At 36.2% G+C, this 144,179-nt stretch overlaps 1 protein-coding gene across 4 annotated transcripts; it reads right to left on the bottom strand.

Moving 5' to 3' along the window:
* Nucleotides 1-60,435: 60,435 nt before the first annotated feature.
* On the bottom strand, nucleotides 60,436-130,386 carry OS9 (ER lectin-like protein). 4 transcript variants are annotated; one of them, XM_089998718.1, is made up of 8 exons: nucleotides 130,108-130,386; nucleotides 97,433-97,512; nucleotides 96,484-96,687; nucleotides 96,333-96,404; nucleotides 62,033-62,148; nucleotides 61,850-61,916; nucleotides 61,654-61,763; nucleotides 60,436-61,000 (listed from the first exon to the last, which is right to left on the bottom strand). In XM_089998718.1, exons 1-8 carry the CDS (start codon nucleotides 130,193-130,195, stop codon nucleotides 60,850-60,852), a joined length of 888 nt encoding a protein of 295 aa, XP_089854844.1. In that variant the 5' UTR covers nucleotides 130,196-130,386; the 3' UTR covers nucleotides 60,436-60,849. The 4 variants fall into 4 exon arrangements, with proteins under 4 accessions (XP_089854844.1, XP_089854835.1, XP_089854854.1 ...); XM_089998709.1 differs by having other exon boundaries at nucleotides 96,484-96,699; nucleotides 130,108-130,265; XM_089998728.1 differs by lacking the exon at nucleotides 96,333-96,404 and having other exon boundaries at nucleotides 96,484-96,699; nucleotides 130,108-130,264.
* Between the last annotated feature and the right edge of the window lie 13,793 nt (nucleotides 130,387-144,179).

Below are 144,179 nucleotides of genomic sequence, written 5' to 3'. Positions count from 1 at the left end.
AGGAGACTTTTTAGAGGCTGACAAAAATTGTTGAGGATGACCTGGAGGGCATGTTCATCAGAAATGGGATTCCTCATCTTATTGCAAATACTTCTCCACTTATGGATGAAATCCCTGGCCTTCTCATTGGGCTTCTGTTTGAGGTGGCATAAGTGGTTCAGGGTAGGCAGAGCCTCTGTGTTGAACAGGAAGCGTTCAACAAACATATTAACAACTTTGTCGAAATTCCTCAGTTCGATGGGATTGACATGTTCAGCGTACCACTTCGCTGCTATTTCGTCCAGGCTGCGGGGAAAACAAAGAAAAAGGGCGCGATTATCTTCACTGAACCGGGCACATTCTGCGAAGAACATTGCTAAATGGGCTTTTGGATCGCCGGTTCTGTCAAACTTAATGAACTTCCGGGGGAGGTTCTCCAGATCCTTGTCTCCTTCTAAACCGAGATAGAAGTTCTGCCTGGTGTATGACCTCTTTCCTTTGTCACGGATTTGCAGGTCCTTGACTATCTTGGTCAAAGCTTGAATTGAATCCTCTACGAGGGCCCCATACTTGGGCTTGTTTACTGACACTGGCTCTTCCACTGGCCTCTTGGACTGCCGCAGGTGCTTCGGAATGTAGATCAGCTGCTCTTCTTCTTCAGAGACTTCTCCTGCTGACCCGGAATCCTCAGAAGTACTGTCACGCTGCTTCTTTTGCTTGCTGATCTTGACTGGCTTTTTCATGGGCTTTTTCTTAGCTTTGCTCTTAGAAGCTGCCTTTTTTGGAGCAGCTTTGGCCTGCTCAGCCATCATCTTGGTCATCATTTTTTGAAAGATCCGATACATGGCCGGATCAACGTCGCTTTCATCCCCGGAGTTATTCTTCTTGGACAATCTAGGAGAATTCATCTCCTCTGACTCGCTGTCACTGTGTTGTTGAGCAGCCCTTTTATCAGCCCTTGTCTGAACCATTTTCAGATGCCTAATCTTTCCTGCAGAATATGGGAATGGTTAGAGTATGGAGAAGCTTTTTTAAAAATCACAATTTCTTTGAGAAGAAGCAAGAAATAAAAAGATTTGGTAGACAATTTCAAGAGATTATCCCATTACCCGGGATTGGGTCATCACACGATTTGTGATAATTGTGTTACCATTTGATGATAACAGAGAAATGTGCCTTGTTACCTAGGCGAGGTCGTCAACCATGAGAAAATATATTTGAAGAAAATGTGGAAGGAATGTCCCATTTACCCGGGATGAGGTCGTCACCCAAAATTTGTGACTATTTGTGCTATAAACAAACTACAGGAAATAAAATTTTGGCCAAAAAGTAATTTTTATTGATATTAACATTCAAAGACAAAGAGAGGGTGGGCAGACAGTTTTCCACCACTCTTGATATTCAGATGATACATTTGGTCCAGGAAATATAGACAGAGAAATAAAGGAATCCCAGGTATATTTGGCGACATGATATGCCCCAGACCACTGATCCGACTGCAGGTTGAATTCTGGCACGTTGCTTGTCAGGAAACGGGTGTTGGCACGAACCTGCCGCTGTGAAAACTGCCTCAGACATCGTTCCGGCTGATAATCAACACAAAAGAAAGGGCCCATGAACTTGTAGCGCTTGTCACGTGCATAGGTGTATCAAGGAACAGTCTCTCTTCTATCAAAGAAGTCCCAGGTAATCTTCTCCTGATGCAGCTTCTCGATCAGAGCTCGGCATTGGATGACTGTCTTTGGCTGCTTACTGTTGAACCTGAAAGAACTGGACTTCGAGGGAACGTGTCGCAGGAACCACGACTGCAGGGCGTAAGTGCACCCTTCTACCAAAATGGTCTCTTCGAGGGCAAATCGAGTCAAGCCTCTGTAAAGGAAGGCTAATGCGGCCATGGAAACTAAAAGCTGACGGGTCTGCTTGCTTCCCCATCTTTGAAAGAGCTGGGCGACTCTGATATCTATGAAATTCTGACCATCTTGGAAGAAAGCTAACCCCACTGTGCATAGGATCATGGCATGCTGAATTCTGTCTCTCGCTGCTCGAGATAGAGTGCCAACCTCTTTGTAGGCTCCGTACTTTTGATATAGTTCGAATAGATCGATGAACTGATTCCCACCAATCTCAGTGAGAGGCCAGGATCTGCTCCCCGTTGCTCTTGCTAAGGCTTCTCGAACATCTACCTGTAAACACCCCAAATTTTCACTCACCTTCTTGACATCGCCCTCAATCATCATATTTTAGTTCTTTAGATGTAATGAAGGGTAAAATGGTCATTTTCCGAGATTGAACCTTACAGAAAGTCCAAAATTTCATTCTTGAGCCTCAAAATTTCCATATTTAAGTTCAGAGACATCTTCAAATGGCAAAAAATTCAAAATCCTTTTTCTGGACAAAAAGCTAAAATTTCCAAGTCCGAGCTCAGAGTGACATTTCATAGAACATGTCTTTGCATAGCATTGCATTATTTCACTGCACAACATGTCATTTTGAGATCCAGAACTCCTGATTTTCAAAATTGTCCATCCAGATTTTATTTTTAAACTTTTTCAAATTGATTTTTAAAACCCTCGGTATTCAAAATTACCAAATTTTCCCATTTTACCCCCAGGACTTTGAATTACAAAAATTTTCTCAAGAAAAATAATCTGGATATTTGGATATTGATTTTAAAAATTTTATCTCAAAACTTTTTGCAAAAAGATTTTAAATCTCCTTACAAAATTTTTACATTTATTTTATCCATATTTTTGCCCTGAAAAACCAATTTTTTTTTTTTTTTTTTTTAAATTCTTGAAAATAAATAATGTTTTATCTCGTATTTTCAAATAAATGGAGCGGGACCCGCCTTTGAACTAGCATCATACTCAGACCCCCAGGTAAGTTTCTTATTCTCAAGCGAGACCCACCCGGAGATCGCACCAATTTGCAAATTTTTTTTTTTTTTATTTCTCAATATTATTTATTTTTAGTTAGTGGGCCCACACACATGTGGCACCCCACTTGAAAATAAAAGATTTGCAAAACAAAATAAAACTTTATTTTAAAAAAGAATTTTAAAAAAATTGGCTGAGGTGGCATCTCCCATTTAATTTTATTCTTTTTATTTTTTTTTTATTTACTATTCATTTTTTTAAAAAGAAACAACCCCAAAACGGCGCCACAGCTAAACTTTCCTTAAAAAAGTTCATTTTACCTAAAACCTTAAGTAAATGAACTGAAAACTTTTGAAAATAATAAAACCGTCCTCTTTTAAACAGCAAATTTTTCAAACTTAATGAGGCATCGGTTTCACATTGCCAAAATTTTCAAAAAAAAAAAAAAGAACGAAGGTAATGTATTTTCAAAGGGGAAAGGAAGCTGGACCTTTGGAAAAGAGAAGGAAAGTCTTTAAAAAGGGAGGTAGCCGATTGAATTGGGGGAGGATTTTACGGTTTTTCTTTTTGGATTTCTGCAGGGATTTCATCCTCAACGTTTTTTTGGCTTTCCCCATTTTTTTTATTCAGCCCAACAGCAGAGGAGAGGGAGCTTTGGCTTTCCCTTCTCAGCGTGGAGCCCCTTTCACTTGCAGCAGCCGCAGGTCTTCCAACGCCATCCTTCATCCTTCTTCATTCTATCAACAGGAGATACCCAATAGTGGTCCAACGGCTGCTGCTCAGCCCATCTTCAGCCGCACATCCACCTTCAGCAGATCTTCTTCAACACATCTTCAGCCGCAGCCCAGCCAAGTCTCCATCTTCTTCAGCCCACAAGCTGCAGGGATCTACAAGGTTTTTCTAATCTTATGATTCTGTGATATCTCACATTTTGCATCTTATGTCATTCCCCATAAGAATCAGCTAAAGCTTGTAATAATCAATAAACAAAGCTCAATCTTATTTTATCCTTATTTTGGCTGGAGACTCTTCAGAAGGTGATCGATTCTGCTTGGAAGTTGAAACTTTCATAATATCAGAAGAGAAGGGAAAATGAAGTGGATGTTTTAAATTGAATTTGTATGCGGATGTAAACTTTCAATCTGACTTGCGAAGTATCACTAATCCATGTCTAATGGCTCTTCTAGGATCCGCAGTTTCTAGCTTGTTGGGGTTACGGTCATTGTTGTGCCCATTTGGCTCTAACATTGTCATTCGAACAACTTGTTGTCCAGTCGGAGTTGCTTTGCCTGTATACTCCACATTCAAGGCCATAGCAAGGAATAATTGCAAGGAAACAAGAGAAGTGGTTGTCTTATTGGGCAGCATAGGGATCATTCAGCCTTGCAGAAATGTTTACAGATAGCATAATCTCCTGATTTCCATTGTATTATTACATTGAAGTTTGCATTTCTTGATTGGTTTCAACTACCATCCATTCATTATCTCCATCCACCACCTCTCTGCATCAAAACTGGTTATGCTCTGCTACAGCATAACGTTTTTTTTTATGTTATCCAATAGTTTCAGCCTACAAACCATCTGACGCAGAGATCCAGCAGGAGGCTCTCCTGTCTTCAGCTCCACCAGCAGAGGCTTTTACAAAGCTACTGCCTATTCCTTTCAGCCCGGCTGCTTGAAACAGGGGTTTCTACTCTATGGAAATTTTTTTTTTCGGCTTTTGCTAGCATTGAAGACATAGTGAGAAGCATTTGTTATCATCAATGGTGTAATTTGTACTAATTCGCAGCTTCAGAAGTTTCACTAGCCCATGGATACATACGCATACTAATTCTTTACATGTACCATGTATACAAATATAAATATGAATGTAAATATTATAGATAGGCATGTATGAGATTTGTAAGCAGAATTGGATTTTCTATTTGTATAGATCTGAATGTGCTGTTGTCTGAATGCTTCCTGTTCAGTTTATTTGGGAAATATATTGACAAATACTAGTTTTTTTTTTGTTTTGTATTATGTTCTCAAAGACTGAGATTACAAAATGGTCTGTGGATACATTGTTGAATGCTTTAAGTATGAAAAGTTGCCTACTACAGATTCGTTAAAAAGTCCATAGCTTTGTTTAATACTATTGTTGCCAAGGTACAGCTGAACATAAATGTCTTCATGTAGATAATGATACCCTTTGTTTGTGGAGTCATGTCTTATTTATCTCATGCTGGTTCTACATAAAAAGTTTATTTTTATTTTTATTTTCTCTGCATCTTTGGTGTCTTGTGTCTTGTATTTTAATTTTACACTTTGAGGATAGTTTGTGATAAGATAAGCACTTCAAATGGCACATGAATGGATTATGTGCTGGAAATATTATTGAAGAGCATAAAAGACCCCTGTAAACCCTATATAACATACTTGTTATTTTAGTTCACATTGCATAATGCAATTTTCAAGTATCCACAGTGCATTCCTGCACATATCCATTTTCTGCTGCAGGTGTGCAGTCTTGATAATTAGTCATCTTCATGAACGGATATATCCATATCCGTTCATGATCTATATGCCATCTTTGGCATGTTTTGTTATTGGTATATGGGGAAGCTCCATACCCAGTTTCACTGAGAAATACATTATAATTTGAGAATTACAGCTGTGTAAAATCCCCTACAGAAACTATATATACCTGTATTTTATGGTTTTACCCATTATATGGAATTTCCATTAAACATATATATTTTCTCATTATATGTATATATATATCTATATATATGTATATCTATTGTCTATTTACCTATATGTATACATGTATATGTATATATAGATATATATATGTATATATATATATGTATATATATATACTTATATATATATATGTATGTATCCCTTCATGTATGCTTATTATCACATATATTTTCTTTTCTTTTACTTCTTGTGAATATATCTTCATTATCATATATCATTCATCATAAATTCAAGTATTTCTATATTTACATGCATATCTTCATGGTATATATAGCATATATACCCATTTTCTTGGTGGTCTTGTACTAATTCTCATTTTTGCAGGAAAATCTAGAAGATGCTAATTCCTTGGCTCCATTTCAATTTTCTTTTACTTTATGTTATGCAATGTAACAATCCAATGTAAACCTTGGAATAAGATTTACTTTTACTGCTTAGATTAGGCCGCATCTCATATAGTTTGATTTCAGTAATATCCTGATTCTATGATGCATATATCTCAATTTTCCAAATTCACCGTGGATGAACACGAATGGCACGTGCACCAACTCTTAGAGAGTTGATGAACTCGGTGGAGTCCATATTTACGGCCCTAGTCGGAATATGGACGAGACCCAGATCCATCATCTCTCTACCAGTTACATTGAGCCTACACTCTTAGGCTATCTTGAAAATGCACCTCATATTTCCAATGTTTTCAAAATATTGTGAATTAATTCAAATAAACCCTGAATATATTCATGGCCACAGTCAGAATATATGAAGGATTTACTTTGGCTTAATCCACATTTTTCCAACCAATTTTTCAGAAATCTTTTCAAAGTGCATTCATTCAAATCATTTGCATCATTCGTTTTCTCATTATTTTCTCAAAAGATTTTCATTTCATGGAGTCGATTTCTCAAGAAACTATGATGATATTCGGAGTTGGATTTTCCAAATCAAAGTTTTCCTATGATTTTTCTTGAAAATGTTATTTTCTCAAGATTCTTTTCAAAAGGAATTTTTCATCTTTCTCAAGAACCCAAGTGGATTTTCCAACATTTCAAAAGACAAGATTCTCAGGAATTCAACTTCCTAAGTTTTGAAATTTTTTTTTTTTTTTCAAAGAATTTTCTATAAATTTTCTATCATTTCCTTGAGAAATTTCTCAAAGTCCGAGTTATCCCGACAAATGCTTTCCTTTTCAAATGATCATCTTTTCTCAGGAATTCTTCCCATTTTCCTGAGATACTCATTTCTTTATAGTTTTCCAAGTCTTTATAAATTTTCTTAAAACTTTCCTGAGATTCTCATTTTTGCAAGTCTTTCTAATCTTTCTCAACATTGTCCTGAGATTCTCAATTTTCTAAGTTTTTTATAAATTTTCTCAAAATTTTCCCAAGATTCTCATTTAAACTTTCTCAAGATTCTCATTTCTTCAAAATTTTCTAAGTCTTCATAAACTTTCCCGAGATTTCAAACCTTCTTCGTCTGAGTTTTTCTGAGAGATTGATTTCCATCTTTTTCCTGAGAAATGCTTTTCAACTCCAAATGTTTTCTAAGCATACATCATATTTTCCAACTTGCATTTTACAAATTTGCATAGCACATGCCTGAATTCTCTGTGCATTTAGGATAGAACACCATTTCGATGATTTTACTAAGTCAAGCACAATTTTGGTCCTTGGTTCGATTACCCCTGTTAAAGGCGGCAGGAACGGTCGAACCTCGTACCGACAGGTCGAGCTCCATCCCATGGATTTTCCCGCAATTTTCAAAACGGAGGCGAGTATTTCAAAACATTTTCCAAAATCCGGTCAAGTTTGAATCGCGAAACCATTTCCCTCTCTCTTCCGCAAGGAAGGGAAGACGGGAAAAATTTTGCGACGATAACAGGTTTGGCGACCGTGATGGGACTTGTCCTTGTCTGACCTAAATTATGCTTGACTTAGTTCAATTATCAAAATTATGTTCATAAAATGTCAGCTCTTTTACTTTCAATATCATGTGAGCCTAGGAGCTTAGATTCTGACCTAGCTGACATTGACTGCATATAGCTTAGGCATGGTTTGGTAGGACCAGATTGAGGAGAAATTTTCATGTTCACATAGACTTAGGTCTAAATACAACTCTCCTCAATTTAGGATCTGAATGCAAACAATGTAATGCTTCTTCAAAGTTTTCAAAAGTCTATCTCTCTAGGACTTAGAGCCTTCTATTTCTTGCATGTGATCATTTTTTCAAAACCTCAATTACCTATCATTACCCGGTCTTCACGTTGCTGGGCTCTCTTCCAGAACCATAGTTCGGGACAGAGCCCCACAACTGGGCCAACTATTTGGGTTAACACCCCCCTACCACGTACCGCGGGCCACAGTCCGAAGTATATCGGTAGGCGCTCAAGGATGTTGGAAAACCTTACCTTAGAACCGGAGTTGAAATTCTATGCCACGTACCTCGGATTTCGATTCGGGTATATCGGCATAACTGGATTGGACAAAGATGATCTGAACCTAGAGTTAGGATTAGGGTCCTACAGCTGTTTTCAAATTGATGCATCTAGAGTCAGCCTTTTAGGGAATGTTGTATGCGCATAAATGTTTGTGCAGGATGTGATTGTATGGGTGTTATTTCTTCAATTCTTTATATTTCCCAATATTTTTCAACTCATTAGGTCTTTTTCAAAATATCCTTATTTTCCACAAGGTCTTTTTCTCAAACCCTGGATGATTTTCTCAAATATCCCATTTCTTTCAAAACTCCAGGTGATTTTACATTCTACCTTTCCACTGGATCTCAAATTTCTAGCTGCATTTTATCCTGCCTGCAAAATTTTTTTCAAAATTTCTCATATTTTCCTAAGTCTCATTCTGAGTCTTTCTCTGTTTTCAGTTCGATGGCATCCAGTCAAGTCGATCCTATCTTTCCTGAAGGTCACATCTCCTTTGAGGTGCGACAAGGTCGTCCTGAACATCGAGCCCTTAGCACCGGAACTTTCATTCCCCGGTGGTACTATTCCTGGTTAAAGAGCTTTTCCCGAATGTTCCCGGACCATTTGAGCGAGTGCGGATTAGAACTGGCGTCAGCAGTCGGAAAGCAGACCATCAATGGCAACTTGATCCATGCAATGGCAGAACGATGGAATCCTCGAACATGTACCTTCTGGTTCCCATGGGGAGAGATGACCGTTTTAATGGATGAATTTTCAGAAATCATGGGATTACCAGAACCAGCCGGTCAGCCAAGTGATCCATTAGAACATCAATTCCTGATCAATGTCAAGGGTTTGGACCCCCGAGACTCCTTAGCTCGTATGACAGGCCGCCGATCCTGGCCTTTGATCCAGTTGGAAGGGAATGAATATGTCGATTTGCTCGAGTTGTACCGCCAGTACGGGACCTTCGTCGAAGTCAGCTCGCTATCAAGAACAGCCAAAGAAAGGATTCAGAATGCAATGGTTTTGTGCACCGTAGGATTATCCCTCTTCCCAGATGGACAGAATTACATGGACATCAGAATAATCCAGCTTATGAGAAGATGGGGAAGTCGGCAAACCAATCGTCTTTCTATAGCCATGGCAGCGCTCGCCTTCCTATATCGAGGTCTGACTCGATTCTCACTTGGAGAATCTATCTTAGTTGAAGGATGCATCTACGCGCTTCAATCCTGGTTCTTTCAGCATGTCCCAGCCCGAGCAAGCTCTTTCAGATATAATGGTCAAGAACTTCTTCCAGTGGCACAGTACCGGTCTATGATCAACAACATTCAAGAAGATGATGTAGTCTGGGACTATTTTGATCGGCAATTATCTCCTCCCAGATACACCTATGCTTATGGCAAGAGGTTCAAGTTACTGGGCCCATTCTTCTGCACTTACTACCAACCAGAGAGGTGTGTCCGGCAGTTCTCCCAGAGACAACAGTACATCGAAGCCCGATTGTTATCAGGTGTTATGGCAGAGTTTGATCTCACTTCCGCGCAATGGTCCGGGGCATATCATTCTGCCCGCTACGGCTGGGATTCCTTTGTCTCTCTTAAAATTTTCCCTGGTCCTAGAGTGTCTGCCGATTATCGTAAATGGTGGCAAATTGTCTGTCCTCCACCTCTTTGTCAAGATCAATAAAATCATGTTTTCTCATTTTAATAAGATTCTCTCTTTTTCTATTATGGCTTGATGACCTCGCCTAGGTAACAAGGCATATTTTCGTTGTTTGTTTCTCGTGCCAAGAATTGACAACACAATTGTCGTGATTCTCGCGACGACTCTGTCCCTAGTAATGGGATATCTTCTTCAAATTGTCTACCATATTTTTTAAATATTTCTTCCAAAAGCCAATTCCTTCATAATCTAATCAGGTCTTTGCCCTGCAGAGAGCATCCGCCGCAAAATCTGAGAGCATCCATATCATTTGATGGTTGAGACAAGATCAGGCAAAAGAACAACGGTATCGCAGTTCTCGTCAGCCTCAGAAGAAGAGATGGGCTCCCCCCGATCCGAGAAGAGCCAAGAGCAGCAACAAGAGGATGACGGCATAGACCCTCAAATGTATGCCATGTTCCGAAAGATGATGAATAAAATGATGAGTGAACAGGCTGGGACTAGTGCAGAAAAAAATCAATTCAGAGAAAAGTTCCACGGGCACAAGAATAAGAAAGCTCCCAAAAAGCAGATTCAGTCAGAAGAAATCTCAGATGAATCCGAATCAACTGAAGACACTGAGGAAGAATATGAGGTGCCTCCGGCATTTCAGAAACGTGGCCGAGAACAAAGGAGGAGCCGCAAAGCAAAGAATCAAGTCACAGAAGAACCTCTGCAGTCACAATTCAGGGAAATGGCCCGAGTTGTTAAGGATCTCCAAGCCCGTGACAAGGGCAAGAAAGTCTTTACCAGTGAGGACTTCTATGACGGCCTCGAAGGGGATGATGATCTCGAAAACCTTCCCCGAAAATTTATCAAGTTCGATGGTTCTGGCGATCCGAAAGCCCATCTCGCCACTTTCTTCGCAGAGTGCTCAAGATTCAAGAGAAATAACAGAGCACTGTTCCTATGTTTCCCTCGCAGCTTGGAAGGAGTTGCAGCTAAATGGTATGCTGAGCATATCAATCCCATCGAGCTCAAGGAGTTCGATAAAGTGGTGAATTTATTTATTGAACGCTTTTTGTTCAATACAGAAGCGCTCCCGACATTAAGTCATCTCTGCAGTCTGAGGCAGAATGAGAATGAAAAAGCACGGGACTTCATTCACAGGTGGAGGTCAGCCTGTAATAAAATGAGAGATCCCATTTCAGAAAGGCACGCCCTGTCCCTAATCCTCAATAACTTTTCGCAGCCGTTAAGAGGATTAATCTCTACCGCACCGTCCAGGACCTTCATTGAATTAACTGAGCGAGCAGAATGGCTCGAGCTGAGCGTAGAAAATGGAGTCTATGAAGGCTTCACTTTTTCCAAAAATAACCCCCAAGGTGAGCAGAAGAAAAAAGCTCACTTCACCTTCTCTGCCAACAACAACAACAACAACAATAGCCGAAATCAGTACAAAGGGCAGAAGAAAGATTACTGTTACGGCGCAGGCAATCCCAACAATAAAGGAGATCAGAAAATGAAGCCTGTTCCTCAGTTCAGCAAGCCTTCTCAGCAAGACCAAGGGCCTAAATTGCGTGAAAAAGTTAAACATGAAGGATGGAGTTATGATCGAAAATTCACTCCTCTCGATCAATCACTCGAAGATGTGCTCGAGTATATGTTGTCGAAGGAAATGGTCAAATTACCGAGGTTGGCTGATCCCCCTGTGCCTATGGGGAAATGGAAGGATCAATTCTGCAAGTTCCACAGAACAGTGGGACACAACACTGAGAATTGTTTCGTTCTCAAGAACATTGTGCAGGATCTTATCGATAAAAATCTATTGGTAGAAGGAGAAGAAGAAGAAAAAATGGACATTCTTAAGCAGCCTTTTCCTTCACACACCACAGCAGTAGTATCTGCCCAACCATTTCTGCCACATGAGCGCATCAAGCCATGTTCTGCACAAGATCTTCAAGTTCAACATCAGGTATCAGTACTTCGACAAGCAACTCCTGATTCTAAGAAAATGGATCTAATCTCAGCATTGGGTAAGATGAAAGTCTCCGAAGCATCGGTAAAGTCAGTCCCCAAGTCAAAGGGACTTCCTGATTTTCTCAATCAAATCATCAAGCCCAAGCCGGGGAATTCAAGCCAGAAGCCTCTGACCGCTTTGTCCAATATTTCCATTTTTGACTTGGCCAAAAGTTCCTGCAAGCATCAGCAAGTACTGGACGATCTGCTCAGAAAAATCAAAGTTAAGCCCAGTACCACTCCTGAAGACATGGCACAAATTGTGAATTCAGCTATGACTAATGCGCCAATCACTTTCTCGGATGAGGACCTTCCAAAGCCTCATTCCTTTCACAATAATGCTCTTTACATCGTCGTTCGGGTAAGGGGAATGACAGTACCCCATGTACTAGTTGATGGAGGCAGCAGCCTCAACATATGTCCCGAAATGACCGCAAAGGCGCTAGGCATTAAGGAAGAAGAATACATTCCAGATCCTATCACCATCTATGGGTTTGACAACCATGGTCAAACAGCTAAAGGCAAGATATTCCTGGAAGTGTTTATCAATTATTCTGTGCATTCAGTGCTTTTTCATGTGGTCAATGTGCCACCCACCTACAATTTGCTGCTCGGAAGGACATGGATTCATAATGCAAATGCAGTACCTTCCACCTTACATCAATGCGTAAAATGGTCAAAAGGTGGAATGATTACAACTGTGCTCGGAGAGGACCCAGAAGAAAGGCTACCACAGCCTATGATACCTCGACCATCATTTACTGCAGATATTCCTAGCATCAGAGAGAATGAAGAAATCAGTCTCAAAGAAAGTCAGGAGATATTCCAGGCAACATCAGAATTATCTTTGCACACTGTAGCCATGACCCGATGGAAAGGTCCCAAGTTCTTCAAAGTTGGAGGTCGTGTCAGCTACGACACTGTCAAAGATCATCCATTGTTTCCACAATTCATGAAAGCAAGAAAGGGATTTGACTTACTTCTGAAGCATGGTTATCAACCGTTTAAAGGACTGGGCAAAAATGAAGATGGTCGTGTCGAGCCACTAATCCAAAAGCATCGTCCCCACAGAGCAGGATTAGGGTTTTTCGGCGGAAACTCACCAAAGAAGACTGTTTTTGTCAGAGGGGCACATTGAGAATCGTTGTTGCATTTCCTTCTATTCCTTTCAAAATAAATGTCTCCATGTCTTTTATCAATTCAAATCAATAAAATGTCAATTTTCTCTGTTTATCTGGGTGCCATCTGCCTCTTTTGTCTCTACATTCTCATTTTATAACTCAATGTCATTTTATGCATAATTCTTTTTGAGGGTTTGTCGTATGATGGACGATTTTTCCTGAATCCCATTTCTTATCCAAAATTTCAGAAATGTCTTCCCGAGCAATCAAGAAACTCGTTATCAATCCAAAGGTTTTCCAGAAATCGGCAGCAATTCACCGAGTCAAAGCAAGCACAGGAGACAGCAAGGTTGCAAAGCAGTTAGATGATTATGCAGAATTTGACCCGTCTCTTCAGGAATTACCAGAATTCACCTCAGTTCAGAAGCAAGATGAACCATCTGCTCTAGTACAAGATCCTACTGAAGATGTCAATATCGGCTCAGAGGAATATCCCAAGATTCTCAAGATCGGTATCAGTCTAAGTCCGGAAGAGAAAGAAAGACTTACAAATTTTCTCAAGCAGCATGAAGAAGTGTTTGCATGGACATATGAAGATATGCCGGGTTTAGATCCCAAATTGGTCGAACATCGACTCGTTTTGAAGCCGGATGCTAAGCCAGTTAAGCAAAAGCTGAGAAAAATGGATCCTAGAATAGAGCAACAAGTCAAAGAAGGACTTGAAGATCTGCTCAAAGCAGGATTTATCCGACCTATTGACTATCCAGATTGGTTAGCCAATATCGTCGTTGTCCCAAAGAAAAGCGGCAAAGTCAGGATTTGTATAGACTTCAGAGATCTCAATAAGGCAACTCCGAAAGATGACTATCCACTGCCAAGCATTGATCTTTTGATTGACAGCACAGCAGGACACGCCATGTTCTCCTTCATGGATGGATATTCCGGCTACAACCAGATTAAGTTGGCCGCCCGCGACCAATCTAAAACTTCCTTTACTACGCCTTGGGGCACTTTCTGCTATACGGTTATGCCTTTTGGGCTCAAGAATGCTGGAGCAACATATCAACGGGCAATGGCTGTTATATTTCATGATCAAATGCGCAAAATCATGGATGCGTATGTTGATGATATTCTCGTGAAATCTAAAGAGGGAGAAGATCACCTCGAAGCCCTTGATCAAGTCTTTAAGAGACTCATTCTTTACAAGTTAAGGCTTAACCCGCAAAAATGTGTCTTTGGAGTCGAATCAGGCAAACTGTTGGGTTTTCTGGTCAGTAAAAAGGGAATTGAAGTTGACCCGGCCAAAGCCAAGGCTATCATTGATATGCCACCCCCGAAAAATCTCAAAGAGTTGCGTAGCCTTTAGGGACGCATGCAATCAATCCGGCGATTTATTTCCAACTTGGCGATGAGATGTGAACCTTTCAACCACTTGCTCAGAAAAGGAGTGAAATTCGAATGGGGACCAGAATGTCAGCAATCGTTCGATAGAATCAAGAAGTATCTTCTCAATCCTCCAATCCTGAAGCCGCCAGAATTGGGAAAACCTCTTCTGTTATACATCTCAGTCAATCAAGTCGCATGTGGCGGATTCTTGGCACAATACAAAGAAGGCAGCCTGATAGAGCACGCCATTTATTATGTGAGCAAGACTTTCATAGATTATGAAAAGAGATACTCTCAAATAGAGAAGACCTGCCTAGCTCTGGTATGGATGTGTCAGAAGCTAAGACACTACCTGTTGGCATCAGAGGTCAAAATCTTGTCTAAACTCAATCCTCTCAAGTATATCTTAGAGCAACCTTTCCTCAGCGGACGAGTCGCAAAATGGCAAGTCTTACTGATGCAGTATGACCTAGAATATGTCTCGCAGCAATCAATCAAAGGCCAAGCAATTGCAGATCAATTGGCGGATTTTCCCCTGGCCGAAGAAGTGAAAGCCGAAGATGACTTCCCTGATGAGCAAATTTGCAATACCCAGCAATTTCCAGTCTGGAATTTATTTTTCGATGGTTCTAAGAATATAGCGGGAATAGGCATCGGGATCCTATTAATCACTCCAGAAAAGGAGATGATTCCATTTTCTCTCAAGCTAGACTTTCAATGCACTCACAATATGGCTGAATATGAAGCCCTGATTCAAGGTCTAAAGATTCTACTAGACTTCAATGTTAAGAGAGTGCATGCCTATGGCGACTCATTACTCGTGGTTAATCAAGTTCGAGCCGAATGGCAGGTCAAAGATCAGAAGTTGTTTACCTATCAAAAGATTGTTTCAGCTCTTGTCAGCAAGTTTGAAGAATTTCAGTTATTCCACATCAAGAGAGATTTTAATCAAGTAGCCGATAGTCTCGCCAGTTTAGGCTCCATTATAGCATTCAAAAATGGAGAATCTTGTCGCTCTTTTGAAATTGGCAGACTTGACCAACCTGCTTTCATTCCAGCGGAACAAGTAAACCAAGCTGAGCAAAGGAAAAAGCCTTGGTATTACAACATCAAAACTTTCATAGAAACTGGCGAATTTCCTCCAGAACTCTCAAAGAAAGAGCAACGAGCAATCCAGCGTATGTCTACTCGATATTTTATTTTGGCCAATGTCCTCTATCGTCGTGGATTCAGTTCAGAGTATTCCAGATGTTTAGACGAAGATGAAGCCAAAGAAGTCGTGCGAGAAGCACACGAAGGCATTTGTGGTGGCCACGTCGGTTACCAAACCCTTGTCAAGCAAATCATCAGAGCAGGTTACTACTGGAAGACTATGCAACAAGACTGTTATCATTATGTGAAGAAGTGTGTGCAATGCCAGATACACGCACCTTCCATCCATGCTCCGGCAACTTACTTACAGTCTGTTGTCTCTCCATGGCCATTTTCTATGTGGGCCTTCGATGTCGTAGGTCCCATCACTCCTTCAGCTTCAAATGGCCATAAATATTTCCTTGCTGCAACAGAATATTTCACCAAGTGGGTAGAAGCTATCACTCTTCGCACAGTAGAAGGCCGACACGTGGTCTCTTTTATTCACAAGAACATCCTTTGCCGTTTTGGCATCCCACATGACATTGTGTCAGACAATGGCAGTCATTTCAAGAATGAAAAGATGAAAACATTCTGCTCAAAATTCAAGATCTATCACCATTTTTCCGCTCCATATTATCCTCAAGGGAATGGTCAGGCAGAGGCCACCAACAAGATTTTAATTCGTATTCTGGAGCGAACTGTGGAAACAGGCCGTGACTGGCATGAGAAAATCCATGACGCACTATGGGCCTATCGGACCACCATTCGTACACCAACGAATGCTACCCCATCAGAGCTGGTCTATGGAACAGAAGTAGTGTTGCCGCTACACGTTCAAAAGCCCGCTTTGAAATTTGCATCGCTTCTGCAATTACCCCTTGATCAATACCAGCAGCAGCGACTGGTACAGTTAGACTTACTCGACGAGAGAAGGTTAAAAGCAGCAGAGCATGCTCAATCTTATCGCCAGAGAGTAGCCAGGCAATATGCGAAGTCGGTCATCGAAAGAAGATTCAAAGTCAATGAGTTAGTGCTTCGATCCACAGCTTATCTCAAGCATCATCCTGGCGGTAAATGGTCGCCAAATTGGGAAGGCCCATATGTCGTCAAAGAAGCATTACCCCGCAACTCATATCGGCTCATCAACGCCGATGGAGTAGAATTGCCAGATCCTATTAATGCTCGACACTTGAAAAAGTTTTATACTTGAAACATTTATTCTCCTCTTGTAATCCTTCCTGTTTCCTTCAAATAATGATCCAACTTTCTTTCCCAGTTACACTGGGGCATTTTAAAATTTTGTTCTATATGCAGGCAGGATAAACAAATTCCTCATTTCATGCACATGTGCATTCATATGCACCAACCCATATTCATTTGCATTCAATTGCATTAATAACAATCCGGTCAGTATTGGGATTTTAACAAACAGTCCCATCACAATTCCTAATGATTCAAAGATCATCGCCAATACTGAACCCAAAACCCAGCGCTCGTACTAGTATTATTCCAAAATCCAGTACTCAAACTAGCACATTTTCAAAATTCCAATTTTCCAGAAAATCGAGTTCCGACTCGGGTTTTTATTCAAATCATTTTCCTTTGTTGATCCGGGTTCCGACTCGGGATCTCTCTAACTTATTCGAGCCTTGACTCGAATTCTTCATTTTAATTTGTTGATCCGGGTTCCGACTCAAGATCTTTTTATTCATTCGAGCTCAGATGCGAGCTCTTCATTTTCTTTATTGATCCGGGTTCCGACTCGAGATCTCCCTATTCATTCGAGCTTTGATTCGAGCTCTTCATTTTCTTTGTTGATCCGGGTTCCGACTCGGGATCTCATTATCTTACTCGAGCCTTGACTCAAGCTCTTCATTTTCTTTATTGATCCGAGTTCCGACTCGTGATCTCTTTATCTTCATTCGAGCTCAGATTCGAGCTCTTCATTTTTCTCTGTTGATTCGAGTTCCGACTCGTGATCTCATTATCTTATTTGAGCTCTGATTCGAGCCTTCCGTTTTCCTTTTGTTGATCCGAGTTCCGACTCACGATCTCTATACCTTACTCGAGCCCTTCATTTTTCTCATTGATCCGGGTTCCGACTCGTGATCTCTGTTATTTATTCGAGCTTTGACTCGAACTCATCATTCTCCTTTATTGATCCAAGTCATTTCGATCATCAGGGTCTGTCAATTGCTCAAATTTGATATTTTGTCCTCCAAATTTCAATTTAAATCCTCAAATCAGGCAATTCTCCAATTTCGACCTCTGGGTCACCTGATTTCCAATTCTCAATTTCAATTACCAATCTCAATTTCGACCTTCGGGTCTATCAATTTCCAATTTTCGACCTTTGGGTCAATCAATTTCCAATTTTCGACCTTCGGGTCAATCAATTTCCAAATTTCGACCTTCGGGTCAATCAATTTCCAATCTTTGACCTTCATTTCCAAATTTCGACCTTCGGGTCACACAATTTCGACTTTTAGGTCACTCAATTCTCAATTTCGACCTTCAGGTCACACAATTTTGACCTTTCGGTCAACCAATTCTCAATTTCGACCTTTGTGGTCAAATCAATTCTCAATTTCGACCGTCAGGTCATCCAATTTCGACCTTCGGGTCATTCAATTTTCAACAACCAATTTTCCAATTTCCAATTTCGACCTTTGGGTCAATCAATCTCAATATCCAATTTCAATCATTTTCTCTTGCGAGAGACCCTTTTTAGGGAGAGTTCGAGGGAGCTCGTTCTTTTCGCATGCTATCCAATTCGTTCACTTAGCCCCTTTTCAGGGAGAGTTTGAAGGGACTCGCGTCTTTGTGAACCGTTTGCAAAACAATTTCCAATTTCACACGAGAAACCCTTTTTAAGGGAGAGGCTCGACGGAGACTCGCTTTTCTTGTGACCCCCCAATTTCATACTAGGCCATTTTCGTCATGAAAGACCCTCTTTGCAGGGAGAGTATGATGGACTCATTTCTTTCATGACCCAATTTTCAGACCTCACTATTATCGGCCCCCTTTCCATAAGAGAAGCCTAATATTAGGGAGCTTTGACGAAAGCTCAATTTCTCTTCGAAAGTTCGTTTTGCAAACACCTCCTCTTCAGGGAAGAGAGGAGTATTTCCCATTTCCCATTCAGGTAAGGGCTAAGCCTGAGTCTCTCTTTTTGGGGAAAAAAGGGAGGAGAATTTTCGTCACGGATGTGTTAAACCGGATTTCAAATACTCACTTTCACCAAGGATTTCAAGAAAATTTTGTCAATTTGTCAATCAATTGTTGATCTCGGAATCTTTATTGCACAAATCTTTATTTCAGTTTACCTTCAGCATCATTTCCAAAAGAGTGAAGCTTTCGCGAAAAGAGATTCAAAACTCGAATTCTTTCTATCGGCCAGCCAAAAGGATGAAGGATAAATCCTCGATATGGCCAGCAAAGAAAATTCAATGTTTTGCAAAGCCATGGATGATCGATATTGATCGCAGTCAATGGCGCATCTTTAAAGGCTATTCTCGTAAAGACGAGGCAGTTGAAATATCCTGAGTGCTAGAAAAGAGAGCATTTACCCAAGCCTTGTCTCCTCAGAATCATCTAAGCTGCAATTAAGTATCCGCAAAAGGGATCTCTCACCTGTCGTCAAGATGAAGGCGAATTAGGCGAGTAGACCCCCGGGGCCAAAGAAGATTCGAAACATCTCCAAGATGACGGAGTTTGTGACGGATCCTTCCAGGGAAGGTCCAAAGCACTGTCAAGATGAAGGCAGATGCGATGAACCTCTCGACAATCCCTAAAAGATATTTAATTTCAGCTATCATCCAAAGATCTCTAGCCAAGAAGCCAATATCGTCAAGGAAGGATCGAAACATCTCCAAGTTGAAGGAGTTTGTGACGTACCCTTCCCAAAAGAGAGCAAGAAAGGAAAAAGAGACAGAGAGAAAGTCAGAACATCTCCAAAATGAAGGAGAATATAGCCAAAACACCAAAGAGGCCCAAAAGAGTGCAGAAAGATTATCAAGAGAGAAACTCTCAGGATATCAAACTGCCAAATCTATCAAGAATCCTCTTTAATCTTGTGAAATTCTATTATCAATACTCTTTCATCAACTGCTTTCACAATATCAAATTCTCTTTCTTGTTCATATCAAGGAAATTGATAGCTTCCTTGAAGAAGGTCAATTGCAAGCAATTTGGATTTCAAGTCTCGATTCTACGAAGTGAACCTTGTTTGGAGGTAATACTTTGGGTAGAAAAGAAAGAATATCTTTGCAACAATGTGCAACATTTTCAAAAATTTCGAATCAACAGCAAAATTTCCAACATTTTGACAATATTTTCTAGCTATCCTGACGTGAAGTGAGAGCTTGATGTCCGTTTTTGATGCATCCTGACACCAATTTTAATCCCTCTGAAGGACTTGATTCCTTCCCTTCTTTGAGAGCATGAACTCTCAGATTGCACACTTCCCTGTGTCCCCACTGTCCCATCATAGACAGTCCCATTTCGGTTCGAGGTCGAACCAACAATCATTTGTCGCAAAAGATAATTTCAAAAGCTATTTAGTCTCAGCAATGAGACACCCAAAATCAACCCCTTTTCAAGCTTTAAGGACCCCATTTTCCTTCCTTTTGCAAAAACCCTGTTGGATTTATTGTGCAAAATCCGAAGGTTCCATCATACCAATTCATCTTCCGCCCGATCAGGATAAGGGTACAAACCTGAGCCTCAATCAATGAGGTATTCCATTTTTCCGCCCGATCAGGATAAGGGTATAAACCTGAACCTCCTTCAAGGAGGTATTCCATTTTCCACCCGATCAGGATAAGGGTATAAACCTGAGCCTCATTCAAGGAGGTATTCCATTTTCCACCCGATCAGGATAAGGGTATAAACCTGAGCCTCATTCAAAGAGGTATTCCATTTTTCCGCCCGATCAGGTTAAGGGTATAAACCTGAGCCTCATTCAAAGAGGTATTTCATTTTTCGCCCAATCAGGTTAAGGGTGCGAACCTGAGTCTCACTTCGATGAGATATTCCATTCCCCAATTAGGTCAAGGGTTAAAACTTGAGCTTCGTTCCATACGAAGCATTTTCTGTCCCATCCAGGTTAAGGGCTAAAACCTCAAATTCGCTCTCATAGAGCAAATCTATTTTCTCTTTGTTCTCCATTTCATATCTACCATCTTCCTTGGGCTAATTTCTTCATACCCAGTCAGATCCTTCTAACTGGGGCATTTTTTTTTATATAGCCCAAATTTGGTGTGTTTTCTTTGCCACTAAGCTCGGCCATAAGCCCGCTTAGTAGCAAAGAGGGGCATCTGTAAACACCCCAAATTTTCACTCACCTTCTTGACATCGCCCTCAATCATCATATTTTAGTTCTTTAGATGTAATGAAGGGTAAAATGGTCATTTTCCGAGATTGAACCTTACAGAAAGTCCAAAATTTCATTCTTGAGCCTCAAAATTTCCATATTTAAGTTCAGAGACATCTTCAAATGGCAAAAAATTCAAAATCCTTTTTCTGGACAAAAAGCTAAAATTTCCAAGTCCGAGCTCAGAGTGACATTTCATAGAACATGTCTTTGCATAGCATTGCATTATTTCACTGCACAACATGTCATTTTGAGATCCAGAACTCCTGATTTTCAAAATTGTCAATCCAGATTTTATTTTTAAACTTTTTCAAATTGATTTTTAAAACCCTCGGTATTCAAAATTACCAAATTTTCCCATTTTACCCCCAGGACTTTGAATTACAAAAATTTTCTCAAGAAAAATAATCTGGATATTTGGATATTGATTTTAAAAATTTTATCTCAAAACTTTTTGCAAAAAGATTTTAAATCTCCTTACAAAATTTTTACATTTATTTTATCCATATTTTTGCCCTGAAAAACCAATTTTTTTTTTTTTTTTTAAATTCTTGAAAATAAATAATGTTTTATCTCGTATTTTCAAATAAATGGAGCGGGACCCGCCTTTGAACTAGCATCATACTCAGACCCCCAGGTAAGTTTCTTATTCTCAAGCGAGACCCACCCGGAGATCGCACCAATTTGCAATTTTTTTTTTTTATTTCTCAATATTATTTATTTTTAGTTAGTGGGCCCACACACATGTGGCACCCCACTTGAAAATAAAAGATTTGCAAAACAAAATAAAACTTTATTTTCAAAAAGAATTTTAAAAAAATTGGCTGAGGTGGCATCTCCCATTTAATTTTATTCTTTTTATTTTTTTTTTTATTTACTATTCATTTTTTTAAAAAGAAACAACCCCAAAACGGCGCCACAGCTAAACTTTCCTTAAAAAAGTTCATTTTACCTAAAACCTTAAGTAAATGAACTGAAAACTTTTGAAAATAATAAAACCGTCCTCTTTTAAACAGCAAATTTTTCAAACTTAATGAGGCATCGGTTTCACATTGCCAAAATTTTCAAAAAAAAAAAAAAGAACGAAGGTAACGTATTTTCAAAGGGGAAAGGAAGCTGGACCTTTGGAAAAGAGAAGGAAAGTCTTTAAAAAGGGAGGTAGCCGATTGAATTGGGGGAGGATTTTACGGTTTTTCTTTTTGGATTTCTGCAGGGATTTCATCCTCAACGTTTTTTTGGCTTTCCCCATTTTTTTGATTCAGCCCAACAGCAGAGGAGAGGGAGCTTTGGCTTTCCCTTCTCAGCGTGGAGCCCCTTTCACTTGCAGCAGCCGCAGGTCTTCCAACGCCATCCTTCATCCTTCTTCATTCTATCAACAGGAGATACCCAATAGTGGTCCAACGGCTGCTGCTCAGCCCATCTTCAGCCGCACATCCACCTTCAGCAGATCTTCTTCAACACATCTTCAGCCGCAGCCCAGCCAAGTCTCCATCTTCTTCAGCCCACAAGCTGCAGGGATCTACAAGGTTTTTCTAATCTTATGATTCTGTGATATCTCACATTTTGCATCTTATGTCATTCCCCATAAGAATCAGCTAAAGCTTGTAATAATCAATAAACAAAGCTCAATCTTATTTTATCCTTATTTTGGCTGGAGACTCTTCAGAAGGTGATCGATTCTGCTTGGAAGTTGAAACTTTCATAATATCAGAAGAGAAGGGAAAATGAAGTGGATGTTTTAAATTGAATTTGTATGCGGATGTAAACTTTCAATCTGACTTGCGAAGTATCACTAATCCATGTCTAATGGCTCTTCTAGGATCCGCAGTTTCTAGCTTGTTGGGGTTACGGTCATTGTTGTGCCCATTTGGCTCTAACATTGTCATTCGAACAACTTGTTGTCCAGTCGGAGTTGCTTTGCCTGTATACTCCACATTCAAGGCCATAGCAAGGAATAATTGCAAGGAAACAAGAGAAGTGGTTGTCTTATTGGGCAGCATAGGGATCATTCAGCCTTGCAGAAATGTTTACAGATAGCATAATCTCCTGATTTCCATTGTATTATTACATTGAAGTTTGCATTTCTTGATTGGTTTCAACTACCATCCATTCATTATCTCCATCCACCACCTCTCTGCATCAAAACTGGTTATGCTCTGCTACAGCATAACGTTTTTTTTTATGTTATCCAATAGTTTCAGCCTACAAACCATCTGACGCAGAGATCCAGCAGGAGGCTCTCCTGTCTTCAGCTCCACCAGCAGAGGCTTTTACAAAGCTACTGCCTATTCCTTTCAGCCCGGCTGCTTGAAACAGGGGTTTCTACTCTATGGAAATTTTTTTTTTCGGCTTTTGCTAGCATTGAAGACATAGTGAGAAGCATTTGTTATCATCAATGGTGTAATTTGTACTAATTCGCAGCTTCAGAAGTTTCACTAGCCCATGGATACATACGCATACTAATTCTTTACATGTACCATGTATACAAATATAAATATGAATGTAAATATTATAGATAGGCATGTATGAGATTTGTAAGCAGAATTGGATTTTCTATTTGTATAGATCTAAATGTGCTGTTGTCTGAATGCTTCCTGTTCAGTTTATTTGGGAAATATATTGACAAATACTAGTTTTTTTTTTTGTTTTGTATTATGTTCTCAAAGACTGAGATTACAAAATGGTCTGTGGATACATTGTTGAATGCTTTAAGTATGAAAAGTTGCCTACTACAGATTCGTTAAAAAGTCCATAGCTTTGTTTAATACTATTGTTGCCAAGGTACAGCTGAACATAAATGTCTTCATGTAGATAATGATACCCTTTGTTTGTGGAGTCATGTCTTATTTATCTCATGCTGGTTCTACATAAAAAGTTTATTTTTATTTTTATTTTCTCTGCATCTTTGGTGTCTTGTGTCTTGTATTTTAATTTTACACTTTGAGGATAGTTTGTGATAAGATAAGCACTTCAAATGGCACATGAATGGATTATGTGCTGGAAATATTATTGAAGAGCATAAAAGACCCCTGTAAACCCTATATAACATACTTGTTATTTTAGTTCACATTGCATAATGCAATTTTCAAGTATCCACAGTGCATTCCTGCACATATCCATTTTCTGCTGCAGGTGTGCAGTCTTGATAATTAGTCATCTTCATGAACGGATATATCCATATCCGTTCATGATCTATATGCCATCTTTGGCATGTTTTGTTATTGGTATATGGGGAAGCTCCATACCCAGTTTCACTGAGAAATACATTATAATTTGAGAATTACAGCTGTGTAAAATCCCCTACAGAAACTATATATACCTGTATTTTATGGTTTTACCCATTATATGGAATTTCCATTAAACATATATATTTTCTCATTATATGTATATATATATCTATATATATGTATATCTATTGTCTATTTACCTATATGTATACATGTATATGTATATATAGATATATATATGTATATATATATATGTATATATATATACTTATATATATATATGTATGTATCCCTTCATGTATGCTTATTATCACATATATTTTCTTTTCTTTTACTTCTTGTGAATATATCTTCATTATCATATATCATTCATCATAAATTCAAGTATTTCTATATTTACATGCATATCTTCATGGTATATATAGCATATATACCCATTTTCTTGGTGGTCTTGTACTAATTCTCATTTTTGCAGGAAAATCTAGAAGATGCTAATTCCTTGGCTCCATTTCAATTTTCTTTTACTTTATGTTATGCAATGTAACAATCCAATGTAAACCTTGGAATAAGATTTACTTTTACTGCTTAGATTAGGCCGCATCTCATATAGTTTGATTTCAGTAATATCCTGATTCTATGATGCATATATCTCAATTTTCCAAATTCACCGTGGATGAACACGAATGGCACGTGCACCAACTCTTAGAGAGTTGATGAACTCGGTGGAGTCCATATTTACGGCCCTAGTCGGAATATGGACGAGACCCAGATCCATCATCTCTCTACCAGTTACATTGAGCCTACACTCTTAGGCTATCTTGAAAATGCACCTCATATTTCCAATGTTTTCAAAATATTGTGAATTAATTCAAATAAACCCTGAATATATTCATGGCCACAGTCAGAATATATGAAGGATTTACTTTGGCTTAATCCACATTTTTCCAACCAATTTTTCAGAAATCTTTTCAAAGTGCATTCATTCAAATCATTTGCATCATTCGTTTTCTCATTATTTTCTCAAAAGATTTTCATTTCATGGAGTCGATTTCTCAAGAAACTATGATGATATTCGGAGTTGGATTTTCCAAATCAAAGTTTTCCTATGATTTTTCTTGAAAATGTTATTTTCTCAAGATTCTTTTCAAAAGGAATTTTTCATCTTTCTCAAGAACCCAAGTGGATTTTCCAACATTTCAAAAGACAAGATTCTCAGGAATTCAACTTCCTAAGTTTTGAAAAATTTTTTTTTTTTCAAAGAATTTTCTATAAATTTTCTATCATTTCCTTGAGAAATTTCTCAAAGTCCGAGTTATCCCGACAAATGCTTTCCTTTTCAAATGATCATCTTTTCTCAGGAATTCTTCCCATTTTCCTGAGATACTCATTTCTTTATAGTTTTCCAAGTCTTTATAAATTTTCTTAAAACTTTCCTGAGATTCTCATTTTTGCAAGTCTTTCTAATCTTTCTCAACATTGTCCTGAGATTCTCAATTTTCTAAGTTTTTTATAAATTTTCTCAAAATTTTCCCAAGATTCTCATTTAAACTTTCTCAAGATTCTCATTTCTTCAAAATTTTCTAAGTCTTCATAAACTTTCCCGAGATTTCAAACCTTCTTCGTCTGAGTTTTTCTGAGAGATTGATTTCCATCTTTTTCCTGAGAAATGCTTTTCAACTCCAAATGTTTTCTAAGCATACATCATATTTTCCAACTTGCATTTTACAAATTTGCATAGCACATGCCTGAATTCTCTGTGCATTTAGGATAGAACACCATTTCGATGATTTTACTAAGTCAAGCACAATTTTGGTCCTTGGTTCGATTACCCCTGTTAAAGGCGGCAGGAACGGTCGAACCTCGTACCGACAGGTCGAGCTCCATCCCATGGATTTTCCCGCAATTTTCAAAACGGAGGCGAGTATTTCAAAACATTTTCCAAAATCCGGTCAAGTTTGAATCGCGAAACCATTTCCCTCTCTCTTCCGCAAGGAAGGGAAGACGGGAAAAATTTTGCGACGATAACACTACCCCTTTGATGTTGATCAAAAACTGCTGCTCGACAGGATCATCTGGCTGACCAGCTGATTCGGGCAATCCCATAATGTCATTGAACTCATCCATCAGTAGAGTCATTTCCCCCCAAGGAAACCAGAATGTGCAGGTATGTGGATTCCACCGTTCCGCCATAGCCTGAATCAGGGCTCCATTGATGGTTCGCTTGCCTACTGCTGATGCCATCTCCAACCCACAGTCATCCAAGTGGTCTGGGAACATACGTGAGAAGGTGGCGAACCAAGAATAATACCACCGAGGGAAGAAAGGTCGAGACTGGATGACCCGCAGATCCGGGGGTCCATCCTGAATCTGATAGAAGACATGATCTCGGGGAAAGACAGTATCGAGGGAATTTGACGCCATTGAAATGATACTGGGGAAAAAGAAGAAAATAAGGAGAATTAGATAAAATGCAAGACTTATGGATAGACTCTTTAAAGAACCAAATCCTGGAATATTTCGAAAAGGTTGAGGAAATTTTAAAGAAATTTTCCAGGATTTTTGAAGAAAATTTGTTCTAAAAGAGAAAAAGAAATGTAGGTAGATAGAAATATACACCTGGGGTTTTTTAAAATAAGGGTAAGTTTTGAATAATACACCCAGGGTTTTGAAAAAGGGTTTGATACGTATATATGAGAGAATAAGAGAATTATCATACAACTAAAGCTGCACAAACAAGGATGCGCATTCAGCACTCCCTAAAGGCTGACTCTAAATGCAATATTTGAAATGGCTTGTAGGACCTTAATCCTAACTCTAGGGTTCAGATCATCTGATTCCAATCAAGATCTGCCGATATACCCAAGTTGACGCTCGAAGTACGTGGCATAGAAATATTTCTCCGGTTCTAAGGTAATGGTTTCCCCAACATCCTTGAGCACCTACCGATATACCTCGGACTATGGCCCTTAGGTAAGTGGTAGGGGGGGCGAACCCAAATAAGTGGTCCAGTTGTGAGGCTGTCTCCCGAACTATGGTTCAGTGAGACAACCCAGCAACGTGAAGACCGGGACAATATAGGTAAGGAGGTTTTCAAAATATGTGTAACATGAAAGAAATCAGATGGCTCTAATGCAAGTCCTAAAGAGATAGATTTAAAATGAAGAGAAGCATACACTTGCATACATTGTTTGCATTCAATCCCTAAAATTGAGGAGAGTTGTATTTCAGACCTAAGTCTAATGTGAGCATGGAATAATCTCCTCAATATGGTCCTACCAAACCATACTTAAATCCTATATGCAATGATGTCAGCTTAGGACAGAGTCTAGGCTCCTGAGGTTTGCATGGAAATGAAGCTGACATTTGAAGAATAAAGACTTAGATAATATCAAAGCAAAAGAAAAGGCATAATTCGACCGGACGGAGACGAGTCCCATCACAATCGCCAAAACTGTGATCATCGCAAAAATTTTCCTCTCGTAATATTCTCTCTCTTCCTTTCCAACCTCTCATTTTCCTCCTTTTTCAAGGGAGAAAGATAAAAGACGGAAAGAAAGAGAGAAGAGAGAAGAAAGAAGAGAAGAGAAGAGGAACTCTTTTGCAGGTCTCACTTGACCTTAATTTTGAAGAATTTTGAAATAACTCGCCTCCGTTTTTTAAATATTTGCGGGAAAACTGAGAGACGGGATCCGCTCATCGGTACGAGGTTCGACCGTTTCTAGCGTCTTTACCAGAGGTAATCAAACCAAGGGTCGAATTAATGCCTTTTGCTTCACTAAGAAATTATCTAAGTATTTATCCTAAGTCTAGATGCACAAAGAATCATGCTTGTGCAAATGCAAAGATGTATGCTCTTTTTTAAAGTGTTTTTGAAGAATTCTCAAGTGTTTCTGATAAAGTGAACAAATGATTCCTAACTTAGAACTTAAGATTAAAGTTCTAAGTTTTTAGAATAATCAAGAGCTTGGGAAAATAAATCTGGAATTTGGAAATTGATTTTGAAGTTTTGAGATAAAAGAAGAAGAAAAGAAAAATTCGAAGTCATAAATGGACTTTGAATTTGGAAATTTGAATTTGGATGAATATTTGGAATGGAATGGAATTCTGACTTTGAAGTTTTGAAAATAGAAGGAAATGTGGGAAATCTAAAGGAATTGAGAAATGAAATTGATTTAAAAGTTGGAATTTCAAGATGAAATCCGAATCCAAGATCTGAATTCTGAATATAATTCAAAGTTGAAGTTTGAATTTAGGATGGGAACTTGATTTGAAATCTAGAATGAAATGGAATTGGTTTTTTAAGGATTGAAATTAAAGTGGAATTTGGATTTGGAATTTTGAATGGAATTGGATTCAAGATTTGGAATCCAAGATGGTATTTGGATCTGAAATCTGAGATCCGAGATAGGGTTGGACTCTGGATCCTAAGATGGAATTGGATCTGAAGTCTGAGATCCAAAGTAGAATTGGATTCTAGATCCTAAAATGGAATTTGGATCTGAAGTCTGAGATCCAAAGTAGAAATGGGTTCTGGGTTCTAGAATGGATTTGGATCTGAAGTCTGAGATCCAAAGTAGAAGTTCGGATTTTGGACCTAAATGGATTTGGATCTGTGATCTGAGATCCAAAGTAGAATGAGGATCTGGATCTTAGAGTGGAATTTGGATCTGTAATCCGAGATCCAAAGATAGATTTGGATTCTGAATCCTAAGAATTTGAATTTGGATCTGAATCTGAGATCCAATATAGAATTGGGTTTTGGAACCTAAAATGTATTTGGATCCGAAGTCTAAGATCCAATGTAGAATGGGGATCTAGATCCTAAGTGGAATTGGATCTGAAGTCTGAGATCTAATATGAATATTGAATCCTGGATCCTAAGATGGATTTGGCTCTAAGGTCTGGAATTCATGATACAATTTGGATCTGAAGTCTAAGATCCAAAAGTAGAATTGTATTTAGAAAACTGGATCCAAGTTGATCTAACTTTGGATTTGGGTTTTGAAAGTCTAAATGGGACTTTTGAAGATGGATCTGGGTTTTGAAAACCCAGATTGAATTTAAAATTTAAGAAGAGTCAAGATTCAAAATCAATCTCAAACTTGTGATTTTTGAATTTCGAAGATAAGAAAACTTGATTTTTGAATTTGAAGATGAATCAGAGACTTCAAAGTTGAATTGAACTTTGAATTTAAATTTTGATTTGAGTTGGAAATTTGAAGTTTGAATATAAAATGATTTTGGAATTTCAAAGTCAAATTGGACTTTAAAATTGAAATCTTGAAATGAGATAGAATTGGATTTAAATAAGATTTGATCTGAGAAATGAAGAAGAAGAATCCCTTGGAATTTTGAAAAGGAAATTTTGAAAATATGATGCAATTTTATCCTATATGATGAATGAATTTGAATAAGTTTGAAATTGGATTTAAAAATCATATTTCATTCTTCAAATGAATTTAAACAAGACTAATGATATAATACACTCCTGACTATGGTCATTGAATGTATTATATAATAGTCATATCTAAATTCAACTGAAGGATAAAATACCATTTTGGTGCTTTTATAGAATTTAAAATGAAATTAACTCTCAATATACCCTGACTATGGCCATTGGCATATATATTGAGTTAATTTGAGGTTAAATTCTGATAAAAGAAGAAAATACTTAGGAAAATATGATGAATTTTGAAAAATGGATCCAGTGCGGATCCAGTGTTATTTCATAAAAGATAAAAATACTAAGTCTTGTTTACACCCCGACTATGGCCGTTGGTGTAAATCATCAACTTAGAATTAACTTATCTCTTATGAAAAGGTGCACGTGCCATTCGTGTTTCACCATTGTGAGAATTTGAGAAAATAAAGGAAGAAATGCATGAGAACACACAATTTATGATGTCTATAATGCTCATCCATTCTACCTAAAGCAGGAAATATAAACTTTCATTCCAATCTAGCTATTACAACATGTACAATATTTATAATCTCAAGTACTGATATCTTTCACATGTTTCCTGCAAAACCGATTTAGTAAGATACAAGTATAAAGAAAAAAAATGCTATATTAAAAATGTAAGCACATATATAATATCCTTAAACTATTTAGAGAGATGACAAACTATAATGTGCATGAATTTACCATGTAAGAAAGTGATGTATAATATCATGAACGAAATGTGAAACCGGATGAGCTCATTTAAGATATTATGCTTTATGCAGGGAAATAGTTGGGCAATGAAGGCTGGTTCATCTGTGTATCGGCTCCCGGTTATGGGAGATGACGATGGTTTGTAGCGGTGAAGACAACAAAGGTTTGCTGGAGCTGTAATGTACAGCCAGCAAGTGAGCGTTATTTTGCTACAGTGGGTGCTCATTGTGAGTTGCAATAAAGCAATAGAAGGAAATGCAAAATCAAACAAGGATTGTGCAGTGAATGCTGTAAAAAAAAAGTGTATGAAATGGTATGACATATCAGGAAATGAATGAGGTTATAACATGTAATGGAAAGAAAGAGAACAAAGTGAATGCAGTGAGGGATGAACATGCAGTAAGTGCAGGAAATATGCAGTGAACAGTGGTTTTAAGTGAGTGGTAAGTGAATGTGAATGGCTGTGACAGTGCTGGAGAACTGTTACTGTGAAGACAAGAGGTACAATAAATGGAGGATGTTAAGGGATGGTTATGTTGCTGTGATGGCGAGGGATGGATGTTTGTGAGCTAAAGCCATTGTGAGCCACCATGAAGAGCTCAAAGTAAGGTAAAGGTTGGTATGTAAGAGAAGGCAAACACTAATAAAATGATTTTTTTTTTACAGACAGGATCAAACTTCAGGCCATGCCAATGTGGCAACCTGTCGATGGACCATGTATTTAACATGGGTACAGTCAATAGCATGCGATATTGTATGAGTTTTCACCAATTTCTAGAAACCAAGGCCCTACCGAGCTTTCATCTGTTGGTTGGATGATATTCATAAACTGAAGAGGCACTTGCAGCAGATTCTGCATCAATGACTCCCCATCCTCTGTGGTTTGAGACCGGTTTGATGTTCTCAGTTCTTAGATAGACTAAAGTGATTTTGCTGGGGTTCTAAGTCTTAAATCAGTGTTGAAAGCACCCTTGGGTCAGGCTACTCAGATCGACCCAGCCAGGGAGAAGTGGCCTCAGATAAAAAAAAAAATTGTGCAAGGTTCAATCCTCATATCCTGCTGTCACTATGGTCCAGTTTCAGCAGCAACAAGGGTTGTTGGCCACGATGAATTTCAACTCCACGCCTTTCCTTGGGATAATCCACATAGGAATTGCAAATTGATAAGTATGGAACCATCAACAAATTGCGTCATGCACCATATTAGTAATATTAATGAACCCTGTCAGTACAGAAGACTAAAATCACCTTGTTCTTAAGGTAGCAATTGAGATCAATGATCAAATGAGTATCTCCTAGCTTTATATGATTTTTTTTTGTGGGAGTTACTTATGACTAGCAACTGATTGACCTTCATTGTTTCAAATGCTGGGGAATAGATGTCCATGGCCTTCCATTCAAAATAATATATTTATATAAGAGAAAAGGATGATCTAAAGAATGAAACACAGAACATGCTTTAAGACCCAAAAATATGAACAGAAAGAAAAGGAACAAAGACAGAGAGAATGAAACATGTAAGGGATAGGAGAATCAAGTATGATGTGAAAACAACATAAGCATAAAATAAAAAAAAAATGATGCTGAAAAATGAATGAGATGCATGGTATATTCGAAGGTGTGACCAAGATGCAGGGATTTGGCCATAATGGGAACAGGAAATCCATTGTGGAACGTGGATGGGATGACATTAAAATGAAAGGGAAACTAAACAATCAAACTGTGAAATATACTAAGCATAACAAGCAGAAAGAAAAAAAAAAGAGAAAGAAGGAAAAAAAGAAAAGAAAAGAAAGTGGGAGTAGTGAAAGTAATGCATAATGGCATAGAGGATAGCCCTGTAGCCTTTGATGTGGCATTGGTGTGCTGCAGAGATATAGCCCTGCCATAGGTAATTTGAAGGCGTATGCATGCCAAGAGGAGATAGCAGGTAGTGATATAAGCATAATAAATAATAAAAAAAAAATCTTTAAAACAAAAGGGATAGAATCACCTGATATCCAAAAGAGAAAAAGAAATATTATTCTCTGCGATAAGTCTGGCCAGTAACATTCAACTGGAATGGAAGTTTCAGTAAATCTCAAACATCCACACCACGATGAGTTTACCTAAAACTCGAACAGCCAACCGAGGTTCAAACCCACGCTGGAACAAAACACAACTAAAATTAACAATAAATTGATCCTGTAAATCGTGGGATGTGCTTCACGATAGCTTAAGAACAGAGCCACCAGATTCTTTCTGAGAGGTGCGAGTCTTATTCGGACCGAAGCAGAAGACGCCATAAGACTTACTAGATGGGTAGATAGGCCAGAGACTCTCGGATCTCACCCAATGATCAGCATCACCATCACCCATTTGCAGACAAACAATACAGGGTATGCAATTGGGAAAGAGGAGAGCAGTGTTTCTAAATGTGCCATGAGGGGACATGGAACAGACGGGTAAATCTTGGGGGTGAGGGGATATATGCCTCGACCCTAGCTACAGGAATATGCCTGTTCATGAACAGGGACTGGTACACAAGTGGAGCCTCAGAAAATTCAAGTAAGTCACAACACATGGTTAGAAGGACAAACGAAAAAAAAAAAAAAACCAAAACAAGGATTCAAATATGAAAATAAAAGAAAAGAAGAATGCAGAGCAAAAATCATAATGAAAATATGAAGTTGAAATGATATATGAGATGAGAAAGGGAAAAAAAATGAAACTCCAAAGATGTCGACAAGGGATGGAAACTGAAACAGAAATGGTATCTAAAAAAATGTGTGAATTAGAGATTAAAGCATGGACTCAAACTAGAATAGACAGGAAATTAGAAGAGTTCAAATCAAATAAGATCATCCATAAACCAGAATCGTAAAAAAAAAAAAAAAGAAAGAAAGACATATCGGAATCACTTGATTCCAATAGTTGTAGCATTTGGTGGGTTGATATAGCGATAAGCAGATCAACACCATCAATAATGCGTCAATGGCAACCTCGCAACAGGTAAACAAGGGAGAAAAAAAATCAGAAAAGGGAGGAGAAGACTTACCCGATTTGCAGAGGTTTTGAAGAAAAGAAAGCGATGCTCCTTTGGTGCGATCAAAAAGGGGGTGCTCTCTAATTATTCTGGCTTGCAAGGACTTCCCGATCTGGAAGAGAGTAGGAAAAAGTGGTTGATAATGGATGAAATCGGCCAACGAATGGATTGATAATTGCTCGCCGGGTCTGCAATGGATGCTAATAGGGAGGTAGAAGAAGGATGGCAGCGGAGTGGCAGGAGACCGATCTTAATGAAAGATAATGGATGGATGGGCGCTCTTGCAGAAAGATCAATCTCCAGGAAAATAAGGGGATCCCCAATAGAAGACGGAGTCCTCTTTTTAAGGAGGGCGTGGAAGGCTCCCGAAGGTGGTTCGTTGGAGATGGAGGATGGAGGAACAAGCCGACTATTGCAAATCGGACGGTGGAGAGGAGAAGGAAGAAGGCGCGGGAAGAGTTTGTTGGATCTTTTGTGATATTTCCTAAAAGAGGCTCCCTTAAAAAGAATTTTTTGTAAAATAGTTGAAATTTGAGGTTTTCAGCAAGAAGCTTTTTTTTAAAACCTTGAGAATCTTTTGCTTTTCTTGTAATTTTTCCAATTTTTTTTTTGATTTTTTTTATGTTGTTTTTCTATTTTTTTTTTGTATTTTTAGAATAGAATCCTAAAGCTTTACAAGAAATCAAAGATTTAAAACTAATTTTTTTGGTGTTTTTGTAAAATATTTACAAAAGAGAATTTTTCTGAGAATTTTAAAGCCATTTTGAGAAAAAATTTTCAGAAATGGGTTTGGATCCGGTTTTTGGGGAAATATAGATTTAAAGTCCTGGATTCGGATCCGAAGTTAACTTTGAATATACCAATATGGAATTTAATTCAGAAAATCTGAAGAATTTTGCTTTGATTTCTCAGAAGATGGAGTCAGGGGCAAAAGGGTCATTTTGTAAATCTTTGAAAAATTTGGGGTGTTCACAGAAGCTCAATAGCTTTTAATGAAAAGAAGGAAAAACGGCTGGATGGTTTTAGAAAATAAGAGTTTTTCAAATGAGCAATTAAGGCAAGAATTTAATGTTATAGCCTCTTTCATATCCAGCCAAATTCGTGGAGTGTGATTTTGGGAAAGAATTCAAAAGGTTTTAATGCTTTTAATGCAAATATGGAAAAGCGTGTGGGTTTTAATAGCTGGACGGTTTTTGAAATCAAACCTTTCCCAATGTGCAATGAAGGCTAGAAGATGAGGAGTTGGTTTCATACCAAATTCGTGGATTGCTATTTTTAAAGCCCTATTTAGTATTGCTTAGATTGACTTAGTCTTAATTAGGTGTTAATTAAATTAGTAATGTAGCATTAGAATTAGATTTTAGAAAATCATGTGTATTTAATTAGGGTAAGCTATTGAATTAAATTAGGTTTGTAAACTCGTGTAGGTCTAATTAGGTAGATTCTAATTGTAGTGTATATTTAATGTAGTAATTAATTTAGATTGAATTTAGTGTTTTTAGGAACTAACCATTAATTATTATAGCATTTACCCTTAGTCTAATCCTAGTCAAACATCAATTAGAACCTAACTCCCTTAGTTAGAACCTAAATACCCTAGCCGAACCCTAGTTACACCCTCTTAACCCTAACCGACCTTAGTTATCCTAACCGACCCATTAACTAGCTTAATCAAAACCCTAGTTAGTCTTAACCGACCCCCTAGTCTAACTATAGTTTACCCTCAACTAACCTTAGTTAGTAGTTAGTTCTAATTAGTTAACTCTAGCTAATCATAGTTAAGTCGTTAACTCTAGTTAAATACCTAACCCTAGCTAGTTACTAGCCTTAAGTAGTTAGTCAACCATAGCAAACCCTAATCGACCCTAGCTAACTCTAGTTAGTGCTTGACCCTAGGTACCTACCCATAGTTAGTTACCCCTACCTTAGTTAGTTAGGAAGTAAACCTAAGGTGGCGTGGACCCTATTCAAGCATATCCAAAACCGCCACCTAGCTCCTCCCTTAACTCTAATTAATTAGCCTAACCCTAAGTAGTTAATTGCCTTAGTTAATGCTACTAACCCTAACCACCCTTATCTAACCATAGTCAACTTTAGTAGACCAAAATTAGTTAGCCTACCCTTAGTCAACTAACCCTCGTTAGTTAGATTAACCCTAGGTATTTAGTTAACCTAATTAACCCTAGTCGAATTTCCAACTAAACCCTAGTTGACCATAGTTAGTGCCTAACCGTAGTTAATTAATTAACCCTAGATAGTTAGTTAACATAGTGTTTAATTTAGTTATTAAGTAATCTTAGATAGTTAGACTAACCATAGGTTAGTAGTTGTTTTAGTAGGTTAGAATTAATCTTAGAGTAGATAGTTAATTTAGTTAGTGATATTAGATGTCATATAGTATGTCTAGTTAGAGTTTATAGTTATTTAGATATCTTATTTAGAGTATTAGGGAGTTTAGGTTAGGTTATTTCTTAGATTTTATATCTTAGTTTAATTGTTATTGTTTGTTGTAGTTTAACAGTAGGTTAGGTTCAGTTAGGACTGTTTTTGTACGTGGTTCAATGTCCAAATGTCAATTGTGGATTCAAATGGATGAATAGTGCACTGAACCAAAACCCTAATTTTTACCATTTCGTGCACGCATTATTTTATGTGTATTTTTATTGAGTTTTCCAAAAATTATTTTTCTATTCTTCACATCGGTGTGTTAACTGTCTGCAGACCAAATTTCAGCTCGATCCGAGTTGATTTGGTCTGGTTTTTAAGCGTATTATGAAAACAGCTTTTTCGGATTTTGAAATTTCGGGTCCTGCGATTTCCCAAATTATCCTGATTTTGAAACGCTTCGTTCTGGAGATCCAAAACGTATTTTTCACTTCTGTAAAATGTGTCAGTTTCTTGGATCTGTCTTTTACAGAATAGAAGTTATTTTTTGAATTTTTTAATTCGTTTGTCCCCTCAAACAGTCATTTTGCGAAAAGCTGTCAGGATCCATTTTTGCCTTCCTTAGGGACAAAACAATCTTTTACTTATTTGTCTGATTTCGTGTAGTTTTACTGTTTTCTAACATTGTAGTTAGTACCTTAACAGTATTTAGAGTAATTAGAGTTACTTAGCTTAGTTAGTTCACTTAGTTAGTATAATTTTAGTTTTAGATATTTAAATTAACTGTAGTTTAATGTAGAAATAGTTTAGAATTAGTATTAGATGTAATTTAGATGATTTCTTGATTTAGTTACTGACTTTTTGTTCTTATTATGTAGGTTGTTAAGTTAGAACAGGTTAACAGATGCAATTCAATTGTGATGTGCGACTGCACTTGATGTGAAAAGACAGAAATGCCCCTGGAGACCTGCTGAAGACTTAGCCGCCTATTGTAGTTTATTTTCATAGTTAGAATGTTATTTAATGTAACTTGCAAACATTGACATAGATTGTAAACGTTTTATGTTAATAAAGTGTTATTTTAGAATTAATTCAGAAATATCTCGTTCCCTGTGGATTCGACCCGTACTTGCCACTTCGGTGGAAAGTCGGTTTTATATCTTTGGTTGATGATTTTCCCATGTATTTCATTGAAAAATGTTGTTTAAAAATATCATCTACAAAAGTGCAACCAAATTTTGGCGCCGTTGCCGGGGAACGGCGATATATTATGAATATTTCTGAGATATCATTTTATTAATATATGTGTTTAGTTTTGCTTAGTTTATTTAATTGTTTTAGTTTGTAGAATTAACATTGTTAGAAAAATATAGGGTTCATTTGCTGTTTTTTTAAAGATTCACAGAATTCCATGCTTTAATGATTTATTAAACAAGTGAGTCTTAGATAAAATAGTTGTGAATTCCTGTATTTACTGATATTGTGTTTTAGATTAGATTGTCTTTTATTTTATAGAGTAATTAGCTTAGTTTAACATTGTTAACATAGATTGCATAAACTAATTAGATAGTGTTAACATAGTTTAAAATAGTTTAGTGTTTAACTCTCTGATTTAGAGTAGATGCTTTTATTTCATAGATTAATTAGATTAGTTTAACATAGTTTAAAGTAGAGTAATTACTAATTTTCTGACTTAGATTATATTGATTATCTTAATTTAATTCTAACATAGGTTAGCTGCTATTTTGTTTAGTGTCTTACTGATTTAGATCTAGATTTAGGTTATTAATTGCATTGATAGAATAAGTCTAACATAGTCTAGTTGTTTTATGTATTAGTGTTCTTAGATTATTAACTGTAGTATTGAATTTATCATATGTATATTAAAATAAAGTAGTTAGTATTCATGTATTTTATTCTGAATTTTATTTTGATTTCATTTGAATTTCATGGTTGACATGTATGAACATCTGATCCATCAATGTATGAGTTCAAGTAAACGGATATGAAGAAGTCTTCAAGAGTAGAGCATTGACCAGATGAGTAGAAAGCTATGCATTTGTACATGCATAGTGGTGGTGCAGAGTCCAGTCAATCGACAACTTCAGAAGTTTGAGTATGCCAGGTTGTATCAATCCTTCCTCCTTATTCATTTTATTGTTCTGTAGGGTGCATCTGCATTGCATGATTGCATTATTCTGTATGCCACTAGGGACAGTGTCATTCAAGCATGGGGGGATGGTTTAGATGCACAAATTTTTAAAAATTTTCTTTATGTCTGATAGCTTGAAAACTCATAAAAGTAGGTTGTTTAAGAATAATTTGTAGCATTTATGATTGTTTATCTGCATGATCTGACAATTTAGAAAATTGTAAGCCCCATGTAAAATTTTTTTCTTATCTGATTTAAATTGAGTAGTTGTTTATGAAATAGTTTAAAGAAAAGATAGTATTTACATGTTATAAAGTTTTGATTCACTTAAGTATAAGTATGCACAGTGTGTTTTATGAGAAAAATGAGCAATTGAATAATGTTTTTGAAAAATGAGTTTAATAGAATAGAGCGACGTTTAGTTGTTGATTTCTTCGCGAATCCAAGTAGTAGAACTCAGACACGAGTTGAAATGTTTGAGTCTCTTACGAAATGGATAACAAAGGAGATCATTCTCTTATCTAGTCGATATCTGTGGCCTTTGTAGTTCGAGTAAGTAGAATCTGAAGGGTGTTTTACACCTGGTGCCCCAAAGCCAGCTGGTTTGGGAGCCACCGATTTGAAAGCTTGTTACATGGACTGCATAGAAAGCCTTAGGGATAGAGACATTGCACATGACAAGAGGAAGACTATACGTAAACTATTAGAATAGAAGGTCTAGTGACTCGAGCAATTAATTCTAAGGGATACTTCGTATCTAGTGCCCTAAGGCCGGCCAGCTTGGGAGTCACTGACCTAAAGCTCGCTACACGGGTCACGAAAGTTGGATATTCGAAATTGTGCTCAATTTAGAAGAATGAAAAAGAGTGAAAAATAGAATATCAAAAGAAAAAGAATGAACTGAATGAGTAGAAATTCATTGCTTATGAATAATTATTGAAATACTGTGCAGAAAATATACAGGTGAGGATAAATGAGTAAAACATGATAGTACTTGATTTTCTGAGAAAAGTCATAAATAATTACAAGTTTAGAGAAGTGAAAGAAAAATAATTTTTACTGTGGTGGCATTGAAATTTCTGAATTTGTTTTGAAAATGTAGATTACATGAAATATTTGTTTACAATGAGTTCTTAATTGCCTATTATTTCTGAAAAATTATTCATACATGATTTTGATGTTTGTGGGTAGCATCTCTGCAAACCCTCACGAGACCTTACTCGTCCACTGGGGTAACCCAAGGGTTTAAAGGGCTTGTTGCATAAGCTAAATGCAACCGTGATTCCTACGAAAGTGAGTTAGTTTTTTTTTATTATTTATTTTATTTTATTTAATAAGAGCTTTCATGTTAAATGGGTAGTCCATATTTTCATTGCATGGTAGAATGTATTGCTAGGGACTAACAATTATTCTAGCATGGGGGTATTTGATGATGCATAAATATCACATTTTATTAATACATTTTCACTGCATAAATGCATTATCTATAGGTTTAAAGCATACACTTAGGTGCATAATGATGTTAGGGAGCTCTGGTTTGAATTTCATCAAAATTAGAGTTAATTTGAAGGAATTGTGACATTTACAGTGTAACGGGTCAAATATCGGATCCAATTTGAGAGATTTGGATCCAGACACCCATTTGGACTTTGGATCTGGACCAAATTACATGGATTTAACCCTTCTCCAGCCCACTTAAGTTTTGTAAAAACATTTTCTAAAAACCCTCTGCAGAAAGAGGCGCCCAGGAATTATTTTTATTTTAATCCTGTTTTTGTAAAATAGCCAAAAGTAGTCAAATCGTCTAAAAGGAGAGGGGTGCTCATTGATGCTCTTATCTTTGCTTTGGATTTCGTGCCCTATGGACACAATTCTAGCTCCAGCCCCCTTCTCATCTTCCACCTCCTTCCATCTCCATTGAAGACATGGAGAAAAACTTGAAATCCAAGCCTTCTATGTTGTCTCCCTTTCAAACCTTCTCAGTTCTTTAATCTCCATTGTTGGCTAATCTCCATTGTTGTTGTGTTTTGCAGGTGCAGCAGAGGTGGGAAACACTTTTCTCGGGTGGAAGTGCGAAACACTCCAACGAGAAGGGTCGGCTCTACCTCCATCCGGTCTTCTACGCCCCCCGATCGAGAATCGGTTCACATTTCATCTTTGGTGGATTTCCAACGTGTTGCAGCTGTAGGACATGGTACCATGGTGTATTTCCAGCATCAACGAGGTTCCGAACGGTGCGAAGCCAAGCAGAGTCCGCTCTTCTTTTTCCCCTCAGTCTTCGGATCGCCCAAGAGGTAGGTCTTCTTCTCCCTTCTCTTCTAGCTAAAACCTATCATGTGTGTGTGTAATGTGTTGTGTTTTTCTGTATTTTCGTCAGCCTTAGAATAGCGTTTTTGTCGTGCAAAAGCCAGCATGTAGTGTGTTTAGGTGGGTTGCTTTGTTCAAAATAAATTTCCATTCCATCGATGGCTTTTTGGGTGTGTGCGTGTAATTCAATAGTTGTTGTTGTAGTATGTATGCGTCTTCCTCTTGTTATCCCAGTTATAGATAAGTCTTAATATGTTTTGTTAGCAGTAGATGTTATGTATCTTTTCCCATTTGATATTGTTAGTGATTTCTTAGTTGATTGATTGATTTTTGTACATAGCGTGTCATGTAGGTTGTCCTAATTCATTAGTTAAAATTAGTTAGAATATTTTCTGTAGATCAGTAATGTAGATAGATTAAATTGATTTAAGTTGGTTGATTTGTAGTTTTAAATTCGTTTCTTATAATGTTTTAGGTTTAGGTTTAGATTAAATTATATTTCATTTTAGAATGGCCGATTGTAGTGATTGTCTAGAAGTCATTTCCGGTTTTTTATTTTCTGTACAGCATAGTAGATTCGTTTCATATGTTTTAGATTTTAGTTTATTGTAGCTTTCATATAGTGTTTGTTCAAGTCGTTTTTTATTTAATTTTCTGTAGGTAGTTTCTTTTTAGATTCATTGTTAACGTATTTGATATTAAATTAGTCATAGTATAGACGCAATTCATTTTTCAGTTTACTTAGCTTGTAAATGCATATAGTATCTTGTTAATTTTTAATTTCGTTCAATATTTATCTTGTGTTAGACTTAGGCATAGGTTACTTAGCATGATTATTTTCTTGAATTTTGTTTGGTTAAACTAGTATTTTTAATTTTTGTATAGAACCTAAATTAGATAGCTATGTTCTCGATTTTTAGTAAGTCTTCTCTACCCTTGTAGTGATTAATATATAGTGTAACTTAGCTAGGATAACTTTAGGATATATTAAGTGTTCATTCAATTTGAGTTATAGATAGGAGGGCAATATGGTCTTTCAAATGGAAATCCGTTTTTGGTAGAAGGCTATTCCATTCAATTCGTGAAGTGTAATTAAGGAAAGCTTCATTTCCCAATCCAGTCATTAATGCATTCTCCTTTCCAATGGGGAACCCTTTGGAATTCCAAAGACCCTTTAAAGAGGTTTACACGTTTTTTGGAAAACCTTTGGAATTCCAAAGGATCTTCTAAAAGTATCTACACGACTTTTGGAGCAAGTTTTGAAATCCCAATTTTCATTTAAAGAAACCCCAAATTCGTGGAATGTGCTTTGGGAAGGATTCTCAAAAAGGAAGCTCAATAGCTTTTAATGAAAAGAAGGAAAAACGGCTGGATGGTTTTAGAAAATAAGAGTTTTTCAAATGAGCAAGTAAGGCAAGAATTTAATGTTATAGCCTCTTTCATATCCAGCCAAATTCGTGGAGTGTGATTTTGGAAAAGAATTCAAAAGGTTTTAATGCTTTTAATGCAAATATGGAAAAGCGTGTGGGTTTTAATAGCTGGACGGTTTTTGAAATCAAACCTTTTCCAATGTGCAATGAAGGCTAGAAGATGAGGAGTTGGTTTCATACCAAATTCGTGGATTGCTATTTTTAAAGCCCTATTTAGTATTGCTTAGATTGACTTAGTCTTAATTAGGTGTTAATTAAATTAGTAATGTAGCATTTGAATTAGATTTTAGAAAATCATGTGTATTTAATTAGGGTAAGCTATTGAATTAAATTAGGTTTGTAAACTCGTGTAGGTCTAATTAGGTAGATTCTAATTGTAGTGTATATTTAATGTAGTAATTAATTTAGATTGAATTTAGTGTTTTTAGGAACTAACCATTAATTATTATAGCATTTACCCTTAGTCTAATCCTAGTCAAACTTCAATTAGAACCTAACTCCCTTAGTTAGAACCTAAATACCCTAGCCGAACCCTAGTTACACCCTCTTAACCCTAACCGACCTTAGTTATCTTAACCGACCCATTAACTAGCTTAATCAAAACCCTAGTTAGTCTTAACCGACCCCCTAGTCTAACTATAGTTTACCCTCAACTAACCTTAGTTAGTAGTTAGTTCTAATTAGTTAACTCTAGCTAATCATAGTTAAGTCGTTAACTCTAGTTAAATACCTAACCCTAGCTAGTTACTAGCCTTAAGTAGTTAGTCAACCATAGCAAACCCTAATCGACCCTAGCTAACTCTAGTTAGTGCTTGACCCTAGGTACCTACCCATAGTTAGTTACCCCTACCTTAGTTAGTTAGGAAGTAAACCTAAGGTGGCGTGGACCCTATTCAAGCATATCCAAAACCGCCACCTAGCTCCTCCCTTAACTCTAATTAATTAGCCTAACCCTAAGTAGTTAATTACCTTAGTTAATGCTACTAACCCTAACCACCCTTATCTAACCATAGTCAACTTTAGTAGACCAAAATTAGTTAGCCTACCCTTAGTCAACTAACCCTCGTTAGTTAGATTAACCCTAGGTATTTAGTTAACCTAATTAACCCTAGTCGAATTTCCAACTAAACCCTAGTTGACCATAGTTAGTGCCTAACCGTAGTTAATTAATTAACCCTAGATAGTTAGTTAACATAGTGTTTAATTTAGTTATTAAGTAATCTTAGATAGTTAGACTAACCATAGGTTAGTAGTTGTTTTAGTAGGTTAGAATTAATCTTAGAGTAGATAGTTAATTTAGTTAGTGATATTAGATGTCATATAGTATGTCTAGTTAGAGTTTATAGTTATTTAGATATCTTATTTAGAGTATTAGGGAGTTTAGGTTAGGTTATTTCTTAGATTTTATATCTTAGTTTAATTGTTATTGTTTGTTGTAGTTTAACAGTAGGTTAGGTTCAGTTAGGACTGTTTTTGTACGTGGTTCAATGTCCAAATGTCAATTGTGGATTCAAATGGATGAATAGTGCACTGAACCAAAACCCTAATTTTTACCATTTCGTGCACGCATTATTTTATGTGTATTTTTATTGAGTTTTCCAAAAATTATTTTTCTATTCTTCACATCGGTGTGTTAGCTGTCTGCAGACCAAATTTCAGCTCGATCCGAGTTGATTTGGTCTGGTTTTTAAGCGTATTATGAAAACAGCTTTTTCGGATTTTGAAATTTCGGGTCCTGCGATTTCCCAAATTATCCTGATTTTGAAACGCTTCGTTCTGGAGATCCAAAACGTATTTTTCACTTCTGTAAAATGTGTCAGTTTCTTGGATCTGTCTTTTACAGAATAGAAGTTATTTTTTGAATTTTTTAATTCGTTTGTCCCCTCAAACAGTCATTTTGCGAAAAGCTGTCAGGATCCATTTTTGCCTTCCTTAGGGACAAAACAATCTTTTACTTATTTGTCTGATTTCGTGTAGTTTTACTGTTTTCTAACATTGTAGTTAGTACCTTAATAGTATTTAGAGTAATTAGAGTTACTTAGCTTAGTTAGTTCACTTAGTTAGTATAATTTTAGTTTTAGATATTTAAATTAACTGTAGTTTAATGTAGAAATAGTTTAGAATTAGTATTAGATGTAATTTAGATGATTTCTTGATTTAGTTACTGACTTTTTGTTCTTATTATGTAGGTTGTTAAGTTAGAACAGGTTAACAGATGCAATTCAATTGTGATGTGCGACTGCACTTGATGTGAAAAGACAGAAATGCCCCTGGAGACCTGCTGAAGACTTAGCCGCCTATTGTAGTTTATTTTCATAGTTAGAATGTTATTTAATGTAACTTGCAAACATTGACATAGATTGTAAACGTTTTATGTTAATAAAGTGTTATTTTAGAATTAATTCAGAAATATCTCGTTCCCTGTGGATTCGACCCGTACTTGCCACTTCGGTGGAAAGTCGGTTTTATATCTTTGGTTGATGATTTTCCCATGTATTTCATTGAAAAATGTTGTTTAAAAATATCATCTACAAAAGTGCAACCAGACTCGCTCCTCTATGATATCATTTCCAACCTTTGTTAGCGGACCCCTTTCCATAAGAGAAGTCTAGAAATATTGAGTTTTGACGAAAACTTTATTTCTCTTTGAAAGTTCATTTTGCAAACACCTCCTCTTCAGGGAAGAGAGAAGTATTTTTTTATTACCCGTTCAGATAAGGGTCAAGCCTGAGTCTCTCCTTTGGGGAAAGGAGAGAAGAATATGGCCACGGATGTGTCATTTAGACCTCAAGCGATTTTTTTCACCAAGGATTCCAAGAAATATTTTGCCAATTTGTCATGAAAAATAGTTGTTGATCTCAAAAATCTTTTATTGCACAAAAGAATTACCTTCAATATTACTTTCAAAAAGAGTGAAGCTTTTGTGAAGGAGGATTCAAAATCCAAATTCTTTCTATTGGCCAACCAAAGGGATGAAGAATAAATCCTTGATATGGCCAGCAAAGAAAATTCAATGTTGTCGCAAAGCCATAAGTAATTTATATTAATCGAAGCTATGGCACATTTTTAAAGATCATGCTTGTAAAGACAAGGCAGTCAAAATATCCTGGATGATAAAGAAGAATCCACTGAATTCCCATATCCCCTCAATCATTTAAGCTGCAATTAAATATCTGCAAAAGGGATCTTTTAATCATCATCAAGTTGAAGGCCGGTGGATGAGTTAGACCCCCGGGGCCAAAGAAGATTTGGATCATCTCTAAGATGAAAGAGTTTGTGATGGATCCTTCCAAGGAAAGTTCATATCACTGCCAAGTTAAAGGCGAATGCGATGAACCTCCCGATAAACCCTAAAAGATATTTAATTTTCGTTGTCATCAAGAGACCATCAACCAATTAGTCAATACCGTCAATATAATCCCTGAGGTAAAGAAGGATCGGAACATCTCCAAGTTGAAGGAGTTTGTGACATACCCTTTCAAAAAAGAGAAAAGCTAGGACATCTCTAAAATGAAGGATGATGTAATAAACTCCCCAGAAACCCAAGAGAGCTCCAAAAAGTGCAGAAAGACTCTCAGGACAAAAGAATCTCAGTATATCAAATTGTCGAATCTACCAAGAATCTTCTTTAATTTTGTGAAATTATTTTATCATTATCCTTTCATCAATTGCTTTTACAATGATAATTCTTTCTTTTTCGTTCATATTAAGAAAATTGATAGCCTTTTTAAAAGAAAGTCAATTGCAAGTAATTTGAATTCGAATCTTAATTCTACAAAGTTAAGTCCAGATGGAGGTAATACTCTAGGCAGAAAGAGGGAATATTTTTCATATATATGTACTTATTTTCAATCATTCTTGAATTAACTATAATTTTTATCTTATTGGCAATCTTTTCAAGTTATGATATATCTTGGCTTTGTTTTTATCCCTTCTTAGAATCGGATGACGAGAGTTGTTCAAGATCCTTCCCTTCTTGTTTTGATCTGAGTGTCTAGGCTCTCAGATTTGCACACTTTTCTATGTTCTCCACTGTCTCACCATAGACAGTTTTTGTTCAGGGTAAGGGTTAAACCTGAATTGTTCCTGCAAAAGGTCATTTATTTTAAAAGTCATTCAGTCTTAGTAATAAGACATCCAAGATCAATCCATTTTCAAGCTTTAGGGAACCCCTTTTGTTTCTTTTGCAAACCCCTCTCGGATTTGTTGTGCAAAATTTGAAGGTCCCATCATGGTTTTTTCATTTGAGGTTTCTGTTTATCGTCCCCTTTTAGGTTAAGGGTCAAGCCTGAACCTCATTTTTTTTACGAGGTAGCGTCCCCTTTCAGGTTAAGGGTTAATCCTGAGCCTCTTTTTTTTGCGAGGTATCGTCTCTTTCAGGTTAAGGGTTAAGCCTGAACCTCATTTTTTCATAAGGTATCGTCCCCTTCAGGTTAAGGATTAAGCCTGAACCTCATTTTTCCATGACGTATCGTCCCTTTCATGTTAAGGGTTAAGCCTGAACCTCGTTTTTCCATGAGGTATTGTCCCTTTCAGGTTAAAGGTTAAGCCTGAACTTCATTTTTCTATGAGGTATCATTCCCTTTAGGTTAAGGGTTAAGCCTGAATCTCGTTCTTCCATGAGGTATTTTTTGTCCCATCTAGGTTAAGGGCTAAGCCTAAGCCTCGTCTCGATGAGGTGAATCTTCTTCTTTATTATCCATTCCATATCTACCACTATCATTCGAGTCTATTCTTTCATACCCAGTCAAATTTTTCTAACTAGGGCATTTTTATAGCCCAAATTTGGTGTATTTTCTTTGTCACTTAGCTCGGCTTTCAACCGGATTAGTAGCAAAGAGGGGCATCTGTAAACACCCCAAATTTTCACCCTTATTCAATGTTTGCATTTCATGTGTCATTGCATATCACTGCATGCATTTGGCATATCATTTTATTGCATTTCATAGCATTGCATTTCATTATCAAGATCCAGCACTCTAGTTTTAAAAATATTAAATCCAGATTCGAGTTTTAAAACAATTCTTTCAAAAGCAATTTTAAATACCTAGGTTTTGAATCTATATTTTACCATTTGCCAACCCCCAGGGCTTTGTATTTCTTATTTCAAAAACATTTTCTTCAGAAAAACAATCTGGATTTGTTTTAAACTCAATTTCAATTGATTTCAATTCTCAGATGAGACCCATTTAGGTGGTGTCACTTATGGATTCCTTTATTCATCAAAATTTCTCAAAAATTCCAGAGTCCTAGTTGGATCAGGACTCTTTTTCCAGAGTCCTAATCGGATCAGAACTCTACCTTTTACTACCATTTTACCTATTTTTGAGAAAGTCTTTCAAAATCCTTCATTTTGGGCAAAATTCTAGAGTCTCAGTCGAATTAGGACTCTTTCTCAGAGTCCTAATTGAATCAGAACTCTATCCCGATTTCACCATTTACTCTTGTTTTTCACTTGTTTTCAAAACCTTCTCATCTGATTTTCAAAATCTTTCATTTTAGCCAAAATTCTAGAGTTCTAACCATATCAGGACACTTTTTTCAGAGCTTCAGTCAGATTAGGATTCTATCTTTCATCGCTATTCTGCCTCCTTTTTTAACCAAATATTTCAAAATCTTTCAAAGAGAAGTCAAAAACTCAGAGATTTAGTTGAACTAGGACTCTGTTCAAAGAGTCCCAGTTGGATCAGGACTCTGACCTTGATTTCAATTTCAAGAGAATCCTTCTAAAATCTCTTCATTTATCTTTCCAAATTTCAAAATTATTGCATTTCTATCACAGAGTTTAAAAATTCTGGGATTTTATCCTAGACTCCTGATCGAATCAGGACTCTATCCTGAGTTCATTTTCTCACTTCATTTTCACTAGTTTTCAAAAGTTCCTTTTAAAGTCTCATCATTTGTTTTCCAGAAAACCAAAAATTCTCAGAGTTCTAGTCGAATTAGGACTCTTCCTCAGAGTCCTAGTCAGATCAGGACTCTGAACCGAACTTCAATTTTATCTTATTTTCACCCATTTTTCAAGACCCTCTCGTTTGTTTTCTTAAAAATCTAAATTTTTAAGAGTCTTGGTCGAATTAGGACTCTGTTCTCAGAATCCTAGTTGGATCAGAACTTTGTTCTAATTTCAATACTTGTTGCTATTTTCATTGTTTTCACAAATTCTTTCATCTATTTTTCAGAAAATACCAAAAAATCTAGAGTTTTAGTCCGATCAGGACTCTATCCTAGAGTTCTAATCCAGTTAGGAGTTCATTCTGAAGTTTGTTTTTACTTCTATTTTTATCTTTTTTACTTGTTTTTCAAAAGAATTAGGTCATTTTGCAAAGTTCCAGTTGATTCAGGACTCTATTTCAGAGTTTTGATTGAGTTAGGATTCTAACCCTGACTGTATTTTCTGATTTATTTTAACAATTTTGATAAAAATTTTCAAAAAACTTCATCATTTGGCTTTCAAAAATCTAAAATCTCATAGTCCTAATTGGTTTAGGACTCTGGTCCAGAGTTTTAGTTCGCTCAAAACTCTATTTTCAAAACCTTTGAATTTCATTTGTTGATTTTAACCCCTTTTAAAGTCATTTTCAGTCTTTATTTCAACAAAAAAAAATAAAACTCTATGTGGGACCCACTCAGTTGGCGCTATATCTAGAGGAGTTCTGACCCAGTCAGGACTCCGTGCCATTTTAAAATTTTCAAATTCCAAGTGTGCTTTTGAATATCTTTTGAAAAAACTCTCATTTTCAAGTTTTAAAATCATTTTCGAAAACTCAAGTGGGCCCACTCGGGGTGGCACCACTTTGGCAGAAGTCAGGGTTAGTCAGTGTCCTACTTAGATTAGATGTCTAGGAGAGTCAAAGTTTGTTTTTAAAACTTCCATTTTTACTTTTGTTTTTAACTTTGATTTTAAAGCTTTAAAAATTAGGGTTTTCAAAACCCAAATTAGGTCCACAAGGGGTGGCACCACATTTGAAGCATTTTAAGGTTTAATTAGGACTCCTAATATGTAGTTAAGATTAGGGGTAGTTAGGTAAACTCTCACAAAAATTGCCCCCCTAACCAACTCAATTAGGAAAGAGTCTAGTTTTTTTTTAGAACTCTTTAGAAAACCTAAAAAAAAAATCTATTTAAGGAGCCCATAGGGGGGGTCGACCCCTATTCCTTCTCATTCTCAAATCTTGGAGTTTCTCTCTCCTCTTCAGCACTTCCTCCTTCCTCCATTGCAGGTGCAGCCTCAAGGTGAGTTTCTTAACACTATTTCATTATTTTTTATTAGTCTTTTATGTTTTTCAATGGATTTCACCATGGAAACCTTCTTGTTCATGGATTTCAACCATGATTTTCAATCAAAAACACCAAAACCGATCCAAGAAGATGATCTAATCTCGTTTAGTACTGTTTTTTGAGATTCCAATCCAAGAGAATCATTTATATTGTTGTTTTTCATATTCTTAACCTATGAAATATGTGATTTACCCGTTAAATGGGTTAAATCCATAGTTTCCAAGGAAAAATTAATTTCAGCCATGGATTCCCTGTATTTTTTTATTTTTCTTATTATAATAATATTTATTTCATATATTCCAACATTAAATTGAATTTTGTTATACTATTTATGTGTTTTTTTGTTATTTTCTATGTTTAAATCATAGTTTTTTAGTGTTTTCTTAGATTTTCATGTGATTTAATTCTAGGTCTGTAGAAAGCATGTTGTTTCACATTTAAATATTTCGTAAAAATTTCTGCGCAGTGATTCACATCTGACCACCAACTCATCTTAAAAGTTGTTTAAGCATCTTATGCGGCACACTTATTGTTTCAAAACATATTCACAACACACATTCAAACACACAAAATGAATGCATATGAAGCCAAATACATACACATACAAATAGATGCTTGCAGAACACATATCTTGATCAATTCCATGCATAAATAACAAAACATGCATACAATCACAATTATGCAAATATCGAATAGATTTCAGATTCATGCATATGATATGCATAACTGCAAGTCATTCAAATCAAAGTCATGTTTATGTATCATTTCAGAAATAACACATACATCAATCTTAAATATGTACATGATCAAATTCATGTACTTAATCAACTATGCATAAATTCCTATCGAGCCAACAACTGAGGTTGATCCATGTACATGATTTAAATTCATGTACATGGGTCAACCAATACTGAAAATACGTGTTTTCAATATACTGGTTGATCCATGTACATGATCATAATCATGTATATGGGCCGGCCAGACCACCAGAAACTATGTATATAACATATACCACATGCTAGCTGCACAAAAGATAAAGCTAAAACATATAGTTATTTACAAATGCATGAACATGTATTTCAGCTAACATAAAACGAAACAATGCATTCAGATGCATAAGCATTTTATTGGGCAGATCGGAATCAGAAATCACATATTCAATAAATCTGGACCAGATCTACCTAATGCGTACACTCCTTAGATCTGATCCACATTAGTGCACCTAAGCTTGGCGAATCTGACTAGATCTGCATGTATGTAAACTCAGTAGGTCTGATCAAATTTTGCGTGCTTATGGAACTCAGCAAGTTTGATCAGATTTGCATACACATGTGAAACTCGACAAGTATGATCAAATTTGCACACATGTGAAACTCGACAAGTCTTATTAGATTTGCACATAAATGAAATTCAACAAATCTAGTTAGATTTGCATACCAATGAAACTCGATAAATTTGGTCAGATTTCCATACAAATGCAACTCAACAAATCTGGTTAGATTTGCACATAAATGAAACTCGATAAATCTGGTCAGATTTCCATACAAATGCAACTCGATAAATCTGGTCAGATTTGCATACAAATGAAACTCAACAAATTTAGTTAAAAATCAGTGTGCCCAAAACTTGATAGATCTGGTCAAATCTACATGTATGTAACTCAGTAGATCTGATCACATTTGCATGCACAAATTCAGTAGGTTTAGACCAGATCTGCATAGTTATGAAACTTGACAGATCTGTCAACCTGTGCTCTTGGCAGATCTGTCCAAATCTATCGATATATGCAAACATGGTAGATCTAAACCAGATCTGCCAGCATGTGCACTCGGCAGATCTGTCGACATGCAAACATAGCAGATCGGTAAGCACGAGATTTTCAATAAATTTGGAATGCATTAAATTTTTTAGAAACAATGCTAAAAAAAATCAGCACGTGTTCAACTATATGATAAAAAAGAGGAGGCAAGACTATATATATATATATATATATACATATATATATTGTTTTGAAATCGGATTTTCTTTTTTCCCTCTAATACCTATACATAAATCAATTTAAACATATTTTCTACCGTAAGAATTTAGAGAGAAACTTGTACCTTGATCAAAGTGCAGAAAAGATCAGAAATCGATGGATATTTTAGAAAAAAAATGTTTTTTCTTCTACTCCTTCATTTCTTTCTTCCTTCTCTTTTCCCTCTTTCTTTCTTTTCTCTTTTTCTTTTTTTTCTCTCTCTCTCTCTCCTCTCACAATTTTGGGGTTTTCTCTTTTTTTCTCTCTCTCACTCTATCTAGAACACAAGTTCTAGAGAGAGGGAGAGACCAACCCCCTTATATAATATTATTTTTTTAATATTTTATTTTCTTTATTTTTTTGACTTAATCTAGAAGGGAGGGGGGTGACGTCCTCTCTAGATGACTTTAATTAAGTAGACTTCTATTTCATGTAGAACTCTACATTATCTTCTAAATATTATCTTTTTACTTAATTATTTTATTTAATATAATATTCTAAAGAATATTATAGAGGGTGTCACCTCCCTTTGGAAGACTCTATGGAGTTTAGAACTCTACCTTACCCTCTTTTAATTTAAAGTTGATTATAAAGTTTTAAATTGATCGTGGATGGATTTTGGATCCAAATCTGGATCTAAGATCCAAATCCATATGGATCTTACCTAAACTAGATCCTAGTCAATATGGATCCTGGACTGGATTCAGATCCATATTAACTTGGATAAAACAAAACGGATTTAGTCCGATCCAATCCGAAAAAAGTAAAAAAATAGCGGCCAGTCATTTTTGAAAAATGTGATTTTTCATCTTTGATGCTAAATTCTATCTTGCACTAACAACCTGTGTTTCACAGGAGGCCGTATCTCTTTGTGATCCTAAAATTATTGTGGTGATCTGATTCTCATATTAGAACTTCATGCTTCTCTGGTTGTAAATCTTAGTTCATCTTTTTTTCTATGCTAACGTTGGTGGCCTCTTCTTGTTTATCTCCTGATGATGGATAACATGTCCATACTCCAGTTAGACACAGTATGGTATTATTTCATGCTTCGGGACATCTCATGGCAGGGATTAGACTGAGCAAAGCTAGGAAGGCAATCGAGGAATCTTATGCCAAAAATCCCAACCATGCTAGACTATCCCTCGAAGATCAACATCTTCAATGCATCATGTAAGTTTTCAGATTCTTAAGTGTGTAATTTTCTGTTGGCAAACATGCTTGATTGCTTGCAGTGACTTTGTTTCAATTAAATATATAGCAGACATGTAGCCTCCAAAGATATCTAACAGTCATTCATACAAATGCATGATTGTGCACCCAAGTTGTGCATGCTTGCAAAAATCTTCCGAGACTTTGAAATCATCCTTAAAATTTAGAGTTGATGAGTCCCAATTGTGTGGCTATTCATAGGCATGTTATAGCTTTTATTTTTGCATTTGTGCTAAAGTTGGAAGTTGAACCCTTCGTCATGCCAAAGAAAACTTTTTTTGAAATGTCTGAGCAGATACTTGAGATTAGAGCTCTTGAAAGGTGTTGTTGCTTGTCATTGTGGCCATTTTGAAGAATCTCGTAGAGTTTTGGCCTCAGCCCAAGCAAAATATCTACAGGTATGCTTTATTCAATTGTTGTATTATTTTTTCATGATGCTTCATTAAATTTTTTTGTGATTCAACCTTATTGCAGAACCCCATGATTTCTGTGACATTTGAACTGGATAAAACATATTTATTCTATCAAGAGGGTGGAGGTTTGTAGATTTATAAGCCTTTTTTTTCAAATAATGAAAAACAAGATAAGAATATATATATATATATATATATATATAATGAAATTATTTTCCCTTCTGATACAAGGATTTGGTTGATTGCTTTTCTCAAAAACGAAGAATGGTCGAGTACAATGATAACAATCCACTTCACCAAATAGGTATAAAACATGCATGTCAATGAAAACTTTTGCGGGGTTAATAAAGATGCTGCTGCCGTGTCAATGAAAAATAATTGATTTCCTGAGCAGTACACCCTCTCGCACTTTTTCTCACCTAGAAATATTGTTTTGGCGCTTGCAGCATTTTCTTTATCAAAATTAATTTCTCCTTCAGATTCAAAAATTGAATTCCACATTGATTTGAATGGTTTCTGAAATTTTGCTTGTGGGCGTGCACATTGGGTCGGGTGGAGGTGGTGGTAGTTATGCTTCATTTCCATTTCACAAGTTAGTTGAGTCTTGTCTAGTTTTCCATTTCTGGTTCTTTCTACCTTATGTACATTGTTTCTTCAATTTCGAGTGTCTGATGAGGGTTAACAAAACTCATGAGCATAGGCTACAAAGCACGAGCAGCGAAAAGAGCCCTGATAATCAGTGGCCAAGATGTTGAGGATGCAGCCAACTTTTTGATTGAAGAAAAGAGAAAATCCAGTAGGATGGGGTCAGATAGACAGCGTGATCAAGACATAAGGGAATGCTTGCACTTGCTTATCCTTTCTCTTCAATTTTTCCTTGTTTGCGTTTGTGATATTAAGTTATACCATCTTCAGGGAACAAAAGAGTTATGGATTAACTCCCAACGGGAAACTAGTGAATCTGGAGTTTTTGACTGTCATCACGTCTCTTGGGTAAGCTACTTAGTTGACTTTATTGCTTTGAAGAGAAAGACTAATGAAATTTATTCACCAATACATCAACAACAAACAAGTCCTTTCAAGCACCCACGTTGATGCATATGCTTGCCATGAATGAAAATTGAAACGTTGTGGAATTTGAACAATATTTTCAATTTCTTTGAACAATATTTTCAAGTTTAAATCGGGTAAAAAAGTTGATTGTTCCTTTTTAACATGGGTGACCCTGAATGATCATATCAGTTGCTACTATAGTTTCCTTGGTTTTTGCTTTGGCGTAAATCCTAGGCACTTCTTTTTTCCATACCAACGGGGCTCCGCTTGTCTGGTAGGAGCAGCTAGGGAACGTCAACTTGTGTTGGGACGTTGCAGTTGTATAACTGGTAGGGGTCTGCTTCAAAAAAAAAAAGATGGTAGTCGTCGATTATTCTTTTCTTCATAGAGCTGTTTTCCCTATTAAAGATTATTCAGTTATTTCTGGAATTTAAGCTCCTCTTATCAAAACCTTGTCTTTATTTCTAGTAAAGCACTGTGATTTGTAACAGGGGGGCGATTTTTGGTGATTCATGTTTTGGTTTGAGTTAATCTTGGTGAATTAGGAAAAGGGAACAGGATGTTTGGACTTCCAAAAAGTGTGAATCAACTTTTCATGGTCTTGGATAAAAAATTCAGAGCTATCTGGATAGCAATATTAAAAATCTCCCTCCGGTAATTGTTGGAAGTCGATTTATCAGAACACAGTACTTGGTGAGAGTCGTTATCATTGGTCTGAAATAGAGATTCCAGATGTCAAGTTGCATGCTATGGAAAATTAAAGGCATAGTCATGTAGCAAACAAGTGAAAGAGATATGAGATGTAAACTTTGAGTATTTTACAAGTAGCTAACTAATTCTCGTAAAAATAGTGATTTTTTTTAAATAATTGCATAAACAAACCCAAGAATCTGAGGTCTCACAGATTATATATATATATATCAAATCACAACCGACAGTGCATTGAATTAAAGAAGAATAATCAACTTTATTAATCAATGAATAATATCAAATAAACTGAAATACTAAAATCGTTTGACACAAGGACCCACTCTGTCAAGAACCTAGAACTTAGTCATGCAAGGCTCGTAGTCCCCAACTAGCAAGTCAAACCCATCACTGAGTACCCGAACCTGTAAAACAGTTTTTTTGAAAACGGGTAAAAACCAAAGTCCTTTGTACAAATTCCTCTAAAAATTCAAATATCAAGAAAATAACATAAACCAAATTCATGCATAATTTTAGAGAAATATCACAATATCAATTTTCATGATCAACTTATCATTCAAGTATTTAAACAATATTATATAATAACAAATATCATGCAAAACAGAATAAGCATGAATGTATGAACTAATGCAAAACAGTAAATATACATGATTCAATGCGCATGTATGAATAACTTATTAAGTTTTTTATTATACTCGCTTTTGTATGCATGTCCATATTAAATGCACACAATTTTAGTTTTCACTTTTCCTTACACCCGCGGATACTCAAAATAAACACAAATTCTCGAAATCTAAGTTAGGTTTTTGTAGTTGTGGCTTAACACACAATTTATATTTTATTGCTGGGTTTTACACTTTTCCCTTGACCGATATCAAGAATTCTCACCTTTCATCGAAACATTAAGAATCTTTACTTAATGTCGGGACATTAATGAAAATCCTCAACCATTGACGATACTTTTTTTGGTGTACCAAAACTATAACTGAGTTAACACCGCCCCCATTAAAGTGGCTTAAATCTTCCTAAAACTGTGGCCGAGAGGTAAACCACCATATTGGGTTCAAGGGCATAATCGCAAATGGAGTTTTAGTATCCTCATGGTCCCCCATGACTCCTATCCAAGATTCTCACACTGTGAAATCAAAGAAGAGATTAATTACATTATTTGGTCTTTTTTTATATTTTCAAATAATTTTAAGTTCTTTACACAAGAACCATTTTGCAAATCCACATGCAAAACCAACTTCGGGTCCTGACCCGCACAATTTAAAATGCAATTAATTTAAGAAAATCAATAATTTTTAGAAATAAATTTTTCAATGTATAAATAAAATCAACAACGTTGAAGCAACACATGCTCCTATCCCACAAGGCCCACAATGGTTCACATCTGACCAACAAAGCATCTCAAATTGATTTATACATCTTTTTGCAAAATTTTAGTGAATATACAACAAATACTTTGTTCCAAAATATGTCCACAATGCACATTCAATCACACAACAAGAATGCACATAAAGCCAATTGCATACATATGCAAATACTTGCAATACATATTATCATGATTCATTCCATGCATAACATCCAAATATGTACATGATCATATTTATGCAAACATCAAAATAACTTTAGAATTTCTATGTGTATGATATGCATATTTGCAATATAGTATTTGAATGCATAAACATGCACAATCAAATCACATCAGATACATCACCTTGCAGTCCACATGAATGCAGGTCTGAACATAGCTAAACTGTTCAGAAATAACATGCAACACATCACCAATTTGATCAAATTGCAAACATTCAACATAATCAGCAGTCTGCTCAAATTGCACGTGCTCCAACTGTGGCCAATCTGATCGAATTTTACACGCAAATACCATGACAAATCTAACTAGATTGCACTTGAGCAACGAGTCACAAATCTAGTCCAGATTGCAAATGAGCAACAAGTGGCAAATATGGTCTAGATTTTAACTACACCATATACCATACACCATTCAGTAGGTCAGATTTCACTTCATAATTATGCCCAATGACATGTTGTCAACAGTATGTCGTTGCTACACTAAAGTGAGCAGCAACATGCTATCAGCAGCATATTGTTGTTACCCAAAAATGTGCACAACAACAAGTTGTCACTGCTCGTACAGCAACGTGTTGTCGGCAGCTTGTTGTTGCTAAAGAAATATGCACAAAAACATGTGAACAAGTTATTGATGCACAATTGTGCAGCATTGTGCTGCCTATAAGAGCTCACAAAAACCCATATCTATGCAGCCTAAACAGCCCATAACTTTAACAAATAATCAGATTTTCTAAGTCAATTAAACGGGTATATACAAGTCTGATAACAGTTAACATAACTGCATTAGTTCAAGTTTGAAAACAGTTACCAAGATAATATGAAATCAGGTCTTTTCACAACAACAAAAACTTACGTAATCTGGTTTGATAGCAGCCAACATGACAACTTAAGTCATATATGATAACAATACACAAAGTGACATTTAATCAATTCTGATCTCAATCCCCATAATGACTTAAAATCAAGTCTAATAAGCACCAAAAGACAACGTATATTCAATTCTATTCATAGTTCGCAAACTAATAGCAGAATCAGATTTAATTACAGTCCACAAAATAACATATCATCAAATCTGAAAACAATTATTAAAATCACATAATAAGATTCATTAACAGTCAACCAAAATAACTTTTAGATAAATCGACAATCAATCCTCAAGTACAACACATTCAGATATGTTATCTTACCTTAATTATATCACATGCTTGAATCTAATCAACATAATAGCATAACATAGTTTTGATGACCGTCATCAGAAATGCATAGTCAAATAGGATGACAGTCATCAAATACATAATCTGATTTATAATAGCTAACAGGATATCATAAGACCAGATTTGATAACCTCTAAAAAAAAAAAAATCTACAGCAGGTCTGATCAGCCCACACGCAGCATGTTTGATCAGACTGTACTCACACATGGGGCTAATCTGATTAGATTGCGCTTGTTCAAAAACTTCAACAATCTGATTAGATTGCACAGCCTGTGCATAACAGTAGTATGATCGGATTGCTCCTGCAATACATCGGCAATCTGACAATCTGACTAGATGATGTCAACCATAAAAAGACATATAGGTAAAACCGATCCCGCCCATGTATATCAATGTTTTTTCAGAACATGAACAAGATTCATCAAAAGTCTCAAGATCAACACACACACACACATACACACACACATATATATATATATATATATATATATATATATATATATATATATATATATATATATATATATATATATATATATATATATATATATATATTCAGCATGATTGTCTAAAAAGAAAAATCGACAGCTTAAACATGGGTTAAACACGTGCTTAAACAAGAAAAATCAATGGCATGCTTACATCAAATCAAAAATTTATGAAATCATGACTTAATACATATTCCTATATATATTTCTGAATCAGATTTTCCTTTTTCTTCTAAAATTTCACATGAACCAAATTTAAAACTACTTTCCATATGAATCTAGAGAGGAACTCGTACCTTAAATCGAATATGGAAAAAGATCGAAAAATGATGGATGTTTGATGAGGAAGACGAATTTTCTCCTCTTCTTTCTCTTCATTTTATTTCTCCTTTTCTCTCTTTCTTTTTTCTTTCTTTCTCTTTTTATCTAGAGGGTGATGTTCTCTCTAGATAACTCTCTATTAGAGAGTAGAGTTCTTGATAACACTTTTTATTAATTAATTATTTTTATTTTATTATTTATATAATATTTAATATTATATTCTAAGAATATTTCAGAGGGTGTCTCCCCCATCTGGAAGTCTTTCCATGGTAGAGTTCTACTCTAAGTAGAACTCTACCTACCCAATTTAACTTTTAAATTGACCATATTTAGATTTTGGATTCATATCCGGATTCAAGATCCATATGGATCTTACGTGAACCAAATCCTAATTAATATGGATCTCGAACTGAGTCCAGATACATATCAACTTAGATCAAATGAAGCAAATCCAGTCTGATCTAATCGAGAAAAAGGTAAAAAATAGAGGAAGGTCATTTTTGAAAAACGTGATTTTCGGGTCAACCGTAACCCGATTTCAGAAAAACAAATCATTAACATTCTCAAAATTATGAGACACATCTAATGGTACACTTACCTAATTTTTGCCTTCGAATTTTGCATGAATTTAACCAAATTTTTGCTCAAATTTAAAGGTTAAAAATGGAATTTTTCTTAAATATTAATTGGCTAATTTAGGTTTTGTCAGTGAGCTCTAGGCCATGCCCAGACCCAGCTGACATCACCTATATTTAAAATTATTTTTCATAATTTTTATCAATCTCATTAAATACTTGGTTAAAAATTCATAATTTTCAAAATTAAAAACCATGGAAAAACACACGATATTACTGCAGCAGACAAACAACTGTCAAGATTTCTTTTTCAAGGTCACCGGATCAAGATATCATTTTTGTTTTCTTGGACTCAACTTTGTTGTTGGAGGATCAAACTTTTAATAGCCTCTGCTTCCACGTTATCAGCACTACCATCTTTTTCTTAGTTCATCATAATCGTCACTCATTTACCCTCTGTTTGGATTATTTTATAAATAGCTCCTTGCTGTCTATGCTTATTTTAAAAGCAAGTTTTGTTGTTTTTTTTTTAAAAAAAAACTTTTATAACTTTAATGAAGGTTCACCCTTTTTCTCAAAACAGGGGAAGCCTATTCTTTTTTTAACTAATTTTTTCTTACATGTTTACCCCCATCACCATCACTATCACCGCTGCTACCATCACAACAACTACCACTTCTTTAGCACTATCACCATCACTGCTACCACCACCATAACTACCATCACCACTTCCATCATCACCACCACCATTTACCATCTCCACCACTAGTATTGTCTCCATCATCACCACCACCACTATTATAACCTCCATCACCATCAACATTGCCGCCACCACCACACTCACTACTTATCTCCATTTTCTTTTAGTTTAAATAGGCAGTTACATTCAGTTAAGATTCCTTTATAATAAATGTGTGTTAACTTAGACTAAGGGGTTTGGCGTAGTGCGATGGGGCCTAGACCGTTTGACGGGGACTCTAGGTTCAAATCCCATGGGCATCACCTCCCTATGTAAGCCGAAGCTTGGCAACTCTCTGGGGTTGAGGGGTAAGCCCTCTGACATGGACAAAGACCATAAGTACGGCAGGCTAGGCCAGCTCACCGCTATCACTACGGCTGGAGCGGTTTCTCCGAGTAAAAAAAATGCATGTTACCTTATGTATGTAAACAATAAATAAAACATATCCAAACAGGGTTTTATGCTCATCTTGAAGGTCATCATCTTATTTTACCTGGAACAGCAGCCTCAGCCTCAGTACCATTTGTTTGTCTTAAATCATTATCATCGTGATGTCATCAAAATTAGCATCATTGTTTTTATATTTTTACTCAGAGAACCCGCCCCAGGTGCATGGACCTAGCCACACTGGCTCAGCCTGCCGTACTACAACCTCTGTCCACGTTGGCCTAAAACTCTTAAGGGCCTACCCCTCGACCTCAGGGAGTCGCCAAGCTTCGGCTTATGCAGAGGGTGACACCCATGAGATTTGAACCTATACTGCCCGTCAAAAGGTCTAGGCCCCATCCTACTACGCCAAACCCCTGGGTCAAAATTAGCATCATTGTTCACCGATTACATCATCCTCATGATGATGCATTATCGTCATGATTGTCATCAGTCTTTTGTTCTTCACCCCTTTTAGCTTCAGTACCTTCTCACCAGTAAACCATCACCTTTATTGGGATACATTGTCTCCCTTCCTAGAGGAATAGGACATTGGTAGCCACAGGAATGCTCGAGCTTATCCATGTCGTGTCTCCTTGTAATTGTAATCTGTCATTGAAGGAAAATTACAAGAATGGTGTTCAACGTTCATTTCGGGTGTCCATGCCATAGGCTTTTTTTTATTTGTGGAGTACGTGTCATTGAAAAGAAATACCAATTAATCATTTGTTTGCTAGCAGAATAGAGAAAAGAATTGCAGCTGAAGCCTTTCGGATGAATGAGAATGACTTTAAGAGAGCTCTAGATGATGTTACAAATTCGGAGACACATTGCAACATCCAGGTTAGGTTTTTGCTTTCCTAAATTAATAGTGCTCTAGAAAAAAAAAAGTACCGATTCATGGGCAGGCAAAACTCAAGGCTTAGACATCTAGCTGTTGGTCAATTGCAGATGTCCATGATGTCGAAGGAACGGACAATAATAGACTTATTTCGATGAGTTTCCTAAGGTCAAAATGTGCACTGGTCAACTGCTCATGATTCATACATGAAGCTTATGTTTTCTTATCACAGTTATTGAAGTTCTACATCAAACAGAGTCAAGGAATGATGCATTGGCTATACTCATCTCCAAGAGCACTCCAAACCCACAAGCTGCTAGAACTGCAAGAGCTAGTGCTAGCTCTTCAAGGGACAATGGGAACAGTACCTCTGGAGCTGATAGAGGGACACTGGACACGGTTGCAGACACAGAGGTGGAAGATGAGATTACTAGAGGGGTCAGTACAGATCCTTTGTCAAAACTTGATGTTGAAGTTACGCTCGAAGGAGAGGCCATAGGCGAGTACATGGCACTAATTGATTCAATTGAGAGAAACAGTTCTTGTAAAAAGGCTTGAAAAAAAACTTGCAAAGTATTGATGAATTACATTTCATATCTCAGAGTGTACAGGGATCTCTGGAGTTATTGCAATCAATTCGTCTTTATTGCCACTCTCAGCCTGTTCATCTGCACCTTGGTTGTTTTGGGGCATTTTGTTACAGTTGATAGTGTGCCATACTGGCCTCTCTTCTTGAAACACCCTGTAAAGGACAACATATCAATCAAGATAATCTGAATCGACTTTCTATGGAACTCAGAATACTTAGTTTATTGATATTAAAGGTCCATCCCAGCCTTGTACAGAATTAGGCCAGTTTCATGTGTAACTCTGTCAAAACACAAAAGAGCAAGACAGGACATCAAAATCTGCCCATTTGTATCATGAAACAGTAAAGAATATAATTCAATCAAAGTTCTTATACAAGTCCACGTGCAAGCAACAAGAATATCTGTAACTTGTAACTGTCTGGATACGCTGGACTGATACATGATTTGGCCAGTAGATTAGATTCACAAAGGCCCTCAAACGGGGCCGATTCAAAACTGTAAAAGCCAATATATACAAGCAACGGCATTCACGGACTGATGACACACTAAAGTTGCTCAACTGATCCACTCCAAAAAGCAATGGAGAAAGATGAAAACGAAAAGTTTCTTTAGGATGTATTTTTAATTTACATGGTTTATTCCAACATATCAGCTTGGAAAAGGGTGAATAACCTAGGAAAAACTTTTTTTATTTTAATCGAATTGGAAATTAATTTAATACTAACTTATCACCATTTAAAAAAGGACGAGAACCGTACCACCAACATCCAGAACAAAGATAAGTATTACAGCACAGAGGGCTTACGGGTGTTTGCAAAGCATTGGGCACTGAACTGTGACAGCATACTTGCAAGTTGAAGTCTCTTTGATTGAACTGATCAATACTTGGGTCGAATCTGAGCATACAAACCGTACCTGCAGGCATAAGGCAAATACAAGGCAAGAATATGGTGAGAACCATAACTAGCAACCTATAAACGAGATAAGGTCGACTCTTTTACCTCTGTCTCTCGAGGCTGATTAGTGAGATCACAGATTGTTCCATTTGTGTAGAGGTGAGCATGGTACCTAGGATAAAGTCAAAATACACTTTTGTTTATGGCACCTAAGAGAAAGTCGGCATGTTTGTTTAAGTAATTAGTCTTGAAATGATACACATTCATGTAGAGACGAACGTGTTATACCTATGAGCAGCATCTTTTGAACGAGGGTCTTTTAAGATGGATGCATCTGAACTGTTTTGGTTGAAAGCAGCAGTTGCATCCGGATCATACTTGCCCAAGACAAATTCTTGTACAACCTGAAACATACACTGAAATCATCCATGTCTGCCATGTTTGCATTGGCAGCACACGAGCATCCAAACAAGAATAATTCTCCAACAAAAATTTGAAGATCTCATGAGAGAGAGATCTACTAACAACCTTCGTCAATCAACCAAATCGTTCCATTTAAAATTTATTATCATTGCCAGTTTCCAGCTTCTTATTCATTCCATATGTAGACATTGTGATTAAGGTTAAAAAAGTTGCAGCATGATCACGAAGAAAAGAATTAAGGGACAACACCAATCAAAATTAGTGGTATATCAGCAACCAACATCACGACTGCCATTGTAGAGGCCACCAGCTCATGTAGAGAAGAAAGAGATAAATAAATACTGTCATAGTGAATCATGTCTGATGAAAAGTCAAAAACAATGATTCACAGCCTACTGAAGTTCACTAACCTAAACTGCATGAGTATTATCTTTTGGTACAATAACAGGATATATGGATGCACCATTTATAAGTGGCATGAATAGGAAACGGATGACATTTCCAGGGCACATCATCATCTTTAACTGTTTTGGTTGGTGACCACAACTTTTCAAATACAAAAGAGTAGGAAATGAGGTACCACAAATTTTGTCTATTAAGGGGAACAGCTGTATGGAGAGTGGGCAACTCCAATGCCCAGAAATGGATTTTAGATTGCCTGTCGACTTGATGAAACTTGGTGGCTACAATCTGAAGAGGCCAAGGTCAAAATGCAAACTTCTGTCTCTGGGGCTCTCAATTTGAGCTCGAAGGTGCCATACCTGTGGGAGTTGAGGAAATTTGGAAAAGTGGCTTGACAGAGGTTGAATCCCTACTGACACACTAGATAGCAACACCGTTTGTTGAAACATGAAGCTAAATTTTCCCAAGAATGACAAACATGCTTACATTAAGATGGGGATGGATATCAATAATTATAGGTTGATACCAACCTATAAATATAGGTTTATCAACAATTGTAGCTGAATTTACCCTTATCCAGTGTATAACAATTATAGGTTTATGTCTCACCCAGTGTTATTAAAACCACGCCTCAAGGCGCAAAAAGCGCGCCTTGCCTCAAGGTGAAGGCCTTTCTGCCTTGAGGCGCAGGTACAATGCGTAAAGAGCCAGAGGCGTGCGCCTCATACGCCTCGAGGCATGCCTCGAGAAGAAGTTTCTCATCTTGTTAATGCTAATGTTAATTTTTATTTAATGAATGCTCATGTTTTATTTCTCAGGTACTTACATAATTTTAGAAGAAGAAGAAATTCCTCATCTTGTTAATGCTAATGTTAATTTTTTATTTAATGAATGCTCATGTTTTATTTCTTAGATACTTACATAGATCAAGTTGTTGCATTAATGTTATTTTTACATGTTAATCTCGTATTTTTTCAGTATTTGTTTGAGATTTTTTATTTTTTGTTAGTTTTTGCTTCATCAATAAAGAATTTTTTATTTATTCATAATTTTAGAAGAAGAAGAAGAAATTCTTCATCTTGTTAATGCTAATGTTAATTTTTTATTTAATGAATGCTCATGTTTTATTTCTTAGATACTTAAATAGATCAAGTTGTTGCATTAATGTTATTTTTATATGTTATTCTCGTATTTTTTCAGTATTTGTTTGAGATTTTTTATTTCTTGTTAGTTGTTGCTTCATCAATAAAGAATTTTTTATTTATTTATAATTTTAGAAGAAGAAAAAAATCATCTTTTTAATGCTAATGTTAAGTTTTTATTTAATGAATGCTCATGTTTTATTTCTTAGATACTTACATAGATCATGTTGTTGCATTAATGTTATTTTTATATGTTAATCTCGTATTTTTTCAGTATTTGTTTGAGATTTTTTATTTCTTGTTAGTTGTTGCTTCATCAATAAAGAATTTTTTATTTATTTATAATTTTACAAGAAAAAAAATCAGCTTTTTAATGCTAATGTTAATTTTTTATTTAATGAATGCTCATGTTTTATTTCTTAGATACTTACATAGATCAAGTTGTTGCATTAATGTTATTTTTACATGTTAATCTCGTATTTTGTCAGTATTTGTTTAAGATTTTTTATTTCTTGTTAGTTGTTGCTTCATCAATAAATTTTTTTTATTTATTTATAATTTTAGAAGAAGAAGAAGAAATTCCTTATCTTGTTAATGCTAATATTAATTTTTTATTTAATAAGTGCTCATGTTTTATTTCTTAGATACTTACATAAATCAAGTTGTTAATGCTAATGTTAATTATGTTGACATGTCATCTCCATTAACAGATAATGCCTTTACATAAGAAATTATACATTTGATATTGTTAATGCTAATATGCATTTCATTGTTAATGTTAATTTTTTATTTAACGAATGCTCATGTTTTAGCATACTTACATAGATCCAGTTGTTGCATTAATGTTATTTTTTTTTACATGTTAATCTCATGTTTTTTCAGTATTTATTTGAGATTTTTTATTTTTTGGTAGTTGTTGTTTCATCAATAAAGAATTTTTTATTTATTTATAATTTTAGATATTTTTGTATAGTTTTTTTTAGGCTTACGCTTTACGCCTCGAGGCTTACGCCTCGCCTCAGATTTTGGTCGAGCGCCTCGCTACGCCTCAACGCTTTTCACAACACTGGTCTCACCTGTTCGACTAAGTTACAAAAGAATTTGAACTAGAACTATATGCATTTACTAAAACTGGTCTCCAAAATGAAGAAACAAGTAGACACCATGTATTGTATTCTAGGGTCCATCTCAGGTTTATGGCGTCTTCTTATACACACACCATTCTTAATGGAAAATTACACAAGAATGGCATGTATGTGATGAGTCCTAATGACAGAAGCTAGGGCACTTGGAAGGTTAAACCAGAAGATTACACATATGGTTGTTAGAATTCTCCAAAATCGATAACCAAGAAGCTACAAAGAGGAAAGAGAAATGAGGTTGCAACTAATCATGTTTTTTCATAGAGGAAAAATCATGACCTCTTCCTTTTAATATTAAACACAAAACCTAATACACGGTTTTTTTATAAGTAACCCTAACAAGTTACAGGTATTTACAAGTATGTCCAATATAAGTTGGACATGTTATACATATGTAGATTGGATCCGGTCCAGATCCGAATCCAAACTCAAATACAAACACACAGATATCTGCCCTATCTAATAGTCCCCCTCAAGTTGTGCATGATTTTGAATCATGGACAACTTTATCTTTAAGAACCAAAAACGACATTCTGTGAGCCCCTTAGTGAACAAATCAACCACCTGGTCTTCTGTTCTAACATAATGAGGCTCAATCTCTTTATCTTCAATCTTCTGCCTGATAAAATGTTGATCAATCTCAATGTGCTTGGTCTTGCTGTGATGAATAGGATTAAGAGATATTTGAATAGCACTTTGGTTGTCACAAAGAAGAATGCAATTAGCAATCGGCTCCTTTACCTCTGTTAACAAATGTTTAGTCCATGTTACGTCTGTCGTAGCAGCAGCCATTGCCCTGTATTCGGCTTCCGTACTAGATCTAGCCACTACCTTCTGTTTTCTACTACTCCAGGAAACAAGATTGGCACCAATGAAAACACCATAACCTGAAACTGACTTTCGATCATCAAGGGCCCAGTCTGCATCTGAGTAAGCAATGATATCATGAGCAATATTTATGAATCTGCTTTTGGTGTACAAAAGTCCATCACCAACAATACTCTTCAAGTATCTCGGTATCCTTTTTAATGCATCAATGTGTCTCGTCCTTGGCTCATGCATGAATTAAGAGACTTATTGACTCAATATGTGATATCAGGCCTAGTAAATGTAAGATAATGAAGCATTTTTCAAATTCAAATTTCGAATTTTTCAAATTTCATTTCAATTTCCAAATTCGATTTAATTCTAAAATCAATTTTGAATTTTCAAATTCCAAAATGATTTCAGTTAAATTTCATTTTCCAAAATTCCATTTCATTTCTCAAATTTCAAATTTTAACTTTTAACTTTTATTCAAATCCCAATTCCAAATTCAATTTAAACTTGAATTCTTCATTCAGAATTTCAACTTCAATTTTCAGGATAAATTCAAAGTTCAAAATAACTCTCAAATTCTATTTCGATTTTCCATTTTCAAAACTCAAAGTAAATTCAATTAAAAAACTCAATTTCGATTTTCAAATTCTCAAAATTCAAAATAAATTCAGTTTGAAAGTTCAATTTTAATTTCAAATTTAAATTCTTTATTATAAATGTTAAGTTTAATTTTTGATTTCAGAAGTTCAAATTCAAGTCTTAATTAAATTTTCATTTCAACTTCTTCAATTTCAATTTCAATTTCAATTTCAAGTTCAATTTCAATTTCAATTTCAATTTCAATTTCAATTTCAATTTCAATTTCAATTTCAATTTCAATTTCAATTTACATTTCAATTTACATTTACATTTACATTTACATTTACATTTACATTTACATTTACATTTACAAGTTCATTTTTCAAACTCAATCTTTCAGAATTCCAAACTTCAATTCTAATTTCAAGTTTAAAGTTCAAATTCAAATTTCAAGTTCAATTCTGATTTCAAATCTCAAAATTCGATTTCTAATGTCAATTCTCAATTCAAATTTGATTTTCAATCAATTCAGATTTCAATGTTCTTAACCTTGAATCCAATTTAAAAAATCTTCAATTTCAAACTTTCAATTCAAGTTCATTTTAAGTTCTAACCTTTCAATTCAAAATCGATTTCTGAACTTCTTAAAAGGATATTTTCAAATCCATTTCAAAATCACTTGGAAAAAATCCAAATCTTTAAAGCATTTTCAAAAGCATACATATTTTCAAATTCAAAATTATAGCACAAGCCTGATTCTATGTGCATTTAGGACTTAGAATAATTTCTTAGATAAATTTAGGCAAAGCAAAGGCATAAATTCGATCCTTGGTTCGATTACCCCTGGTAAAGGTTCCAAGAACGGCTGAACCTCGTACTGACGAGTGAATCCCGTCTCCCCATTTTCCCGTAATTTTTCTAAAAATGGAGGCGAGTTATTTCAAAATCTATTTTCAAAAGGTCAAGTGAGACCTTGCGAGAATTTTTCTCTTTTTCCTAAAAAAGAAAAAAGAAGAAAATTTTACAACAATCACACTTCCTTCGCGAGATTATTGCTGATGGATTTCTTTTGAGAAATTCATACCCCTCTCCTCCTAGTCATACTCTTAGTCATGTACGATATGTTTAGACTACGAGGAGTAGGATGAGAGGTCTGTGGTAACCTCGAAATATGTTTTGGCACCCGATGGTAATCATGTAACCTTGATATTCGCCTAACAGACAAGAAGCTCTTGACGGTCTAAAGGACCAGAGTATGGCAAGTTTGAACTTGAATGGTTTCATCGTATACTTTGGCAAAGCAATGTTGTGGGGATTTTCTTTGAGAAATCCATACTCCTCTCATTGTAGTTGTACTTTGAACAGGTACGCTGTGTACTACGATAAGTAGGATGAGAGGTCTATGTCTACCTCGAACGTGCAATGGCACATGTTTTGAGACCACAAATTGTGACGTTTTCACCCTCACAATAAGTTGACTCTTCTCATCGTAGTTGTACTTTTGAATATGTACGTTGCGTACTACGGTGAGTAGAATGAGAGGTGTGTGGTTGCCTCGAACATGCACTGGCGCGTTTAATCACCTAATGGTGATGGTTTCGCCTTCACAGGCAAGATGCTCGAGTGGGTATAATGGACCTGAGCATGTAGAATGGGACAGTGGTTAAGAAACCCTCGTTGTGCCTGTTTGAAACGGTTCATCAAGAGAAAGGATGGATGGTACAAAACTCTGATGGACAGGCCATTAATGGCTATTACGGGCAAAAGACTCGGCTTTCTCAGTCATCAGAGTTAGGGGAAATGAACTACAAAGATAGCTTTCAGGCTACTTCTGCAGAAGTATGGATGCATCCACGGGTCACTTATGCCTTTGGGGATTTACTCTATTGGTCACTAGTCATCCCTTTAGGAGCGGACTGAGTCAGTCATTCGGGGTATCATAAAATACATAGCATAATAAACCCTCGGATCGATCTCGGTTGTTTCTCTGTTTCGTGCCTTGTGCGTACCCACAATGGCCAGCTAATAATCAGAATAAATTATAACATACTCACATTATTATGAGATATGTGTGTTGTGACATGATTTACTTGTTTGCTCAATAGTTCAGTATACTACTCGTTGAGCTATGCACGCCTATTGTAGCATTACACTAGTTCTTTGCTAGTAATAACTAGCTGCTCGTACTAGTTAAATGCTTATGATAATAGTATTATGCTAGTTGCAATATGATACATGTGACTTACTTTACTATTTTGTTGAACTATTCGTGCTTGATATAATGTAGCACTTGTTGGCTTGAGTCTCTTATGACTAGTGTGATGGCTTACAGCTTGTAATCTACGAACTGGTTGTATCTTAAGATTAATGTGATGGATTACAACTCATAATCTACGAGTTGTTTACGTCTTATGACTAATGCGACTGCTTACAACTCGTAATCTACGAATTGTTTAGCACTATGACTAATATAGTTGTTTGTCTTATAAGCTGCCTGCATTTTGTGATTAATATATAATTGTTGTCGTATGATTGCTTATCGCGTGTAGCTTATAAACTGTTTGTTGTGCAATAGCTTGCACCTTATGATTAATGTAGTTACTTGTCGGTGGACTGAAAAATTCAGTGGTAATTGCATGCATTGTGAGCTTTGTTATGAATGCTTATCTTATTCAGCTACTCTGCTTACTATACTTGACTGCTTGGTGGAGTTAGTTACTCTCTACCTGTATAATCAGTTAGAATGCTAGAGATGCTTATTTTGCTTGTTTAGCACTTTGTTCGTTACTGCTCTTGTATTTAGCCACTTGCCTTATTTTAGTTTTGCTTGCAATACTCGACAGCATGTATGGTTAGCTCTGCTAGTTTTTTTTCTCCTGTTTAGTTTAGTAATTATCTTGCTTATTGCAGTCTTTGTTTTTTGTCGTTTGCACCCCTGCTAGTTTTTCGCGAAACTGACTCATTTGATGGACAGGTGATGTTGCGATGACACGATAGCGTGATGAGATCAAAATGAGACTCTTTCCCTAATGTTTCGCTCCTGAGGACATTTTGGTAAATTTGGTATAAAGTTACTTTAAAAATCTTTCTTTGATTTAAACTCTGAATTATTAAAATTGTGTTACCAAAACTTTGTTTCTTCTTAATTCAATATATATATATGAAGTTTCAAATCTGCTTGTAAAGGAAAGTTTGTGTTGTAATGCGCCCAAGGTTCAGGGACTTGTTATTTCAAACATGATTTTCCGCTGAACCTCTATTTCAAACTCTGATAAATGGTCGATTTCAAAACTTTCAACCTTTTCATAAAAAGTTTCAAGTCTAGGAGTTTGGAGAGTTACAACTTTGGTATCAGAGTAACAGGGTCAGCTAATAATCAGAACAAAATATAACCTACTCATATTATTATGAGATATGCGTGTTGTGACATGATTTGCTTGCTTACTCAATAGTTCAGTATACTACTCGTTGAGCTATGCACGCATGTTGTAGTGTTACACTGGTTCTTTGCTAGTAATAACTAGCTGCTCGTACTAGTTAAATGCTTATGATAATAATATTGTGCTAGTTGCAATATGATACATGTGACTTACTTTACTATTTTGTTGAACTATTCGTGCTTGATGTAATGTAGCACTTGTTGGCGTGAGTCTCTTATGACTAGTGTGATGGCTTACAGCTCGTAATCTACGAATTGGTTGTATCTTAAGATTAATGTGATGGCTTACAACTCGTAATCTACGAGTTGTTTACGTCTTATGACTAATGCGACTGCTTACAGCTCGTAATCTACGAATTGTTTACCACTAGGACTAATGTAGTTGCTTGTCTTATAAGTGGCCTGCATCTTGTGATTAATATATAACTGCTGCCGTGTGATTGCTTATCGTGTATAGCTTATAAAGTGTTTGTTGTACAATAGCTTGCACCTTATGATTAATGTAGTTACTTGTCGGTGGACTGAAGAATTCAGTGGTAATTGCATGCATTGTGAGCTCTGTTATGAATGTTTATCTTATTCAGCTACTCTGCTTACTATACTTGATTGTTTGGTAAAGTTAGTTACTCTCTAACTGTAGAATCAGTTGGACTGCTAGAGTTGCTTATTTTGCTTGTTTAGCACTTTGTTTGTTACTACTCTCGTATTTAGCCACTTGTCTTATTTTAATTTTGCTTGCAATACTCGACAACATGTATGGTTAGCTCTGTTAGTTTTGCTTCTCCTGTTTAGTTTAGTTTAGTAGTTATCTTGCTTATTGCAGTTTTCACTCATTCTTATCTTTTGCACCCCTACTAGTTTTTCGCGAAACTGACCCATTTGATGGGTAGGTGGTGTTTCGGATTTGCGATAACACGATGGCGTGATGAGATCAAGATGAGACTATTTCTCTGACGCTTTGCTCCTGAGGACATTTTGATAAATTTGTATAAAGTTACTTTAAAAATTTCTCTTTGATTTAAACTCTGAATTATTAAGATTGTGTTACCAAAACTCTGTTTCTTCTTAATTCAATATATATATGGAGTTTCAAATCTGTTTGTAAAGGGAAGTTTGCGCTGTAATGCGTCAAAGGTTCAAGGACTTATTATTTCAAACATGATTTTCCGCTGAACCTCTATTTAAAACTCTGATAAATGGTCGATTTCAAAACTTTCTAACCTTTTTATAAAAAAGTTTCAAGTCTAGGATTTTGGGGTGTTACATTTGAGAGCTTAGTCCAACTTTGGGTAAGCCTAGTTGGACCAACTAAGAAATAGGTTTCTCCTCTCTAGAACTAGATTCCTCCCTTGGACTTCCTTTTTCTTTTTTTAGGGAGGAGATTTCTTCTTTTAGGGGGGAACATGACTTTCATGGGCTCTAATTGTGGTTGTGGCATCAAGGAGGTGGGTCCCACTGAAACACCTTGGCCTAATTCAGGAGGGGGCATCCCACAGGTGGGTCTCACTTGGCCTATTTCTAAAGGGGGTATTCCTAGCTTAGGCCACACCTGGTCTTGAATGCTAGAAGAATGAGGTGGCCTCCTAGGTGTGGGTCCCATAAGCTTTAGCACTTGGAGTTGGGAGCTTGGATCTGGATCTGCCTCACTAGTATCTACATCAAGTACTCGGGGCAATGGATTCGAGTCTTCATCAATTGGGTCTGCATTATTCATAATTAGGCCTAGGCCAAAGTTAGGCTCTCCGCAAATATCCGAAATCATTATGGGATTCTCTGGTCTTAGTTTGTTCCATAAATAGGGGAGGATGTCCTCCTTGGTGGGTCTCCTATGCGGGTCAGACGAGCAACAAGCTCTGGAATTCGAATCCAGATCAACCTAACTTGTTTCTTCAAAAATTATGCTTGCAGTCCTTACCATCTTTTGCCCATAGAATCAATTCGCACATAATGTATCTCAGTTTCCTTATGATCTTGAATGTCTCCCACTTCCCCCTTTGTCGATGTCTTCACCATCTACCTACAAGGTGCATAGTTCTCCCCCACCAAAGTTCACATCTGAGCCTTTTTTAAACCTCGAGATTAGTGTAATGAGATCAAGAAGTCCCCATACACCTCAAATAAAAGGCAAATAAAAACCTACAAAATGATACAAGCACAATAGATCAAGAAGTTTCCACACACCATAAACAAGAGGCAAATACAAACCCATAAAAGGGGTAAGCACAATAGCCACATAGGGACTTAAAAGGATACACATAACATAAAAATATATTCTTTATTGAATGTCAAAATGCATACTAGACAAGGGGCTCAAGGCCCACATTTATATACAAGAGGGGAGTGAGGAGCTCCCAAGATATAGCTGTTGGGAGCTCCCAATGGCTAGAAATCTAGTCGTTGGGGGCTCCCCCAACGGTTATATTTTTAAGGGCAAAAATGCCCTTGACAATATAACAAATGCCCATTATGGCCAAAATAAAGATAAAAATAAAAAAACAGTTTCCCTATTGGGTTGTTCCTATTATAAGTGTCAAAAAGACCAAAAATAGCCCTGAAGGGTAAAACATATTACATTCATAAATATATATATATTTATATATAACATTTATATTTTAACACCCCCCCCCTCAAACTCACATAATCACAATCGAGAAAAAGTAAAATCTGGGAGAGGGTTGCACCTTAGTGAAGAAATCTGCTAGTTGATACTCAAATGGTACATATGGTAGAGTGATTGCCTTCTTCGGAAATTCTTCACGGACATAATGGCAATCCATTTCGATATGCTTTGTTCGCTCATGAAATGTATGACTGCTCGCAATATAGACAACACCTTTGTATTAATTCAAAAGTCGTAGTGGTCATGGCATGCTATTCGGCTTTTGTAGAGGACAGGGACACCTTTTGTTGCCTTTTGCATCTCCAATATATCAAGGAATCGCCTACAAAAATACAAAAATGATCATTTACATCTTCGCCCCAATCAGAGTCGGTATATGCAATAACATCTAATGGAGATGAAGATGATACAAATAAATTATGATTAATAGTATTTTTATCATATCTAACTATTCTCATTACAGCACTGATATTATTGTAGTGGGAGAATGCTGAAATTGACTAGCAGTATGAATAACATGGGCAATATCAGGACAAGTGATAGAAAGGTAAGTTAGGGCACCAATCATTTGGTGATATGGAGTTGGATCTTTCAAAGGTTTTCCATCATCTTTCTTCATTTTTGCATTGATGACCTCTATCATGTCAACTCTCTTTTCATCAGTAAGACCCAACCCTTTCAACTATCTCAGTTGCATACTTGGTTTGAGATAAAAAATACCTTCAGGGTGAATAACTTTTATTCCAAGAAAATATTGAAGAAAACCAAAATCTGTTATATCAAAATTCATTTTGAGAATATCTTTGATATCACTAACTCTATGTGATAATCATATCATCCACGTAAAAGAGTAAGATAACTATACATGCATCAAAAGACTTAATAAGACAGTATCAGTATAATAAAATCTAAATCCTAGTTGAACCATCTAGACCATACAAAGTCTTGCAAACGAATAATTTTTTCATGTGCCAAACCCAACCCGAGAGGAGGTTCGATATAGACTTCTTCATTAAGGGTTCCATTTAGAAAAGCATTTTTAACATCCATTTGAAAGATTGGCAATTTTTTAATAGATGCTATGGTGATAAGAGTTCTAAATATGGTCATCCTAGCTACTGTGGCAAAGGTTTTCTCATAGTCTGTTACATATTTTTCACTATACTCTTTAGCTACTAGCCTAGCTTTGTATCTCTCTAGTGTTTCATCATTTTTTATTTTGATTTTGTATACCTATCTACACCCTATGGTTTTATTTCCCATATGTAAGGATTGAATCTCCCAAGTTTTGGCTTTTTCTAAAGTTTCTAATTCATTATTCATGGTTTCAATCCATTCATGATGATTTTTTGCCTCACTATAGGAGGATGGTTCGACATAAGAGTGAATGACCATAAGACAAGCTCTATAGTAGGGTTCAAATGACTCATAGGATACAAACGGGATATTCTCGTAGATCTTCTAACACTAGATTGACCTGTCTTGACTTTGGCAATACCTCTTTAATGCACATGATGGTTGATCTTGTGTACGATGAGAATACGTTTGAAGTTCATTATGAGGTTCAACAATAGACATATCACCTTTATGAGCATCATGAGTGTTACCATTGACACCAGTGTTATTAAAAACACACCTCAAGGCGCAAAAAGCGCGCCTCGCATCAAGGCGAGGGCCTTTCTGCCTTGAGGCGCAGGTACAAGGCGTAAAGAGCCAGAGGCGTGCGCCTCATACGCCTTGAGTCGTACGCCTCATACGCCTTGAGGCCTACGCCTTGAGGCCTACGCCTCGTGCACCTCATATGCCTCGAGGCATGCCTCGAGAAGAAGAAGAAGTTTCTCATCTTGTTAATGCTAATGTTAATTTTTATTTAATGAATGCTCATGTTTTATTTCTCAGGTACTTACATAATTTTAGAAGAAGAAATTCCTCATCTTGTTAATGCTAATGTTAATTTTTTATTTAATGAATGCTCATGTTTTATTTCTTAGATACTTACATAGATCAAGTTGTTGCATTAATGTTATTTTTACATGTTAATCTCGTATTTTTTCAGTATTTGTTTGAGATTTTTTATTTTTTGTTAGTTTTTGCTTCATCAATAAAGAATTTTTTATTTATTCATAATTTTAGAAGAAGAAGAAGAAATTCTTCATCTTGTTAATGCTAATGTTAATTTTTTATTTAATGAATGCTCATGTTTTATTTCTTAGATACTTAAATAGATCAAGTTGTTGCATTAATGTTATTTTTATATGTTATTCTCGTATTTTTTCAGTATTTGTTTGAGATTTTTTATTTCTTGTTAGTTGTTGCTTCATCAATAAAGAATTTTTTATTTATTTATAATTTTAGAAGAAGAAAAAAATCATCTTTTTAATGCTAATGTTAAGTTTTTATTTAATGAATGCTCATGTTTTATTTCTTAGATACTTACATAGATCATGTTGTTGCATTAATGTTATTTTTATATGTTAATCTCGTATTTTTTCAGTATTTGTTTGAGATTTTTTATTTCTTGTTAGTTGTTGCTTCATCAATAAAGAATTTTTTATTTATTTATAATTTTACAAGAAAAAAAATCAGCTTTTTAATGCTAATGTTAATTTTTTATTTAATGAATGCTCATGTTTTATTTCTTAGATACTTACATAGATCAAGTTGTTGCATTAATGTTATTTTTACATGTTAATCTCGTATTTTGTCAGTATTTGTTTAAGATTTTTTATTTCTTGTTAGTTGTTGCTTCATCAATAAATTTTTTTTATTTATTTATAATTTTAGAAGAAGAAGAAGAAATTCCTTATCTTGTTAATGCTAATATTAATTTTTTATTTAATAAGTGCTCATGTTTTATTTCTTAGATACTTACATAAATCAAGTTGTTAATGCTAATGTTAATTATGTTGACATGTCATCTCCATTAACAGATAATGCCTTTACATAAGAAATTATACATTTGATATTGTTAATGCTAATATGCATTTCATTGTTAATGTTAATTTTTTATTTAACGAATGCTCATGTTTTAGCATACTTACATAGATCCAGTTGTTGCATTAATGTTATTTTTTTTTACATGTTAATCTCATGTTTTTTCAGTATTTATTTGAGATTTTTTATTTTTTGGTAGTTGTTGTTTCATCAATAAAGAAATTTTTATTTATTTATAATTTTAGATATTTTTGTATAGTTTTTTTTAGGCTTACGCTTTACGCCTCGCCTCAGATTTTGGTCGAGCACCTCGCTACGCCTCAACGCTTTTCACAACACTGATTGACACTCTCATGCATATCATGAATATCATTACTTTCACTCACATGATCATTACTTTCATTCCCATCAATAATATCATTATTATGCTCATGCATTAGATCAAATAAAAATGAGTACTCGCATAGGTTTTTAGACTCAATTTTTTAAAAACAAATTTTTGTTCAAGAAAAGTTGCATTCCTTGAAACATAAAGTTTATCCTTTTCAATATCATAACACCTAAATCGTTTTTGGTTTTCGACATAGCCTAAGAAAACACAAGGAATGGCCTTAACGAAAAGTTTGTCATTTTTGTTAGAAAGAACAAAACATTTACAACCAAAGATTTTCAATCTTGTCTAATCGGGAGAGATCTTAAATAATTTTGAATAGGAAAAGTATTTTCAAGAACAGTAGAAAGCATTTTATTAATTAAATAAACCGTTGTAAGGGCGGCTTCAGCCTAAAACCTTTTAGAAACATTTTTGGATATTAGAAGAGTTCTAGTAGTTTCAATAATGTATCGATGCATTCTTTCGACCAATCCATTTTGTTATGGGGTTTAGGGACAGGTTTGTTTTATAAATAATCCCTTGTTGATCAAGAATTTTTTTTAAATCATTTGATAAAAATTCTTCTCCATAATCAGATCTAAATATTTTAACGGAGCCTTTAAATTGATTTTGACATAACTATGAAATTTTTTAAAACACTCAAATACTTCGGATTTGAATCTAAGAAAATAAATCCATGTGTACCTATTGTAATCATCCACAAATATTACATAATAAGAAACGCCTTTAAAGATAACTGGTGTCGGTTCCTGTACATCTGAATGTATTAACTCAAATGGTTATTTAGAAACAAATTGGTTAAGTTCCAAAAGGAAGGTAGAGATTTCATTTTTCTAATAATGCAATCTTCACAAATCAAATCCTTTTTATTACAACTTTCAAGAAAAGGGAATAAATACATTTTTGACATACTTGGATGTCGTAATCTCCTATGCCAATTTTCAATATCTTTCTTTTCGACAAAATTACAAAAAGCTTGATTGAATAGTTCTAAATTGTCCATGTAGTAAAGGTCGCCTCTTCTATGGCCTCGCCCAATCGGCTTCTCGGATTGGAGATCTTATACCAAGCAATCATTAAATGAAAATGTGACCTTACATCCATGGTCGGTAATTTGAGAAACAGATAAGAGATTTTAGTTAAGTTTTGGTACTACTCTAATATTTGGGACATAAAAATTTTGATAATTTTAGAAGAATTTTTCAAAGTACCAAAACTTTTGATTTTCAAAGATGTTCCATCAACGGTTAAAACATAAGAATCATTGGAGTTAATGAGACATTTCGATAGTATGGACTCATTAGGAGTCATATGGAAAGAGATATCAGAATCAAGAATCTAAGAGTTTTTACCGAGGTCCACACATGTTGAGACAACTGCATTAGAGCAGAAGATTGACCTTTGAGTAGTAGTTGAAAATTTTCTATGAGTTGGGCAAGTGAGACATTTTTGGAACTTTCATCTACACCATCCCTCTCGCTTGATGATACCATAGAGGGTAGTTTCTTTTATCTCTTCGAACTTCTTTTCTCCTTTTTGGACAAAATGGCTTGATGTGACCTGGTTAATTGCAAAAGTGGCATATTATCTTACTACTTTTCTTGTATTCATAATCACTCGAGTTCCTTCCATAGTCATTTTGGCATCTTCCAAAGTGAGGAGGCCTATATGCTCTTATGTAATTTTCGAATCTTGACATAACAAGCATTGATTCATCTTCTTTGGTAGAGGAGGGTTTATTCAATCTATTATCTTCCATAATTAGTTCTTCTACAATTTCTATTATGAAAGGAACACCTCCTCTATGAAGAAGAGATGATTTAGTCCCTTTAAATTCGGGTTTAAGCCCATTTACAAAATGATAAAAGTGCTCCGAGTTGATTTGTTTTTCTCAGAGCGCTATGTAAGTGGACAATGCCACTTAGGCTCTAGGAAAGCTAATTCATCTTAAAGGAGAGAAAGAGCATTTTAGTATTATCTTATGCTCATATCTCCTTAGGTCATTGTCCTTTCTTTCTTTTGGAGGTTACATATATGAGCTACATCCCTTAGAGAATACATATCTTGGAGATATTTCGGACCATCACTAACAAATTCAAACTTTGTTAAACTAGAACATTTTTTTATTTCAACACTATTAACAAGTCATCCCATGATTTTGGAATGACCCATCCTCTACTCTTTCCATCTCTTTTCATAGTCGGCAATGGCTTTATTCATCTATTCTCCTTGAAGTGCAACTTCTTTGTCATTTTTCATTCTTGGTAAGCATAAACTTTGGTTCTTTCTCGGATCCATCCACCAAGCCCCATAAAACCTTTTCCCAAATTTTATGCTTCACTATGGATGCCCACATCACATAGTTTGTGTCATTAAGTCTCACGGGCATGGTGACAATCACTTCTCGTTCATCCTCCATAGATACAAGAGAAAAAAAGAGAAAGATAGAGAAGGAGAAGAGAATGAAAGTGGAGTTCTTTTGGGCACTACGAGTCCACAATCACACAATCCACGACCTCACGTCTACACGAACAAGCTTTACCACGATCAAACTTGCAATGGCTCTGATACCATGTAATGAGATCAAGAAGTCTCTACACACCTCAAACGAGGCAAAAACAAATCCCACAAAAGGGTTACAAGCACAATAGATCAAGAAGTCTCCACACACCTCAAACAAGAGGCAAAATACAAACCCACAAAAGGGGTACAAGCACAATAGCCACTTAGGGACTTAAAAGAATACACAACATAAAAATATATTCTTTGTTGAATGTCAAAATGCATACTAGACAAAAGGGCTCAAGGCCCATATTTATATACAAGAAGGGAGTGAGGAGATCCTAAGATATAGTTGTTGGAAGCTCTCAATGGCTAGAAATCTAGTTGTTGGGGAGTCCTCAACGGTTATATTGGTAAAGGCAAAAATGCCCTTGACAATATAATGAATGCCCATTATGACCAAAATAAAGATAAAAATAAAGAAATAAAAAAACAGATTACAAGTGTCAAAAAAACCAAAATACCCTTGAAGGGTAAAACATGTTACATTCACAAAACATATATATATAATATATTGAACATATATATATACATATATATACATATATATATATACATATATATACATATATATATGAACATACTGCCAAAAATGTGATAATCATAGGAGATTAGTAAGGAATATCCTTTTTTCCTTCTCATTGATCGCGGGCACATTCCATAGCCTGATTTCCACAATGGTTGTATCTATAACGTGCATCCTACTTCCTTTCCTAGCTCCCACCTATCACTAGATCAAAGGAGGTTATCCCACCTCCTTGAGATCCATCATTTGTTTAATGAAGCAACAACGCATCCTCTGCCATCTATATCCCCATCAGATCTAGGGGTCCCTTGATAGAAGAGCACCAAAAACAAGGGGTAGCAAGCATTGAGCCATGAACCATGGTTGGAGGAGCGTTTACGGCCTCAACTAGTAGAATCACCAACACTATCATGTAGTTTGTCAAGGATCACCAGTCAATGAGGCCTCATCTCCTAGCAATGAAGTGGAATCTCCCCTTGTGAAAGGTAGCCAAGAGGCAACTCTTTCACATGTCTCTGCCAAGCCCGATTAAGTGATGCTACATCATCTGCAAGGAGGTAGGTGCAAGTCACATCTATCGTTGCAGTCCTCTTGATGGCATCGCCACTTCTTGTGACACAAGACTCAACTAAATTTGAAGGAGCCTGCTTTCAACCTTTGCCTCCTCAGGTTTACCCCATGCCTTAATAAGAGAAACCCCAACTTGGGTGAAACAACCAAGAAGGGAAGACCCCTAAAATGCACCAAGGACATGCTTCAAAAATTGATCCTACTCCCATCAGGCATCAATCGAGCAAAAAAGGAAAAAAATGTGAGAAAGGACCAAAATCCAAGGTCCCATATCTAGTCAAACTCAAAAGGCAAATAAGGGGCCAACCCAAAAAAGGGGTTTACCTTAAGTAGTCAGATTGAGGACCAAGACTACTCTACTTGAATCTGAAGTTCCCCATCGCTGCTCGTAAATGATTTAGGCTACTCTCCCTAATAAAGGTGTAAATTTCCAAGGCTTCTCTAAAAACATCCCTCTGCCTGCCACCACTCTCTTCTCTGATGTGCATGATCCCCTTAGTGTGGCCCTCAAGAAGCAGCTTCGATTGGAGGCACTTCCATCTTCCCCCCCAAAAAACCAGAAACCTCCATGATTGAAGAAAATCTAACAGGGTAGCTAGAGATCCCAATGTTGCAAAACATTGCTAACTTCCTCCTTCGATGGTCTACAATGTAATAGGGCTGAGAATGGAACCGAAGATAACCCATTGAAGTACCCTCACTGCTATCAGCTCTCGAACCCTCCACCTTTTCCTGATAATCCCCAACTTCCATCCCCCAAGTTATTATTTACAAACATTTTAGACCTCCCTCAACCTATGGAGACTATGCAAATGACCGAAATTGGAATCATTTTTCCATCACAACCAGCTGAACTTGTAATAGAGCTTTCTGCTTCTAAAATTAATGAACATTTACAAACCCAATCCCCTTGAGCTGGGGAATTATCGTATCTTGATAATAAGGTTTTGGTATGGATGAACCTCTAGAGGTCACCTTGTGCCATGGCTCTCACCTCCCATATGCCTCCACAACTTTGACCCTATCATTAGCAAAGAAAGGCAGCCCAAAATTTACTTTGAAGTCATGCTCAACTAGTAAACTTTTGTTGAGCTTCTTAAGAAGTTTCTTAACATCCCAAGAATTCAAGGATCCCGGCACAGAGGCAATCCCTAGGAGACTCAACTTGATGCTTCTACCCCTTTCAAAAGTCACTCCCCTTAAGCCAAGGGAAAATTCCAAGTCTGTCAAAAACAAGTTGGGTCTTCTAGTGTTTTTAGGAGATAAACCCCAAAAATCTTAGTGTTCTTTAATCTTATGGTCAACAAGCCATCTATTTATAGGCTTAATATTGAAGTCACACCTCCTGCTATGAACATGGCTCTCTCTCTCTATCGGTTAACCATGTAATGAAATGGTCTTCCACAAAAGCACGAAAACTCACAAAGGGTGTCTATTGGCTACAAGCATAACCCATAAAAGGGTATAAATGGAAGAACACACTAAAAATAATAATATTTTATTTCTCACAAGAAATGCTTAAGAAGCATTGAAATACAAAGGAGGGGGTCACCTATATATATACAAGAGAAGAGTGAAGTGGTTGGACCTAGTCCAACGACTCTATTTATAACCGTTGAACTAGGTCCAATGACTATAATGTTGGTCAAGATCTAACTAGATCTTGACTAACTAGTTCAAAATGAACTAGAAAATAAAAGAAAAGAAATAAAAAATATAAATATATATTATATTATTATTTTATTAATATATATATATATATATATTACATGTTACATTTTAACACTCCCCCTCAAACTTACGGTACAATGAGCGAAAGTTTGTTTAAGAGGAAGTGAAATCTGGAAGCAACGAGAGGTTTGGTGAAGAAGTCCACTAATTGATACTATGATGTAACATACGGCAAATCAATGATTTCATGTACATATTCCTCTCAATATGTTTTATGTGTTCATAAAATGTTCGCACTCTTGTTGTCACAGCACATTTGTAAAGCTTGTGTTGCTTCAACTCCCATGTCAGCATGCAGACGTCTGAGCCAAACTACTACCATTGTCGTAGTTGCTATGGCTCGGTATTCAGCTTCAGTGGACGAGAGAGAGAGACCTTCTGCTGCTTTTTTCACCTCTACGAAATTAAGAATTTACCTAAAAAAACACAAAAACCAATGGTTGAGTGTCGATTATTGGGATCATCTCCCCATTCAGCATCAGTATAGGCAATTAAATATAATGAAGATGAAGCAGACAATAAGAGGCCTCGTGAAAGAGAGGACTTTATGTATTTAATAATACACAAAACTACTCATATGTGAATAGAGGTAGAAGCATGCTGAAACTGCTTAGCCGTGTGTACAACATGTGCTATGTCTAGTCTAGTAATGGAAAGATAGGAAAGTGCTTCGATAAGCATTTTGTAAGGAGTGGGATCATCAAGAGGTTCTCCATTATTAATTCGTATTTTAGCGTTGACAACTTTTGGAGTGTCCACTTTCTTATCATTTGTAATTTCAGACCTAGAAACAATATCAAAAGCAAATTTATATTAAGATATCAAATACCCACGAGGAGAATAAGCAACTTCAATTCCTAAGAAATATCTCAATAAACCTAAAAATTCAAAGAAACTTTCATTTTCGAAAAAGGATACATTTCTTGATACATATAATTTTTCATTTTGAAAATCAAAACACCTATAGCCTTTTTTATTATCTGCATAACCTAAGAAGGCACAAGAAATCGCATGGGAAGAGAGTTTATCATTCTTGTTGGTGAAAACAAAACATTTGCATCCAAAGACCCTTAATCTAGAGTAATTAGGAGATAAGTTAACAAGTTTTTCAATTGGAGTTATATTTTTCAAAGAGGAAGATGGCATTCGATTAATGAGATAGGTAGCAGTTAGGGCAGTTTTTGCCCAAAAACCTTTTGGAACTTGATTTTCTATTAATAAAGTCTTAGTGGTTTCCATAATGTGTCGATGTTTACGTTCAGCTCGACCATTTTGTTGTGGTGTGTGTAGACAAAATCTTTGATGTGTGATGCCATGTAAATTGAGAGTCTTTGAATTCTTTGGACATAAATTATTCCCCTGAATAAATGCACAAAATGAAAATATCATTTTAAAATTTATTTTTAGCTATTTTATAAAATGTTTGAAAGTGTTAAAAAACCTCAAATTTATGCTTAAGTAAATCCAAGTATGCCTAGAAAAGTCATCAACAGAAATTATATAATATGCATATCCACCTTTTGAAATGACCGGTGCAGGACCCCAAACATCCGAATGTAGAAAAAACAAAAGTTCTACCATGAAACGGTAATCTTTTTATTTTGCCAAGGATACAGTCTTCACAAGTAAAACTTTCAGAATTACAAAATTATCCTAAGCATGGAAAATGTTGGATTTTAGACATATGAGGATGGCCAAGTCTTCTGTGCAATAAATCTAATTCTATTTTTCAAACATTATAACATAAAGCATTCTTAAGCAATTCCAAAAAAATCATATAATAGAGTCCTCATTTTTTATGGCATTCCCCAATCAGCTTCCTTAACTGGCGATCCTGTACCCAACAACCATGAGAAGAAAAGGAGATATTACACCCCTAATCAGATATTTGAGAAACAGATAAAAGGTTTAGATTTAGTTTAGGAATATATCTAACTTTTGGGATAAATAATTTTTTTGACTTATGCAGCTTTTCAAAATTTCCTACTTTTATTTCAAGGGATATACCATAAGCTGTAAAAACTTTTGACACACTTGAGTTATTTTTAAGACATTTTGATAAGCTATTGATATTCGAGTTCATATGAAATGAAGCACTAGAGTCAAGGAGCCAAAGAAAGTTACCTGGATCGGAAAAAGATGCAACAGCTGCTCCAGTTGATGAAGATGCTCCTTTGAGAAGAGGTTGAAGGATCTTCATTAATTGAGCCATAGATACAGGTGCATCTTGATCTTTTGATTCTGATCCAACAGATGCAACTTTCTTTTCTTCTCTTCTTTTTAACTTTGGACATTAAGGCCTATAGTGCCCCGGCTCATGACAATGATGGCAAATGACTTTTCTTTTGTCAAAGTCACCATTTTGTCTACCAAAGTGGAGTGGCCTATAACTACGCACATAATTTCCCGGTTTAGGTACAGTTAGAACGGAATCATCTTCAGATTTTGAAGTATTTTTTCTAAGTCTATTTTCCTCCATAGTTACTTCATCTATAATATCAATGATAGAAGGAACCTTTTCACGATGTAAAAGAGCCGATTTGGTTGACTCAAATTCCGGCCTTAAACCATTTATAAACTGATACAAATGTTTCATATCGAGTTGCTTTTGGCAAAGCTCGATATCTTCGGAACAATGTCATTTTGGCTCAAGAAAAGTCAATTCTTCCCAAAGTTCGGATAACTCATTGTAGTATTCTCTAATAGTTTTGTCTTTTTTAGTCATCGTCTGAACTTTGTCTTGCAAATTGCATACATGTGCAATATCTTTAAGAGAATACATATTTCTAAGATATTCCCAAGCTTTATCGACATGCTCAAATTTGACAAGACTAGAGCATTTCTTAATGTCAACGTTATTAATTAGCCATGACATAATTTTGGTGTGCCCTATCCTTCACTCTTTTCATTTTTTCTCATACGTCGCCAAGGCCTTATTCTTCTCTCCTTCCGTGAGAGGTACTTCTTTGTCATTCTCAACTTTTGTGAGAATTAGTTTCGGTTCCAAATCGAAATCATCCACTATACCCCACAACCCGTTTTCCCAAATGTGGTGCTTCATGATTGAAGCCCACATAACATAGTTGGTGTCATTTAATTTCATGGGTATGATGGTGATCTTATCATTGTCATCCATTTTTTACAAGGGTGAGAAAAAGAAAGAATAGATGAGAGAAGAAAAAAAGAGAGAAAAAGAAAGATAAGCGAGGAGAATGAGCACAATCACAAAATTTTTTAGCCAAGCTTCCTCCAAATGCTTTCCTTCTTCAAAAAAGTCACTTGAGTCACGAACTAGAGAATAAATCACCGTTTGTAAATGAGGCATGGAAAACGAGGTGGGAATTCTTCAATATCTAAAAGTATTTAAGGCTATAATACCATGTAATGAAATGGTGGTCTTCCATAAAGGCACGAAAACTCACAAAGGGTGTCTATTGGAGACACTACAAGCATAACCCATAAAAGGGTATAAATGAAAGAACACACTAAAAATAATAATATTTATTTCTCACAAGAAATGCTTAAGAAGCATTGAAATACAAATGAGGGGGTCGCCGATATATATACAAGAGAAGAGTGAAGTAGGAAGAGCTCTTCCTAAGAGTCGTTGGACCTAGTCCAACGGCTCTATTTATAGCCATTGGACTAGGTCCAACGACTATAATGTTGGTCAAGATCTAACTAGATCTTGACTAACTAGTTTAAAATGAACTAGAAAATAAAAGAAAAGAAATAAAAATATAAATATATACTATATTATTATTTTATTAATATATGTTATATATATTACATGTTACATTTTAACAAACCATAGCTCCTCCTCTCTACATGCTTGGAGAGAGAGCTTTTCTTTTCATTCTTCCTACTTGCATTTTGCCAATCTTTCTAAACAATATTATGCCCCTTTCAACATGTCCAAACCATCTAACAAGACACTTTTTTTCTATTTGCAGTAATTTTAAACATCTTTTGATGTATTCATTTCTATTTTTGTCCTTCCATGGTATTCCATACATGCAATTTATCATATGCATTTTTGCAACCTGCACTTTTTCTTCATGTCACCACCATATAAAAGGTCTTTTTTAGTTACAAAGCACTCCTTTATGAAATCACTCTATTAAGTCATCTTCGCTTCATCTAACTAGCACAAATCATATTGATATCTGTCAAACCCATCAAGTTATTGTAGATTAAGTATTAATTTTTTTGTCGTTTACTGTAAGGTTTTCTATGTCAAAATACCATCTTTTGCACTAGCCTTATCACTAAGCTTGTACTCTGTTATTATACTTTTATTCTACAAACTCCTAAGCCATTTGTCTCTAAAATATTCTTACAATGTTCTACTATCTTCTGTACATCTTCTCTAGCTTAACTAACAAGCACTATATCGTCTACAAAAACATAGGAACCTCATTAATAAAAGTTCACTGCTTATGACTAATACAAATAAGTATACACTTAAACCTAATACTTGATAGAGTAGAGTGTAGCTACTTGATGAATAGGTGCTTGAGCACCTACTTAAGCACGCAGACCGTCCATCAAGCGCGTTGATGGACAGTCACAAGCAAAGAAAATGCGTCAAAAAACGCTAAAAAGAGCTAAAACGTCAAAAAAAAGGCTTTAGCGGCACACTTGGAGCACCGCTAAAGCATCTTTTTGGTGTTTAGCCCGTTTTAGCATTTTTTTTTGCGTGCAGACCATCCATCAACGCGTGCGATGGACAGTCAGCGCGATTAAGCAGCTATGTATTAAGCATACTTGATATAGCTCACCTTTAATTGGAATGACACTTACTTTTGCATACTTACATACATACACATATGTACATATGTACATATATACATATATGTATGTATGTATGTATGTGTGTGTGTATATATCAACTGCCTTCATATCGTATAATAAGATTAATCGCAACTGAAAAAAACATATGAAAATCTCTCATTTCTTTGATGCTTTAACATGAATATGGCCTCTATTTGTTGACCTTCATGGCAATGTGGGATAATAAATGAAATCTTCACTGGAAACAGGTAAGAAAAATTACTGATAAAAGAGAAGAAAGAAATATTGTGAATATTTAACCCTCAAGGGGATTATAATAAGTCAATGAGATAGGAAAATGAATGAAAAAACAGATTAAAGATTTATGTATGATGATGTCCAAGGTGAGACAAGAATGCAACTAAAGAATATCAAAGGTTGGTCAACAAACTTCTTGTTACCATGGCTGCATTATTGCCATGATAAAGTTGCAATAAGATAGAGTAGAATATCGAATAAAAGACATGAAAACATGAGGGGCCACACAATTTGTTAGACCAGAAATCCATCTCACATTGTGGACTAAAATCAATACAGGTTAAAGTCTTTCTGCTTTACATGAATAACACAGATAGACAATACAAAATGGCAAGATTATCAATCACAAACGTTCTAGGCAAAGGGCTTGACCATGTTTCCTGCTCTAACGCTTGATTCTTTCTAATTACATCAGATTGAGTATTTGCATCATACTTGGGTTATTTGCTCTTCGGCCAAAAAAGGGGGAAGTTCATATTAGTGAATTGACGACGGCAGTGCTTTTCAACTGTTCTAAGATCTTAGAATGTTGGTTCCAGCTGCAGAAGTGCAGCCTGACTTGTTTTCATCTAGACCATGGGGAGGTTAGGGTGAAAACCGGGAAGGTGCTAAGAAGATAAGGTGTTCCATAGGTAATCCTATTGTGCAAGGGGAGACCCTTTCATGATTGGGCCATGGAATGAAAAGGTTACCCAGAAACCTTCGATCAGTTAAAACCAAGGTTGCCAAACTAGAAAGTGAAAGCAGAAAACGATACGGGAAGCGGAAGCGAGAAACGAGGTATTTTAAAATTTATAGGAAGTGGGAAGCGAAGTATCAATTTAAAAGCAAAACATTAAAAAAATGAAGCAATATGGTAATTGAATAGGAATAGAACAAGAAACAAATAAAAACTAAAATAAAATTGATCATTCTTATATTTCATGATTTTTCAGTAAAAGAGTTAAATTTTTGTTAAAATCTAACAATGATGGTTACTAATTTAAAGAAAGTACATGGAAAGTGAGTGAAAGCGTGAGCAAAAATACATGAAAAACATGAAACGAAACGTGAGAAAAGCATATAGGAAGTATAGACCATGTGTGTGGGAAGCATAGGGGAATCGAGATTCCCATAAAGTTTCGGAAGCGAGAAGTATCGCGCTTCTGAAGCGAGTTTCCGGGAAGCGAGCTTCCCACCTACCTAAGAAGCTTCTGGTAACTCTGGTTAAAACCTCTCTAGAAAAAAAAAAAAAAGGGGCCTATAAAAAAAGACAGAGTTTTGAGGTGAGGGCTTGGCGCACGTGCCCTTAGCATCATAATCTTCACAATTAAGATTATGCTTCTAACTGAAACATGGTTGAGCTCTAACTTATATGGTGAGATTGGTTGGAACCTTCACTGTCGGATAGAGGAGATTCTCTGCACTTGGTAGGCATATTCATATTTCAGAAGTCCACAAGTGAAACCACCATCCAATACAATCAAGAAAGTTACTCCGTTTGTCAACAAAATAATCTTCTAAAAGTGCAACATTCAGCCACCTTAGCATCTCACATTTAGCCTTACATTTAGACTTTGTGCCATAAGCATCACAAAGTAGAGATAAATAGCGAAGTCACAGGCTTTTGGTAGCAATATGGATATAAGTATATACTGATAAGGGAGCTAACCTATGAATAAGAAATCTAAAGATTTCATATGATGGCTTCTGAAATAAATATGAACAATTTCTAAGAGAAAGCTTTTAACATACATTAATGCAGAGTTCAAGAATACAGGGAGAGCAGACTTGCAGAGAACAGATTTCTGTCATAAAACCGTCATAAAACCAGTTCTAGCATTGTCATGGATAGTTGAAATTTTATGTCTGAACCTATTGTTGAGACGTGTTTATAAGGGTCTTGTGGTCTTTCGTATTAATGTCTATTTGGTATGGGTCTTTCTGTAATTTGGGCTCATGATTACTCTCTATTTAAGAAGTGATTAATCCTAATATGAAAACACAATTTCTCTCTCTCTCTCTCTCTCTCTCTCTCTCTCTCTCTCTCTCTCTCTCTCTCTCTCTCTTGCTTGTTTACTTGAAAACCCTTGCCGCCGACTTCAACATGGCATCAGAGCTGGTTGCAGATATGGGCATGTGATCTGATCAAGTTCCTCCTCAAATAGGCCACAGCTACCTAGTTGCTCAACTCATCTGTAGCAACTAGGTTTACGCATCAGAGTGGAGGCCAGTCGATGGATGCAAGCATGTGATTTTTGTGTCGTGGTCATCGGATCATCACGCTCGTGGATTCTGGTGTCGTGACCGTAACTGGTGCGGTGAGCGTGGATTCTGCTGTGGCTGACTGTGGAAAGTTACTGCAAGTGTCGTGAAAACGTGGATGGAAACAATCAGATCAGGTGGAGATCTGATTCTTTGGTCAATGCTGGTGACATAGATCTGGAGTCAGATCTGACAAATGTTGCAGGGATCTGTAAAGTATTGAAAATCCAAATCTGAAATCAGATTTTACATGAGAAAATCTGTGGAAATCTGATCAGTGTAGGTCAAAATCAAATGGTCGCGGATACAGGTATGAGTTTTGTGTTGAAGTTGTGAAGTGGGTAAGAGATTAAAAACATATTTTAGTCGGGGACATGCATAATTTTGGTTTGGGTCGTTCAAATCTGGTTGTCTTGAAGAAATATTTATATCAAATAGTCATGGATCTGCATTTTTTTTTTAAGATCTGATCAAAGATCCGAGTGTGGTGGATATTAAATTTTTTTTTTTGTAAACCTGCATACTACTATTTTGGTCTGCAAATCTGGTTGTCGTGAAAGATTGTTTATATTAAATTGTCGGGGTAATGGCTGATTCACAAAAAGGGGAGCAGAAAGCAGATGGGTCGTCATATTATAAAGCATTCGCTAATCTCTTGGCTCAAGTGGCTAAACCAGATGCAGATTATTCCAATGATATTGTTACTCTTAGCAAGGCTGAATATGACGAGCTTCTAGCATTACGCCTATCTACGTCGAATTCTCCTGAGGCCAAGGTTGCGTACTCGGCAGGTGATGGCCTATTTGGCCAAGGTGGTAGGTAGATCATTAATTCAGGAGCATCTAGACACTTGTGTGGAAATTCATGTAACTTTTTAAGTTTAAAACCTGTACTTGATCATAAAGGCATAGTTCTTGCTGATGGAAGTTCTTCCCCAATTGTAGGGCAGGGAAACATGTCTATTTCCCCTACTCTTCAATTGTCAAATGTTCTTCATGCTCCTTCTTTTCCACAGAATCTATTATTTGTCAGTTGAATAACAAAAGAGCTGAATTGTAGGGTGATTTTTTATCCTATGGGTTGCACTTTTCAGGACTTACTGACGGGAAAGAGAATTGGTGGCGGCTATGAGGAAGGTGGTGTGTATTATCTACATCAACCAGTGGGTTTGGTCCATTCTGTTGTTACATCATCGTCAAGTCCTCTATTGTGGCATCATCGTCTGGGTCACCTTCCAATGTCAAAACTTCGTCGTGTCATTCTTCATATACCTCCAGTTTCTTTTCAGTGTGAAACATGTCAATTGGGAAAACATTGCCGAAGCTCTTTTCCTTCTAGTTAGAGTCCGTCGAGTCAAAAATTGTTTGATTTTCTTCATGTCGATGTATGGGGTCCGAGTAGGATTCCTTGTAGGACTCAGTGTCGTTATTATTTGGTTATTGTTGATGACTTCTCAAGGTTATCGTGGGTGCTCCTGTTAAAAGAATGGTCTCAAGGCCCTGTCATTCTTAAATCTTTAATTGCTGAAATAAAGACTCAATTTGACGTGTGTGTTAAAATTGTTCGCACTGATAATGCTCTTGAGTTCAAATCCAAAGACTTGCTTCAATTCTATTCTGCTAAAGGGATTCAACCTCAGTTTACATGTCCCCATACATCCCAGCGAAATGGTGTGGCTAAGAGGAAACACAGACAAATCCTTAATGTCGCTCGGTGCCTAATGATTCAATCCAATATGCTTGCGTCATACTGGGGCGATGCGGTTTTAACTGTCGGTTTTCTTATAAATCGCATGCCTTCAAGTTTTGTAGAAGACCAGACCCCAATTCAAATTCTCCATCCAGAGGTTCCTCTCTTTCCTATCCCCCCTAAAGTTTTTGGATATGCGTGTTTTGTGCATAAGTTGGGTCCTGATCGCGATAAACTCGCTTCGCAGTCTATTAAATGTGTTTTCCTTGGGTATCCTAAGAATCAAAAAGGATATCGTTGCTATGACCCTATATCCCATAAAGAGTATGTCAGTGCAGACGTTACCTTCTTTGAGTTTATTCCATATTTTTCAAGTACTACTCCAAGGTTACAGGAGAGCCATGGCGATGTCCTTCCTTTGTCGATTCCTCATTTTCCGTTAGAGTCGTTTTCTCCACAGTCTTTGGCTCCATCTTTTGGTGAGTCTCGCTACTGAAACCCTCCTATAGTATACACTCACAGATTACCACCTACCTCCGTGCCCCCATTATCTCCTTCTCCTGAGGTTAGCATCTTGAAGTTTCTGCTCTTGATGACGATCTTCCTATTGCTCTGCGCAAAGGAAAAAGATAGTGCACCCTTCATCCTATTTCTCAATTTGTTTCAGAAGTTAATCTTGGGGCATCTATGAAGAATTTTATTTTGGCTCTGTCTGCCTCCTCTGCTCCGCTTTATCACAGTCAAGCTCTATTCGACCCCAAATGGATGCAGGCTATGTGGGATAAGATGGATGCCCTATGCTCTCGAGGTACTTGGGACTTGGTTGATCGTCCTATTGATGCAGATATTGTTGGCTGCAAATGGGTATATACCATTAAATATAACTCTGATGGGTCAATTGAACGATACAAAGCCCGGTTGGTTGCAAAAAGGTATACTCAAACTTATGGTGTTGACTTCTTTGAAACTTTTTCCCCAGTTGCTCGACTTGGCACTATTCGTCTTGTTCTTTCTATCGTTGTGCACTATGGATGGCCCTTATTTCAGTTGGATGTCAAGAATGCCTTTTTGTACGGGGATTTGCATGAAACAGTCTATATGCAACAACCCCCTGGCTTTGAGATTCAGGGGGAGTGTCAGAAGGTGTGCAGGTTGAAGAAGGCTATTTATGGCCTGAAGCAGAGCCCTCGAGCATGGTTTCATAAATTATTTGAGGTAATGTTGGTTTTTGGCTTTGTCAGGTCAGCCTCTGACCACTCCTTGTTTATCAAGAAAACTAGTGTTGGAATTATTGTTATGGTGGTATATGTCGATGACATCATATTGATAGGGAGCAGTGCCCAAGATATTTCTGCAACAAAGGATCATCTTCAGAAACATTTTGTTACTAAAGATCTTGGTTTTCTCCGATATTTTCTGGGTATCAAGGTTGCAAGAAACAAAGAGGGCTTAGTTTTGTCACAAAGAAAGTATGTGTTGGATTTATTAAAAGAGACTGGAATGCTAGGAGCGAAGCCAGCTAACATTCCGATGGATCCCAAAACTCATATGTTCGATGAGAAGTCTGAATATGTGGATAGTGCAAGTTTTAGATCCTTGGTGGGTAAGTTGTTATATGTGACCGTTACTAGACCTGATATTTCATTAGCTGTGAGTAAAATCAGTCAGTTCATGAATAAACCTACCAAAGTTCACTGGGATGCAGCTATGATGGTTCTCAAGTACTTAAAGTCATCTCCTGGTAAAGGACTGTTGTTTAAACAAAATTCCTCCTTGGACGTCGTTGCTTACACTGACGCAGATTATGCGGGGTCTATTGAAGATAGAAAGTCAACAACTGGATTCTATGTTTTTGTGGGAGGAAATCTCGTTGCCTGGAGGAATAAGAAACAAATTGTTGTAGCCAGGTCGAGTACTGAATCGGAATATCGAGCTATGGCTCAGACCGCAGCTGAGATTATGTGGGTAAAATTAGTTTTGACCGACCTTCAGATGAAAGTATCCCTACCTATGTTGATGGTGTGTGACAATAGGGCTGCTACATATATTGCTAACAACCAAGTTTTTCATGAAAGGACTAAACATATTGAAGTTGACTGCCACTATATACGTGACTTGGTTCAGACTGGTTATATTTGCACAGATCATGTATCTTCCGAAGATCAAGTTGTTGATGTCTTCACCAAGGCTCTCGTGAGGCCTAGTTTCTCTCATTGTTATGACAAGTTGAGCATGATTGATATCTATCTATGTCACATGGGTGCGGGTGTGGGTGCGGGTGCGGGTGCGGGGATGCGGCACTTCCAAAAAACCCGAGTGCGAGGGTGCGGCAAGGGCAAAAATGTAATATATATATATATATATATATATATATATATATATATATATATATATATATATATATATATATATATATATATATATATATAATTTTGAAGTTTTAACAGTTTGACATTTAACAGTTAATATTGTCATAATATCATTCATCATGCATGTAGTATATCAACCTAAATATCAAATTATCAATCAAATAAGTAAAACAATTACATAAATCGACCTAAATATCAATTAAATAAGTAAAGCATAAAAGAACTAAATTACATACCAAAGTATATCCTGATGAAAGTAATGGATGTTAATAATTTTCTTCTTCATCATCAAATGCATCATTAGAAGGAATACTGGGCTCAGCTAAATCCATGTTTTTTATGTTTAAATCATGTTCTCCCTCGAAGTCACACTCTTCTGGGTTTACATCCCAAAATTTGGATGTTCCTTTTCTGCGTTACAAACCCAATTTGAAAATGTTAAATACAATACAAGTATATTTAAATGAAAACTAAAAAATAATCAAATAACTAAGAGAGTAAATTAGTACCTGTATTCATCATTGCTTCGCGAAAGTAATCGAAGATTTGAATGAATATATACTAAATCCTCTGGTGAGTTTGTTTCTCTTTATGTTGTGGATTTGAGAATATGTGCTCTAATTTCTTTCACAACAAGATGAACTAGCAGGTTGCGATAGCAATCTTAATGCAAGACGTTAGAGAAGAGGTGTTTTTGATCCAAATGTTGACCACCATGTGATAGGATCTATATTATCTTCTTCTCTCGCGAATAATGTCGGTCCATATAATCTCGAAGATGAAAATTTTCCAAACTCTTGTGTGACTTGATGTAGAAGATATACTTCTGGAAAAAGTCTTGTCATACACATATTTCTATGTCTTGATAGCTCTGGGTCTAAATTTGGAGGGACACGACCAATACCACCAGCCTGTCACTTATTTGCATAATATTTTGGATTAAGAGAATGTGTCATGCAATGCAAATGAGTGTTGCTCTTATCCCATCTTCTGACTAAAATTGAATGAATATGATTAAAAAAATCTGAATCATCCAATGCAGGATTTTTTTCTTCATGCTTAAAAACTATAACTTGTATTTTTTCAATCATATTATCCCACATTTCATAAACTCTGTGAAGCATGGGTTATCCTTATCAACTTCTCTTAACATTTCTCAAATAGGTTGCATAAATTGAAGTATACCACTCTGTCCCAAAACTCATCATCAAGAATGAATTTTTTTAATTTCTGGAGCCTTGATATCATCATCAGCACGATAGAATGTTCAATTTTCATCAGTCACCATGTTAATCAAAGCATTCTTCACTCTTTTAATCATCATCATCATCACAATGATGGACGCAAAACGTGTTTCAGCGACCTTCAACAATTTCAAATCAGAATGCCTATTAAATATAGCATTAGCATGATGGTGGTTAACAACAAAATTTCTAATGCTTTTGACATTTCTTTCTAAATCTTCAATCCATGAACATAAAGCATATGCTTGTGAATTTTCTTCTTCTTTGGGGTTGCAGATGCTCTTTAGGGCTAGATTTAAGTTGTGTGCTACATAGGGAGTCCAAAAAATATGAGGGTATTCACTCTCCAAACTCAATGCTGCACTTTTACAAACAGGAGCGTTGTCTGTAATGATTTGTATCACTTTCTAATCACCCACTTTTTTTATCACTTCTATAAACAATCTCTTCAAATACTCTGCATTTTTATATTCCCCAGATGCATCAACTGCTTTCAAGAATATTGAGCCACTAAGCGAACAAACAATGAAATTGATTAATGGACGCCTTTGAATATCTGTACATCCATCAGACACAATAAAAACTTCATTTTGCTCCCATGAATATTTTTTAATCTCCAACAACCTCTCCACATTTGCCCTCTCTTCTGCAAGAAGTGTGGTTCGTATTTTTCTGAACTTGGAGGCACATAACCACTCAAATTACAATTTGCTAAGGGTGTTACTAAATCCTTCCAATAAGGATTTCTAGCCGCATTAAATGGGAGTGAACCAGAATAAAAATACCTCCCAACTTTTCTATCCAATTCTTCTCTTCCATATGTATTGAATGATGCTTGTATCGTTCATCTACTTCCTACATTGACTTTTCTTTTTTTTTCAGCATCTTCTTGGTGGCTTGCAAATGGCACACTAACTGCACAAGAATCGGCCATTGCCTTTCTCTTCTCATATTCTTCTTGTATTTTCTTGTATTGTCTTCGCATTGCCTCATCAACTTTTCTGCAAGCTGAAATGCCATGTCCTGGTATCTTCAACAAATGAGCTTTCGCTCTTGTGTAAAACCCAACAAAATCTCTTTCGCAAAGCTTGCATTGAAATCTCTTGTTTTCACCACCTCCTTCTCCAGTTTTTGCAAGTTTATCTACATGTACCCATAGTGGCCCCACATCATCAATCTCACTACAACTATCAGCAAAACTAGCAGCAGAACTCACATGTTGGGATGAGGATGACGCAAGTTCTTTTTCTTTATCCGTCCTTTTATCCTAAAAACACAAAAAAAATACATTCAAATTTTCAAATCAATTATACTCCACCCCCTCCCCCTGTCGAAAACACAGGGAGAAGGGGGGGCTCAGCCCCTCCCCTGCCGACCCAACAAGAGAGCGAGAGCGAGGGGGGCTCGACCCCTCCCCTGCCGAAAACAAAGGGAGCAGGGGGGCTCAGCCCCTCCCCTGCCAACCCAACAAGAGAGCGAGAGGAGGGCCTCGGCCCCTCCCCTACCAAAAACAGGGAGGGGCACAGCCCCTTCCCTACCGAAAACAGAGGGAGCAGGGGGTGCTCAACCCCTCCCCTGTCGACCCAACAAGAGAGCGAGAGGGGGGGGGGGGGGGGGGTCGGCCCCTCCCCTGCCGACCCCAAAAAAGAGCAAGAGGGAGGGCTCGACCCCTCCCGTGTCGAAAACAGAGGGAGCAGGGGGGGCTCAGCCCTTCCCCTGCCGACCCAACAAGAGAGCGAGAGAGGGGGGGCTTGGCCCCTTCCCTGTCGACCCAACAAGAGAGCGAGAAGGGAAGGGGGTGCTCGGCCCCTCCCCTGTCGACCCAACAAGAGAGTGAGAGGGGGGGGGGGTGAAAACAGAGGGAGCGAGAGGGGGGGCTCAGCCCCTCCCCTGCTGACCCAACAAGAGAGCGAGAGGGTGCAGGGGGGGCTCGGCCCCTCCCCTGCCGACACAAGAAGAGAGCGAGAGAGGGTACGTACCTGCGAAAGGAGAGGAGGAGTCTGGGAGGTGGAGCTGGGGCGTCGATAGGAGAGAGCTCGAGCTCAGAGGGAGAGGAGAGGAGAGATTAGGGGCAAAAAAAATTGCCCTAATCCTCCTTTTCATCGAGGAAAAAAAAATTAACGCCAAAAAGTGGACAAAAATGACCCTGGGTGTGTTGACCGCACCCAGGGTCGTGTTGACCGCACCCGGTGCCGCACCCGCGTCGCGTGGACGCGGCTGCGGCACCTGTTTTGCCGAGTCCCTATGACTTAGATATCTATGCTCCAGCTTAAGGGAGAGTGTTGAGACGTGTTTATAAGGGTCTTGTGGTCTTTCGTATTAATGTCTATTTGGTATGGGTCTTTCTGTAATTTGGGCTCATGATTACTCTCTATTTAAGAAGAGATTAACCCTAATATGAAAACATGATTTCTATTCCTCTCTCTCTCTCTCTCTCTCTCTCTCTCTCTCTCTTGTTTACTTGAAAACCCTTGCCGCCGACTTCAACACCTATGTTATTCAGGAATAATTTTGCCAAGAACTTGCATAGACTATGCCATAAGGAAGGATCTAATGCATACATAAAGGAGAGAAAGTCAGTGTATAACACAATATCATAGCTCCAAAAGAAGGTTTCATAACACAAATAAGTGAATCAGAGCATATCTGGAGAAAGGTAATAGCCCACCTTATTCTCCTCCAAGTGAACTTGCCTCAACTTTTTGTGGTAGCATAATTCATATGACCACCAACCTTCTTGCTGAACACATTATGTTAAAACATCAAACACGCACAAGGAAACCAGATAAGAAACAACATTGTATTACATTCCTACTTACTCTGAATAAGCATTGGCCTTTTAACACATCAAGCAGCTCATCTGGTGTCTTTAGCTTGACTCGTCTGTCAGCTTCCATAACCATCGTGCTGCTATTCTGCTGAGAAATCGAAGGTGCACCTTTCTTATCCTCAACCCTGGGCAAGAAGCACTTATACCTTTGCCCATTTTGATGAGACATTATCATTGACTCCTGATCTTCATCCTGGAAAATTTTCTGTAAGATTCAATCATGAGCGCTATTTTCTTATAGCAGTATTTATCACCTGATGGCTCTTACTGCCCATAATCTGCTTATAAAAAGACAGTCTATAGCTTTCTTAGCAACAGTGACAACTCTTACAAATCAGTTAGTTCATGATTCATGCCATCGACAGGCTCTACTCAGTAACTTGGCTAACAAAATATCTATTGGTCTAATACAAAATGGAAAATAAGAATTTCAGAAAGTTGCAAAATAAAAATTTTATGGTATAATATATCGAGAAATAAGGTATTGAAGACCTATGTGTTGTGTAAGTATTCATGCATAATGTTACACTTGTAAATTATTCTAAAATGTCACTCTCACATATAGGGATGCCATTGTTGGCTTTTCATTTACAGGACAACCGAACGGCTCATCCAAGTCATGACTGGATAAATACAGACAACTGGATGGATAGACTCATTTTATGTCAGACTTGAATTAACACAGGCAAGCCACAGGTTAAACCAGCAAGGTTGCTGACAATGACATAGAAACCAGGCTGCAATTAGGAAGATTAATTGGAATTAACAGAAATGTCTGCAATTAGAATGATGATCATAACTTTGATAGCATTCAAAGAAGAAATGAACTTAACTGGAAAAGAGTGTGTGTGCCTGCATGTATTTGTACATGTGTGTGCATGTGTGTGTGTGTGTGTGAGCGTGTGTGTGCATACACAGAATTAATCAATGGAACTCACAGGTTGAAAAGGAAACTCCAATGAATGAAATGCAATCTTGTATTTTGGTTCGTGAGAGCTGCGTCCAAATGTATCTCCAGCTGTTTCAAGCTCACAAACAAAATAAGTAACCTTGTAAGCATGATATGCTGGTTGAGAATAATATCTGACAACATGCACCCAATTGTTTCATTTTTGTCTTGATTTGCAATTCCATTAGGCAAGAACTGATCGTACAGAAGTATCATTAACAGATTGACATATCCAACATGCATTTGATTACATTACATTTCTTTACAAATACTGGAATGTATCTCTTCATGGACAACACGGAAAATGTCGTCAAACATAGAACAGGGAATGCTAGTTTGAACATGCTTATTTCAAAAGATATAATAATGGCGACTGCCTGGATGTTCTTTTCAGCAGGTTACATTTCAAGATTATAGACCATACAGGTAAGCAATTTTCCAGTAGGTGATTGTTAATATGTTCATGTATGTATATACATACGTATGTATGAATACTTGTACATTTAAATATGTATATGTATATGCTTGTGTATACATTATATATTATGTATATAACTGTCACGGGCATAAAATTCCTTCGCTTCTAAGCCCGTGACAATAACTGTCATGGGCTTAGAAGTGAAGGTCCCCACGACGAAGCTTTGGGTAATCGCAATCACCGAAAGTAGGCCTTTTAAGCGCACAAGCAACTCACAACACACGCGCATGAGCGGAAGCAAGAGTACGCGCATGCACAATCACAAAGAGAGCAAGGATGCAAAAAGCTTCTTTATAGATACTTGAAAGCAAAGTACATCAAGAGGAGAAGAGGGGGTCCGAATACACGGGGTTCTTAAGTCATAAGGCCTTTTGGGGCACTCGAGAGTGCCAAAGAGGTATATACATCATAAACAAAAAGGTGAAAAACATGGTAGTCTAGAACACGCCCCTCCACCTAAGTTGGCGTCATCCTCGATGCCAATTGTTTATGGTAGTCCTCTACAAGTTGTCGATGTTGAAACATGCTGGTGGCCTTCTCCCAAGTGGCTAAACATTCTGGCAATCCCTTCCACTGCACTAAGTACTTTTTTACTTCCTCAAGGTAGTTGTTAGAATGGTTGATGATGGTTTTCAGTTCTCTACCTGGGGTGTTGACCGTTGAGGGTGCACGCTGCGGAATGGGAGCACGTTGAGGCATGCTCCGTTGAGGGTCTCCTTCGTCTTCGTAGAACGACTTCAGGTTGTATATGTGGAATACCGGATGCACTTGAAAGTTTGCTGGTAAGTTCAGCCGTATGCCAAGTTTTTCACGCGCTTGATAATGGTGAAGGGGTTGTCATACTTACGAATAAGGCCTCGATGGTGGTCTCGAAATATAGCTTTGCGATCGAGAAAGAGCTTCACCGATACCTTGTCTCCAACACGAAATTATGCTGGTTGACTCTTCTCATCTGCCCATTTCTTCATGCGCTTAGTCACCTTGTTCAAATACGCCTTTGCTAACTCTGTCTGATCTTGTCAGCTCCTGACGAATTGGTATGCATAAGGTGCTTTGCCACGTCCTCGCGCAGCAAGGGAGTGCAGAGTCTGCAGCTATTGTCTGGTTGCAACTTCGAATGTAGTATGGCCTGATGACTCGCTCTTTTGGAGGTTGTAGCAGAATTGAGTCGCATCAAGTAAATCAACCAAATCCCTTTGATTGGCACTAACAAAGTGCCATAGATATTCCTCCAAGTCATTGATCCTCTCCGTTTGTCCGTCGGTTTGGGGGTGGAAGCTTGTGTTGAAGTGTAAGTTTATCCCAATCAAGCAAAACACTTCTCGCCAAAACTTGCGAGTGAAGCGGGCATCACAATCACTGACAATGCTCTCCGGGATTCCCCAATGCTTAGCTACATTCCGCACGAACAACTTAGCAGAATCGGCAGCTGAATAAGTGGCAGGAGCTGACACGAAAATAGCATACTTCGAAAACCTGTCCACAATCACATAGATAGAACTACAACCTTGAGCTTTTGGCAAGCTCACAATGAAATCCATGGTTATACACTCTCACGGATGACTCGACATTGGTAGGTCGTAGGGGCTCCAGTAGTCCATCGGGTTTCTGATTGATGGGCTTGTCTTGTTGGCAAATCAAGCAAGTTTGCACATAAGCATCCACATCGTCGCGCATCTGTGACCAGTAAAATACGCGTTCCAACAATGCCAACGTTCTCTGTTGTCCTGGGTGACCCACCCAAGTGGTATCATGGCACTCATGTATGAAGCGTCTTCGTAGACTATCCTGTCATGGGATATATAGACGGACTCCCACTGAGTAGAGCAAATCATCCTCCAACCAAAATCCTTATCTTTCCTTCTTTTACCAATGTGATCAGTTGTTGAGTCATCGCATCACTCTTTAAGGCTTCTCGAACTTGCTCGAGAAGATCGCTCGTCAGTTGGCTCACATTGTCGTCCCAAGCGAACAAAGCTGCAAGTTTCGCCTTTCGACTCAAGGCGTCAGCAACAACATTGGTCCTATCAGGCTTGTACTCGATGACCATATCAAATTCTGTCAGGAAATCCTATAAGTGCGCTTGCCTTAGACTTAACTTCTTCTGAGTCTAAAAGTAGCTTGTCGCAACGTTGTCAGTGCGCATAATGAATTGCAACCCCAAAAAGATAGTGTCTCATGTTAAAATATATGTACTCACATATATATACTTATAAAATGTATATATATATATGTGTGTGTGTGTGAAATACCCGATAGGGGTATTTTTGTTATTTTATATAGTTGTTTTTAGAAACAACTATTTTATTTAAATAATTCTTTTTAATTCTTTTATTTTTGTTTTTGTTCTTGTTTTTTATATTGAATAGGGATTCATGCATAAGGGGCCCCACATAGAGTCGTTGGGGGCTCCCAACGTCTCTATGGGGAGCCCCCAATGGCTCCCCTTTTTCAGCCCTCATTTCTTGTATAAATAGGGGTCTCTACCCCATGTATTTCTATGGCTTTTCAAGCCCTCATTTAAAAAAGTTCATATATATATATTTTTTTTGTTGCCTCTTTGAAGGCTTCTTGTGTTGTCCCTTAGTGGACTATTTCTATATTTCCCATTGTGGGTTTGTGCTTGTTCATTCATTGGACCGTGTGAATGCATTAAGCATTCTTGTTATACCTTTTTGCATACTTTCTTACATGGTATCAAAGCTCGGTTGTAATCAAGCTAGTCCTTCGGTGCATCGGGAAGCATGATATTCAAAAATTTGAAAAAGTGGTTAAATATTTGTTACCTCTTATCTTTCTCTCTTCTCCTTGGAGTTACTTAACATGTACTTTGACATTTTTCAAGTATTTAGCCCATGCATTACGCATGAGAAAAACACTTGTTTTTATTTATCATTTTATATATATGTAATCATATATATATACATATATTTTATGGTTGAAATAAAAACAAAATATATGTTTTTTGAAATTTTTAAAATAATATTTTAATCATCGTGGAACTTGTTTTAATGAAACTAGATATATGTATCATGTTTAAATCTTGAAGCTTTTTTTGAAAATATCTCATATATATATATATATATATATATATATATATATATATATATATATATATATATAATCATAAATTATTGATTCTAGATGGTTCGTCAGTCATATTCTTACCTTAACATAATTTGATAAATTCACAAAATATCATCTTGCTTGAACTTGCATTTCACACACATATATATATATATGATAATCGTCAACTACAATTTGTATTGCATCCTTGATAGACCAAGGTTGCCAGACTAAGAAGCGGAAGCAGGAAACGATACGGGGCGGAAGCGAGAAGCGATGCATTTTAAAATATATAGAAAGTGGGAAGCGAGGAATAAAAAATATATATATAAGAATCGAATGAGAATCAAAATAAAACACAAATAAAAGCTAAAATAAAAGTGACTAATATTAAATTTCATGATTTTTTAGTGTAAGAATTAAATTTTTAACAAAATCTAAAGATGATTACCAATTTAGCGAAAGCACATGGAAGTGAATGAGAAGAGTCTGAGAAAACACATAAAAAGCATGAAAAGTTGAGTAAGAGAACATATAATAAAAAGAAATGAAGCATGTGGAAAGCATAGGAGAAGCGTGGGGGAATCGAGGTTCTCATCAAGTTTCGGAAGCGAGGAGTATCGAGTTTCCAGGAAGCGAGCTTCCCACCTATCTAAGAAGCTTCCAGTAACTCTGTGATAGACATGCATGTTCATGTTTGAAACTGTTGACTCATTACATGCTTAAAAATGTAAAATTTTATATACATCTATCACTTGCGTATATGCTTAAACTTGATTGAAAGCAAGTTTATTTTATGAGACGTGGCTTTAATAATTGCATGAGTGTTTTTTCTATGAGAATGTATGCACTTGGTCTCTCATATTGTTTATTTTATTTATACATATGCTTTGGTTCTTTGTTAAACTTGCTTGTGTTATCTTTTTGTAATGTGTATTTTTACATATCTCATTACAATTGATAATGTTAAGATGTTTTCCTCATAATAAAAAACTAATTCTTTGAAAAACATTCTCGATTGATAATGCTTGAGAATGATCCTAGATTTTTTTCATCTCTAGTTTGTTTTGTTTGAATGTTTTGAATGCATTTTATAATGGTAACTTAATTTTCTCTAAATAGATTACATTATCGATAAATGATTGGTAATAATTGTGTTATAAAAGGTCCTTCTAAAAACTTGTGTGGGTTTTATCCTACTTTAATGAGATATATTTTCTCTCTTTTGTGTGTGCCTTTTTTTGAATAGTTCGGTTGTTATGAGTGTGTTGTATGAACCATTGTGTTCATTGAGAAAGATCTTTTGTGAGCTTCCTCTTCTTACATGATATAAAAACTTCATATGCAGTATTTGCTTAATATTTCATGTTGTTGCATAATAGATTTTTTGTTGTAAATAACTTTTTTTGAAGAATTGACTATGTTAAGCATGATCCGTGTTTATTGTTGTCGTAAGACATGTTGTACATATGATTGTGCTTTTTCTAAGATTGATTATCTACCATTATTGGATCTTTGATTTGACTTTTCAAATCGGCTCTCTTTATAAAATCACATATTTGGAAAATGATTTCTCTAAACATTTATTGTCTTTTTATGGCATTTGTATTGTCCATCACAAACTTTATATAATGCATCAATTTTCTTAGCCTTGTTATTATTACAGAGATGTTTGTTGGGGTGAATTATGTGCACCTTGTGTTATGTCTTTTGAGATTGTCAACTTGTAGTTTGACTCTAAAAGACATGTTATGTGATATCTGATTGTGAGTGTGTGGTATCACTCATTTGTTCCTTAGTCATTGATTTTATTATGGATGCTCTTAATTATGTGTACCTATGATGGATGTCTAACTTTTGAGACCATAGTGTTTCTAGATATATTGAAAAAATGATATTTTTTAATTGTATTTCCATTATAAGTTTTCTTTCCTCAAGTGTTTTCTCATTTTATGCTTCTTACCTAAGTGTCATCATATGTAGACAAGAATTGTTTGTTCACACATTTGTGTGTGCTTTTAGCCCATTGTTGGTTGTTTGTTCTTGCTTTAGTAGTTGATACACTTGTTTTAAGTGTCATTATATGTAGACAAGAGATGTTTTGCCACACCTTCGTGTGTGCTTTTAGCCCATTGTCGGCTTTATACTCTTGTTCTAGTCACTGAACATACTTGATTTTGAGTGTCATTATATGTAGACAAGAGATGTTTATTCATACTGTCAAGTGTGATTTTGAGCTCATGGTTGGTTTTTGTACTCTTGTTCTAGTCGCTGATACACTCATTTCAAGTATCATTATATGTAGACAAGAGGTATTTTTTCACACCTTCGTGTGTGTCTTTGACCCTTTAGTGACATTATATTTATGTTTTTGTTTTAGTCGCTTATACACTTAATTTGTAGGTTTTGGATGTCTAATGAGGTGATTGTTTGTACTAAATGAACTATTGTTGAGAATTGCAAAATTCTATAATTATGAGAATTCTTAATTTGGTTTTGATTTGCATATATAATTTCATTTATCATATGGGATTTCTTATTAATTCTGTAATGATTTTTTAATCTTTACTACTTGTTTCTTTCTTGCATAGAAAAATATTTATCGATAAAAGTTCATTAATAATATACATATTTGAAAATCACTGTGACCTTTTGGCATTTACCCTATAATGGATTTGTGAATTTTGCACATTAAGTGCTTGTGGTGTTCGGCTTTCTAGTGGGATTTTATATTTTTCCAATATTTCACTCTAAGATGTGTGAGTCATTATTAACTCATCTTTTATTAATAAAATTAATTGGCTCTTCATTATTGATTTGAATATGCTTTAACTATATAATGTGTAGTCTCTTTCGTATACCCGTGTGTACATCCCTTTATGAGGAATTAGTGCTTGCATGCACATTGTCTCTTTAAAGACGTCTATAATGCATGGAGCTTTTGCTCTTCTTCTTTTAATAAAGATTATTTATTTTTCACCTTTGTTCACACTTCACACATTGAAAACTTAGTGTTGTTATGCATATGGTCTATTTGAAGACTTCCTTATATTTGCACTCCTTTGTGAGTATTTCGTTGTGCCTTTGTACACTTAGACTCCTTGTGATTCTTGTGGGTTAATCAAGTCATCTTTGGACTTGATCTTATTGAAGATATTTTCACATTAAAGTCATCTTTCAAACTTGATGTTCTTTTAGTCTTGATGACATTTTCACATAATGCATATTCAATTACTTCTTAAAAAAAAATCATAAATAAAGATTTACTTATTTTTTGTGCTCTTCCACTTATACTCTTATGGGATTTGTTTGAAGTGTCTTTAATGGACATTCTTTTGAGAGATTTGTATGCCTTTTGGAAGACCATCATTTCATTTAAGATAATTTTTATGCATAATTGTGCATCTTTTCTTAATGAATCATATCTCCTTTAAATAATCAAATCTTCTTATAATCAATGTCATGGGTTCTTGAAAAATATGTTGATTATGATTTAATCTCATCCTTGAGGGATGTTCCTCTTGTCTTTTTTAATATTTAATGATTCAAAAAGTTATTACTATTTTGTTTAAACCATGTTATTCTTGCTTTACAATATATTGTTGTTAAATTTTTTGCAATTCTTGAGCTAAAATATTTTTCTTATATACTTGGAGTCTTCTTTTGGTTTGTTCTTTTTATACAGGGTCGTTAAGATGTGGTACCTTCGATACATCATGGATACAACCAATGAAGGTACTTGGGGATGATCACCAATAAAGGCATTTTCGAAGACTTATATTTGAAAAAATTTGATGCGATGTCATAAAGATGACAGATTTTTCTTGAAGACACTTGAAGACTTGGAAGCCTTCTTTTGTATCTTCAAACTTTTCGTCTTCCCCACGTAAAGTTTGAGGGAGAGTGTTAAAATATATGTACTCACGTATATATACTTATAAAATGTATATATATATATATGTGTGTGTGTGTGTGAAATACCTGATAGGGGTATTTTTGTCATTTTATATAGTTGTTTTTAGAAACAACTATTTTATTTAAATAATTCTTTTTAATTCTTTTGTTTTTGTTTTGCTTTTTTATATTGAATAGGGATTCACGTATAAGGGGCCCCACATAAAGTCGTTAGGGCCCCAACGGTCACAAATGTGACCGTTGGGGGCTCCCAACATCTCTATGAGGGAGCCCCCAATGGCTCCCCTTTTTCAACCATCATTTCTTGTATAAATAGGGGTCTCTACCCCATGTATTTCTATGGCTTTTCAAGCCCTCATTTAAAAAAGTTCATATATTTTTTGTGTTGCCTCTTTGAAGGCTTCTTGTGTTGTCCGTTAGTGGACGTGCTTGTCCATTCATTGGACCGTGTGAATGCATTAAGCATTCTTGTTATACCTTTCTGCATACTTTCTTACATCTCCATGTGTGGAGACAATGCACGACCGCCAACATTTCGCGTTCGTGCACAGTGTATCGACGTTTGGCGTCATTTAGCTTTCTGCTCTCAAATGCAATGTGATGTCCTTCCTGGATAAACACCCATCTGATTGCGAAGTCAGACGCATCAGTCTACACTTCAAATGGTTGCCGACAGTCGGGCAACTTTAGCACTGGTTCCTCTGTCAGGGCGCTTCAACGCATCAAAAGCCTTCCGGCATGCACCAGACTATAGCCATGGTTTGTCTTTCTTCAGCAGATCTGTGAGCGCAGCAACGATGTGCAAATATCCATTGATGAAGCGCCGATAGTAATTCGCAAGCCCCAAGAAAGAGCGTAATTCAGGAACCTTAGAAGGTGGTTCCCAAGCTTGAATAGCCTCAATCTTCTTATGGTCCATCTTCAATGTGCCTCCTCCCACAATATGGCTAAGGAAGTGAACTTCCTTCTAACCAAATAGACACTTCTCCAGCTTGACATACAGCTCGTGGTCCTTCAGAGTCTGAAACACAATCTAAATGTGTCGAACATGTTGCTCGATAGAATCGTTGTACACCACTATGTCGTCAAAGTACACAACGGCAAACTTGTCAAGGTGTGGGTAGAAAATTTTGTTCATTAGGGTTGAGAAGGAGGAGGGCGTGTTCGTCAACCAAAGGGCATAACAAGGAATTTAAACACCCATATCGCGTTATGCAAGTAGTTTTTGGCTGGTCCCCTTCCGCAACTCTGACATGCAGTAGCCCGATCTCAGGTCCAACTTAGAGAAGACCTTTGCCTTTTCAAGCTGATCAAACAAGTCTGCGATCAAAAGAAGAGGATACTTGTTCTTCACAGTCATTTTATTCAGTGCCCTATAGTCGACGCACAGACGCTTCAACCCATCGTGCTTTGCCTGAAACAGCACGAGCGCTCCAAAGAGAGCTTTGGATGGTTAGATGATTCTTGTTTCGAGCATGTCATCCAATTGCTTGCATAATTTTTGCAGCTCAGGAATTGCCATACAATAGGGAGTCATTACAGGTGGTTGTGCACCCGACACTAGCTCAATCCGGTGGTCTACCTCATGCCTCAGAAGTAGCTTCTTCGGCAGTTCAGCAGGCATAACATCATCGAACTCCTCCTATACGGGCACTAAGACTCCTGGGACATCAACGGATTCTCCCGCTTCATCTGTGGCACGGATTGTGACAATAAAAGTCTCATCCTCACTTTTCATGCCTCTGTTCAACTAGAGCGCGAACACCAAGCGCTTTCTCACTCTTAAAGCTGACAACGTTGAGGTGAGGCATCGGCACTACCTTGTTGCTTCTCAAGAATTTCATCCCAATGATGACTTTGAAATCATCCATAAGTGTGACTGATAACGTGATCCTTCCTGACCAGTTATGGATCCACACTGGCACATCACAAACAATACCGTAGATGGCCCTGACTTCCGAGTTAATCGCTTTCATGTGACTCTCATTCTTTTTCCACTATAGTCCCAACCGTTTTGCCTCTTCACGCGAGATGAAATTATAAGTGGCACCTGTGTCTACCAATGCCTTGGTGAGTCTTCCGTTGAGTAGAAGTTCCAAGTACATCACATCAGTTCTTTGCATACGACCGGTTTTATAGTAGCTGTCACATTCACTGCATTCATCATCTACATTGCACTAACTATTGGCGTCTTTGCAGGTTGATGAACTTTCTCACCCTGAACGGCATTCGCAGTTCAAGGTGCGTGGTTATCTTTATTCCTGTTGAGACATGTATCGGCCCATTGATCACCATGGTAAATACGGCAATCATGGAGACGCTAGTTGTCGCCCTGAAAGTTATTCATGTTCTGATTATTATTTTGGCCATCCTGTCGGCATTGATTCTACTGGTTACCACGGCAAGCATTTTGCACATGTTCGTTCCTTCAATTGTCCCTTCGATTATTACGGTCATTTTCTTGTTGTCTGCCTTGAAATGTTGTGGTGTTCCTATCAAGCTCGGCAAGCATCTCTGCAACCACTAGCGCTTCAACAAGCATTGAAGGATCATGTCGAATGAGTTCTGTGTATGCCCATCCTTGCAACCCGTTACTGAAATAGAACAATCGATCATGATCATCCATTCTCTTGACTTCCAGCATTATCGAAGAGAATGCATTGACATATTCATGCACTGACCCTGTCTGTTTCAATGTCAGCAACCTTTTGTGGGCAATTTTCTCTTGATTTTTAGGCAAAAAGTAGTCTTGTAATTCCTTTTTGAGGTCCTCCCACAAGACTATAGCAATCAACCGACGTCGAACATCACCCAAGCGACGTCTCCACCATAGAGTCGCTTCATCCGCAAAGTACATTGTTGCGGTCCGCAGCCTATCTGTGTCTTCCTCTATTCTCGCAGCTTTCAAGAACTGATCCATTTCGTAGATAAAGTTCTCGATATCCTTTGAGTCCTGCATGCCCTTATACTTTGTGGGTTCAAGTAGCCTGTAACGTGGCCTATCCATGTACACTGCAGCGCTGCCAGCTGGGGCAGTCCTCAACTACCGCTCCAATTGATCATTCTTCTATCGGACAACATCCAATTCAGCAGCCATGATGTTGAACTAACCCAGCAGATCATCAAATTTGGTGGCAAGGTCCTCCACCGAATAACCAAATCTAGTGGCAAGACTTTCCAAAGAGTCTTCCACCCCCTCTACCGTCGTCTTGATCTCTATGTTGAGATCCTTAAAAGCAGCACAAGTCTCATTGACCAATTTCTCCATATTGGTCATTGTCCCAGTCAGCTCGACAACATCAAGCGAGATGGTTGACACTCGATCATCGGCCATGAAGTCTTCTTAAGGAGAAACCATACTGCCTAAAGGAGTCATGACATTCTTCTTCGACGCCATTGTCAATCTCAATGTCGACAAGGATCTGGTACCAACTTGTCACGGGCTTAGAAGCGAAAGCCCCCGTGACATAGCTTCGGATAATCGCAAACACTGAAAGCAAACCTTTTAAGCACACAAGCAACTCACAACACGCACGAGCAAAAGCAAGAGTACGCGCATGCACAATCACAAAGAGAGCAAAGAGGCAAGGATGCACAAAGCTTCTTTATAGATACTTAAAAGCAAAGTACATCAAGATGAGAAGAGAGGGTTTAAATACACGGGGTTCTTAAGCCGTAAGGCCTTTTAGGGCACTCGAGAGTGCCAAAGAGGTATGTACATGAGAAACAAAAAAGTGAAAAACATGGCGGTCCGAAACAATAACAGTGCTAGGATATAATAGGTGCTTGCTATGTGATAGACTATATGCCATAGATAGATAGGTCTCTCTTGTCTTGTGTCATGGGTAATATGCACCTCAGCATACGAACTTTCTTTTGTCTTTCTCCCCTTTTATAACCAAGAGAAGTTGGTCCTTATAGAGTCCAACAACTATATCCCTCTCCTTTGTATATGAACGGGGCAAAGCCCGTTATCAAAAATATGCATTCTTTATGCATTTTACTTCTAAAAAAATATTTATTTTTTAAGTGTTTTCTAAGCGCTCTATTGTGCCCTTAGTGGACTATATCCCTCTCCTTTGTATATGAATGGGGCAAAGCCCCTTCTCAAAAATACAAATTCTTTGTGCATTTTACCTCTAATAAAATATTAAATTTTTAAGTGTTTTCTAGTGCTCTATTATGCTCTTAGTGGCTTGTGATTGTATGCCCTTAGTGGCTTGTGTCCGTACCCTTTTGAGGGTGTGTAGACAATCTCTCTACTTCATTACATGGTATCAGAGGCTTGAGCTTTTGGTGCTTGTGGCCTTGGCGATCAAGAGTTTGTGTGATCGTGAGTTCGTGATGATCTCGTGTTTGTGAGGTCATAGTGATCGTGTGTCTTGATACTCCATCTTCCTCACTTCTCTCACATCTCTCTCTCCTCTACCTCTTGTTGCTCTTCAATGGAGGACAAGGAAACTTTTGTCACCATTCCGATCAAGCATGATGACTCCAACTACATGATGTGGGCATCTATCATAAAACATCAAATTTGGGAAAAGGGTTTGTGGGGTTTGGTGGATGGATCAGACAATGATCAAAAAGCTAATCCTCACACTGACTGACAATGGAAAGGAGGTAGCTCTACAAGAAAAGGAGAACACAACCATTGTCGATTACGAGGAAAAATGAAAGGAGTGGAAGATGGGGCACTCAAAGATTATGTCTTGGCTTATTAATAGCGTAAACATAAAAAAGTGTGCAAGTTTGGCAAAATTTAAGTATGCAAATAATACATGAAAGTACCTCTAAGACATGTATTCTCTCAAAGATATTACACATGTTTGCAATCTACAAGACAAAGTGAAGATCATAACCCAAGGAGACATGAGCATTCGTGAGTATGCTCTTACTCTTCTTTGGGATGAACTAGTGTTACTTGAACCTAAATGACATTATCCATTGGACATAGAGTTTCGAAAAAAGCAAGTAAAAGCGGGGCATTTTTACCAATTTATCAATGGACTTAAACCCGAGTTTCAGGCCACCAAGTCTACTTTTCTACATAGAGGAAGTATCCCCTCTATTGTGGAAATGTTAAATACAGAAGAAAATAAGCAAAAGAAGAGCACTTCCAAGAATGAGGATTAGGTCTTGGCTATGTCAGGCCGGGTTCTAAGTTTCTAACACTCGTACTTATAAGCCACCACACTTTAGGAGATCTTCTAGTGGCTAAGAGAATAAGAAGATCATTTGTTATTTTTTTAGCGAGTTCGAACACATCAAACTGTTTTGCCCAAAGAGAAGGAGAGACGAAAAGAAAAGTGGCTTTTATAGCTCCTCCTCCCGAGAAGAGTGATGATGATGGCTCCCAAAGCATTGGATCAATGTAGCTCTCTCAATTGGTGAAGGCTCTACAACCACTTGTCAAGGGAAATGCCTCCTCTCTCTAGTGTCGTGATGTCTACTCATTCTGATCCCGGTAAGTCCATGGATTATAGATTCGAGAGCTTCTTTTCATATGACCCCAAATGAATTCTCTCTATCCGAATGTCAATCAAACTCAAATGATTCTTATGTTTCTACAGTCGACGGAACATCTGTTAAGATTAAAAGCTTGGGAACCTTAAAAGAGTTTTCTAAAAATGTTCAAAACTTTCATATTCCAAATGTTATAGTACCCAAACTAAATTTAAATTTGTTTTCAGTTTCACAAATATCGGACCATGGATAAAGGATCGTTTTCTCACCTAGTGATTGTTGGGGGCACAATCTCCAGTCAGAGAACCTTATTGGGCGAGGCTATAGGAGAGAGGATCTTTATTTCATGGACTCTTTATGTTTGCCAAAAAAATCTTTTTGTAATCATGTTGAAAATAAAGATAGAGAAACTTGGAATAAGAAATTAGGATATCCAAGCAAGTCAAAGTTATAGTTATTTTCATTTCTTAAAAGAAATCAAAAGGAATTTTTATGCAAAGATTGCATACTTGAAAAAATGAAAATATTACCAGGAGGAGGATCCATATAAACCTCTTCACCAAGATCTCCATTTAAAAAGGCATTTTTAACATCAAGTTGATAAATATGTTATTTTTTAATAGATGCAATTGCAATGAGGGCTCGAACACTTGTCATCCAAGTAACCAGGGCAAACGTCTCATCATAATCTACCCCATACTCTTGAGCATATCCTTTGACTACCAGTCTAGTCTTATATTTTTCTAAAGAGCCATCACTTTTAGTTTTTACCTTAAAAACTCATATACGTCCTATAAGTTTCTTTCCTTATAAAGGATTAACTATTTCCTAAGTTTGAGCTTTCTTAAGTACATTAAGTTCATGCTCCATGGCTTCATTCCAATAAGCATATTGCTTAGCATCATTATAATGAGATGGTTCATAAAAAGAGTGAAGAGCTAACAAACAAGCTCTAAAATTTGGTGAAAAAGATTCATAAGATACAAATCAATTTGGTGCTTTAGAGATATGATTTGACCTTCTTTGTGAAGATTCTTCTAAAGACGTATTTTGAGAGAATTTGTCCAAGGCACATGGTTGAATACTTTCATTTCTTCTAGTATAAACTTGTGTATTATTTGTTACATGTTCATCTACATTTTCATGTGAATCATTTTTTTCATTGTTAAAAAATTGTTCATTATGATTTACAACATCATTGAGAGACTCAAAAGTCTCAATAGGATTCGATTCATCTTTTCGGGGTAGTAAATCAAATAAGAAGTAATCAATGTTGTCTTTAGGTTCATCATTTGCAAAACCATTTTCTTCTTCAAGAAAGGTAACATCTTTTGAAATATAAAATTTATTATTTGATAAGTCAAAACATTGATATCCTTTTTGTTTTTCACCGTATCCTAAGAAGACACACTCAATAGCTTTTGGAGAAAACTTATCATTCTTGTGGGTAAGAACATAACATTTGCAACAAAAAAATCTTGGTCTTTTGAAATCCGAAGACATGTTATAAAGTTTTTTCAAAAGGAGAAACATTCTTTAGAGATGATGAAGGAGTTTTATTAATTAGATATGTTGAAGTTAAAATGGCTTCGGCCAAAAATGATTTTGGAATATTTTTATAAATCAAGAGTTCTAGTTGTTTCTATTATATGTCTATATTTTCTTTCAGCTAGGCCATTTTGTTGCGGAGTATTGGAACAAGATCTTTGATGACAAATCTCATTTTGTCGTAAATAAGTTTGAAATTCATTTGACATATATTCTCCTCTCGAATCCGATCTTAGAATAGATAGATTACTTAAAAATTGATTCTTAATTATTGCATGAAATTCTTTAAAGAAGGAAAACACATCGAATTTTCGATTTAGAAAGTAGATCCATGTGTATCTAGTGAAATCATCCACAAAAATTACATAATATGAAAAACCTTCCTTCGATATGACAGGAGAAGGACCCCATACATCGGAATGGACCAATTCAAACGGCCATGTGGAGACAAAACTTCGTTGAGGAAATGACATAGCTTTTAATTTACCAAAGATGCAATCTTTACAAGTCATGACTTTTTCATTACAAGTATTTCCCAAAAAGGAGAAAAGATACATCTTCGAAAAATTCGGGTGACCAAGTCTCTTGTGTCACACTTCAATACTTTTGATATTTACAAAATTACAAAATGACTTGGATGGTAGAATCAAAAAATTCATAAAATATAGATCGCCCCTCCTATGGCCTTGCCCAATCAGCTCCGCTGACTGGTCTTCGATATACTTCATGACAAATATGCTACAGTCTTGCATGCTCCATCTTCTCTGTCTATTGGGATCTCATACCTTCTGCAGCTTCGTCAACTCAGCCTCGAAGCTTTCTGCACTAGCAAGCTGGATTTCATGCGCACCTGGATTGCATTCGAAGCACATCACTATTTGGACGTAGGTGTGATGCTGCTGATGATGATGTTTATTTTTTTTATGATGATGGTCATGTATTGTTTCTAAGTCAAACCATTAGTCATGATGTATTGTAACTAAATACTCATAATTTTTTGTAAATAAATATGGTTATAAATCACGTTAATTTATAGTTACGAAGTTACCGTGATAATGATATGTCTTTGTTTGTCTTTATGAATAATGTTGATTTGTATTTATGAAGTTACCTCAATTTGTATCATTGAAGTTACCTCGATTTGTACTTTACTAAGTCTAAACATCGTTTCGATTTGTTTATTATTTTTTTCTCTTTTTATGAATCAGTCATTGTGTAAATCGCGATAGAACATATCGTTCACATAGATAAAGCTCATAAACACAAATCACGATAGGACAAATCGTTTCTGCTTTATGTCCGTAGTTGTACAGATCGTGATAGAACACTTCTAATAAAAGACAAATCGCGATCACTTATAAAAAGAACTATATAATTATTGAATGTTACATTACAACAAAGAATTATAACTGGTTGCAAGTCAATCAATATCAAGCAAATCGCGATAGCAAATCGCGATAGCATGTAGCCTTCATACGTACAAATCGTTTCAGCCTTTTATCAATCATTGTGTAAATCATGATAGGAAGACAACTCATAAAAGCAAATCATAATTTCCACAGTACACAACACTAAACGCTTCTTCAATTTTTTTTTATGAAAGCCGAATAATGCAACGATTTGTTCAGTGGCACTTGTGTGTTACACTTATTAAAAAAAAAATTATACATTTATAGAATGTCACGTTGTAAAAAAGAATTATAGAATTACAACAAATAATTATCGGGATACAAAAATCACATAATATTTATTCAGTGGCACTTGACGACTGAGATGGACTATGACATACAAAATGCCTCTTTATTTTTCTTGGTGGACTCTTTTTCCTCGGTGGCCTCTTGGTTCTCTCGATCTTATTAAAACCATTGGTAATCATCTCTACCAGTGTACCATATTGTGACCGCATTTGTCTTTCCAAATTTTGCACCTCCTTCTGTAACTCTTTATTATCCCTCTCCAACATCTCTAACCTTGTGGCAGAGATTACCTTTTTTTTTGAGCTATGTTCGTTCCTCATCGTGTACTCCAACTAAAAGAATCATAGTTGTAGCCGGATGGAAACGATTGACATTTTTTTATGTTGGGTGACAACATGCTAGGGGACATGAGAGACCTTAATTTCACGTTGCTTCTTCTTAATCTCCAGATTTTGATGCATGGGTTCCCAATATTTTTTGAAATAGTTGGGGTCATATTTTCGTTCTTTATAATAATATGCTATGGAACGAACACCTCCTTTGTTCCAACTATCTAATTGTTTCCTGAAGCGTTCATGCCAATTCACGTTCTTGGCCCCACCACTATTTATCTTCCTTCTCACTTCCACAGGTTGCTTTTGGGTAGATTGTCCAAATCCAGCTTGTAGTCGAACTTGGCTACCATACTGCAACTCGACTTCAGATTTGCTAAACAGTCATATATCGCAGCCAGACAATCTCGCAACCTCAGCAACAACCTCTTGGTCCTCGTCCTCTCCATCTTCATACGGTCTCCACACAACCTGTATATTGGATATTGTGGTTTAGGTATAGACATAATTATTCATGCTAATAAATGTTAAATATTAAAACAATTTATAATAACGATTGTTACTAATGAGTGCTTTGTATTAAAATGATTTACACTAATGAATACTACATATTACAACGATTTACAATAATGAATGCTAAATACTAATGTGATAACGATTTGTACTGACGAAGACAAAATCCTGCAACGATGATTACTTGAGAATGCTAAATATTTCAACTATTTACACTAATGAAAGTTAAATGCTAAAGCGATAACGATTTGTACTAAGAAATACAAAATCTTGCAATGATCATTATTTAAGAATGTTAAACAATAAAACAATTTATACTAATGAATGTTAAATGCTAATGCGATAACAATTTGTACTAACGAAAACAAAATCCTACAGCGATGATTACTTAAGAATGCTAAACATTTCAAAGATTTACACTAATGAAAGTTAAATGCTAAAGCGGTAACGATTTATATTAAGGAATACAAAATGCTACAACGATCAATTCTTTTAGGTAGTTAAACATTAGAACGATTTATACTAATGAATGCTAAATGTTAATGTGATAACGATTTGTACTAACGAAGACAAAATCCTGCAGCGATGATTACTTAAGAATGTTAAATATTTCAACAATTTACACTAATGAAAGTTAAATGCTAAAGCGATAACGATTTGTAATAAGAAATACAAAATCATGCAATGATCATTATTTAAGAATGTTAAACATTAAAACAATTTATACTAATGAATGCTAAATGCTAATGCGATAACAATTTGTACTAACGAAGACAAAATCCTGCAGCGATGATTACTTAAGAATGATAAACATTTCAAAGATTTACACTAATGAAAGTTAAATGCTAAAGCGATAACGATTTGTACTAAGGAATACAAAATCCTGCAACGATCATTACTTTAAAATGTTAAACATTAGAATAATTTATATTAATGAATGTTAAATGCTAATGCGATAACAATTTGTACTAACGAAGACAAAATCTTGCAACGATGATTACTTAAGAATGTTAAACATTTCAACGATTTATACTAATGAATGATAAATGTTAAAACGATTGTAAACGATATTAAACCATTTACCTCATTTAATTGTAGACCATCTAAAATGAACTTAGCATTATCCTCCTTGACATTTATTGGAGCCCACCGGCCGATCTTGGGAAAACCACAAATTACATGGCCACACTGAGGATGCAAGGCGACAATATGCTCTCACGCCCAGCCCTATAAAAATAATATATTAGTAAGACTATAACCTTCAACGATCTTAGTCTACAACTTACCTAGATAAATGGCCAAAACCCTCCGACGGTTTTTGTACCCTTACTCGCACGGTAAAATTGACTGTACAAGTGTGCGAGCATAGCAGCACTTCATGCATAGTTTTCGACTTCATTTATGTCTTCCAAGAACTGTAGCCACATGTAACTTAACCTCGAACCAGACAAATCCAAAAATAAAGTAACTCCAAAAAAATAAAAAAGAAAGTCGTGCAACTCTTAGTCAGCTCTTTCAGATGCACATGTAGCGGACCAGCCTTCTCATTTATTACGGAAAGAAGAAACTTTCATCGATGTGGAATTGCTTCCACTAGAAATACATTGACCCTAGTCCTCCATCGACATTCCTAGAAGGGTTGTGCACTTGTCCCTTGCATTATAGTTTGTATCATGTGCGAGGATAACACTTCCATGACATTTAAGACCCGTAATCTGTGTCAGATCTTCTACGGTCATGGTGATCTCAAAACAATCAAACTGAAAGGTGTTCGTCTTATGATTCCACTTATTGACCAGGTGGGTCATGGTGTTCTAGCACGTTTCAAAATAATGTTGGTCCAGAAGGTCGTCGAAGCGTATATTTTGTAATCGGTCCTTCTGATATTCACTCAGTTGTCCATACCACGACAGAACTACAGGCCATTGACACCGCCCTTTGAGCTTTTCACTTAGTGCTCTACTTCTCTTCTGACCTCCCTATAACACAAAATAGCATATTATTCGTATCAAATCAAAATTAGTCTCATTTGTACTTCTACACGTCGTTGTATACAGTAATCGCTATATATAATAATCATTGCACACTCGCTATCACTTTAATCGTATATACAATAATCGATATCAAAGTAATCGTTATACATAATAATCGCTATCATAGTAATCGCTATAAATAATAATCACTATCACTTTAGATGAGAAAGCGACTTTACAACCATGATCGGTAATTTGGGAGACCGAAAATAAGTTTAAATTGATTTTTAGAATCACCCTTATTTTGGGAACAAAAAAGTCTTGAGAATGTTTTAAATTAAGTGTTCCAATGTTTTCAATTTTTAAAGAAGTCACATCGGCCGATGAAACATAAGATGATGTGGGGGTAGGAGTAGACATTAGAAAGGATGTTTTTATGTGGTGTCATATGAAAAGAAGCACCGGAGTCCAAAATCCGCATACCTGGAGAAAATGAGGAAGATGCAATGGTGGCACCCGAAGTAGAAGAGGACTTAAGAAGGTGTTGAAGTGCTTCTGAAATTTGATTTAGAGCATCTTTAATGTCTCCTCCATTGTTGTTCACTTCTTTTTTCTTTGGAACATTTTCACCAACCGATGCCACATTTCCTTTAAGCTTAGGACAAACCGGTTTAATATGTCCTGGTTCATTACAATAGTGACATACAACACCCTTTCTAAACCCATTATTTTTTGCAAAGTAGGGAGGCCTATAAGGCTTAACATTGGATGTCGGCCTAGTAACGGCCAAGATTTCATCACTTTTATAAGTCATACCAGGAGGTGTGTGCTCTTGGCATACTTCGGCAAGGGCATCTTAAATAGGTAAGGCCTTGCTTCTATGAAGAAGGGATGCCCTTGTTCAAAATCCAGTCTAAGACCGTGAAGAAATTGAAAGAATTTTTTTTTTTTATTTGTTCTCTTCTCATTTCAATATCTTCCGGAGCTACCCACTTGGGCTCAAGAAGAGCAAGTTCATCCCAAAGAAGAGACAAGGCACTAAAATAATCTCGGACACTAATGTCCCCTTATTTAGTAGATCTAATCTTTTCTTAACAAAAAAATTTGTCTAGCTAGATCCTTTTGGTATACATACTTTTAAGGAAGAACCAATCTTCATTGGCTCTTCTAAACTTAGCAATGTTGGCACAAATCTTTATGTCAACATTGTTTATGAACCACGCCAAAATTTTGGCGTGGTTACTTTCCCAATATTCTACCTTTGTTTGATGCTCATTAATTGCTTTAATACGGTCATCACTGTCCAGAGCTTTTTCAACACCACCTTCGATCATGGTGAGCTTTAATGTTGGTTCAAGAGTGGTCCCCGTCACGAAGCCCCATAGTTTCTTTCCACAAAGATGGTTCTTCATAGCCGATGCCCACATCAAATAATTTGAACCGTTGAGCTTGAAGGAGAGCTCTACTATTGAGTCGTGCTCCATGATGAAGAAGAAGGTAGAGATGAGAAGAAGAACTTCCGAAAGATCCTAAGAGGAATCTTCCAAGATCACAAAGAAACCAAATGGTTCTGATACCATGTAATAAGATATGTAAAAATACAAATTACAAATGATAACACAAGAGGGTTCAATAAAGAACCAAATATCACAAGCACACAAAGTGCAAAATACACAAACCCACTAAGGGGTGAATGCCAAAAGGCAAGAAGAATATTATTAAAAGGGAGAAAGTGAGAGAACAATTACATGGAATGAGGGGGAAGGCCTCTATATATACAAAAAGGAAAAGTAGAAAAGAGGGGGGCCATTGGGGCTCCCACTAGTAGACATTGAGGACCCCAACGTCTACTTAAGTGGGGCCCCCAATGGTCCCAAATTACAACAAAATAAAAAGCAAATAATAGAAAATAAAAAAAAAAACTAAAATGATTGTTATACAATTTATATTATACAATAAAATTACCAAAATACCCCTATCATGTATTTTGAAATAAACAATAGAATATATATATATATATAATTTAACACCATCATTATTGTTTCAATCAGGGTTACCAAAAGCTTCTTAGGTAAATGGAAAGCACGCTTCCCAAAAACTCGCTTCGGCATGAAAATCTCGATTACCCCACGCTTCTTCTATACTTCTCACATGCATGATCTATGCTTCCTATATGCTTTTCTCATGTTTCTTTTAATGTTTTTCATGAATTTTCTCTCATGCTTTCACTCACCATGTATTTTCTCTAAATTGATAACCATTATTGTTAGATTTTAACAAAAATTCAACTTTTTTACTGATAAATCAAAAAATATAAGAATAATCAATTTTATTTTAGAGCAAACTTTAATTGTTATCACCGTGAGTTTGAGAGAGAATGTTAGTATGTTCATGTTACATACATATGGATGTATACATATACATATGTATGAATACTAATACATTTAAATATGTATATGTATATGCTTGTGTATATATTATATATTATATATTATGTATATAAGTGTCACGGGCTTAGAAGCGAAGGCCCCCGTGACGTAGCTTCGGGCAAACACAAACACCGAAGGTAGACCTTTTGAGCGCACAAACAACGCACAGCACATGCACACGAGCGGAAGCAAGAGTACGCGTATGCACAAACACAAAGAGAGCAAAGAGACAAGGATGCAAAAAACTTCTTTATAGATACTTGAAAGCAAAGTCCATCAAGAGGGGAAGAAAGGGTCTGAATACACGAGGTTCTTAGGCCGTAAGGCCTTTTGGGGCACTCTAGAGTGCCAAAGAGGTATATACATCAGAGCAAAAGGTGAAAAACATGGTGGTCCGGAACAATAAGAGTGTTAGGATATAATAGGTGTTTGCGATATAATGGACTACGTGCTAGAGATACATAGGTCTCTCTTGTGTCATGGGTAATGTGCATCCCCAGCATATGAACCTTCTTCTGTCTTTTTTCTTTTTTTGTCTTTTGTTATACTCTCTAGACCACTCTAAAACTCTCTAAACTACAAAATATGCATCTAAAAATTTTAAACAAATTTACCTTTCCCTTAGTAGCTCAGTCACACAAATCAAATCTCCTACCATCTTGGTAAGGCAAATGTGGTGGCAGACGCGCTTAGTAAGAAGGCATCAATCACAGCGGTCAGACTGATAGGATACAGTTGGGATCTGATCAAGGAGTTTGTCAGATGGCAACCGTTTGCGAATGATTCCGGATGCATCCTTTGTGTTGGGATGCAGGCGCAACCAGAGATCATAGATCGGATTGAGGAGCTTCAGTCTGCTGATCCGTATTTGGAGAAGTTATGCGTGAGTGCCCAGAAGCCAAATACGCAGTTTCGCCGAGAGGAGGACATGACCATCATGTTCAAAGACAGATGGTGGGTCCCGAAGGCACTATGGGAGGAGTTAATGACCGAAGCCCACAGGTCCAGATATTCGGTTTACCCTGGTTCAACCAAGATGTTCAAAGATCTTCAGAGGACTTATTGGTGAAACGGGATGAAGCGGGACATCGCCGAGTTTGTATCGCAGTGTCTCACCTGTCAGCAGGCAAAAATCGAGCACCAGAAGCCTAGTGGACTTCTTCATCCACTAGATATCCTAGAGTAGAAGTTGGATGATATTTCGATGGATTTCATCATAGGGTTGTCGAGGACCCGTCGACAGCACGATGTCATCTAGGTGATAGTGGATAGATTGACGAAGAGTGCCCACTTTCTGCCTTTAAGGATCAGTCAAAGCTTGAAGAGTCTAGCAGACCTGTACGTGGATGAGATAGTTAGACTTCACGGGGTGCCACGATCGATAGTATCAGATCGAGAGCCTTGTTTCAAGTCTTGATTCTAGCATCAGTTACAGAAGGCCCTTGACACTACGTTGAAGTTCAACACGGTGTTTCATCCACAGATTGATAGCCAAACGGAGCGTACGATACAGACACTTGAGGATATGTTGAGAGTGTACGCTTTTGATTGGGCAGGAGACTGAGATAAGCACGTGAAGCTTGCGAAGTTTTCGTACAACAACAGTTATCATGCCAGTATAGGTATGGCCCCGTACGAAGCTCTGTATGGCAAACCATGTAGATCCCCAGTCTGCTGGGATGAGGCTGGAGTAAGAGCAGTGAAGTCTCCAGAGGTCGTCCAGCACTACATGGTCGCAGCACAGAGCAAGCAGAAGAGCTATATTGATCAGCGGCGTAGGTAGCTCAGCTTTGATGTGGGCGATCACGTGTTTATACGGATCTCGCCTACGAAGAGTGTCTTTCAGTTCGGAAAGAAGGAGAAGTTGAGTCCTCGATATGTTGGGCTTTTTGAGTAGGGGAGACCGCATACCGGGTAGCACTTCCTCCTCAGTTCTCGCAGATCCATGACGTCTTCCACGTCTCGATGTTGAGGAAGTATGTACCTGACCCCTCACATATAATCCACTATTAAGCAATCGAAGTACAACCTGACTTGACGACAGAAGAGAGGCCAGTAGAGATTGTGGATCGCCAAGAGAGGACACTACGTAGTAGGACGATCCCGTTCGTGAAGATGCGCTAGCAGCATCATGGACTAGGCGAGTGCACCTGGAAGCCTGAGGCGGATATGCGTCAACACTACCTACACCTATTCGGTACGTTCTAATTTCATGGACGAAATTCTTTTAAGGAGGTAGGGATGTAATGTCGTGTATTTTTACACAGTTAAATTAGAGATTTCTAAAAATTTGGCTAAGTATGAAAGAAAAATCGATAAATGCTCGATATTAGGAATATGTTAGTTGAGTCTGGGCTTGGTCGAGGTCTTATCGACAAGGTCTAAATGAGCCAATCGAAAGGTGATAAAAAGTTGTATTTTCAACCTTTAAATTCAAGCAAAATTCGGATTAAATTCATGCGAAATTTAGAGGTAAATTTTGAATTATATATCGTTAGATGTGTCTCAAAATTCTGAGTTCAGCGGTATTTTACTTTTCGAATTCGAGATACTGTTGGCCCGAAAATCGCTTTTTTCAAAAAAGGGCTACCTCGACGGGTCGAGTCCAGATTTGGATCGAACTAGATCCAATGCATATGATCCAAATTAATATAGATCTAGACAATGTCCCAGTGTTGTGAAAAGCGTTGAGGCGTAGCGAGGCGCTCCACAAAAATCTGAGGCGAGGCATAAGCCTCGAGGCGTAAAGCGTAAGCCTCAAAGTTTTTTTTTTTAAAAACTTAAAAAATTTATAAAAAAATATCTAAAATTATAAATAAATAAAAAAATCTTTATTGATGAAGCAACAACCAACAGGAAATAAAAAATCTCAAAAAATAGTGAGTTCATAAAAAATAATAGTGAGTGAGTTCATCAAAAATAAAACTTTAAGCCTTAGGATTTTTCTTCATAAGCTTGAAAATACAACACACATATCTCCAATATTTAAGCCCAAACAAGAATAGTGAGTTCATCAAAAATAAAACTTTAAGCCTTAGGATTTTTCTTCATAAGCTTGAAAATACAACACACATATCTCCAATATTTTCAAACTATCACAATGTTTTAGCAGTATTTTCATGAAACATTATTTAAGTATTTTGTCATCATTTTTTCAAAATAATGAAAATTTGAAGCATGCAATGATATTATCATGAAACATTGTGATATTTCCCTTTCCTAGATTTCTGATTTAACATCTTTTTCTCAATTTCATATTATTTCTATCCTGACTTTTCCATTTTTTCTCTCTATCCACAATTGCTAAGTTTTTCTCATGGAAAATAGGTGTGCTTGAGTTATCTTATTTAATCGACTCACTGAACATTGATAGTGATATCATGACTAGCTCAAAAATTATATCTTAGTCAGTAGGTTATGTATCCCCTTAACTTAAATGTTAAAGTTTAGCATAAACATGCTACAAGATCAACAATAGCACCTCAACCAAGGTGACTGCAGTCAATCATGTCAAAAGGCTCATCAGAAGCAGAAGAGCTGTGGCACTCCACAATCATCATCATGACTGATTGGTGACTATGCCCTTAAGTAGCAGAGGCTCTAAAATGAACAAAGTCCTTCACACTGTTAAAAGTTGATAATCCAAAAGCCATTGAAGGAAGGCAAAATGTTAGCCAGCATCTTTTTAATTTTCCTTTTTTTTATGATATGCAGGCTGGGGTTAGCCTCTCAGGTCTTGAACATGAGACTCTTTGTTGTGACAGTGCTACTTTACAATCCAGCTATCTCATTCTTTTAGGCCTGTCAACATGTCACCTAGCCCATGTCGACAGACCTAAACAAAAATTCCACAGGTTCCCATGATGATCATCTATGTCACATAGGTGTGGGTGCGTGGTTGCAGCACTTTAAAAATTTTGGGGTGCGTGGTTGCGGGAGGGTATAAATTTGCACGATGCAGCACCTTTACTAAGGGGCTTATGGTTTTCCACATTAACTGAAAACAAAAAGAATAAATTAGAATAGTTGAATGCATTTTCTGTGCATGAACTACAGCAAAAAGAGGCGTGTACGCCTCAGTCCGAGGCGCACCTCGCCTCAAGGCGTGCGCCTCAAGGCCTATGAGGCGCACGCCTCATGGGTGTTGCGCTTTATACCTGCGCCTCAAGGCACAAAGGCCCTCGCCTTGAGGCGAGGTGCACTTTTTGCGCCTTGCGGCGCGTTTTTAATAACACTGCTATGTCCAAAACCCATATTAATTAGGAATTGATCCAGCTTAGGATCCAAATGGATTTTGGGTATGGATTTAAAACTTGGATCTGAATCCAGATTCAATGAAAATATAGCTTTAAATTCAATATATAGGTTTGAATTGAGATTATTTAAAGTTAGAAAGACTCCCAAAGGAACGAGGTGCCCTCTGGAAACTTTTGGATATTTAATTAGTAATAAATAATTATTTATTTTATTATTAAATTATAATTAATTCTGAATTTCAATATTAGCCAACTAATTGGACTCCCTAGAAGAATCTTTAATAGATATGGGAAAGGCTTAGAGAAGGGAGATATCTAGAAAAAAAAAATTACTTTATGAATTAGGAAAGAAGGTGAAAAAGTCAACAAAGTTAGAATTTTAAAAAAATTGGAAAGAGGTTGGAGAAGGACTCCCAAATGGAAAGTCCTCTCTCCAACCAGATTTAGAAGGGGTTGGAAAAGAGGGGGGGGGGAGACGTCACCCCCTATTCCTCTATAAAAAATCAAAAAAAAGAAAGAAAAGAAAGAAAGAGAAAGAGAGAGGAAAAGAAAGAAAGAGAAGAAGAAGAAGGAAGAAGAGGAGACCCTCTTCCTCTCCGGATATCCGACGTTTTCATCCATCTTTCTTTTCGAACATCAAAAAGGTACGGGTGTTCTCTATTGATTCGGATGAGGGAAAGAACCTAAATAAGCTTTAGGCAATATTTTTTAAGGAAACCATGGATTTTATTTCAATTTCATATGTTTCGATCCATGGAATTCGATATATGGACATGTTCATGCATATATTTATGTATATATATATATATATATATGTATATATATATATATATATTTGTACAGATCTTGATAGATTTGGACCATTCTCCGTGCTGTCTGATCTGGACAGATCTGTCCACTGTATTAGTGGACAGATTTAAAGAGGGACTGCGATACATGAAAACGAATAGAACTACGGAATATATATATATATATATATATATATATATATATATATATATTCATAAGACTTGATATTTTTTTATGCCATCGACAGGCCCAGCCGAAACCCTGTTCCGCTGGGTAGTTGCCTTTGAATGGCCCCCAGCCGACTGAGTTTTAGCAGGGCACAGACCCAGCTGACTGGGTCGGTTGGGCCAGGTGCCTGCAAACAGAGAAAAAAAAGAGAAGAAACAAAAAAAAAAAAACTGAAAAAAAAAGTATGAAAAGCAGAGTTTAAGCCTCCAACCGGATCAGTCAGCTGGACTGAACTGGTTCAGTCCCAGCTGACTGGTTCGGTTGGGGCTGGGTCACTGTAAGAAAAAAAAAAGATAACACAGAAGAAAAATATATATAGATAAACAATTTTTTTTTATGACTGGGCCCCAGCCGATCCATGGTCGGCTGGGCAGGATCTGAGCCCCAGCCGACTGGGTCGGCTAGGCTCAGTCGAGACAGATTTAATAAAAAAAAATATGTGAAAATATTTTTTTTTGTTGCCAGGCCCAGCCGTCCTGGGTTTGGCTGGGCAGGTGCAAGGGCCTGCTAGGCACAGACGACCTGGGTTCGGTTGGGTAGGTCCATTCAAAATATATATATAATAATAAAATAAGGGGGTTTTACTCATTTAAAAACCCAGGTTTTTTCACATATGTTGAACATATGTATTTATATCCATTATATATGTTCAGATTATGTATAGTTGATGTTCAGATTTGTAGATGACAAATATTCAGATTTTTGCACATTAAATGCGTTGTTTTGAACTTGATGAAAATTCGGTATGGTGTACTTATTTCATGATTGGCGTATAATGAATGATTAGGCTACACACATGTGAAAAATCTGGTTTTCGCATGCTTATGATTGATTGATTATGCATGGTCAATATTTCTAATGCAATGTTACTAACGTATGTAGTGGGAATGTGCAAATCCTGAAAGTGATGTTGTTCTGCATATGCATATTCGTATGAGTATTTGCATATTGAGCATGAGATGATTCATGAAAAGAAACATGTATTTTGTATAATCATGTGAACACATGCATATGAAATTTGTTATTCATGTACATTCTTGTTTAGTATGTTTGAATGTGCATTTAAAAGCATGTTAAATGAATGCATAAGTGGTATGCTCATGATGGTTTTTTTGTATTAAATGCATCGGTGTTCAAAAGTGGATCACCGTAGGCCGTGTGGACCTTGAGCAAGTGTTGCTCCATGTTTAGTTTTTCTTATGCGTCGCAAAAATCAACTTAATGTTTATTAAACTAATTGCACTGTTTAATGTTGCCACGGACTGTGGTCCCGTGATGTATTTCGCATGTTGATTTGTGAAACGGATGTTGTTATGTTTTGCATGTTGATTTGCAAAATAAAAAATTGAAATAAGTCATTCTTTTAATAAGAAGATTAAAAGAAAGAACAGTTTAATTAATGTTTTCCTAGATGTCCCTTCTTTAGTGTGGGAATCCTAGACTGCAGTTTTGAGGAATCGTGAGGATACTAAAACTCTGTGTACGTTTGTGCTCTTCAATCCAACTAGGTGGTTTACCTCCCAATTACAGTTTTAGGGAGATTCTGTCACTTTGCCTTGAGATGGTGTGTAGAAACAGTTGTTGTTATTAGTATACCAAAAAAGTGGCATAAGTGGATATTGATTTTTCTGGTGTCCCGACATTATATATTGATTTCTAATATTCCGATGGATGGTGTTAATTCTTGATATCGATCGAGGGCCAAGTGTGGAATCCAGTAATAAAATACAAATTTTGTGTTAAGCTACAATCGGGTACCTAACTTGACCTCGAGCATTATTGTACCCATTTTCTAGTATATGCGGGTTTTAATAAAAAGTTAAAGTAAAACTGTGTGCATTTAATAGAGACATGCATATAAAAGAGAACTCTAATAAAAGATAATAATTTACTCATGCATGTGCATTGATATCATGCATATTCATGTTATTTATTAGATCATGCATATTTACGTATTTTTTTTACTTATATTAATGGTTGTATGATAATTGTTCTCAAATGCATGATATTTGCTCCCTATTGCATGATAAGTGTTACCTATTGCAGGAGTGGTTATTTGAGTAATGAAGTTATTGTAATTGCATCCTTCTAAAATGTTGTTTGAATCTTATTGATATTCTTTTTACTTATTTAATTCATTAGAGGGCCTCGTACGCAGGATCTATGATTCTAACACCCTTATTTTTATGTTTTTCACAGTCTCTAAGGCTCAGTGAGAGGATCTGCTACTACGAGGGCTACACGATTGCTTGACAGTTTTACTTAGAGACAGGGTGACTCCACTTTTTGGTCTATTTATTTTCATTTGCACATTGTTCTTAGAGTCTATGATTTAATTAATGAAGTTGGTTTGTTTTCGTTGATGGTAATGTAAGATCCCTTGTGGTTGTGGATGTGAGTGTGTTATGACTGTAAAGGCTCCGAATCTCTGGGAATGTTTCCGCAATTGTTTTTAAAAAAAAATCCATTTTTTAACGGGTATGAGTTGGGGTTGTTAAAGGAACGAAATGATCCATTTGGAGAGACCAAAACTCTCTCATGCCCATGCTAGAAAAAATATTTTTCTAAGCATAAATATGGGCAAAGACATTGCAAATAGCATGAGTTCTACAATTGAAGAACTACTTTACTATGATGAAAGGCAACTAAATAAGGTGCAGTACAAGCCTACAGTCAAGATGAATGCCTTTTCTTACACCTTTTGTAGCTTCTCCCCATGGAGATAATGATTGCTCTAGTAGGGTTGAGTAATAAAAGAGTCATAGATATCATACATAGTTTGAATAAAATTGTAATAAAGTTGGTAGAAATTTCTTTTGAGTGTAATTGGGATAGGGGCTAATGTACTTTCATGGGAATTGAGATTTGAGATGATCCACATCTTTATGTGAAGAGATGGAAGAAGACCTAAGAAGACAAAGGTGAGCTACGACGAAAAGGACCAACCACATACATGCATTGCCTCGAGGGCAAGGAAAATTTGAAGATGGTGGAATTGATAGCATACCATTCTTGGCGACCTTTCCTGTTCTGGATCTTCTTGTAATAGGGCTGGTTATCTAATGAATCTCCTCACTTCTTGTATTTGGATCTAAAGGATCCATGGAGGGTGTATGGGGTTACTTGGGGCTTAGTGAGGGGTGTTTCAGTTTTTTTTAGGTTCATGGGGTCTATAAATACCCCAATGCTAGGGTTATTTCATACGCATATGATCTTTCTTAATAAAGATTACTTCTCTTTGGCCACTCTCTTGTAGAGTGGACGTCTATGTCACATGGGTGCGGTGCGGCGCAATTTCAAAAATTTTGGACACAGGGACTCGGCTATATATATATATATATATATATATATATATATATATATATATATATATAAAGACTCAGTCAAAGTTGTGCCCATTAGGGGATAGGTGATGAGTTGTGAAACCTGATTCAGGGTTTTTTCCTTACAGGAGGGGGGGGGGGGGGGGTTCCCCGGGCTTTTTTTTTAAATTCTGTAGCCAAGAAAATCTTTAAAAAAAAAATCTAAAAAATGGACCAAAATGACCCTGGGTGCGTTGATCGCACCCAGGGTCGAGTTGACCGAGTCCGAGCCGCACCCGTGTCGATGCGTGTCGACGCGGGTGCGTCGACCTTGGAGCCGAGTCTGTGTGACATAGGTGGACGTGACTCTTGCCTCTTGGGGCTTGAGAATGGCTCATTAGGTTTCTTAGTGAGAATTCTCCTTCATCTCTCTCAATTCCTCTCTAATCCACCATAGCCACCCTCCTTATCCCTCTAATTCTCCACCATCCAACCCATCTCCTCCATGATCGACTACCAAGATATATTGTATTTCTTTGTTTTACCACTTTCTTTGCATTCATAGGATATTTTGTGTGATACCACAAAGGCTGGCATTATTGTAAACTTTGTTGTGCCGCTCCATTAGGGCTTCCCCTATTAATAAAGAAATGATGTGAGACATCCATACTAAGCAAGAAAAGTTGGGGCTTGAACTCTTTTCCTTTTCCTTGCAAGAAACTTTTACTCCTCTCTTCCTCAAGAATTATTGAAGTTGTTGATGGAGTAAAAAGAAAGTAGAAAAGCGACCAAATTTAACAAAATAGCAAAGAAAGCCTTTGAGATCAAGAAACAATGTCAGGACCAATCCTTGGCACTCTAATCTATCTCAAATATGAGCCTTTCAATTTTTTTGTGCACAAAAAGTGAACAGAAGACTGCAGTCTCAAACACAAATTCCATATGGTAGGCAGAATTGTAAAAAAACTACTATTCTTTTCCATCCAAATAAACCACCGTGTTAAGATCTCTACCAGCACCAACCACAAACTATTTCATCCTTTGACTTTAATCCATAGCATTAAGATTAGCTGGCTTGACGAAAAAGGACGACAAAGCCCCATACACCATCAGACCAAGCCTTCTTATAAACGTCCATAAATAAAGCACAAGCCCAAAAGGGATGGGAAGAAGATTCCATCTCCCTAAGACACAATGATATTGGCTTTCAAGAAAATCCTCTATCCAGAAGGTTCACTTGTGCAGTCACTCTACGTAGAGAGACCAACCATAAGAAGATAGCTGGTAATTACGATGGACCTTTCCCCAAATGGCATGCTTGGGCAATGTCCCAGCACTAGGCTCAATCAGATATAAATAACATGTTTTTGAAGAGAAAAAGCCATCTCATGTTTCCAGCAAACTAATGCCCCTGCAAAAGAAATGACCAAGTTCACCAGCAGCCCCATCAACTTCTTCCAATCGTCTAATCCAGTTGAGGTAGAATTCCTTCTCAAAGTGACATTCCATCTACCATTAGTCAAACAGCAGTCCACAACCAATGCCTCCTTGATTCTGGTAATTTAAAAACAATAAGCAAATCTGTTTCCAAAGGTTCCAGACCAGTCCAAGGATCTCGCGTCAATAGTAAGAAAGAAGCAACATTTGAAATTTCATTTGTTAATATCCAGCTAAGAATCTTAATTTTTCCTTGATGGGAATCAGAGTTCTTTTCCACGTACTTGAACTTCGTTTGGGATGGTTTGTTCGGAAAGAACATATTTGCAACACCTTGTGAGCTTCAAGATGTCATTTGGCAAGAAACTGCATTCTTCGCAGCATGGGGCATGACTTGATTGCACGCTTATTTGTGTTGCATGCACTTCCCAGCAAGGATTGTCTCGTTTAGCATGACTTCACGAGAGCCACAGACTATACTCTTTTCGAATTGCTTGTTATATGTCTTCCGGTGGCAAACAAGAACAATGGAATTTGAATTGAAGATGGAATCAGGTATTGGTTTCGAGGCACCTGTCTATCGATAGAAATCCTAGAGCGTTTGAACGCGAACTACTATCCTCAATTCTTGTGTGCCGTAGATTTAAAAAGAATACCAAACCTACTGATGTTGCTTTATGGTCTGGATTGAAAGTCAAGCGACCCAGTGGAAAATTCAGAGCCCCAGGCTAACTCTATTTCTAAGTTGTCACAAGATAATTTGAAGAAAAATAAAGGAAGAAGTTTGTCTTCCATCAAACACTAGTATTCGTAATATTCAATTCATAACGCCAGCTGCTTAATCCTGATTTCAGGGTTTTGTGTTAATGTGAATACTCATTAATATTGACGATGATCCTGATGTTCAAGCTTGAATGAAACATTTCCTCGGAGAATGGGTTGATGAAGCAACCCATGAATAAGAAAGAAGAGTATAAGACGGCTAACCTAAAACTAAAGAGAATTCACGCCCAAATTTAGCTCAGGGATTTAGCCCTTAAAAATCAGTAAAAAGGAGAACTTCACCCAAATGAACTTGACTAAATATAAAATTTCGCACAGAGAGAGAGAGACGGATTCCCACTTGATAAGACACATAAATCAACCAAACAGACACTTCTTTCAGCGGATACTGAGGGAAGACTTCCGATCATTCATCGAAAAGGCAAAATCGTAGGAATTTGGGTTCGACGGAGTACCTGAATGGGCGGCTAAGATCCGGTCTGCGGAGCCGAGAGGTAAGATCCTCACCAGAAGGAGGAGATACAAGAGCGACACACCCTTCATTCTGCTTTCTCAACTCTCGGGTGACGATCGATCGGTCGGTCCTTCTTCTTCTTCTTCTTCTTCTTCTTCTTCTTCTTCTCTCTCTCTCTCTCTCTCTCTCTCTCTCGATCTCTCGATCGACAAGGTTGCTCCCTCCGCAGGTTTTCACCTCTTGTGTTAGGGCCGTGTGGGGGCTTAGGCGCACCCGAACTGGTGCACTCGGCAGTTTAGCTGACTTGACCTAGACGAGGATCCCGGTCAGCTATGCGTGGCAAATTAGGAGTATTTTTTTTATGTGAGCGAGAGCTACTTTAAACACCCCAAATTTTCACTCCCGGTGTTTATATATTTTATGTGTCATTGCATGCATTCAATTGCATGTCATTATATCTCATTTTCGAGATTCAGCACTCCTATTCTTAAAATATTTAATCCAGATTCGAGTTTTAAAACTTTTCTTTCAAAATCAGTTTTAAAACCTGGGTTTTTAATCAGCATTTTGTCATTTGTCAACCCCCAGGATCTTATATTTTGAAGTGTTTTTCTCAAAAAACAATTTGGATTCGTTTTAAACTTAATTTTTAACTGATTTCAATTCTCATATGAGACACATTTAGGTGGTGTCGCTTCTCGATTCCTTCATTTATCAAAATTTCTCAAAAATTTCAGAGTCTTAGTTGGATAAGAACTCTATCTTTTCATCTTTTTAAAACATTTTCAAAACTCTATTTTGATTTTAAACCAGTTAGGGTCATATTCCTTGTCCATTTCCTCCATTTTAGCCAAAATCTTAGAATCTTAGTTGGATGAAGATTTTTTTTCCAGAGTCCTAGTCGAATCAGAACTTTACTTTTTACTACATTTTCTACCTATTTTAGAGAAAACCTTTTAAAATCTTTTATTTTGGCCAAAATCCCAGAGTCCTAGTTGAATTAGGACTCTTCTTCAAGAATCTCAGTCGGATTAGGACTCTTCTTCAGAGTTTCAGTCGGATTAGGACTCTATCTTTTGTCACTATTTTTACTTGTTTTCAACCAAATCTTTCAAAATAAGTCAAAAACTCAGAGTTTCAGTCAAAACAGGATTATGTTTAGAGAGTCCTAGTTGGATCAGGACTTTGATCCTGATTTCAATTTTGAGAGAATCTTTCAAAAATCTTTTCATCTATCAAAACTATTACACTTTTATCAAAGAATTTCAAAATTCTAGGATTTTATCCCAGAGTCCTGATCGAATCAGGACTCTATCCAAAGTTTGTTTTCTCACTTCATTTTCACTGGTTTTCAAAAGCTTTGTTTAAATCTCATCATTTGTTTCTCAGAAAACAAAAAAATTTCAGAGTCCTAGTCGAATTAGGACTCTTCTTTAGAGTCCTAATCAGATCAGGACTCTGAACCAAAACTTCAATTTTATCCTGTTTTTAACTGTTTTTCAAAAATCTCTCATTTGTTTTCTTAGAAAAATCCAAAAATCTAAGAGTCCTAGTTCAATTAGGAGTTTGTCCCCAGAGTCTCAGTTGAATCAGAACTCTGTTTTATTTCAATATTTGTTATTGTTTTCACAAGTTCTTTTATCTGTTTTTCAGAAAATACCAAAAAAATCTAGAGTTTCAGTCTGATCAGGACTTCGTCTCAGAGTCCTAATCCAGTCAGGAGTCTGTTCTAGAGTCTGTTTTTGCTTCCATTTTTACTCTTTTCTATTTGTTTTTCAAAAATTAGGTTATTTGGTAGAGTCCCAATTGATTTAGAACTCTATTTCAGAGTTTCGATTGAGTTAGGACTCTAACTTTTACTGCATTTTCTGCCTTATTTTACCATTTTTTTTAATAAAATATTTCAAAAACTCCTTCATTTGGCTTTTAAAATCCAAATTCTCAGAGTCCTACAAATTCAGGACTGTAGTCCAGAGTTCCAGTTTGCTTAGAACTCTATTTTCAAAACTTTGAATTTCGACTATGATTTAACTCCTTTTTAAAATCATTTTCAGTCTTTGTTTCAAGTTTTTCAAAACTTCGATGTGGGGTCCACTCAGTTGGCGTTATAGCTAGAGGAGTTTTGACCTAATCAGAACTCTGTGTCATTTAAAATCTTTCAATCTCAAAATCTACTTTTGAATATCTTTTGAAAAACCTCTCATTTCAAGTTTTAAAATCGTTTTTGAAAAACTCAAGTAGGGCCCACTCGAGGTGGCGCCACATTTGAAGAAGTCAGGGTTAGACTAGGGTTAGTCATAGTTCTAGTTAGTTTAAAGGTTAGGAATCCATAAGAGTCCAAACTTGATTTTAAAAATTCATTTTTTTTTTACTTTAGATTTTAACCTTGATTTTAAAGTTTTAATTTAGGGTTTTTGAAAAATGCCAAGTGGCATCACATTTGGGGTCTCCTAAGTCATTTAGAGTTTCATTAGGTCAATTAAGATGGTTAACTAGAGTCCATTTAGGTTAGGAGTCTTCATCAAAATCGTCCTCCTTTGGTGGTTTTAGATAGAGTTTGAAAAAGTCAAAGTTAGGTACTAATTAGGCTCTAATTAAAGGGATTTTGAAAAACCTATAAAAGGGGACCTAAAGGGAGGGGTCAAAGGAGTTTTTTTTCTCTTTTCTCCCTCTTAAAATTCGTGGTTCTCTTTCTCCTTAGGATCTTTCTCTCCTTCCTCCATTGTTGCAGCCCCAAGGTAAGGTTTTATTTAATTTATTTTATTATTTTCATCATTTTTATTACTTTATTTCATTAAAATAACCATTATCGCCTCTTTTAGCATGTTTTTTCTTTTCTTTTATTTCAAAAAAAATCATGTGAGGACCTCAAAATGATGTTAAGCTGATGTTTGATGGTGCCTTACACGTTTTGATCCATTAACAATGTTTTATTTTTTTATTTATTATGCTAAACACTCGAAAAAAATTACGATTCACCCGTTTAATGGGTTGAATCTATCTTTTAATGGGTAAATCAAAATCTAACCATAGATTCCCTGTTTTATTTTTATTTTTTAGCATATTAATGTTTATTACATGTGTTTCAACATTGAAATCAATTTCGTTTTACTGTTTAGATATTTTTTTCATTGTTTTCATTAAATAAATCATGTTTTATTGGTGTTTCTTAGATTTCTGTAGATTTTAATTTCGGATCAGTAGAAAGCATGGTAGTTTGTATTAAAATCTTTATTGGAAATTCATAAATTTTTTATATGTTGTTCATGATATGCCAGTGAACTACTATAAAAAAATCAGACGTTTTGGGATTCGAAAACCCAGTTAATAAAATACAAAGTCAAATCGAGATTTCTGTTGATTAAAATCATTGTTTAAATTCAAGCATAACTTGCAGTTGTGTTATTTCTTTCATATGATATTCGATTCGAGATCTGTAAAATGCAGTGGCTTTGTGTTGATGTAGGCTATTTACTTTAAAATTTTCATAATTTTTTGACTCAGTTTGGTATTTTTCCACTATCAGAAAGCCGGATTCATCTTTTAAAACTCGTTATGATTTATTAAAACCCTAATCCGCCTTGTACTGATCATAGATCTCAAACCGTAGATCCGATTCATGATCTGTAAAATGGAAAGTTCATTGTTTTTCTGTCTACTATTCACTTCTGAAATTTTAGAAATTTTTAATGAGTTCTTTTATTTATTTCTGTATTTACAACCGGAAGTACCTGTTTTAATCAATTTTAGATTCGTTATATTTAAGTCCAGATTGTCGGAAGGGTATCTCCCTCATCGAAGATGATTTTCTGGATCTGTAAAAAAGAGATTCTCTGTTTTTTTGTTTAATTTACCTCTATAAAAGTTCAAAAATTTTCATGGTAGATTGGCCCTTGATTCGGGTCTGACACTAAAACTGGTACGTGACCATGGGTAAAAATAACATATTTTAGGGTTTTAATGTAATTTTCGAATTGGAATAATGTCAAAAATATATTTTTATGGTTCCAATATAATTTTAGAGTGATAACAAGTGCAGGTACTGATTTTTATCAATTTTAGAATCCATTTGATGCTTAGATGAACCAAATTGCAAAACAGGGTGCCCGCAGGATCCCGAAACACTGCTAAAATCATGATTTTCATGATATTTCCTGATTTTCGTGTATAAGTTCATGTTTTTAGGGTTTATTCATGTTTAGAATCATATTAGGATGCTTCATGATCAATTTTGTATTTATTTGACTTCATTTAAACCCTAAACCCAAAGTTTTTACCAAAATATTTTCTAAAAAACCTTGATTTCAGGGCCATAGTCTTGCTATCAGAAGCATTTTGGTCATTTGACCTCAATTTCGAAATTCTAAACCCTAATTTTCATATTTTTAATCATATCATGTCATATTATGTTTGATTTATCCTTATTTGAATTTCAAAACTTGCATTTTACAAAATATCTTTCTGAAAACCCTGGTTTTAAGGCCATAGTCTTGCTATCAGAAGTATTTTGGTCATTTTGACCTTAATTTTGAAATTTCAAATCTTATTTTTATTATTTATTTTATTTTATTTCATATTTTATTATGTTTATCTCAGAGAATCATGGAAAAAGGCCTATATCTAGCAAAATCCAGTAATTTTCAGATATTACTGGATAAATCTAGAAAAGCCAACATATCTTCACTAACAAGTTATCTAGTTTTGCAGAGATATTGAAGACTTTATTTTTCTGTATTTAAATTCAATTAGTGATGTAAATTATGTTGAGAAACTCTGTTTTGATGTCACATAATATGATACACTGTCGTATTTGATTTTATATGATATGATAATATGTCCTCTTGAAAAATGTTATATTATGACTGACTATGTTTTGCCATAAATCTAACAAGTATTTGATGCAAGGATATCTCACCCAAAAAGGATGGAGACTTCCTGTTCAAGTACATCTATGGTGCAATCATACTCCTTGAAGAAAAAGCTTGATGAGCCATGCATTCCTAAAGATCAACTGAAGAGATCGGCTACCTCAAGATGAAGATTTTTTTTCTTCTTTAGAGTCATATGTAACAGAACCTTCAGGAACATGCATATTGCATATTACATACTCAGTCATAAAAGCTATATCATAAAAGTATACGATAGTTTCAAAAAGCTCCTTTTTGAAAACTAATAATTGTACCTTCTTACAACCCTTTATGAAAAAGGTATTTTGACATGATTTCAAAATATAATAATTGTACCTTACATCATATACAAGACAACATGAAAAGAAATATAGGAAAAAGACAAAACATGAAATCGGCTACATAAAGAAAAACAAATATAATATGTTTTGAAAAGACTCTAGTTACCTTCTTTAAAGAAATGATTTCAAATATAGAAAAAAGATAAAACATGAAATCGGCTACATAAAGAAAAACAAATATAATATGTTTTTGAAAAGACTCTAGTTACCTTCTTTAAAGAAATGATTTCAAATATAGGAAAAAGACAAAACATGAAAATCGGCTACACAAAGAAAACAAATATAATAAAGGTTTTGAAAAGACTCTAGTTACCTTTTTACAAACCCATAGAATGTTGACTTACTTGAAGTCATCATTCTCTTTGTATAGCATTAAATACCTCCTGTAAGAAATCCTTGTTAAATATCCTTCTCAAGAATGTCGACTTTCTTGTAGTCTTCATTCTCTCTGAAGACTTTGAAAAACACAACATAAAGAAAACACTTGACATGACTATGTACAAATAAATATCTCAAAGCACTCATTGTACTTACACTCATTTAAAGTAAAGAAGTACTTATGTACCTCAAATCATTAATTAGAATAAAGACAAAACTACATAATAGCCTACAATCCAACGTTCAATGTACTATTGTAAGAAATAGACTTTTTACATAAAATATGTATTACCTAAAATATTACAACGACTAGTGTACCCTATATTTTACTTTTATGGAAAAAGGCTTTCTCGAATTTTTCTAAAGATGTTTTTGAAATGACATAACATTTCACATCTCAAAAAGGCTACGATTTCAAAAAGTAACGACTACTTTTTTAAAGCTATATAAACACACTCAAATAAATATTCAACATGGAATGGACATGTGAGCTTACAACGAGAAAAATTCCTATTCGATATTTGAAAAGAGAGCCTTGAAAAAGAAAGAGAAAAAGAAAAGAAAGAAAAAGAGAAAAAGTCAAGTATAGCTCTTTGACAAAGAGTATCCTCTGAGTGACAAACAGAACATTCTGAGAATCCTTCATTCGTGCATTCATATCATTCTAAAGGTTCTATAGGAAGTATTGTAACTTTCTGTTATTCACTGTTTTCCTTCTTTGTTGAAAGAAGTAGACATCTGTGAAAGAGGGTGTTGCCCTTCTCTGTTGAGAGAAGAAGACCTCTGTGAAAGAGGGTGTTGTCCTTCTCTGTTGAGAGAAGAAGACCTCTATGGAAGAGGGTGTGCCCCTTCTCTGTTGAGAGAAGAAGACCTCTGAGGAAGAGGGTGTTGTACTATTTATCCGGTGACTCGGATGTTATAGTGGAAAGCTCAAGTGGTTTGCTTGGGGACTGGATGTAGGTCAGGGTTTTGACCGAACCAGTATAAATCCTGTGTTTATTGTGTTGTGCCTTATTGCTTTATTTTTTATTATATCAACTTGCATCGTATTTCACTATTCACCCCCCCTCTAGTGGAATTTCATTTGGTATCAGAGCAGGTTTGCTGGTTTCGACATAACAAGTCTTCCAGCACAAATGGCATCTACCTTTTATGCTCGTGATATTGAAGGTCAACACGCATCTCGTCCTCCGTTCTTCAATGGCTCCAACTATGGATACTGGAAGTGCAGAATAACTATATTTCTCAAATCCATAGATTTTGCTGTATGGAAAATTGTTGAGCATCCATACACATCTTCATCTGCAGACTATAACTTATGGTCTGATAAAGAAAAGAAAATGACAAACCTAAATACAAAGGTTATGAATGCCTTATATTGTGTCATTGATCAGAACGAATTCAATAGAATATCTATATGTGAATCTGCATATGATATTTGGCATTCTTTAGAGGTTATTCATGAAGGAACCAACAAAGTGAAAGAAGCCAAAATCTCATCTCTTGTCAGAAAATATGAGTTGTTCAAAATGAACAAAGATGAACCCATCACAGAGATGTTTACCAGATTCACCAACATCACCAACGATCTGAAATCTCTGGGTGTAACATATTCCTAGACAGAAAAGGTGAAGAAAATCTTGAGATCTCTCACAACTGATTAGGAGAAAAAAAACTACAGCTATTGAAGAAGCTCAAGATTTATTTACGCTTACTCTGGACGACTTAATAGGCAATCTTATGGCCTATGAAGTCCACATGAAAGAAAGAAGGGAAGAAGAACAACCGATAAAGAAAACTCTAGCTTTCCCAGCTCTATCTGAGAATGAAGACTCAGATAAAGAATCCGAAATTGCGCTACTAACCAGAAAATTTCAACGCTTCATGAGAAGGAACCGGCTTCCAAACAAGCACAAGGAAAGAAAAGATCCTAAGGAAGATCCCATGTGCTATCAGTGTAATAAGCCAGGTCACTTGAGGCGTGACTGTCCCCTTCTCAAAAGAAAGTCCAAGACCGAGGAACCAAAGAAGAGGTTCTTCAAGAAAAAGGCTCTGCATGCTCAATGGGATGACTCAGAACCATTCACCAGTGAAGAGTCAAGTGATGATGAAGCCGAAACTGCAAACATGTGCTTCATGGCAAACGAAAACTCTGTAAGTGAAATTTCTGATTTTTCCTTTGAAGAACTTCTAGATGCTTTTCAAGAACTATTTGAAGAATCTAGAAAATTAAGCTTCAAAAATAAAACTTTAAAATCTGAAAATTTAAAGCTTTCCCAAAAAAATGAAAAACTCAGCAGTGAAAACTCTGAGTTGAAAAAGAAAAATCTTCTTATTACTTCTGAAATCTTATCTACTAGCTTCAAGACTAAAAATCTGCAAGTAGAAATTTCAGAATTAAAAAGTAAAACTGAAAACCTTATGAAAACGGTTTTCAAGTTTACTAAAGGAAAAGAGATCTTGGATAAACTCCTATCTTCTCAAAAAGTCTCTTTCTACAAGAATGGTATTGTCTACTCTCATTTCAACAAGCCTTCTTGTATGAATCAAAAGACCACTTTTGTGAAAAGTTCGTCTGAACCTAATAAGGAGTATTATAATGTTAATTTTTTTAACTCCTCTAAGGCTGTAGACAAACCCAAATCCAAACGGATATGGGTTCCAAAGTCTAACAAAAAGGGACCCGATTGGGTACCAAAAAGAAATTTTACTTAATGATTTGCAAGCTCCAAACAAGAAGAACAGATGAATTCTAGACAGTGGATGTTCAAAACACATGACTGGACATTCAGACCTCTTTGCTGTTCTTCATAAAAATGAAGGAGGAACCGTCACCTTTGGAGATAACAACAAAGGTTTGATAATAGGTATTGGTAATATTGGAAATATAGATAAACCTCTTATCAAAGACGTTCTCCTGGTTAAAGGCTTAAAACATAACCTTCTAAGTATTAGTCAAATGTGTGATACAGGTTATAATGTTAGCTTTAATCATAATGCTTGTCTTATAGCAGACACCAACGAAAATATTATCTTAAAAGGTATAAGAAAAAATAATATATATGAACTATACCTAGAAAACATCACAGAACATTGCCTCATAGCTAATAATGACTCTCAACATCTATGGCACATGAGAATGGGTCATGTCAATTCTAAATACATGTCTAAATTAGCTAAAGATAAGTTAGTACGTGGGTTACCCAAAATATCTTTTAAAAAGGATTATTTTTGTGATGCATGTCAATTAGGAAAACTGTCAAAATCATCTTTCAAATCAAAAAATATGATTTCAAGCAAAAGACCTTTAGAGCTTCTCCACCTGGATCTTTTTGGTCCTTCTAGGGTAGCTAGTCATAATCACAATAAATACATTTTTGTCATTGTAGATGACTACTCAAGATTTACTTGGGTGATATTTTTGAAAAACAAAAGTGATACGTTTTGTCAATTTGAAATTTTATGTAAAAAATTACAAAATGAAAAATCTTGTTCTATTGTTAAAATCCGTAGTGACCATGGAGAAGAATTTGAAAATGAACTTTTTGAAAATTTTTGTAACTTGCATGGTATTTCTCATAACTTTGCCTTTCCTAGAGCTGCACCTCAAAATGGTGTAGTAGAAAGAAAGAATAGAACCCTTCAGGAATCTGCTAGAACTATGCTCCAACACAATAATCTTGCTAAATCTTTTTGGGCAGGAGCTGTTAATACTGCATGCTACATAACAAATAGAGTTCTCATTAGACCCTTATTAAATAAAACTCCCTATGAACTATTCTATGACAGAACTCCAAGAATAGACTATTTCAAAGTCTTTGGTTGTAAATGCTTTATCCTAAACACAAAAGATAGCCTAGATAAATTTGATGCTAAATCTATTGAAGGCATATTTTTAGGATATTCAAGTCATAGTAAAGCATACAGGGTTTTCAATAAGTGTTCTAAGTCTATTGAAGAATCTATGCATGTTAGTTTCTGTGAATCTATTGATCAATCTGTTCATAAGCAAACTAACGATGATGATGTTGAAAGTACAGATTTATTTTTAGATAACACAGCTAAGTCTAATGAAGATGATCATCAAAGAACATTTGTCGATATCAAAGATCATCCTCAAAAGCAAATTTTGGGAGAACTGACAAAGGGGGTTCAGACTAGAGCTCAGCTAGAACGGATTGCAAATATGACATTCATTTCTCAACTTGAACCAAAGAAGATTGATGAAGCCATCATTGATGAGTTCTGGATGCTAGCCATGACTAAAGAACTGAATCAATTCCAAATGAATGAAGTTTGGGATCTTGTACCAAGACCAAAGGATCATCAGATCATTGGGACAAGATGGATCTTCAGAAACAAGCTAGATGAAACATGTAATGTTATAAGAAACAAGGCAAGACTAGTAGCTCAAGGATACAACCAGAAGGAAGGTATTGATTTTGATGAAACTTTTGCTCCTGTTGCTAGACTTGAATCTATTAGGATGTTTTTAGCATATGCAAGCTATATGGATTTTAAACTATATCAAATGGATGTTAAAAGTGTTTTTTTAAATGGTTTTATAAATGAAGAAGTTTATGTAAAACAACCTCCAGGATTTGAAAATGAACAATATTCAGATCATGTTTTCAAACTCAAACGTGCTTTGTATGGTTTAAAACAAGCACCTCATGCTTTGTATGATAGACTTAAAACCTTTTTATTAAAAACTGGTTTTTCTGTAGGCAAAACAGACTCTACTTTATTTGTGAAAATAGTGAATAATCATACCCTAATTGTTCAAATATATGTGGACGATATCATCTTTGGATCTTCTAACAACACTCTTTGTGAAGAATTTTCTAAGTCCATGCAGAAAGAATTTGAAATGAGTATGATGGGAGAACTCACCTACTTTCTTGGACTGCATATTAAGCAAACCAAGGATGGAGTTTTCATCAATCAATCTAAGTATGCTCGTGAACTTCTGAAGAGGTTCAACATGAACTCAACTGCTTCAAAAACTACTCCTATGAGCACTACTACTGTTTTGGACAAAGATGAAGATGGTAAGTCTGTTGATACAAAGGTATACCGAGGTATGATAGGATCACTTCTCTATTTAATTGCTAGCCGTCCAGATATTATGTTCAGTGTTTGCTTGTGTGCTAGATTTCAGTCAAATCCAAAAGAATCACATCTTAAAGCTGTAAAAAGAATAATGAGATATTTAAAAGACACAGTTGATTTTGGATTATTCTATTCAAAATCCTCTACATTTGATTTAATCTCATACAGCGATGCTGACTTTGCTGGAAGTAAATCTGACAGAAAAAGCACAAGTGGAACATGTCATATGCTAGGGCACTCACTTGTATCATGGTTCAGTAAGAAACAAAACTGTGTATCCTTATCAACTACTGAAGCCGAATACATTGCTGCTAGCCTAGCCTGTACACAAGTTATCTGGATGAAACAAACCTTAAAAGATTTTGGTTTAAATTTTGAAAATACAACTATTTTATGTGATAATACAAGTGCTATAAACTTATCTAAGAATCCTATTTTACACTCACGAACTAAGCACATTCAAATAAGACACCACTTCTTAAGAGAACAAGTCTTAAACAACATAATTAAACTCGAATTCATACCCACTAATCAACAGTTAGCAGACATATTCACTAAACCATTGAAACATGAAGACTTTACACGAATTAGAAGAGAACTAGGAATATGCAAACTAAGTGACTTATAAATTAATCACACTTATTATAATACTTCTTATAAGTTTTGTTAAAATCTTATTTTAAAAGTTTTTTTCTCTTATCGATTCTTGTTAGTCAAACTAGGTTTCCATATTCACGTATACTCTAAACTCTTATAAGACACATTCTTTATGTCTTTCAACTTGTCATCTTTCATGTACACATCCATTATGACTCCTTGTCCTATCTCCTTTCACTCATATCCATAAAAACTAATTATATTAAAAGCTATCATGACATTGTTCACATCACTCATCTCATAACTCCTTTATTATTTTTGTCCTTTTGTGAAAACTTATCTTACGATAAGTTGATTCACCTTCAACATGATAACATATTAGTTTATGAGAAATCTTGCTTTTCAAATTGTTAGTCAAAATCGAACGATTATTTTTTTTTTGTTCTTTTACCCTCTTCTAAAGATCTAGTTACTATGTTTTCACGTAAATTTTTACTATATCATTTGATATATCATATATTACGTACACTCTATTATATCTCACGTAAATTTGTACTATATCATCTTTTATATCATAGCCTAAGAACAATCTATTATCATCTCTTCATGCTTTACATCTTTTACAAAAAGTATTGTAAAATTCTATTCTCTTTTCAAAACACTTGTACTCCACTCATTAGTACGTTTTGTATCACCTTTTTATCTCTCTCTCTCTCTCTACATTATACGAAGTTCCTTTTCATCCGTGACCATGACTCTCTCATAAATTTTATATCTCTCCAATCGAGACTCATTAACACCTTGTCCTTCATTTTTTATTCTCATTAGTACCTTTAGTACTCTCTCTCTCATACGAATTGAGCCTCCATTCTTGTCAATTCGTGTTTTTGACTCCTTTACTAGTTTAAAACTTAACTTTATTCTCTAAAAACTATGAACTTCCTCCAATCGAGTTTCTTTAAAAATATGTTTATCAAATAAACATTAATTCATGTCAATCATAACTTCATTTTATGTCTTTTGTCTCATATCAATCATGATTTTTTTATTATTCCTATCCTACTCGAAAATCCATATATGTCATCTCACTTCTCTCTATGACTACTCTCACTCCCTCCATGCATATCCGCAAAAATAATTCTTATATAAGCAATTATTACTCTTCACTCATGAATATCTTTTTGTCTCATCATCTATCTTACCACTATTCATAGTCAAAGTGTGTCCTCATATTTACGTATACTCATAAAAATTACAAATGTGAAGACACATTAATCATGACACATTTTTTAAGTCATTCTTTTCTTTCAAAAATGTCATATCTTTCAAACTACATATCCGTATCACCCTTCTTTATGTCTATTCATTCTTCTTCCACGCATATCAAAATATATACTTCTTAAATAATAAATTATTGCCGCTCACTTACTTATCTTTGTTTGTCTTCTTCCAAAATCACTCTTCACGAATTTGGAATGCTTCCACATAAAGAAATATCATGTAGAAAAAGTTGTTTGTTTTATTAGGCCATTATTTTCTTCACTCTCTTCAATATGACACTCCATACTCAATTCATGACACTTCTCACTACTCGATAAACTCTCCCATAGTATATTTGTTCAAAACTATGTCCTTCTTAACATACATACCAATATAATACACTATCTTCCACCATTGATTTGATTTGTCATTCAAAAGCCCCTTAACTTACAACTCACAAATTTCCTTATTCAAACTACAATCCAAAAATCATTCACTTCCATTGTCATTCAATTATTATCACAATTATTTTCTCTCTTCTATTTAATCGATTGGTTCATTCCTCACCAATACCACTCGTATCTCACTATCTTCATACATACTTTCAAACTTGTTCCTCCTCTCTTAACTCCCTTTTGCAATGGCTTCCTCCTCAAACTCTGCAATCACTGCCGCAGATCTAAGGTATCCAGATCTTTTTCACTTCTACAACTCCCTTTGTTCTCGTCCAATTCATGAAGGAAAGTTGGTTCACTATGAAGACTTCATGTTATTTGACCTAGACAGCTCTTTCCCCGAACTCAAACACCTAGTAGGATCTTCATCCCAAGCTGCCTACTATCCTGAACTCGTTCGACTATTCTACACAAATTTTTCCTCTGATCATGAACAAACTACCATCACCACCAAAGTACGCGGACGCCTGATGTTCTTTGATGCTTCCGACCTAGGTAGAATTCTAAACCTTCCTTCCACCGGCACAGACCTCAACAACATAGTACCACTCGAACGATCGGTACTTCGAAAAATTCTTCTCTACACCAACTGCTCACAACTTCCCTGGCACATGAGAAATCTCCAACCTCATGCTCAACTGCTTGCCCAGATTCTTCTCCACAATATCTATCCCAAGCCTCCACGCAAGGGATTAGTACCAAGAAAAATCTCTCTCCTTATCTACGCAATTTTTTCTTCTACTCCGATAAACTGGTCCAACATTCTTTTCGACCTTTTTATTCGTTATCAAAAATTTCAGCCTCTTCTTTTCGGGTGTTTTATAACTCCCATTCTAAAATACTTCAAAGTATCCCTTCAAAACGAAGTTATCCTCCATCTCTCTCAGATCCTCGATGCTACTTCCTTCAATCTAAGGTCCCTGCACCTGCCCGGCTCTGATGAAGATGATCCAACATCCAACTTTGATTACTTCTCTGCACTGATGGATGTTCAGCGTTCTCAGAATCGTATTCTTCGCCGTC

This window comes from Nuphar pumila, chromosome 1, assembly GCF_984573655.1.
Source record: "Nuphar pumila chromosome 1, dmNupPumi1.hap1.1, whole genome shotgun sequence".
Taxonomy (NCBI): Eukaryota; Viridiplantae; Streptophyta; class Magnoliopsida; order Nymphaeales; family Nymphaeaceae; genus Nuphar; species Nuphar pumila.
The sequence above is the reverse complement of the archived record's forward strand: the minus strand, read 5'-3'. Positions and strand labels throughout refer to the sequence as shown.

Bases quoted from the DNA above. Each gene is read 5' to 3' on its own strand.
- OS9 (XM_089998709.1), bottom strand. From the start codon at position 130,195: ATGAAGGGTGTGTCGCTCTTGTATCTCCTCCTTCTGGTGAGGATCTTA. The intron at 97,513-130,107 runs GTACTCCGTCGA...AGCTTGAAACAG, and splicing joins GATCTTAGCCGCCCATTCAG to CTGGAGATACATTTGGACGC. The intron at 96,405-96,483 runs GTAAGTAGGAAT...TAATGTGTTCAG, and splicing joins AAGGCCAATGCTTATTCAGA to CAAGAAGGTTGGTGGTCATA.